We start from the raw sequence: 114809 nt of genomic DNA on the forward strand, positions 1-114809 counted from the left end.
GTATTTACTTCGTCTTAAATGACTTTAGTGCTTTTATATAAATATTGTTATGAAATCTCAGCAGTTCATTTATTGTAAAGTCTCATTTCTGTTTCATAGTTTCCATGTCCGGTGACCAAGCGACTACAAATGAATCCACAATTGTATAGCTACACTGGGAAATAAGGCCTCAGCTCTTCTTTATTAGATTTTAGTGCATGTTAGTTTTTACGTTAAGAAGAAATTAAAAGACCGCTCCACAATTTTCTTAAATCTTTATCTCTACATGTATGGCAGCCAGTCCAGTGTCTGTTGAATTTCAACACAGAGACACATTGTCAGTAGTTTATAGAATACAATATGAATAATAATAATAAAACAAGAGAAAATGACAATACTGAAGTGGTCTCTTCATTTTTTCCAGGGCTGTATGTTTTTTGATTATGATAACTCCTGAATTTCACCAAAAGCTTCCTTATCCGGTCACCTTGTGACTGCAAAGCAATGCAAAATTGTATTACAAAAGCAGACAAGTAGTAAACAACTGGTGCCTTTTTCTAATTTATATGTATGTTGTTATGAACATTCTACGGTTTCTTTATTGAAAAGGGAACAGCCGTATTTCAGGGGCTTTAGGATCTAATCGAGCCATCAAAGAATATCAAACTCTGCATTAAAGCTTAACTCAGCTGTTTGCCACATTGTTAAATGACCTGGAATTAACTGATTGATTTGTGATGTAACACAGTGCTCCCTCTGTGGTCAACTCGAACCCTCTCTGAACAGGATGTTCTTTTTAAACTGTACCATGAGTACATCTGCTCATCACCTCCTGTATGTACCTTTGATGCCATGTTGAAAATGTTTCTAAAAATGTAAAAGCAGACAAACAACACAGCACACATTTTTCAGTATATAACTATATTGTTTGTACTTTCAAAGTGTAACAGCTTACAAACTGCATTTGAAAATGAAACATGAGCATTTGGAGAGAACATCCCCCATCACTGGGATTCACCTGAAGGAGTAAATGAATCCACTGCAGGATAAGACAAAGTGTGACAGCAAAGGTAGCCCCCCCCTTTAAAGTAAACAAAACAATCACTTTTACTTTAATGCGTCGAGTTAGGGGAAATATATCCAACTGAATAATTATTATCGTTGTAGAAATTAGGCCAAAAAAGGAAACATGATTTCTCCAGTAATAATTGTGATTGAATGTGAAGATATAGAGGAAACAGTGCGGGGCTGCTCCTGTGTCTTGGCGCTAGAAGACAGCACACGGCGCGTTGCGGTCTTTCTGTCGACTGATTGGCTGAGAGTATCCACCGGGACAAAACGCACCGGCTAGCGCATCCGCATGTGCAGGCTGTGCTTGGGTCCATCAACCCGCTCCAACTTCTCAAAATGTTTCCTAGCATTACGGATATTGATGAGAGTGGCTGCAGATGCTGGGAGTGAATGGAGACATGGATTAACATCATGCTGATTTGGTGTCTTAACTGCACACTCTGTCTTTATACTTACGAATGGAGGGGTCAGACATGATGACCATGACATATGTGTTGGAGGTGAAGACGTCAATGAAGGCCGCAAAATTGGAGTTCCTCACTTCCATGCTTTGGAAAGAGGCTGCAAGTTTACTATAGGAACAAAAAGGACATTATTACCATCCCCATAGGAATGCAGCTTGTGGTGTGGCGCTGATGTTCCTGCAGAGTGAACTTACCTACAGCTGAGTTTGAACTGTTTGATAATGTTACTGATCTTCTCAAACCTGTGGGCATCGCGCTGCTCTTTGCACTGGTAGTGGGAGATCACCTGCATTTAAAACATCAAAATACAGAGTTTCATAACTATATCCAGATGTTCTCCCCGGTCGTGGCACAGGATAGCGGTTGCTCTCACCAGGAAGGTGGCTCTCTCAAACAGAAGAACTTCATCCGCCTCTATGATCTGAGCAAAGTTTCTCAGGTTTGTCTCCAGCTGCTGGACGTTCGGGATGAGCTGGTATACGATGCTAGACCAGGCCTGCAGAGACATTTAAAGATAGTTTTTTAGAGTGTCAACCTTACTACATAACATGTGAACATACAGCTGGTCAAGTGTCACAACCTTATACAGGGTTTCGTCCCAGATTGATGTCCTAAAGCACGTGCAAGCCAGAGGTCTGGACAGCCTCTTCAGGTCTTCTTCACGCTCCTTAAAGATCTGTAAACAGTGAAGATATAGTCTTTCACTAACAGCAGGGAAGCAACTCCATTTTTAGTGAATTAACTAAGAGAGAGTCTATTAGGTCTGAACTGAAATGTATTTACATTTTAATATGGATAAGTTCAACATGACAGGAGGTGCAATATTTTCTGAATGCAAAGATATGATTTAAGCTTTACAAATTGTATTTTACAAAATATTTGTTTGGTAAATATCTTTAAAAATGATCACATCAGGACCATTTAAATGATTGCTTTTTAGGCAGAGTAGGGCAATATATTTTATATTACTGATACTGACCAAAGAGATGACCCTTTGTCACGGGTCGCATGCTGTTGTTTTATCTTAAACAGTTCTGTGCATTTTAAATATAGTAATATAACAAAGGTTGAGATGTAGGCAAAATTAATAATTATATACAATTTAACAAAGTCCATCCATCCATCCATCCATCCTTCCATCCATCCATCTTCTCCCGCTTTTCCGTCAGGGTCGCGGAGGTTACAGCTCCAGCAGAGAGCCCCAAACTTCTCGTTCCCTGGCCACATCAACCAGCTCTGACTGGGGAATTCCAAGTCGCTCCCAGGCCAGCGAAGAGATATAATCCCTCCACCTGGTCCTAGGTCTACCCCTCAGTCTCTTCCCAGCTGGACGTGCCTGGAACACCTCCCTAGGGAGGCGCCCAGGTGGCATCCTCACTAGGTGCCCGAACCACCTCAATTGTCTCGGATGACTGAACTTCTCACCTTATCCCTAAGAGAGATGCCAGCCACCCTGCGGAGAAATCCCATTTCGGCCGCTTGTATCTGCGATCTCGATCTTTCAGTCATGACCCATCAATTTAACAAAGTACAAGGCTTAATTTATTTGTATTCCTTTTTTTGGAAGAGGCTGGCTTATAATGTCAAAGTATTGATTCTATTGTGTTACTGTTTGAATTGAAGGGTTGACCTAGTGATGTTTTATAAAATAGTTTATAGTCAGCCTATTTTCATGTAGAAATGACTTGAATAACATTCTTCCACTGGCCGTCATGTTTACGTGATTCTGTCTGAGATGACAACCACGTGTATACCGGCACAAATAATACATCTAAATCACTTACCAGATCCCTCTGGTCCTCCTGCACCAGATCCATTTTGTGGACGAGGCAAAACACCTTAGCGTCGGGGGAGTTTTGCAGGATGGCTTCCAGACACGACTGGTAGTAGTGCATGTCTTTCTCCAGCTCACGACTCTCGACGTCGAAAACATAAATAAGCACCTCTACATTTCTGAAGATGTTGTCCCTCTGGCTGGTGAAGTAGTTCTCCATGAATGTGTCCTGTCTGTTAGGATTCACAGACGGTTTCAGATCAGGGAAAACATTTTAAATAGATACAACTAGTGTAAAGATGGCAAATACTTCACAAGGGTGCTTTACCCTCCACAGTCCCACAGGTTCAAAACCAGATTGCCAAGAAACCGTACATGGGAGTGCTCCACGTCAACTAAATTTCACAAAGGATGAAAATATTCTTTTATAAATGAGATGAAGGAAACATTGATTTCAGGTGTTGACTTTCTTAAATGTACACTTACTTGTAGCTCCGAGTCGGCGTGTGTCTCGAGCTATGTAATTGGCAAATATGATTGATCTCATACTTGTCTTCCCGGAACCACTTTTCCCCATCAGTAACACCTGAAAGCACAAATGCAACAGACTCGATCAGATCCCTGAAGTTCAATCCTTGTCAATCCTCCCCTGTAGGCTTATGATCAGAGGTGGAATATAAAGACTTTTCACTTCAATAAATGTAGCAGTATCACAAAGTAAAAAAAATCTCTGTCAAAATTACTTCAGTATTCTGGCAACACCATGCACTTGAAGTATCAAAAGTGAAAGTACTCATTGGGGGAACTGAGTAAACCATGTCAGTGTCATTTTATATGATGTTATTAATGTTGCAATAACCTGTAAACACATATACGTCAGTGCATCATATTCTTTTAACTAATTATTTGTGCCTCACATCAGTATAAGACATATACAACATGTTTGACACCCAAATACCTGTAAATTATTTTAATTAAATGATATACTTTTACTTTGTGTTTACTATGGTAGCAAATACTATGCATATTCCATTATGTTCGCTATTGCTACACCTTTAAGGGCTATTTTATGGCAATGGAAACGTTGTACAACTGTAAACAAGTATTACTTAATTGTACTTATGTACAGCACTGAAGTACACCACTGCTTCACCTTTTTCTTCATGGCTGTGCTTGACATCCCCCTCAACAGACACGATGTAGAGTATTTCTCTGAGCTTTAAGTCGGGTGACTTTAGAGCCTGCAGCAGATCTCCTGGAGCTGCAGAGAACACAACAATGTCTCACTTAGCTGTCACCTATTGTCAGCTGTACTGAAACAGAACACCAATAAAAGTACAGAGGCCACGTTTAAAGGCTTACATAACGAACACGTGTCACCAATCATGAGTTTAATACACACACAATGGTATATAAACAGTTAGCCGACTTAAAACTATTTTCTCTGTTCCGGAAAATTTTCACTTAAGCTAATGCTAAGTGAGCTAGCACGACAAACAGTCCAGATCCATGTGACTTTGGTTACCCGAGCTGAACAGCTAGCTAGCTAAGTTGAACACAGAAGTGTAAAGTCTACTTACCACGGCAGGGTAGACTGGTTAACTAAAAACAAATCACTTTCAGATGACTACTATTTGAGATTAGGAGGACAGTTGTATACATTACTTGGTAGAGGAAGGCAGTGAAGGCAGATCAGCTGCTTCCTGTTTACGACAGAGTCACATGATGACACGCTTCATGCCCAGAGGTTTTTGGTCCATTTCCAAAACTGTTTTCTCCAAAAAAGGAGAGCACACACATATTATCTATTTACGTTTAATATCAGCACACATTTTAAATAAGGTTAGGGTTAGAACAGAAGATCATATGGTCTTTTGGAAGCAGAAAGTACATTTCTTTCTCCACATTGTTTTAGTTGCGAGAATATAAAACTCACCCAGAATGATATTATAAATGATCGGTTTATACTGTAGGCCCACTTTATTTAAATAACAATCGAAGATAACACATTTAGTTGATTTGATTGTCGACTCGAAAACTGTAACAAATAAAAAATAGAAAACAACTCATATTGGTAAAACCACACCAGCACAATTAAAACAGCGATAGTTATAAATACACCCATATTAACTGTGTAATTATACACGAGTTGTGTTGCAGTGCCTCGCAATGGCCACTAGATGGCAATATACTGGAATATCATCATAAACAGTCCATGGTTATACAGCCTTGCTGCACATGCGCAGTAGTGTTCTCGGTTCTCACAACTGACTCACGCACACAAACATACACACACTTTAACCCCTCAAGTCTGCAATTCATTTAAAAAATATTATACTATTTAAGTTCGTTGCTCCAAAACATGCGTTTATTACTGGGTGTAATCATTCATCATGAATATTTCTGTATAAGTGAAAGGTGTATAGCTTACTGCCTTTCTAGCTAGCTATGTTCATTTTGGTATGTGATGTTTTATATTGTTTATCCTCTCATTTTTTGTATTGATACCGCAGTTACAACAAAAACAGAAACAATAATTTTCTTCATCTGCATGCAGTGGAGCAGAAGGTTTTTGTTTAAATGGATTGAAGGACTTTTCCTTGAGGAGAAATTTGATTACCAAGAGGGACACAGCAGCAGACAGAGGGCAAAAACAGACAGCAGCTCATTTGGACCACTTGTCTCCGTTTTGCTGAGGGGCGATAGCCAAAAATAAACCTCATAAGTCATGAGAGCCACTCTCCTCCCACCTGAGACTTGGTGTCATCTTGTCTGTGATTATATTACCTTTTGAATGCTTAATATTGGATGTTCATTCTGAATATTCATTAGTTAGATAGCATGTATTTGTCTACAAATATTGGCACCTTCATAATGTTGAAAAACCAAACCCGTTGTTTCCATTTCTCCCCGCAACCTACATCATAAAAGCACAATGCAATTTTTGCCAATGATTTACAGTATATGGTTTAGTTTTGCAGTTCATTTTCAATATTGACCCTTCATTATAGATAGATTGGTAGGTATATATAATCAACATAAATTATACATTAATGTATTAAAAAGGCAAAAAGATAAAAGTATTATAAAACTTTATTGTTGCCTACTGTATATATTCAAACTGTAACCCCTTCCCAAATGATCAGGGAAAATACTGAAGATAACCAACATTGGTTTTTCCTCCAATATCTTCTAAATAATAATCCTCAGAAATAAATTGCAACAAATCTAAACAGGAATTCTGTTCAACAGTAAGAAGGAGACAGCAGAAAATGCTTATACGGTTTCACAATTATGCACTTATGAACAATAAGTTGAATTGTATAACCCCAAACCTTCAGCTTATGCACCAAAAGCATATGAAAATGGCCAATAAATACAGGCTAATGACTGTCACTCTCCACATTTGAAAATTGTAAGTAGTTCTTAGGTATACATGTTACAATAAAGTCACATTAGATCATTGGTAAATGGTGTATATTTAAGAAATGTATACAATTTTCAAAACTAGCATCTCTGTGAACTTACAGAGTCCAAAGGTTAACACACAGTCAATCAAGGCTATTATCCGAGAAAAGAAAAAAGAAATTATACAGTAGCTTCTCGACAGAGGCAAACGAGATGGAGGAGGACAACAAAGATTTAGATAAAAAGGCATTGGGGGAAATATTCAGGTAGTGTTCAGGAGCAGTCGTTCTTCACATTTGATCGCGTAGTTTGGCGAGTCTTTGAGAAAGTTCATCCTTTGGACAAGAGAGAGCAAAGACAGACATTAGTGAGGAAGAAAAAGCGTTGTTGTTTGGAAAATCCCCTCTGTTTAAGTCTTTGCAAATACTGCATTTTTAAAGTATTTGTGGACAAATAGAGAATCATTGGCAGAGCTTTGGGCGCTGGAGTTTGGTGGCATCGTATAGTATCCTTGAATCATGGAAATGGTTGCCTTCATCACCACTGCCATCATTGCACTCATTTTGTCCAAGGGTGTATTCCTTCATGGTTCATCGGTAAGGAGGTTTTTAAAGAGAGCACACTATTTCCGGAGGTCTCCGCCCCTCCAAATCAAGCCGACCCGATGATTAAAGTCAGTAAAACGACTGACTAAAGGAAGTTTGTGTGGCTAGGAGCAGATCTACTGGTAAAGTTCGCTATGCCTGTTTCTCTAAAAAAATGTAGAATTTAGACGTGCAATGACAAAAATCTTTTGTTTTTCAGTTGAAAATGTAGGAAAGAAATGTGTCTTAAAGCTGGTGAAAAATCCCAACAGTTTAGCTTAAGGTATGTTTAAAAAAACAACACATGTTTACCTGTTCTGCAGAGGCCACGCTGGAACCCACTGATCCTGTCTGTCCCTGAGGGAGCTCCATGTTCAGGTCCAATCTAAACATGATGCATAAACCAACATTTAAATCTTATTTTTTAACAAACAAAATGTCTTTGCTCATACAATAGAGAAAAAAGCAGACTGAAAAGAATCCTCTTTTACAATATCAACCAATATTTACACTTCCAGTATTTATGTTATTTAACATCATTTTACAAAGAATGTTGAGAAAGAATGAAAAGCTTACCCTGCTTCATCAGCCAGTTCATGCATCAACCCCTCCACTTGATTCTAAAAACAAACATCAGATTTTGCAGTGAATGGGTTTATCTTTACAGAACAAGAACAAATAATATAAGAGGAGGCAGAAAAAATTACCTGTGGGGTTGTGAGTGTTGTTGTGCTGCTCATGGCGTCTTCCATATGGGCAGTCTGAACGTCCAACGTTTCAAACTGGTGCTCAAATTTGTCCATGAGAGCTGAAATCTGAAGTAGAAATAAAGAGTTTAAGCCTACTTTTGAACCGAGAGGATTTTGTAACCAATTGTGATTATAATTTAATTGTTTTTGCTAAAGTGGATATGGAAGATAATATTAGTTAATCTGTAATATATCCTACCTTTTCCAGATTCATAGATTTCAGAGCAGAGTCCATGCTTTTCACCACTCCGGCCATAGATTTTGTGACCTGAGAAAAGAACACTTTGACTGAAACGACAACAAACAAGACGGATATTCTAAAATTCAACCGACCTTCAAGTCCTTCAGCAAGATTTATTGAACGAGTATTCAATGTACCTGGTTCATTGTAACTGCAGTTTGGACCCTCGCTGCCACCGCATCTACCCGTGCGCTCATCCTCAGGAAGTTCAAAGACTGGTTCTTCTGTCTGATGGCGTTCTCTGCGTGGATCCTCGCCACTTCCATATTTCCTTTCTGGATGGCCTTGACGACACAAGAATAGGTTGGTTAAGTAAAATGTACAGCAGCCGACCCCAGTCGGCAGGCTTTCACAATGTACTGTCTGGAAAAAGTGTAACTTACTTTCTTAACTTTGGCCTTCTCTGTTTTTTCTTCTCTGTCACATTTCTTTGAACTGCTTTGGAGTTGTTTAGCAGCAAACTTTAAATTGAAGAGCTGTTCTGTAGTTAGAGGTTAAAGAAGAACAAAACACAAACAAAACACAACAAATAACCTTCAATAACTCTAAGAACTCACAGTGGGGGTCTATACAGACAAGTCTGGCCTCTTAATCTATCGATATGTTTCTACTCTATTTCCTCAACATCAAAAAATATATATCTAGAATCTTGTCTGATATTTAACATTAACACATTTTGCAGAATTATTCTCTTGACTAAATAAGTACGGAGTGTCAAGTACAGGATATGTAACCAAGTGTACTATTTATTTTATGTATGTTTAATGCTAAATTAAAGACGGTTATAAGAATAATTTCTGATAAAGTTGGTAAAACAATGAGACAAAGGCGCGTACAGAGCTATTTGTGTTAGTATTTGGAGTATTAAAAATACCTGTCCCAGACCTAAATTGTGAACCAGCAATTGTTGGTTGGGTATTTCCAGACATTAGCAATGGAGCTTCCGAGGCCTTCAATCCAGGTATGTCCTATTTACGACGCCTGACGCTTACTAGGAAATGGTAAATTAAATCAATAAGGCAGAACTATTGTCTTTGGCGAATATCTAACACGACTAGACATGTTTCAGATGTCTGTCCCGCATACATCTCACCGTCATGTTGTTATATTCGGTCTTTATTTTGACGTCTTACGTCCCCTTCTCATCGTTGTTTTAAAAGGATACTTTCCATGGCCGACATCTTCCGTCGATTCTTAGCGAATCCAACAATAATATGTTCAAATCCTTAAACTTTCTACCCCCAAAAAGTAGCTAAATAAAGCAAAACTTGGCAGTGAAACTTCAGCCTTTCTGGTATCGGTCTTCGCCTTCTTTTGCACTTCCTGATGTCTCACCAAAATATGAATGACGTCAACGTCACGTGGTCGAGGTAATCCATACGACGTCACGGGAGAGCTGTACCCCGCCTCCTCTCAAAAGTGAAGAAAAACAGCCTACATTTTAGCATTAAAATACCAGATTATCCGTGTTTTAATTCAGGTTTTCTTGTATGTTATTTTTGCAGAGTGAATACAGTCGGATAAAAGTAGCTGTGGACTTGTACCGGCAGAGGGGTGGGCGGTGAAAGCGGTTGATTGATGATTAGATTTACGGTGTGGATCACCGAGAGAGGATGACTCATCCCCGTGTGATGTGATGTTCACCCCGCAACAGCTCGGCAGTGCGTTGGAACGCCGGTAGTTCAGCTTGACATATCGTGGTAGCTGCACCAATAAAAGTTGAGCAAACTGTTAATATGCTTTTAGACGGCCCTATGATACCTAGTTTGCCTCAAACTTAACTGGCTGTCACTTGAGACCGAGCGTCGTGCTTAACCGTACATTTCGTGACGCCTGATTGCCATGGAAACAGTGGTGCGCTGAGGGGAAACTGTCCGTGTTAACTTCAGCACCAACCTTTCAGAGGGGTCGGATAAACCTGTTGGATATCTCTGTGTTTTTGTGTTGTCCTTCTATTGCTACTCTGGCTTTACTTTCTATTTTAATTTGGCAACGAAACAGGTGAGTTTTTAAGTGTTGTGCAGCTGTTGTATTATTGTCTAATTCTGGTGAAACGCAGTCAACGTTGTTGTTATTTTGTTAAATATAATCTGTCATTTTGCTTAAACTGAATGCCACATTGTGACGTGTGTGTATCTTGCAACAAATATTAATGCATCATAAAATACCGACGAGGAGGTCATTTTGAACTAAATAGTTATTGATACATTTTTAGTTTAAACATCAAAGAACAACATATTGTTAAAATGTCCACCAATGTGAAGGCCTACAGCTCCAGATCACGACAATTTACCACAAGGTAAATAATATAGTATGTAATATGCTTTATTCCATCCTCCAGACTTATTCTAAATATTTAGTGAATTTCCTCCCTGGTGCATTTTGTGTCGCTTGTTTTTGCGCACAGGGAAAGAGCCTAACCCAGTAGAGCCAGGGAGTGATGCTTCATTCAGGGGCTGTATGACTCATATATTCTTATCTATAAAGAAGCCAAGTGGCATAGGAGCAGTGCTGCTGCAGGACCGAGCTGATGTAACCCCTGAGATTCACTAGAGGCTGCTGTGGTCCATGCTTCTCTGTGCCCCGGGTTACTGTCTGACACTGACTGCCCATACACTCATGATCGCCAGATACTGACAGAAGCTGTAGTGTCACTCACTCAGCAGATGATCCAGTGCTGTTTAAAGTATCTCACATGATATAACTAGGAGAGCTTGGAAACTGTACCAATTAAATTCAACAGCTTTTTTTCACTGAGGTAAACACACACTTTGTTAGTATTAAACTACATTAAGATAGGGCTACATTTCACTTATCTAATAGTACATGAAAAATGAAAAACTGTTATTATAATCTATCTTTATCAAAACAATATCTAAGAAGTACAAAAATTCAAATAATGCAAGAAACATACTATGTTACACTGTACTTGTAATTATAATAAAGAGTTAAGTAAATATATGACGATCATTTCTATCATATGCAATACATAACAATTGCTATACTTGGTATCAATTCAAGTAGTGATATTATATATATATATATATATATACGACGTCATATACATATATATATATATATATATATATATATATATATATATATATATTTAAATGATCTAAGACATTGTAATAGAATATAAGAGAGTGAAATAAAATCATAGGTGTTATAAGATCCATACAGATCAAATGACCTCAAAGTGCATTTCAAGTTTTCTGTGAAGCTTTCTGAATTAGCACTGAATCACCTACCTATACCCGAACATTAAATGTCATATACATTTGACCTTATTTGGATTTTCTATAGCGTAGCAATAATGCAATAACCCAATAAATGGCAAATATGTAATTGATGCAATTTCCGAAATACTAGGAAAAAATGTCAAATTTAATTCACCTTTAAATAAAACACATCTGAAAGTACATGAGTAAAAGCTTTAAATAACAAGTTCATTGGGTTTTATTGAATGCAATAGACAGGATCCGATCATTTATCTTTCAAAACACCCTGTGGATCCATAAATTATCCCTATGTTGTCATAAAAGCTTTAGAGTGTGAAAGTCGTGTCAATCCTACTAGCAACACACTTAAACATTTGCATCATCAGTGAATGAGTCAGCGTAAAATAATTAAGACAATCTTCCTTTAACAAATACAATGTTGTCACTTTAAAAACAGCAAGAATGAGCATATCACTTTATGAGGATGAATATCTAGTGTACAAGCACAGCTTTATATGGCTTGTTTGGTATTCCAAGTTTTGATTAAGCGGCACTCCTACCTCATATGAACATGTTTACACAACAATAAAAACACAAGTCCAGTCTGTCTGACAATTATAGACCCACCAACCAGATTTCCCTGCTGCTGCCAGCCAGTGAATGACACACAGGTGAGTCACACTGAATCTTAATCTAGTGTGACAAATCGCGTGGCAAACAGCTGATGACGTTCATAGTACAACTTGAATGTATTTGATCACTATCAGAAAAGAACTTTTCAACACTCTTACGGCATGGTGTCTTTATTTGTTTGTTACCAGGGTGTTGTCTGATCTAGATTGCTTAAAGCAAATATCTGTTATCATGACAACCTTATTAAAGACAATTTAGGAAGCTTTTAAAGAAATAAATGTGAGATGTTTATTTGCATTTTACTTAGAAAGCTGTTGCTTGTTACGACCTTGTGCAAAGAGAAGTACAACATGAGGAATTGAAAAAGATTCAGTGCATCACTAGAAGCGATTACTGTGCCTTTCAGATGACTCTGCCATTTGTTATAATGCTGTTGCAATCGGTTGGTAGCATCACTCACTCTTCAGAGCACATATTAAAGGCGGGGTAGGCAGTATTTATTTGTCATCATCAAGCAAAAATTCCATTATAGCCTTTCTGCGTATTGTAGTTCAAGTGGTACCCAATAGTAGACAGTTTTATGGAAAATAAAAATAGAAACATTCCTGAATTAAAAAATGCAGATCTCATCCTGCAGCCGCAGACAACATGAAATACAATACAATTAAATATTATCATAATATGATCTGAAATATAAAACTAATTTGAAATATTTAATGATGCAATAAAATACTGCTTAACCCAGCTTTAAGTATGTTGTTGCCTTTTGCTAAATGGCGAAGATCATTGGAGCATTGGCTATTTTTCATGCTCAGCTAGGTATGTCACATTGCATATCGCACAAACTGCTATCAGAGAGAAATGTTGGTAAAAACACACCAAAAGGCCTCAGTGCAATTAATTCAGTTCAATTGTGCATTTCAATTCAGGGGAAAAGAAAAGACCAAATGCCAGATTGCTGAAGTCCAGACTTTCAAGCTTACAAATGAATGAAAACATATTGTAAAGGACAAGGATGTAGACAAGCTGTTTAGATGATAAACGTGTCAAAACAAATACACTTTTATGTGCACATTGCCATTTGAAAAGGGTATTTTGTACAGAAGACAAAAGAATAAAAGTATAGTAGATTTAAAATAATGTGATGTCTACTCTGTCGTACTGCTTCAATCTTTCATTGGCAGTCATTCCTTAAACTGTGTTACGTATGTCAGACCTCTATTTCACAGGTGAAGATGATGGAGATTCAAACCGAGAAGAGGTTCCACAACTTGACCCTTGAGCAAATCCAAGCTCTGGACAAAGTTTTGACTGAGGTTATCCCCATCCACGGACGAGGAAATTTCCCCACACTGCAGGTGAGAGCGAAAGACATCATCCGTGTGGTTAAGGATCGGCTGTTGGAAAGAGACATCCAGGTGAAAGACATACGGCTCAACGGCGCGACGGCCAGCTACGTCCTGGTGAGGGATAACTGCCTCGGCTACCGAGATTTGGACATCATTTTTGGAGTGGAGCTGCCCAGGCAGGAGGACCTCCAGGTGATAAGGGAGGTGGTGCTTGGCAGCCTACGAGACCTCCTCCCCTGTGGAGTCAACAGACGGAAGATCACATGCTTGACGATGAAGGAGGCCTACGTGCAAAAGATGGTGAAAGTTTTCAACGAGCATGACAGATGGAGCCTAATCTCGCTTTCAAACAATAGATCTAAAACCGTCGGCCTCCGCTTCGTCAGCTCCCTTCGAAGACAGTTCGAGTTCAGCGTGGACTCCTTCCAGATAATATTAGACCGCATGCTGGAGTCTTACTGGGAGACTGAAAGGAAACAAGTAGGGAAGTTGGCTTTGAATGCTGGGAATTTGTCAAAAAGACACAATGAGGATGAAAAGCAAAAGCAAGAGCAATCAAGGGTTCCTCCGGATGTTGAACCTGATGTTGGAAAAGACTCCAATAGAGAAAGCCAATGTCAGGATGAAACCATTCCGGTGCTTGAGGAAGAGCTTCCAGGTGCAAAGGTTGACCATGTGGTTGAAAAGCAGCAGGAGTTGCCGGAATGCACAAGCGTTAACTTAAAGCAGGAAGAAGTGGATGGGATCGAAGACGTTCATTCGGCAGAAGAAATAGTGTTTGAGATATGTGAGGACAAAGGAGAAGAGAAAGGACAGTGTCACAGTGATTATCCTTTACTTTCAGCCCCTAAAACGTTATTAACAGATGCCAGTGATCCGCTGATGACACATGTATGTTTGAATCTGCAGAGATATGAAGAGCTGTCTGAGTCACAAGTTCCTCCATCAGCAGAAGACTCAGCTCCGCAGGAAGTCCATTGCTGGGAAACTGCTCAGTTCAAAGTCGACTCTGTGATCTGCAGGAATGAGAACTCCCCACAAGATTCACGTCTTGAATTTTCCTTTCCTCCTCCCGCTAAGAAAACTTGCAGCACATCACAGAATATTGTACCGGACTATTGCCCTTCACCAAAATTACAAAGGAAAATGTCACGGAAGTTGATCAGTAAGCCAGAGAATTGGTCTTTACTGACTGAGTTGTCAGATCTTACAACTCCGCTGTTTCCACCAATAGAGATACCCAAACCTCTTCAGCGAAAGCCTTCTTTGCTGGACAGTGCTCAAGTTCATGGTTCAAATGTTCTGATCTCCAAGTCAGAGGCTTCAGAGAACCTCACAGCTCCCACAGGCAGTCCAGCTAGTACACTTCAGAATGGGACTGGCTCCAATGAAACTGTGGAACAAACTGTCAAGCCAAAACACTCAAGGAAGCCTCCTGATTTAGAGACTCAAAGCCACACATATGCACAGCCTCAGATCAGTGATCAGACCCCAGACGCTGCGCAGAACAGGTGCGGGGCGAGTTCATGGGTCGGGGCAGCCGGGGAGCCTACTATCACTGTCGAAGCGGAGTGCATGTATGGAGACTTTGACCAGGCGATGGACCACCTCCGCCTACGCCTCATCGCCACCCACAACCCAGAGGAGATCCGAGGAGGGGGCCTGCTGAAATACAGTGATCTGCTGGTGAGGAACTTCCGTCCAGCCAGCGAGACGGAGATCAAGTCCTTGGAGCGATACATGTGCTCCCGCTTCTTCATTGACTTTCCCGACGTAGGCGAGCAGCAGCGAAAGATCGAGGCCTACCTGCAATGCCATTTCATAGGCAACGAGGAGACGAGCAAGTACGATTACCTGATGACCCTGCGGCGCGTTATAGACCAGAGCACAGTGTGTTTGATGGGACACGAGAGGAGGCAGACGCTTAATATGATCACAGTTCTGGCTCTCAGAGTGCTTGGCGAACAGAACGCCATTCCCAACACGGCCAACGTCACCTGCTTCTACCAGCCGGCACCGTACATGGCCGAGCCGATTTACAGCAGCTACTTCATCACCCAGGCTCAGCCTCCCCTCGTCTACCACCCCTACCCTCTACAAGTGCACATGCAGACCGGGCTGGTGTAGCGACAGTGACATGCCCACAGAGAGGCATTGAGGCTGCTTTCAGAATGGTGCTCCGCAAGCAGAGGCACAAATGGAAGTTTTATCAACAACAGGCAACCACGGCACAGTGTTGTTTGATGCTTTAAACACCTCCTGATTATGACATGGAAGGTCAGAACTGAAAGGGGTCTGGAGACAAAGCAAGGCACCCTTTCAAGATGAACACTTTTAAAGAGCAAAGAAGCACCAAGAGCCCCATTTTAGGGAGCTCCTGGAGAGGATCTAACTGAAGTGGAGGGACTTTGTTCTTTGCTGTGTCAGCTCAGCTTTGGCTCTTTGGTCCCCGTCCCCTGTTGAGGAGAATGTTGTAATGTGACGAATCTCAATGGTTTAAAGATACACATTTGCAACATATAAGAACATAATACTTGTTGGCTACAAAGCATTGATGAAGTTAAAGTTTGAATAATGATAAATCTTTAACATTTTTTTGAGGGTTAAAAAAACCTTTGTAGTTGGTTTTGTGAATCATCAGTATCTGTGGAGTGAATTCAGATTGTACCTGTGTATTCACTGTAGAGTAAAATAACATAATTTACCTAGGGAATACATTAGAAACAAATGCTGTGATATTTGTATGATAGTATAAGTTATATATATGTGAATGTTAACAGCTCATTTCAAAGGTGGAAACAGGAGATCGAATGCTTGGTTCCATTAGGGCTGTATGGAAATGTTTGATCTAAGAGATTTTGCTTTAAACGTTGATACATTTTGATTGGTTTAAAAAAAAACGTCAAGAATCCAAGTGGCAATGACGAAAATGAATCTTTGAAACAAGGTTCAAAATTGGCTGAAAAATGTGTTCTTGGTCTCCATCTCTCATAATGATAAGATACTAATATTGGGGGCCTTTTTTCTTTGAACATTAAAAAGCTTCTTGATGCAGAGAAAAGCTTCATTATTTTCAACAGCCACTTCAAATATTAAAACCAAACGTTATTGTGGGGTGTTGGATCGTGCTTTGCATTGCTAAATTGAATTGACCATTATCAAATCTATTCAAGTTTTCTTTCTACTTAAAATCCAGATAGCATGTCAAATTCTGCTTTTCCTCGTCAACAGGCTGAACATACGTTTTGTGTGAATTACTTGGTGACTGTTGTTTATTCTTATTGACGTTAATAAGTGTTTTGCAGGGTTTTGCCTGCTGATGTTTCCGCACATTTGAATTATTCCAGCAGTTATTGCACTCTGTCATGGTGTGTTTGTCCACTGTGTTTGCATACAGTACATATACTCAGTACTTTTTCACAAGAGGAAGGAAAGTAGGTGAAAGTACAGGTAAGGATATGTGACTGTAGCACAATGTAAATGCACCTAGCTGTTTTTGAGTAATGAATGTGTTTATGACCAGCTCGCGAACCCACGATTAATTTTTGAAAACGTCTAAAACACTGTGTGCTGTAGTGTAGCTTTGAAGTAACGTATCTATCTGGAGAATTTGGGTGTATTGTGTATCGTTACGACAGGTTCATAAGTAGAACAGTTCAAGTATTCCTGTTATGATGTGTAGTTGCGCAGATTGTTGTGTTTTTGTGGTAATAAATACCCCAAAAGATGTTTGTCTAAAGTCTCCTTTTGGTGGTCAGAGTTTCTCTGTCACAGTTTAATACTAAATATGTATTAATATTTGTATGCACATGCAATAACTAAAATGATAACAAAGCACTGTTTAAAGAATGTATTTAAATGGTTTGAAAGTTAGAATCTTAAGGATTTATGGTAAAAAGCAGTCAGAGATCATGGGTAACACCGTTGTTTCACCTAATTTGGTGAAGGATTAGGAGGCATTTATTGTAAATGGATTTCTTAAAGACCTGTCTATTTGGAGTCTTTTGAAGGTGGGTGTTTATAGTTCCATAATTTACACATTAAATGATCCCACTGCTGTAATAAATAAAAACAACTCCCTCACATCTTTATCTGCATTCATGCATACATACACCATGTAATCATAAAAAAATGTTTGCAAATTAAAAAAACATTTCTTTACCTGGCCATATTTCCTCGCATAACCAAAAATCAGCTGTTGGTATTCCCATCATTGTAAGAAAATATGCCTTTTCACTTTCACATTTTAGTGTTTTAATTGCCCCTGGTTCCTATAATACTTTTAAGCTAATCACTAAAGAGCTTAGGGTGTTCTTTGGTGGAATAGAACAGCTGATTAACTCGTCTTTTGTCCTCCATACTACAGTATGATGCGACACACTTTGAGTTGCCCCTTTAAAAGTGACCTTTACATTGATCCATTGTAATTCCCAAGATCCTCCAGTGTCTCTGCCGTTTCTAGGTGTGGCAGAGCTCGGTGCGTCACAGCTCAACCTTGTTTGTTCCTTGTCTGACTCACCCCAGCTCTCAGCATTAATGCAGCAAACGCAGAATCAAAATGGTTCAGTCGGGTTAACGACGACCTCTCGCAGTCTCTACAGAGCCAGCGTTTTGTACTTGTTGAATATTTGCCTGCAGTGCGTGTTTTTATGACCATGCGATCTTAAAGATGACTCCGTCCAAGTGCTGGGTGAACAGCTTCTGATGCCTCTGCTGGATAAACCCCATCCACAAACATCTAGAAAGCAGCAGACCAAAACCATGAAATTATTTTTAGATTTTTTTTATTAAAAAAAGAAGTTACAATCAAAACATTGTGTATAAAAGACATGTCACATAATCTCAATCCATCTTCAGTAGAATGTTTTAGTTGTATTTTATCGTCAACTAATCTGACGCTTCGAGGCGAGACTAAGAGCCAGCTACTATATGAAAATAAGATTCCCAAAAATATGAATCAGTCTTCTCACAAACGGCCAGAGTCATTCCAAGAAGGCGGGTAATGCTGCTGCCTGGAGCACCCTAGATGCTGAATTGAGTGTGTGTTTTTTTATCTGAGCACCTGACACTCAAACTCTTCAGCTCAAGGAAAAAAAAAAAAATAACCTCTCTCCTATGAGTGATGAGGGGTTTGGATTAGAGCACCCAGTGTTAAAACCACATTTTGTGAGTCAGCTTTCCTGGTTTCTACATCAGAAGATTTACCAACCCAGGGCCACAGTAAACCTTATTGGAGCATCAACAAGGTATGCGATTACATGAGAAACGCGAGCTGATTGCAAAATGAGGAATCACTCATTATAAAACTGTGCAGAAAAGCTCCACACAAGGATTCTGACACCAACATCATGCCTGATTGTAGTGGGAAAAGGTAGTATAATGTGCATATGATCTACCACCAGTCCATAGGTGGATAAAACAGGAGGGAATAAATGGCACAACATACTAACGAAGGGCTTATCCACGGTCGCTACCCTTGCTTATAGCCATAGATTAATGTTGCCACCCAGCTCTACCACACACAGGTTAAAAGAAGTTGATTTAGTTGTTCAAACTATAAAAATAATTTTAAAAAAGACTGAAGGTGTGCTGGCACAGTTTAAACATTGTCACATAATAACCCTCTCTCTCTCTCTCTCCAGTATCTCGATCACTCAGCTGCCACAAGGTGTAGATAAATGTGCAAATATTTTCCTCCTCACTGTCGACGTACGCAAAAGTATCCTTGATATAATACAATGGAAAAATAAATATTATTGTGGAAGAGAGTACGCCAGGGACCCCTTTGTTTTTTTGCACATGCTGGGTGGAGAAGTTGTATTGAAAGCAACCACGAATAAACTGCTGCGGGTCTGATCCACCAGGGAGTATGATAAATACAAAACGGGATGGAGTGGCTTATTTACCCCAGAAAGATCAATGTTTTCCCCTTAAAAAAAATAAACAAATGAAAGAAGAAAAAAAGCACCCAATTCTAACAGAATTGAAGAACCGATAAAACAGTCAACACCACCGAGAGGGAAGCAGGGAGAACAATAAACATTCACAGGCCAAGGACGTCAGACTGTCCCGAGGAGGCTGCAGGAGGTGGGATGTTACTGACTGAAGTCACTGAATCCTAAGTATTGCTAGTGTCTATAACACTCGAGCTACAGATGGAAATAAATCTGAGTGATGTCAGCTCAAACTAAGGCTAAGGTTGTGAGTAAAGTACCAAAACAGTTGATCTGTTACCTTAAATGACTGAACCACCACAAAGAGTTCTGTTAGATTACGCGCTGAGAAAAAAAAAAAAAGAAGTAAAATATGAGCACCATATTTGGCATCACCGCATCTTTCTTTGGTGAGCAGGGGGAAGAGGAGAGGGGTGGTAGTGTTTATTCCTAGACGAGAGGAAGAGGAGCAGCGGGCAGTAAGGCCGAGGTGAGTTGGAGAGCGATGATGTTAAACCGTGGCTCTGTCCACCAGGGAAGGGAACCCCTCCATGGCAACACGTCATGAGCACCAGCGATCGGTTTCAGAAGCGGTCTCGGATAGAAAGAACAAGTCATTTATATATTATATTTACACTTGTACAAAAGAAAGAAAAATCCCTGAAGTATTTCTCATGTTTTACAGTTTCTTGAGGTCAGTGAGTCCAGCCCATGAGGTGGCTGACGCGGGCTTTCTCCGTCATCTTGCGGACCCGCCCTGAGCGGGACCGGCCCAGGTTGAGGGGGTCCTCCTTCGACCCGTGGCCATCGTCCTCCGACTCGTCCTGGTACAGAACTGTCCTGCGGCCCTGGTTGCGCGTGCTCACCCGGCGGGACTTGCACTGGCTGCCTCTCGTCGCTGCCGCAACCCCTTCCTCCTCTTCCTCCCCCTCGGGTTCCTCCTCCTCCTCTGGCTCTTCCTCTTCCTCTGGCTCCTCCTCTTCATCCTCCTCCATCTCTCCCTCATTTTCTACATGTTGTGCACCCACCAGTTGCTGCTGCTCCTCTTCCTCCCCCTCTTCGTCTTCCCCCTCTCCATCCTCCTCATCTCCATTCTGCTCATCTTCACCCTCCTCCTCCTCCTCCTCCTCATGCTGCTGCTGCTGCTCCTCCTCCTCCTCCTCTTCCTCATCCTCATCCTCCTCCTCCTCCTCTCCTACTGGTGGCTGCACTCGTGCCCTTTTAGGTCTCTGTGCCGCGTCCCCTCCTCCCTTGTGTCTCCTTTTCCCTGATGCCACCACCTTTCCCTTGGCGGGGAGGCGCAGCGACAGGCAGGGCGCTTTGCTGTAGTCGTGATCTCCGCCTTCTACAAACTTCTCCATCTCGGACTCTGAGCTATTCTCGCTGTCCGACGACGAGGAGGAAGAGGAGGAGGACGATGAGCTGGAAGAAGAATCTGATGAGGAGCTGTTGGGCCCAGACGCAACAGCTATTGCTGCTGCCCCTGCCACCTCCCCCTCCTCCTCATCTTCATCATCATCATCATCATCATCATCGTCGTCGTCCGCCTGTGGCGCTTCTCGCCTGTGGCGTTTCCTGGAGCCGTTGCTGACATGAAGGTAACGCCTGTGCCCTGATGAAATAAAACACAATGCTTTAACGTCACAGGAAAATAACCGACATCAGAACATGTTTGGTTTGGCTGCAACTTTATTACCATTAATAATTTATTAACAAATATTAAAGATTGTTTAGTCTATAAAATGTCAGAACATTTTGGGAAATGTCTATCAAAGTTCCTCCAGGTCCAAGGTTTCTTTCTGGGCGTAAAACAACATTTCTGCCATTTTTGCATTAAAATTCATCAATTCCTTTCAAAGAAATAGTTTTTTTATTGCTCTGATTTGTGTGAGATGTATTGCTCGTCCTACCTGACTTCTTCACTGGAGTCGCCTGGCTGCGGGTCAGCCGAAGCGACCCCTGGCTTCTGCTCTCTCCGCTCGTCCCTGAATCTGGGGAAGCAGGCTGGATGTCGTCGTCGTCCTCCTCCTCCTCCTCCTCCTCCTCCTCCTCCTCCGCTTCTTCTTCTTCTTCCTCCTCCTTCTCCTCGTCTGCTACACTACTGCTTTGAGCTGAATCAACAAAATAATCCTTATTACTCATCCACACTCTAATCTTTTTTCACAGTACATCTGTAGTGTGAAGCATTACATGTTTAACACATAATTCCTGTAGCAATGCAACATCGATTAAAGGAAAATCAGTGGTCTTTACAGTCAAAATGCGATTAGATCAGTGAGACACCAAAATAGACTAAATGTATCATTTTGGAAGGGTAATGATTGTGTTACTTCCCCATCACTGCTACAGACAACAATTTTCAAAATGATTCTGCACAACACCGAGAGCTAAAACACATGAAGCCGCAGCACGGTCGTACCCTGCCGTGCTCTCCGAGAGCGATTCTTCGTTGAGGTCTGGGATTTTTTTGGCTTCAACACTTTTCCTGACTTGTGCTTCCCTTTAGAGCTGGACATATGGAAACAGAAAGAAGAAGAAGAACAATTTCAGAATAAAAGAAATAAATTAAAAAGCAGGATACCAATTGTTTTTGGAATTTATAAAAAATGGGGACATTAAATGAAGGTTAAAGTGAAAAGACTAAACGCCTGGGAGGAAATATTGAATATGGTTCATCTATTTGTAGAATTGTAAGCTGTACTCTGTTTGTGGATGTGCTTTTATTTATTTTTCTGATTATTTTGTAATCTGCCAAATATCTAATGTTGGGGAAAGTTCGGTTGTGTTTGTGTAATGTGATATATATATCTCAAAATGTGTGCATGTAAATGGTCTGCAAAGGATCCCAACGTTGGGAGGGTGAAAAGAGGTGCTGCAGAGCAGGCAGTATGAGAAAAATAACGACCTTTTTGATTAAAGCATGGAAACATGTCCCAGTGGAGTCACAAATATGAACCTGAACATGAGCATATTATTATTAGCTTGTAAACAGCTTTTTGGCACAGGACTAGGGATTTAAGCTGAGAGTAAAACAGGCCTCTGATACCCAGTGTACCCTGGAATCAAAAAGATCAGATGATGAGGTGTGTCAGGTTTGTGGGGCGGGTCAGCACCTGGGCGATGGACTTAAAGGGGGGGAGCTGCCTCCGTTGTGCATCCTGTCTCTGTAACTGAGTCTCTGACGGGTCCGCCGCTCGTTCTGTATGGCAGACTTGTAGTCGGAGATGATGGAGATGATGTTTCTTTCAAAGAAGGCCGACAGGCTGAGGGTCATGGTGTAGATCTAAAACAAGAAGGTCAGAGTGAATCTACCAGACTACCCCTCTGTCAGTCTTCACACAGACCGCTTAGTGACGCTGCATCACCTGGGACTTCTTGTTAGGTGTGTATGCTTTGGAGTTGCTGAAAATGAGGCGCACGTCTTTGGCAAACTCCACCGGGCTTTCATAGTTCCCTGCGGCCAGCGTCTCTGACACTGAAGCCAGATCCATGGGAGTGTCGATGATGTTCCGATAGTCCTGCATCCAACAAACAAAGAGGTTCAGTTCAATGAGGTTTCTGCTTTTACTTTTAAAGTTATTTCAAGTTCTGTGAGGCAAAAATGGTTTTACCGGATATTCGAAGAGGTCCACGGGCTGCCTGAATGGCTCGGAATCTGGTGACACCATCATTCGACGCACCAGCTCTTTGCATTGCCCTCGCCAAAATTTCACATCCAAAACCACACCGCGCTTCTGGTTGGCTCCCTGGCAGAGAGAAGAGGATATTAACTACCAGTGGAAGTACTGCAGATGATTTGTATTTGTTGTGGGATACTGGACTCTGGTTTACCCGATGTCCTGTTGATGTGCCAGGAGTGTCAGAGTCCACATCCAGCTCAGCCTGCAGAGGAGCACATATACACCTAAATGAATATTTACAGCAAAAACACTAAAAACCTGCCACCATAATCAAAATATGGTGAATGGACTTCATTTTAAGTAGCATTTCTACAGTCTTTGCTTCCCTCAATGTGCACATCCATACAGAGGCTGCCAACTGTTCAGGGAGACTAACACCATTGGCCATGGCATCCAGATCAATTTCGGATCAAGTATCTTGCCTAAGGACATTTTGACATGTTGTCTGCGGGGGAAGGGGATTGAAACACCGGCCTTCCGATTGAAGGACGACAGCTCTATCTCCAGAGCCAAAGACGGCCACAAAAAAAACCCCAATCACAAATAAATCACCAACAAGCGCTCACCTCGTCTCCTCCACTGCTGACCTCAGACCTCAGCTTGTGGTACAGATCCAAGATGTCGGTGCAGCTCTGGTCCCTGAAGCAGACGGAGGCATAAGACACAGGACTAATAACCATTGCTGCCCAAGTATATGAGGGGGGATGGGGGGGTGGTACATGGGCTGTGTAGAGCTTTACCCGATGTAGCGCAGGAGAACGTCCGTCACCACCTTGGCAGTTGCTACAATGGGGCTCTGGGGTTCGTTGAAAGTGCGGGCGTTGTGTTCGATGTAGCGCACCTCCCACATCAATGCAGAGATCCTCCTGCAGCACATCCACACACACAAGTTTCCTCATCTATGTTCTTTGTTTTTATTTCATTCATTTATTTGTTTTGATTTTTAGTTCATTGTGCTTTTGTTTACATAAAAAAAAATGATATGGATGTATGTCAATGATGATGAGAAGAATAGTATTTATAATTATAATTATGATGGCTATAATCGTCATTATCTCAATTTATATAAAAATAGAATGAGATGAACTTGTAGGTACCTCATTATTTTCCTTTCACCCTGGAAACTGGGTGTATATAGAATTTAATTATTGATTTATCTTTTCTTTTTTTTATTATCCTGCAACTGGATGACTAACAGGAGGGCTACTTTCTGTAGAAGCTATGCTTTCTGCCCTTCCGCTTCAACTCATTTTCTTTGTTTGTCAGATTCATAAATTGTCTGTATTAATATTGTAATAGTGGAATTTAAAATAATTAACATGCCACTTTATGATGAGATACAGCATCAACATCAATAAATAAAAAGTTAGTTATTATAGTAGTAGAGCAGTTTTGTTTCCTGTGTTGTGCAACACACAACGATTGACTTGAAGTTACTTAATTATAGTTCACAATCACAACAACAGGGCCTCTGATGACAGAAACAAGGTGATATTTGGACTAGATTTCACCAACTAATACTAAAATAGTTAGGGTTTCTTTAGACTAACATCTCTTTAGAAAAAGGAATGTGGTTGACTAAATCGAACCATGACTGAATAGAAGAGTAGTAACCTAAGCAAGCCTTTGACTGAAAGGTAAGGCTGTGTGAGGTGGTGTTTGTGCGCACCTGTGGAAGCGGTTCTCCAGTCGTTTGTGGATGGTGCTGAGGTCGGTGGGGTAAGCCACAGCAGTGCAGTACAGAGGGTAGTCCTGCAGATTCACAGGTGACGCGAAGGCCTTGGCGACGTCTGTGGATGAACAGGAGGGAGGTCAATCCAGAACCAGGTCACACTTCTACTGTAAACTACCATCGACCCTTCTCAGGCCTACCCAATGTGAGGAGCAGATCGATGCCAAAGATGACTCTCTCACACTCTTCGTCTCTCGTGTGAGCGCCCCACTCTCCCTCCTGGGGCGTGTAAAGCAGAGCCTTTAGCTCCTCCTCTGCCACCTCCACACCGTCACCCTCCTGCTCAGGCAACGCAGCTGATGAAGCCACAACATTTGTCAGGAAAGAAAAAGTTTAGTTACTGAGGGAGGAGATAATAAAATAAACAAATTAGAGGCATTCAACTGTATCACAGTCAAATGCAGCCTTGGGAGTAAATACCAATAAATAATGTCTTGTGCAATATTATATTGGAAATGTTTACAGTATGTATATTCATGTGCCATTTTTCTGGAGATTTTACAAAGTTTATTGATTGATTATCTTTATTAAAGATCATTTCTGGTATCTAATATACCTTCACACTCTAACCAGTTAATCCTCACATCAATAATACCACCGACCTTCTTCAGGAATCGGCTCCATGTCCCAGGGACTCATTTTTTCCCTCTCACCATTATCCCACCTGTTGAAACAAGAAAATAAAACCATAATTCCTTAATCCTTAAAAAGGGAGAGCATGGGATTAACAGAGCGCTCTGTTGGAGCAGAGGACTCGTACAGCAGCCACACACACACACACACACACTGCAGAGAGACGGACTCACTTCACTGAAAAGCACTGAAACAGGCTGTCTGGGTACTCTAGCTGCAGAGGCTCCTGGTCTTCCACTGAGCCAAACCACCAGGCGTCGTCAATGATGCTGCGGAACCTCATTCCTGAAGCAGAGAAGAGGACACTTCAACACAAGACTCACATTCAGCTAGACGGTTACAGATCTGATGTGGGTCAAGGTGTCAAACTGCGTATACCGAAATCATGTTTTCTGTGGCTGGTGATATTAAATTAAACTCCTCTCAAACTATAAATAAAGAATATCAGCTTTTGTGAAAAAAAAACCCTGATATTTAAAGCCCCATATGGCTATATTGAACAGTATGCTAAACACCGTATATACCTGGTCAGGTTTTAAGTACGCCTTGTGGAGCTGGTTTGAACACTGAATGCAAAAGGGAGTGATTTAATAGTTCCCATTTTTCTAAAAGTCTTGTGTTATACATGTTTGTTGTACGTTTGAGTTTTTTGGTTGAATGCTGTGTTTGGTACAGTCCGTCATCACTTCTAAACACTCACCTGGTTGCCAGTTGTGCTCTTTAGCTTCGTTGTAAAACTGCTGCAGTACCAGAAAATCTATAACATCCGGCATGTCATGGTACCTTTAGAATGTGGGAATGAACATTTAATTCAAAATGCAGGCATGATTTAATTTACATTTTTGTAAACATAAATAATATCATATTCCTAATGGTGCTTACTTTAAGGAGAAAGAGTCACTGGTCATCTTCCCTGAGACAGAGTCCAACAGAGCCAGCTTCAGGCAGCACAGGGTGGGAGGTCCAACTTCATATTTAATTCCAACCACCTTCACAGATTCTTGGTCCTGAGGAGGCAGAAGAGAAAACACAAGGTAAGGCTCTGCCAAATGTTCACCAGGCTATGTACATCCCATTACACAAATGACAACATTTGGCTGCTGCGTTCACACTCTTGTCTAAAGGAACTGGTAGAATAAATCAATATATTGTGCCGGAACTTTAAGAGACATAATTCACTGTAGTAGTGTTGCCCCACGGACCGGGAGTTGGGCGACACCTTGGAGTTCCGGTTTCCGGTTGTTATTTGTTTTGAGCTTCACCGTAGGATGTAGCTAATAGGATATTGTGTCTGTGAGGATAGGGAGAATGACGCGTGGAGTGTCATACTAAACACACCGCCTCCAACTCCCACTCATCGACGCTACGATATCAACTGTGTTTAAGTATGTAATATTCCCAACAAGCATCACAAGAATTATATAACAAGATATAATGAATGGAATGTTATTTGGCTACGTCACTAGAGGGCGACCGAAGATGTTGAAGCAGAATGCGCCGAGGACCCGTCCCCGTCGCCGCCAACCAATGGGAGATGACTTTATTCAATCTAGAGAGACATTAGAATGTTTTGTAACGAGAGATCGGGGCTTCATCCCTTGAATCTGTGAGACATAACTACTCGAACGAGGACTGTGGATCAGTGAAACAGGAGAGGACCTTGGCCAAGTTCCTTTGTAGACTTATCATATCATAACTTCAAATTAATGAACGCTTGACGAGACGCTTCCTGAATTCTTTTCGGCTGCTGCTCCTTCTTGAGTTGTAAAACATAACAGAACATGTTCCCAACACTGGCTTGCTGCTCCTCACCCTGAGGTCGAGTCTGTTCCACGGCTGCTTCTGAGGGTTGATGCTGTAAGCCTTAGACCTGCGGACAGCGCGGACATAAGCCTGGTGGCCCTGTTTGAAGTAGATGAGCTGGAAGAAGACATGAGAGATGTTGTCAAAAACGCACGTTATGAACCGTTCAGTTTTCTATAAGAGCCAAGAATCTTACCTCATCCCCCATCTGTGGAACAAAAGGAGAGCGATGTGGGACGGTCTCCATTATCCATGATGGGGGCAGCCACTCCTCTGCATCAAGCCCAGCCAGAGAGGATGTAGGTTTCTAGGTGTAAGCAATAGGAACCATGTTGAGGTACATAACTCCTCCTGTGCTGTGAGGTCAAGACGTTTTAAGGAGGTCATGTTAGCGTACCTGTTTGGTCTCCTTAGGCTTCTTCTTTTTCTCGTTGTCCCTCCTCCTGGGCTCCTTTGTACTGCCATCTCCTTCCTCCTCCTCCGAGCTGCTGTAAGCCTGGGGTTGTGCTTGCCTCCTGGTTGGTCGCTTCGGTGGCTGCAGGTTGATCCCAGCGTCGGCTGTCCAATCAGAATACTCACTGGAGTCACTGAGAATAAAAGAGTTATGATGTGAGATTAGTGATCATAAACACATCTCAAACACTTCTCCGTCAGAAGATCTTTACCAGGAGCTGCTTTCACTCTGCCACCGAGCTTCCCCATCAGAGGACGCTTCGCTCTGCTCCACCTGCTCTGCTGCCTGTCAATAAAAATACACACAGTTGTATTATCCTGAAAGGTGGTTAACAGACGGTATGTGATGTTTGGATATTAAGAGGGAACGTACATTCCCATCGCTGTCAGATTCCATCTGGCTGTCAGTTTCAAGTCGGTTGCTGGAATTCCGACTCCTCCGAGGACGACGGACTTGAGCTGAGCGGGTCTGATAAGCATGGCGCTGCTGCTTTTTCTTGGTCGGCCGCAGGGAGCGCAGGCGAGACGTCAGCTGATCACTCTATAAAGTGCGCAAGGAGGGTTGAAGATAAGTAATAGACAGTATTTAGTTGTTGAAATGACTGTGTGGTAAAGAGTAGTGTACCTTTGGTGTGCAGGATGCTGGCTTCTTCCGCCTCTCTGCGTTGTATAGAGAACATTCCATGTCGCCTTTGGCTTTCCTGCATTGCTCCACAGCTCTAATAAGAAATCCATCATGAAATATCCACGGTTAATAAAAAAGCTAAATTGATTTCACTGTTATAATCGTTCTGTGATATCCTCACATCCAACATTTCTATTTCCCTCACCTGGAGATCCCGTGCGGCACCTCATTGACCATCACCCTGCGGCTCCAGGCCAGCAGGTCTCTCTCGGTAGCCACTTGACTTGGCAGGGCGTTATGCTGCATCTGCCACACCCCGTCCACCTGCCCACTCCTGCGGGGGGCACCAGCCTCAGAGGAGGCCTCCCCCTCTGCTTCGTTGCCTTCTAAGAATTGAGAAGAAAATTGTTCGTTCTGGCGAGACATTACATGGGTAATATGGTATTTTTTTAAATAGAAAGTAACTATTTAAAAATCTAGTATTCACACACTGTACACTTTATACATCTCCGGAAACAATTAAGAGACCACTTTCTCTGGTTTTATTATTTAAAGGTTTGTGTTTGTCTTAAACAAAAATGTTTCATTGTATTCTCTAAAGTACTGACAACATTTCTCTGTGTTGGAATTCATTTTATAGTAGATTATAAGTGTGTTTTTCACAGTACAAAAAAACTGAAGCCCAAACTGTCACTGAAGATTGAGCACTTCTACATTTGGTGTGAACCTACCATTATACAGAATTTTAGGACAACAAAAAATGCAGAAAGGTTGCTTACATAAAGTAAAGTAAAACATACCCTCTGCTTCTTCGGCCGGCTGCTCTGGGATCTGACGCCCGTCCTGCTCGTCCTGCAACTGCCTGATCAGATTGTCCAACAGGCTTTCTCGGTTTTCTGCTGTTTGCTGACCGAGTACCTGCTCAACCAACTCACCCTCACCTAAGCAGCAACAAAAGAAAAGATTTGGTCAAACGGTTATACTTCCCAAGTGTGAAAGCATTTGGAGTACATGGTGTGAGAGAATAAGGGAGCCTGTCTTTACTGTTAGCCATGTATCCTAGTTGGGGTACGAGCTGATCCTCCTGGCAGTGCTCTCTCCCTGGCACCAGGCGCTGGTAGTGAGGAGGGTGAGGATTTCCATCAACGTCCACCAGGAAGGGTGAGGGCATGAGGTGTGGAGCTTGCTGCGTCTGCTCGTCCAGCACGTAGTTATTAGCATCCCGGATGAGAGGTCGGTAGTCCGTGTGGAAGAACATCTGATCAGGAATCTGGAGGGAATCGGGAGCACATTTGTGTTTATACCAAAAGGGGGGGGTGTACATATTCCATAATAAACTTTATTTGTATAGCACCTTTCATGCACAAAGCAGCCCAAAGTGCTTTACAGAACATGAAGAAAACATAACAACAATACCTAAATAAATAGAGAACAATCTTAAACATCAACAGTGATCCTAATGAAATTCCCTTGAAGTGAAACTTAAAAATAAAAGCAAAACAGGGAAGAAATACAGTAAAACACTGACAATAATACCAGTGAGAATACAAGTTAATCCATATTAAAAAGTTTTTTAACTGTACTTTTAAACATTTCAAGGGAGTTTGCTGTTCTAAGATCCATACAATAGATTTAAAGGGACCCTATTCTGCTCATGTTCAGGTTCATATTTGTATGTAGTGTCCAATGTTTGGTGTAACGCGTTACAAAAGTAACAGAGTTACAGTAATGTATTACTTTTTGCTGTAACGCAGTAATATAATGCATTACTTCTGAAATGTGGGTAATATAATACCCGTTACAATTCTCAGTAACGCAGTTACAACACATTTTAACCCCAAATGATGTGGTGTGTTGTTTCTAAGAACTCACAAACATCGCGAGACATTCCGACACCAGAGAAACAATTGTGCAGGTAGAATAGTAACTCAGTAAGCCTGTTTACTATTGGTTAAGAGGGCTGCAGAAACAGATTCACAATGCAGAGCTGCAGGCTCACAATGCAGAGCTGCAGGCTCGGAGAAAAGAACAGAGAAAGACAGGAGAGCGCGCAGGCCGAAGCAACAGAGGGTAACTTTCTCTGGGTCTGCCTCTTGAACCCCAAGAAGTTCAGAGACTCGTGGCAGAGTGTTGAAGATATGCAGCCTCTGTCCTCTGTGGAATCGCCGGCTTTTAGAAAGCTTGTCAGCCAAATCCCCGTTAACACACCAATGACAAGGTGAGCTAACGTTGCCATGGAGACTTGTTCATATACAGCAGGTCACAGGGCCGTGCAGAGGCTCCACTAACATGTTGTTAATAACACACAGAGACGTAATGTTACCGGTATCACATATTATTCAGCCCACTTAAATGGAGCATGAGTTTAATTTCTAGCTCTTTTCCTAATGTTCAGCATGAACTGCCAGATAGATAGATAACTTTAATTAATGAGCTGCAATAAACTACATTTTAGCATTTAGAGCCATACTTTAGAGGTTATTTTGGTGAAAGTAACTCAAAGTAACGCAAAAGTAGTGTAACACATTACAGTTCAGAGACAGTAATAATGTAATGTAACTTATTACTTTAAAAAGACAGTAATAAGTCATATGTACTGTATTACATTTTAGAAGTAACTTGCCCATCACTGGTAGTGTCTCTCCTGGGACATGTCTCTATGCTTTAACGTTCAAAAAGCTCTTTATTTTTCTCACACTGCCTGTTTTTTTACCCTGTGTCTGAAACCAGAGCCCAGTCTGCTCTCATTGGTTAGCTTGTGTTAGAAATGTCCGTTAGCCTATTGCTTGCGTCGTAATGTCACTATGTTGCAGAATTAACAAAGGACTACAATTGAAGTGTTTCAGGCAGGGGGGGCGCGTGTTGGAGAGAAACTCCCTCTGGAGGGAACTTTGTGATTTTAGCCTTTGCAGATCATTTATGTTTAACCACATATCCAACATTCCAAATGTAGTTCCTTTAAAGAAAATAGGAAAATAATAGAGTGACTTTGACCAACACTGATGTGCGGTTACCTTCTCATAACGTCTGCTGCAGCCAAATCCAAAGATGAGCAAATGGCCATGTGAGTCAGTGCAGGCAAAATGCTGTCCATCAGTGGAGAACTTGCAGTCAAAAATAGCACCGTGGCCTTGCCCTTCAATCTGGAAACAAAATATTTTAATGTTATCTCAATGACAGCAGCATAGGTAAAGACACTAATGGTGGGTCATTTTCCTCATAGAACAATTACCATGTTGAAGTAGTTACGGATCTTGGCTCCTTTGGTCAGGTCCCACATGTAAATGTTGCCATCGTGGCCAGCAGACAGCATGATGCGGGAGTCAAAGGGATGAGCCTCCAGCACAAACACCTCATCATCATGACCCTTTGAACAGGGAGAAAAACAAACATTTAAGTCGCTAGGTTGGTGAAAAACTGCTTATTTTGATGCAGTACTTGCTTCATCTACTCACTGATAGAACATGCTGCAGCTGTCCGGTGGTTGTGTTCCACACTTTAAGCAGGTAGTTTGACACCGCTGTGATGACGGTGCTGTCTGCCCGGTCCCACGCCACCATGGTAACCACTAGCTTAGTTTTATCATCCCCGTTGGTGACAGCACTCCTGGAGGAAAATATCCCATCAGAAATGAACCACAAATAGACAAGAGGCAGCAAAGGCATCATGAATATGGTTCACCCTCTTACCCGGGGAGCCTGGCAGCAATGTCTAAGGTGATGCTCTTCCACTCCTGTTGCTGGTAATGCCAGATCCTGGCTGTGCCGTCACGACTGCCGCTCACAAACCTTAGGCTGGACACATAAACACTGTCAGAGGATGGAAATCCACAGGTAAAATATGTTTGAGGACTATGTTCTCAGCACAACACACTCACCTGTCACTGTTATTGCTAAACTGGACGACTACAACTTTATCCTAAAAGAGGAAAACAGGACATTTGGTTAAGTTACAGGTAGATCTTGTATGAATGAAGTTAAACAGAGACGAACAAAAATAATGCAGCTGCTGGGTTTGGTTTATTACCGTGTGCGCATCCATCTCAGAAACCTTCACAGGAGTTTCCCCACCAAGGTAGTAAACTCTTATCAGATGATCAGTGCCACCGGTTGCCATGAACATACCACCTGTTAAGAAAACATTTAGTCTACAATAAATATCCTTACATCCATATTCTATGACCTATGTTTGTATCTATTGTGTCACTTAGAGGACATCGTCACACTGAGTCCCTGTTCATTTCTGGGAATAAGCTAATGCTGATGCAGTCATTTTTTATTAGGCCTATGCTGAGAGCTAACTGCTGCTAAAGTGTCAAAAACACAAAATAGTTGGATTAACATGCTTCTTCATTCAGTGCTTCATTGCTAGCAAGTCAAAAGCGAGGGTGTTTTTGTCAGACGTTGCTTTGCTTATCACAGAAGATAGGAAAACACATCTGGAACACTAAATGTTAGCAGGCAGTCAGGGGAACACACTTACCACTGCTGAAAGAGGAAGTGGAGACCTGTACTCCCGGACGTGAACGCTCAACAAACTTGACTGGTTGATCCCTAAGAAAAGAGGAGAATCACAAAAAGCTGTTATTCCCAGGAAAAAGAGGACCTTTCTTCCAGGACAAGAAACAGTAGTGCTAAAAACACTTACTGGAATTTCATGCTGAGCGAGTGCCACTTCCAAAAACACACCATGCCATCTGCACCGGTGGAGGCCAGGTATCGCGTCGTCCCTTTGATAGCTGGACAAAACTATGGGATAGGAAGTCAGTGTTAGTTAATCACAGGGCAAAGGAGTACAGAACAAGTGCAGAAAATCGAGCCGAAAGAATCTTTGGTTTCAACAAAAACTAAGGTAAAATGTTTCAACCCTATTTCAGCTATTGAAAGGGATCTTACCTGTATGGATGTGATGGAGGCAGCGTGGGCCTGCAGAACTGTGATGGGTGCGCAGGTACGCAGGCACCACACTCTGATGGTTTTGTCACAGCTGGCTGAGGCGATGAATGTGTTCTCATGGTTGACGGCCATGTCACAGATCTCTGCCGAGTGGCCGCGGAGCGTGGACAGGAGACGGCCGTCATCTGTGGCCCAGATTTTAACCAGGCAGTCATCTGAACCCTAAAACACATGTGACATTGGCAACATATAAAAAAGGCAGTTTTCAACAAAACAGTGTTCATTGTCATTCAAACCGGTAATGAAAGAGCTGATTGTAAGTTATTGTGAGCATTATTTGTCAGTTTGTCGACTCATGTCACCTGAATAAAATATATTGTTGTAGCAGTCAAAAGTTTATAGCCATACCATGCACACAGTATATTATAACAATTGCATTTCTTTATAGATTTCATCTAGTTTGCTACCTTTAAATCACTAGGGTGTTGCAGAACTTATATGGTGACTTCACTGTACATCAGATCCAGCTGAACCTATATTAAACAAGTTCTGGAGCACTACTCAGATGCTGAGCAACACAGAATCAACCCTCAGATTTCCTTGCTTTAATTGGTAAAATGACTTTTTTTTTTTCAAAGAAAATATTTTGCAGTTGCAATGATCCTTTTTTAGGGTAATTGTTGACACTATTTCGCTATGTGGGAAAAAAACGTTACGTTAGGAGGGACATTGTCACATTCATGTGTGTCTGATCAGAACATCCCTTATTAGTTGGAGAGTTGGCCAGACATCTAATTTATCTTCTTTTAACTTATTGCTTGAATGGTTTTCTAAAAGGTCACTAAACGGATGAAAACACAACTAGTGAGATACAATAAAACTTAATTTTGTTGCAATAATCATCCGATCCTGAAAGTAACACCCACCGTAAATATCCGACGGCCGGTGCGGTCAAAGGCTACACAGTAGACTGAAGACAGGTGGCCAAGGATACGTTTGTGTATCTTCATGTGTTGGTAGGAGGAAGACGGAACGGCCTGGCTGAAACGAGCTGTGCCTGTGGCCTGGCGAGCACCCATGATGGACACTTCATATGAACACAAACAGCAATGATTAAAAGAAGAACGACCAGTGCTAAAGATGACATATTTCACTAGGTCTCGGGGCAAAAAAAGTTAAAGTTTCACACACCAACATTGGGAGGGTTGCCATTGCTGACAGGAGGTTCTGGTGGACGTCCTCGATGGAGTGCAGCGACAGCTGAGCCGCTGCATACTTTGTGGCTGCAACCTTAATTACATGGGTAGATAAAATAAAATATATATTGTGGAAGGTGTGATAACGATTTGGAAACAGATCTTTTTGCAACAAACCACACAAACAATAAATCTATATAAATACAACATTAATGACCAAAAAGACAGATATGAGTGAAATACACACTTTTGGTGGTACGAAGCAAGGACTGTTTTCCCAGTCCAAGAAGGGTTTGGACTCCAGGAACACTAGGTGGGATTTCCTTCTCTATAAGCGGACCTATCCGCCGACAAACATGGAGCAGATAGTCTGCAGGAATGTGCTGGTTTAAAGTCACCTGTAGGAGTCAGATACAGTTATTACAAAGGCATACAACAACTACTATATCAGAAGCATTCAATAACAAACCCATAAATTATAATATACGTTACATCTCTGTGGTCGATATATGTGACAGCTCCACAATCAGTTAAACAAAACGATTTGATGTTGATACAATTCGAAAAACAGTGTTTTCTTGCTTATACCTGCTCTAATAACAATATCTATCACGTTTTTTTAATGGAATGTAGTTGATTAATAATCAGGAGCCTTAGAAAGGAGGGAGAAGGAGATAAAGGCGGGACAGAGAAGTTCACAGCCAATGAAAAGATTCTCTGACGAATCTTCTGGTTCGCCCGCACAGACAACTGTGATTTCATTGGCTACAACTGAAGACTGACAGCTCTGTGGATGTGGCTCAGCGTATCACAACCCGCCCTCGTCTCCATTCTCCTCCTACTAGCCCACACAATGGCTAAGCCTATATATAGTTATTCACCGACGGGCCTATGCTTACATAAATGTTAAAATGTGTTATCATAAACATAAACCCATTACAACCGCATTTATTCTCGGTGGTAAATTTTACTAAAATATACACATCTGCTTCGAGTCAATTGCCGATTAAATGAGAAGTTATACGCCTCATTTGATTAAAAAAGTTAATTGTGACAATTCACACTCACCCAGTCTTGAAAGGTCCGTTTGTATTTCTTCCCATTCCAACTCCATCGTTCAGGTATTAACTAAAGTTTAAAAAAAACAAGCCGTTAAATTGACACACAACGGCTAGTAGCGTCCCGGCTCGGCAACAAGCTATTTTATATGATACCAGCCAAAAAATACTGAAACGTTTCCAAAAAAGCCAACAGATAGGCATCAATACGGAAACCACGCACGAGAATAAACACAGAAAGGACCAGCTGAACTTACCTCATACTCCTCCAGCTCCTCGACCAGAACCTAACAACAAACACACTCCGTTAGCGTTAGCTGCTAGCAGCAGCTACTTATTTAGACGATTTATCACCGATTTTAGTTAATATGTTGCTTATTTTGGGTTGTTACCTTTGCTGATTTTTTACAAGGTCCAGACAGCAGAAATCTGGCAATGAGGTAATATAGTTCTGCAAAGAAAGTGAGGTGTTGTTAGCATGATGCTAACTAATGTTGCTATTGAGCCCAGCTAACGTTAGGTTGAACTCGGGTACTTAGCGCGCTAGCTGACAAACAACTGTGAACTGTATTAATGCAAAATCTTTACTCGCAGATCAAGTGGCCGCTCAGTACTCACCAGCTTCGGTTTGTGAATACTGTTCTCCTGCCATCACTTGGTAAGACAGGCGACATTAAGACAAACTGATGTTTTAGCTTGCTCGTTAGCCGCCGGCTAGCTAACAGTAGCTAGTTGTGTGTAGCTAAAACAGGCTCGTGAATGGCCTCCTCTCTCAAGTTGTTCCCTGACCACCTGGTGCTTTGTGTCAGCGCCCTCCAGTGAAACAGTGCAATATCGGTGTTTGTTTTCTTTACAGAAAAAATAATTACACGTTTAAACATTAATATTTACTATTATATGTACAGCAGATTAAAACATAAATGACTATTTTGTACTGTATTACACGGTCAGAAAAATGTGAATTACAATGCTTTTGTTTTTCAAATTAAAGACAGGTAAAAAAAAATGTAAGTGTCCAGTCCGAATAAAGAACAATTCTGTGTAGCAAAATGGTTTTCAAGGTTTACAAAATGTACTCATCATGGTGCTATCAAATAAATATGCACAACGTTGAAATTATTATCTCTGATTATCTTTTCCTTTGTCAAATCGTATTCATCCCTAGATATTTCCACTGTGCCAATTAACAAAAAAGGGGTTCTATTGACTCAGGAAATATTTAGTTAATTTAGAACTTTTCTGTATTTTTGTCCAACTGTTAACACGTTTTTCCTTTTCACTGTTTGTTTCCTGTCTAAGCACCAATATAGCAAAGTCAATACATTTATCTGCGAACCTTCATGGCAATAAACAAGATTATTGTTCTAAAATGTGCATCAACAAAACATATAAATATTTATCATTATTGTAGATTGAAATACTAAACATACTCGACCTAACATTTAGATCCACCTCGACCACTTACAGCACTTACTTTCTAAGGACAATTTGCTGTAAAAAACTTTATTCAGGAATATTTTTGAATGGAGGGCTTTCAACTTGTAATGCAGCATATTATGCAATTTGAGGATCTGAACTGCACTGATTGACATAAGGGTGGCGCTGCAGCATCTGTTGGATCATCTGAAACCAGTGGGACTAGCAGTTCGCCACTGCATTTGTCTCTAAAATGTCAGAATTCAGCCAAGGCTCTAAACAACATGTGATGATCAGCTAATAGCTTTCAAGGGCATGCTTCGGAGAGCAGAAGGTATGATTCACACCAGTCACAGCATATCAGAGTAATATATGGAATACCGGTGACATTTATTCAGTGTTTTATACAACCTGTTGTGCATGATCAGGCAATTAGAATAAATGCGTTTTAATTGGGTATTAAATCCAAACCACTAGACACAGACACATGCTCACATAACTATTTAGTATATAGTCCAGTGGGCGGGATTGAGTGTGGTCCAACTCTGGCTGCAGAGAAACTTAATTCAGCGTTCAGCTGTGTATGCGGACAGGACTCTCTCTTTCTGATGAGAGTTTAAAGAGTGAGTGGTCAGGATCTCTGCGTGCCCCCATTACCGGAGGGACTTGAACGCTGGGCAACTTTTGTGGAATAAAAGACATCGGGGTTTTTAGTCGGTTATAGACCCGTTTCCAATTATGGTTTGCACACATCCCTTCGTTTGGAGTCGCTGACTATTATTTCCCTCAGAACAAGGTAAGTTGGTGTGCAGCCTACGTGCAAACCGGTGCACAGTGTCGGTGTTGAATGTAGATTCCTGAAACTTGCCACGCTTATTATCTGATGTTCTGATATCGGATCGTTAGAAACTCCTTAACCTGTGAGAAAGAAAAACAGCGTCGTATTAGTCACTTTCTACAGGTCTTAACTTAGCTGAATTTGCTTTACAATATTTACAACTTAAATGATTTTTTCCTTTAGTAAGTGATGTTGAATGCTGTTTAACCTAAGCTAATGAATGGAGAAACTGAGGGTTTTTCATGTTTTAGTCGAAATCCAGATAAGATTTGAGGCTAAACATCTTTTGTGTTTTAATAGATTCTAAAGTTTTATATTTCTACTCCACTTTAAAAATGTGTTTTAAAAAGTGCTATATATTATTATTTATTGTTATTGTAAGTAATATTACTTCTCTGCTACTGTGTGACGCTGTGTGAAGGGATCCTGTGAATGTAATGCTGTCTAAGTAATGAACATTTGACATAGCTTTACCTGTACATCAGCTGTTGGTTTGGGGCACACCATTACATCTGAAAAAAGTATCACGCCTGTATGAGTTTTGGAGAATAAAATGTTAGCCTAAATGGCATGCTTTTGAAAGGGTAGCATCTTCTTGTATGAAGATAAATAAAGGCTATTTACATACTATAATTATTGAGGGATGCTGGAATATGAGATTGAAAGACACCAAGGAGGAGTTGGATGTCACAGGACTCCTGTGACAGGAGAGTGATAGGACAAGGCTGTCCTCAGATAAAGGCCAAGTCAATGCTAACTGGGCCACCTTGTGAGGGACCAACATAATAATGTAACAAGGGAAGCTGTGGCGCAGTGGGATAATGTGTGTTGATCTTTGGATAAGGGGAGAGTAGGTTCGAGTCCCACTGCAGTCAGCATGTCTTAGCGTCCCTGGGCAAGACACTTCCCCCCAACAAAAACAAGGCTAATGTTATAGTTGAAATGATGTCAGTGTCCACACGATTGTCCTGCGTCTTCACACACGTTTACCCACGCTCAGTGCAGAGCTTACATGAATAGTGATGAGGATGTGTGCTGACAGGATGGGCTGTTCCATGTCTGGCTGAACTGAGGTGTATGCTTCATATGCTCCCTTTTTACATCATGCTGCTTAACATTTGGGCCAGCCTCATGACTGACGCTGTCCTCCTTTGCCTTCAGCTGTTTTTTTTTTGTCATATCACCAAACCCAATTCTGTGATTTAACATTCCGAACTAGATTTAACTAGTGTATTCCATATTGGTACATGCCTGCAACTATGGAGGTCAAGAGTCAATCATGATCCTTATTTTCTTGGTACTTTGGCTTCCTTCTGCTGACAGCTGTCTCACTCACTGTATGTGTTCACTGAAAGTAATACTCTCCTCATAATATAAGATGAGAAAGAATATTGTGCCAGAGATTGCAAACAATACAACTGCATAAGAAAAATTAACAACGGAAAATAGATGTTAAGGTTTAAAGAAGTAATACTAAACTGGTGCCCAATAGAATTACAATAAAGAAAGATAAATTAAGTACAATAAGTAAACTAAAATATAAAAGTAAATTGCAATGAAATAAGAAAAGGAAACAATGGAGTTATAAAGATAACATGTAGGAGAAGTAATTCAAACATCGGCGTCTAATATAATAACAATAAAATAATATACTTTTTTACATTTTATTTTTTATTTGCATTTTTAGAAAATGATTTACAAAGCATACATAACCAGATAAATACATAACATAACTACAAAGCAATCAACAAATCAGGAAATAATAATAATAATAATAATTTATGAATGGAAAAAAAACCTAATGATGGATACATTATTAATTTTAATACTTTCATCAAAAAATGAACTCCAGAAATGGTATTTACTAGTCTCGTCAATGAGTTGATGAAGTTATTATCTTTTAGCTAATTCCTTGAAATGTTTTGAATGATTGCTCTTCTTAACACTAAAAATAGGTAAATAAGATACATTTAGTATAATAAGTATACCAAAATAGAAAATAAATGTTTCCTATTATATTAAAATGAATATGGGATTATAATTATGGGATACAAATCAGCTGGGCAACAAAGCCAATGTATTTAACTGCAAGCATTATTTATCTTTTGCTAATCCCTGTTTGTCCAATAATTGGTTTTATCCAATATGATGAAACTGAGGATGGATGCAACGACCAGTTCCGTACAAGCAGTCAACCAGCCCACAGTTTAGAATCCAAGTCGTCATATTTTGTCGCCAGTTTCGTCATCCCAGTTTCATTTCAATTAAAAAGTGTTTAATGTTTAATGTTTTTGCAACTGGCAATCATATCCATTTTTATCATATTAAGATCATGTTTCATAAACAAACTTGAGTGTATAACATTTACTGTATACGTGAAGCTTACTCATAATATGAGCTGCAAGAAATCTTGTAATCTATCAAGAGCCAGTTTTTCACAATATGATTTATCTTACCATTTTAAGAAACTTTAAAAATCAATTATGACCTATTATGTGGTAATTATGACTAATTATCCCATTGGCATTTCTCAATTACGCAAATGTTTTTCACAGTTACCCATGCCCCATATAACTGTTCATTATCTCTTTGACGATTTCTTCCCTTTTCCTTTCCTCTTTGTCCCTTTTTTCGGGTCTAATTTTCTTGAAAGCCTGTAAGTGAACAGCACTGCCTTTAGTATTTAAGATTAAATGAGCAAGAGACCTTATGGACATTTTCTTCCCTGAGAAATATGTGTGGTTAGTACTCTGTTTTTTTGTGTCAGCAGTGCTGTGACTATGTTTTAAGTGGTGTTTGCTGCATCTTTGCTGTGGTGAGAGTTAGTTAACTGATGACACAGCCTGGTCTCTGATGTTACGGAGCATGTTGTGGGGAAAGTAGGTCACTGGGCCAATGCCCTGCAAGCTTAAACTGAATGCTAGTCTGAATATTGCTCGAGCTGCTTACTGTGACTGGGCATGCACAAATGGGATAGGTCTGTGCAACAGCAAAGAGACCATTTCCACCCTCTGTCTCTTTAAGGAAACTGAGCAGCGCTCCACATAGAGTGAATGTTGAATGTTCAGCCCATGTTGATTTATCTGAAACACATGAAGTCGAGAGAAATATGTCTACAGGTTGAGTTATGTTATAGAGTACACATTACTAAGCCCTAATTCTTTTAAACATCTGTGCTCTTAAATCTTAATTCATGAGCAGCATATTTTTAGCATTTACATTGTATTAATATCTACATTTAACTTGCTCTCATTGACATCAGTGTATGTTTTTCTTTTAGAAATACAAATTAAATGCTTTATCTTAAGCTTAAGACTCAGCTTTATATTGTCTTAAGGGAAGTCTGATAAATTAATCTTGGATTGTATTTTTATGAATCTGTTTCAAATCATGGTGCCAAGGTCAATTCAGTGTTATAAGAAACTCTGATGTGATTTGTACGTGGATGTCTTTGTACTTGCTTGCTGTTTGGTACCTACATCCGCAGAAAAAATGAAGAGACCACTTCAGCATTATCATTTTCTCTTGTTTTATTATTTATAGGTATGTCTTTGTATTCTATAAACTACTGACAATGTTTCTCTTTGTTGGAAATCAACAGACACTGGAATGGCTGTCATACATGTAGAGATAAAGATTTAAGAAAAAATTGGGTTGGTCTCAAAAAAAATTCCGGAGCTGTATAGCCTATATGGGTGTGTTCTATAATCGGCTATAACTGTATGTTCCTTTTGGAATAGCAAAATTGATATTGTGGCCTATCCTATGATTTTATAGATTAATTTATATATTCAAGTGTCTTTGATATCCCTCAATGTTGAACCAATGTTCCACTTTTTTTAAACCATGTTAAAGTTATTCCATACTTGACTAACAAGAGTCATGTTTAGTTAGATGGAGCAGCAGAACAAACATTTCATGATTTAAAAAAAATAGCGCTGAGAGCGATGAAAACAGGCCCTGACTAAATAGAACAGGCATGTATTTATTTCTGGTTTACAGTACATCAGAACTACTTCCAAGCACCCAAATGATGTACAAACTAATATAGTCGTACATTATATAGTGGTTAAGACTTTTATATCACCACAAGTGAAACCTGTGCCACAAAGCCGATGTCATTTTACTTCACTCAATGTTCTTCATTCTTCCTGTAATCTGAAAGTCTAAAAGGTTTTGGATTGAAGCTTCACATCCCTTCAGAACATTTAAAAAAAAAAGTGAATGACTGATCTCTGTGAACTCTGCTGGTAAAACTATGATGCACATGACTCTCGACTATAGGCTGTATTCATGTCAACATTTCTAACCTTGTAACTATGATGGACAAAATGTTCAGCTCTAGTTATATAACTGAGGCTAAAGACGTCATCATCCTCGCTGCTGTCGCCAATATTTTGCTCCAAAGCACACAGTCATTGTCCTGCGTAGCTCCGGGCTCAGACCCACCCGGGCATGATTAAGACGTTTAGCAAAAAATAAGGTCCCTTTTTTAAGCTCTTAGATGAATCGCATTGAATCAGTTTGGTCCCTGTTTTTATTTTTGTGGCAAGAAAGATGCTGCAGTACTACACTATTATCTCTAGTAACCCATTGTAAAAGCGGACCTGAATTTCAGTGAGTGACTTTTGAGGGATGAAGATCCCTACAAGAGTGAGGTTCATTAAATGTCATGTGATTGAGTGCTACATGTTCTGCTGCACACTAATTTTTCTTTTCTTTTGTGGAGACCCTTTTCACTTTATATAACTGATTCACATGACTCAAGCTTTTACAATGAAAGCTTTCGCAATAAAAGGTCACGTTCAAGAATCAGGGTTTCATAATATATTGTTTGTGGGCCTGGCTCTTGTGTGTGACCTACATGTGATTCAGATATTTAGTTCAGGGTGTTTGCTGCACTGTGGAGCAAAATACATAACACAGCACAAATCCTGGACACACGTCAGATCTGATGCTGAAATAAAAAGCACCCTCCCACAATGGCTTCCTCATTCCTTTGATGGTCAGTAGGTCATCTACAATCTGTGATGGCATGAGGCAAAACCTGATCAAAGCTTGTGACACTGCAGTGTCCCAGCAAACACATCACTTCGTTTACGTTAAGACATACTGATATAACAACTCGAATGTTCTCATCTGATCTACTGCAGTATTTTATTTTATATATCTTCTGATATACAGTGTCCCTCAGGGCACATAAAGGGGGGAAAATTGGATGTTGAATAAAGTTTTTAATGGAAAATGGGTCACTGTGCGATATGAAAAAAATCAAACATCTCAATGTTTTGAAAAGAAAGATCAATATAGATTTTGTGATCAATATTGTAGGGTTGTATTGTAAATATCAACACAAAGAATTTGCATAAATAAGCATCAGTAATGTGAATTTAATTTCTAATGCGTAAGAGCAAACAATAAAAAAGTCAGGTGAGTTCAAAAAGATTATCTCTTTACTGTAATGCATCATTAAATCCAGCACCTACAAATCAGAATATTGAACATTTAATGCCATATCTAGTGTCATATGACAATATTGATATATTGCCCTGACCTACACTTAATTTGATGAATTTTCAAAGCGCAAATGAGACAAGAACAAGCTAGCTTTGGCGTCCGAAGCTGCTGAACGCTCTCAGCAGTCTCACAGCGGTGGATAGTGAAGGTTTCAAGGTTTCAAGGTTTCAAGGTTTTATTTGTCATATGCACAGCAGATACAGCGTATATGTTGGCAGTGAAAATCTTATGTCGCGTGCTCCTCCAACAACTCAACATACATGGTGCAAAAGATAAATAAAATAGTGAAAAAGAGAGAAGAATATTTACAATATTAACAATACAGATTTGAGGATGTGAAATATATACATATGTGGAATACATTGAGAGTATTTACACACTTTACACTGTTGAATGAGGAGGTATGGACAGATGCATATATTATGTATAACAGATATCTATGGCAGATATGTATAATATATAGATATGTTTACTATAAACAGATATGTATGGCAGATGTGTATAATATATATGTATGTGTGTACTATAAACAGATGTGAGTAGACATTCACACAGCTCAGGAGTTCAGTAGTCTTATAGCCTGTGGTATAAAACTGTCTCTGAGTCTGGTGGTCTTGGTCCGGATGCTGCGGTACCGTCTGCCAGACGGCAGCAGACAGAACAGATTGTTGCTGGGGTGATGGGGGTCCTTTAATATCCTACCGGCCTTCTTCCTACACCGCTGGGTGTAGAGGTCCTCCATGGATGGCAACTCCGTCCTGGTGATGTGCTGAGCAGTTTTCACCACCCTCTGTAGAGACTTACGGTTGAGGGCGGTGCAACTGCCATACCAGGCGGTGATGCAGCCAGTCAGGATACTCTCGATGGTGCACCTGTAGAAGTTGCAGAGTATCCTGGAGTCCATGTTGAACTTCCGCAGCCTGCGGAGGAAGAAGAGCCGCTGTCGAGCCGTCTTGGATATGACCCTGGTGTGATGTGTCCATGTCAGGTCCTCACTGATGTTAACCCCGAGGAACCTGAAGCTGCTGACTCTCTCCACAGGATTCCCGTCGATGGTGATGGGTGTGTGTGCCTCTCTCTGCCTCTTCCTGTAGTCCACAATCAGCTCCTTTGTTTTGCTGACGTTGAGATGGAGGTTGTTGTCCTGGCACCAAGATGTCAGGGCTCTGACCTCCTCTCTGTACGCCGTCTCGTCGCCGTCTGTGATCAGGCCGATGACGGTCGTGTCGTCAGCAAACTTGATGATGGTGTTGGAGCTGTGTGTGGCCACGCAGTCGTGCGTGAACAGGGAGTAGAGGAGAGGGCTGAGCACACAACCCTGAGGGGCTCCGGTGTTGAGGGTCAAGGTGGAGGATGTGATGTTCCCCATCCGCACTGCCTGGGATCTGCCCGTCAGGAAGCTCATGATCCAGTCACAGATGGCGCTGTTGAGCCCAAGGTCCCTGAGCTTAATGATGAGCTTGGAGGGCACAATGGTGTTGAATGCTGAACTGTAGTCAATGAACAGCATTCTCACATAAGTGTTCCTCTGGTCCAGGTGGGAGAGGGCAGTGTGGAGGGTGAGGGAGATGGCATCATCCGTGGACCTGTTTGCTCTGTAGGCAAACTGCAGGGGGTCCAGTGAGTCAGGGAGGGAGGATGTGATAAAAGTTTTGACTAACCGCTCAAAGCACTTCATGATGATGGAGGTGAGTGCAACTGGGCGGTAGTCATTGAGGCAGATGGGTTTTGTCTTTTTGGGGACAGGGACAATGATGGACTCTTTAAAGCATGTGGGGACTACAGACTGGAGCAGTGACCTATTGAAAATGTCTGTGAACACATCTGCCAGCTGAACTGCACACACCTTGAGAGCACGGCCAGGGATGCCATCAGGTCCTGGAGCCCTGTGTGCGTTGATCCTTTTCAGAGCTCTACACACATCTGCACTGGTTAAAACCAGTGAGCAGGGATCCTGGGCCTTTGGTGCCTCCACAGCCGGGGGCTTCTCAAAGCGTGCATAAAATGTGTTCAGTTCATCTGGGAGAGATGCAGACACTTCCTCAGCACCACTCGTTGTCCTTTTGTAGTCTGTTATTGTTTTTAGTCCAGACCACATATTTCTGGCGTTGGAGCCCTTGTAGTTCGACTCCACCTTGTCCCTGTATTGTCTTTTCGCACTGCTAATAGCTCTCCGGAGTGCATACCTGGAATTCCTGTACTCATCCAAATCACCGCCGCTGTGCGCGATGGCCCGTGCTTTAAGTTTAGCTCGGACCTCGCTGTTTATCCAGGGCTTCTCATTTGGGAATGTCCGTACAGTAATCCGCGGCACGACGTCATCGATGCATTTGCCGATGTAGCAAATGACCGCGTCAGTGTGTGTGTTTATATCGTCCTCCTCAAACACACACCACTCCGTGATGCCAAAGCAGTGGCGGAGAGCAGAGTCAGACTGCTCGGACCAACGCTGCACTGTCCTTGTCACAGGTCGGTCCCTCTTCAGTCTCTGCCGGTAAACAGGGAGCAGAAGAAGAGATATGTGGTCTGACTTGCCGAAGGGGGGGCGGGGGAGGGCTTTATATCCATGCCGGAAAGGAGTGTAAACATGGTCCAGTGTATTTCCACCGCGCGTGGGGCAGCTGACGTGCTGATAGTATTTCGGCAGGACTTTCTTCATGTTGGCTCTGTTAAAATCCCCGGCCACAATAAATGCGGCCTCTGGCCGAGAAGTCTCTGTCCTGTCGATAATCCCATACAGCTCCTCCAGCGCTGTGTTGTTGTCAGCGTGCGGCGGAACATACACTGCTGTTAGAACAACAGATGTGAACTCCCTCGGCAGATAAAAAGGCCGGCATCCGATCATGATGTGCTCTAGGCTGGGAGAACAGTCCGAAGAAATGATCTCCACATCTGAGCACCAGTTGTTGTTGATCATGAAGCAGACACCTCCTCCCTTGCTCTTCCCTGAGTTTATTGTCCGGTCCTGGCGATGAATGGAGAATCCGTGTGGAGCAATGGCGGCGTCCGGTATCGTGGGGTCGAGCCAAGTCTCCGTGAAAACCAAAACATTACAGGTCTTAATGTCCCGTTGAAATGCCACCCTGCTACGGAGTTCGTCCAGCTTATTATCCAGGGATTGGACATTTGCCAGAAGTAAACTCGGTAGAGGAGGCCTGTTTTCACGTTTCCTCAGCCTGACCAGGACCCCGGCCCGGGATCCTCGTGGTCTCTTCCTCCTGCGCTCCACAGGTAGAGCTCCAGCAGGTAAACACGGAGACTCTCCATTGTTTGCAGGTCGTCGTGGATTATTGCTGTCCACCAGCGACCTGATGTGTAAAAGTTGTTCTCTATCATATTGGATGATAGGGCTCGCTTGGGCGGTTTGCATGTTGCAAAAAAAGTTAAAAACAACCAACAAAGTAAAACAATAAAAACACTAAAATGTGGAGTTGTTGAGGAGCTCGAGACACGGCAGCCATCCTCGGCGCCATCTTGCTACTGAAGCAGTAAGAGCACAGGGTGTGCTACCTAACGATTGTCTCCTTTGTCTTGGCTTGCAAGATCTGGCAAACGTTGTGTGATTTAGTTTTTTGTTTGTTTCCAACCTTCTATTTTTCCCCTTTTTGTACCTTTTAATGGCCCCATAGTGTGATACGCTTTGGAAGTTGGAAAAAAAAGAATTTCAAGGTCAGAAGTCTGGGTCTCTGGTGGAGCTGGAAATGTTTTACGGGTTTGCTCAAGGACACTTCAGCAGGGCGAATGAATCATGAGATATAATCACAGCAACTCATGATTTTTTAATTTAAGACGCCAAACAGCTTGAGCTGTTAAAGCATCCTTGTAACGGCTGTTTTCCCATACTTTAACCAGGCATGAAGCATAAAACAAAAATGTATATGTCATTAAACCACTGTGTTATCAATCATCTACAGCTTTAACTGTTTAACTTTAGCTGTTAACAATGTCCACTGAAACACATCTATAGTCCGGTTCTTTAATGTTCTGTGGTTTTAAAATCAGGAAGCATTGATATACCTGTTTCTTCAAAGAAGCAAAAAGCAGTGTTTTCTCTCTTTCAAGAAACCTGAATTTAACAAGTTTTGTTTGCTTTCAGGAAAAAGATTTAGAAATATGGAGGGCAGCGTTTCATAACAAGGAAAATGAAATAGCAATAAATAGAAATTGAGCCACAAGGTCATTTTTTCCATGGACTGCTTGTGAAAGGCTATTTGAGTTCAATGCAGAGTCTGTGCATGAGAGAGCGGCAAGCTCCAGTTTTAAAAACACTCGCAGATGAATTCATAACAATAATATTATTCTGCTTATTGGCTTAAAGTGTTTCTTTGTTAAGAAATCAGCAGCCTTCCAAAATCTAATCCAATACCTATGAACTGAGCTTAAGCTGAAGGTACAAAGAAAGAGCTGCATTGCCCTTTCGACCTGTGCCCTGGAAATGTGACCCACATATTTGCTCACACACTGCCTTAGTTAATTGCATATTTTCCTGCAGCAGCAGCCTATAATAACAGGTTTGATATTATGTGGTTATTCAAAATAGTTGAAAGGATATTATTATGAGGAAAGTTCAGAGTAGGTGTATGAAAAGATGGCTGTTTTGAAGGCCTACGAGGGGCAACCTACAATGAGGCTGTGTGTGTTGAATGTGGAATTACAAGGCCCTTTTGGGTGAAGAATTACCAAAATCATTGAAAAATTAACATTTTAATGCGTGATCCATACACAGAATAAGTAAAACAAAGCTACGTAAGATACTAAACATGATCCCTGCACACTAACAATAACATATAGTTGAATTATATTTTTGTATATAAAATGTCTTAAATAATTTTCATTACATTTAAATCAGAGCTTGAAAAAATATGTAAAATGTAATTTTTTATAGCTAGCAAATATTGTGCTATATTGTGCTATCTATTATTTTCTTTCAAATGTTATGAACTGATTAACCCAATATTGAAAAAGCTAATCCTAATCAACACATTGACAATACGGAAATTGTATCCTTTCATTATTCTGTGTGGGAAATACACAAACACATTTATATAAGACACCATAGAGCACATGTCACCTTATTTGCGTGAAAGGTGCTGTTATGAAGCGCACGGGGAAAGAGCATGTGATTTCTTCCTGAGTGCACAGCAGGTGCTGAACTGCACTGTGACAGGATTGCCTAGCGGGTGAAGCTCAGTGGTGCGAGGGTTCAGCTGTGGCCCAGGGGACGATTAGTGTGAAGCTGCGGAGAGACAGACAGCGCTCGTGGGAAAGCGAGGAAGGGCATGATGGTTTGTTTTGTTATTGACCAGTGCCATTTTCCATTGGGTATCAATGGAAGAAAATGCTGTTTTAGTTGTGGATGTCCGACATTGTCCCTTCAGTGATTTGGTTGTCCAGTGTCACTGCTCTGCTGTTGGATAACATCTCAAGTTAAATTGCGGCTCCGTTGTATACAGAAATAAAAGTTACAAAAATGTTTGTGACCTGAAAATGTAAAGTAACAAGGAGATTTTCTTGAGTCTACTTCTGAGTTCAGAAGTTTGACGCATTTATCAGAAATATCAGTGTTTCCAGTTTAAGATTTAGTCTTTAGTTATTTTACCTCTGTATACGGTTATACATCACATTTCAGATCGGATTTTCTGGTTTGTGTTCTTTAGGTTATTTGACACATCTTTATATCAAATTAGATTTATTAAGAAAAACTGAGTATTATTTATGAGAAGCTGCAAAAGGAGATCAGCTATGAATCCCATATTTTAGCCCAATATTAAATGTTGAAATGATAAACAGAGCACACAGAGAGAAAGGTTGCTTTCCACTTAAATTAAACTCCATTTTTCATGAAAGATCTCCTTGACCTGAGGAAAATAGAAACCAGGTGCTTGATGGACGTAGCCGCCATGGTGGGGGGAAAGTATACACCACACATAGTTACCATGGGAACACAGAGCGAACAGCAGTGCCACAGTTTGATTAACGACAGTGCATGGCAGAGGGCCACAATGACATCATCATTACCAGTATCACAGATGTAGCTGGAGGCAATATGGCTCAGTGTTCCAGTGATTATCCACATAATCCCGTTTTCCTTAATGTAAAGAAACGCAGTGTGGAGAAAGGTACAGGATGAGGAACATAATGTAGCGAAGCCTGCTTATGAGCACTAAATGCCATCTCATCCTCCAGCAGCATGACCTACATAAATGAGCAGAACTAATCTCCATGTAGGCGGATGGTGAATAATGCAGTCAAATGTGGGAGATATTTATGAGTCTTAGAAGGCTCACACTTGTTGGTAGCTGGCAGAGCAGCAATTAAGTTCACTCTGGCATTCTCATCATTATCTTGATTTATAGTGTTTGTAAGCTCATTTGACTGGGTCGATGACAAAGACTTTAAATTGAATTGAAACAGCCTCCACAAGTAGCAGCTAATTTAATCAATATGCCATTACATTTTTTTTTATAGTTTTCAAAACATCTCTTTAGAGGTATGGTCTTTTTGTTTGGTGAGCCTAATGCTAGTCAGCATAACTCTCTCAGACTGTAAAAAAGTAGCGGTAGCTATTTAATTGTATTTATTTATTCAAATGTAATATGTATACATTAAATTAATAAAAATATAAAAACATTTATTTATTTTTATAGTTTTGTATCCTTTTTCTCTGGCAACCCTGTTAGTTTGGCATGTTTGTATGCTAATATTTACTAAAAAGTGCGTAAAATAAAGTACAACCGAGGCACATTTCAATGTGTATTGATAACTAACTTCTACAATTCATCCTAAAAAAAAATGTGACGTCTAAATCATGTTATGTCCAATCCAGTCAGTCCATTCATCCAGTATACATGTTAACCATTTCACTTAAGATTTGCTCTGTTGACCCAGAGAAAGTGGTTTGTCATGTGTGGACACTTCATCACGGTGTGCTTGAGGGGTCACACTAGAAAGCTTCAGAAAGCTTTCAATAGCATTTTCCTGTACGGCAGGCCGAGTTCAAAGTATGAATGCTTGCCAGAAGAGGACGCGAGAACAATTAAGAAATGTTTGAAGAGTGTTACAACTGCTAATGTTGGTACAGAGATAACTCACTTGATATTTCTTTTTCCTTTTCAGTCCCTCTGATGTACTTTGGTGTAAAGCAGTCACAGAGTAGACAGGTTGGTAAACACAAGTGTGCAGGTTATTGACATCATGTTGCATGATTATTCCGTGTTGAAGGTTATGCTTTTACAGTAACCTCTCATCAACCCATCAACTGCCTCTCTCTGTTGGCTCTCTCTTTTTCATTCATTGTGTTTTATTTCTGTGAAGATCATTGTATTGCATCTGTATCAAATGATTTCAATTAAGTTTATTGTGATTATACAGCTCTGGAAAACATTAACAATTCTATTAACATAGACAATTCAAAATTTAACATAAATCTCAGTCTTTACATGTATGGCAGCTATTCCATTCCATTGTCTGTTGAAATCCAACACAGAGAAATGTCGGCCGTCGTTTATAGAATAAAATAAAATCATTTTACTCAAACACATACCTATAAATAGTAAAACCATAGAAACTGATCATTTTGCAGTGGTCTCTGTCTGCTTTTGTTTTTTAAAAAGGACTGAAACATGAACAGAGTTACTTCTTACTTCATAATGATCCTGGTTTACTACTGACAGCATAAAAAGCCTTCTGAAATGCAAGGGGAGTCAAATCATACTCGGTGTATTCAGCAACAACATTACAGACGATTTAATTGAATGCTTTTGTTTACAGATTACATTGAGACGTGCTGACTCTATTTTGTATTGTCAGTGATTCTTCCTGTTTGGCAAGCATTTCTTCATTTTAGAAAAAATTGTCTTTCATTTCTGTCAGACATGATAGAAACTGGGACAACCAACGTGAAGACACAGTGGGAGCTCCACATAGAAATGGCCAATGTTGTGAATTGAAAAGGGCCAAGGTAGTGGGGGGGCCTCAGTGTGACCGGGGTCCTGCTGTGTTTGGTCTGGCCAAACTGTACCATGCTTGAAAGTTTCAACACATTCACAGCAGTGGAATAATACTTTTCTACCCTGTTTGATTAACTGTTTTTGCCAGCCTGCACTATGTTAACAGTTGCTGCACTTCATTGACTCAGTATGAATTCTGACGTAACAACATTTTACTCACGCGACTAATTCACTTTTTTGCTGATTGTGGTTTTCCTGATGCATTGTGATTGGTCGTGAAACAATGCAGATAGATATAATAGAACAATTACAACTTTTCCAATTCAAATACATTTCTGACACTTCATTTTCTTGATTCATTTTCGGGTTAGAAAGACTTCCAGCTTGCAACCTCTAGCCCTTAGATCAGGGGTGTCCAAACTACGGCCCGGGGCCAAATGCGGCCCGTTGTGTACTTTTAATCGGCCCTCAGCAAATTCTAAAAGTATAATGGAATATGGCCCACACCTGAAACTTGTGCTTTTTAAATATTTTACTTATTAAATATATATATATATATATAAAAAGATATTACTCAGAAGTATTCATGTGTTAATAAGCCTGCTTCAAATAAATGATGCTGTTTAAAGTAGAAAACATATTTCTAACAAATCTTACTTGAAGCCCAATAACTTAATTTCCTAACAAGCTTGAAATATACCCATCATATTTCCACTTATTATAAGCAATCTGAGGTTTTTGTTTTAAAGGATGAGCTGCTAACAAAATAAATAATACCCTACGGAGAGCTGGGATGTAGGCTGTAAGGCATATTCAAGTATCAAGAATAATTGACCTAGATTTAATTGATTTTGCTAATTTATAACTGAACTTATGAAGCAATATACCTCACCTCTAGAGAGGGGCCCTTTGTATGTTTTTCTGTATGTGGCCTTCAGTGAAAAAAGGTTTGGACACCCCTGCCTTAGATGAAACCTATATCGCCAACTAAAGATGTTTGCTGTAGCTTAATGGCTCCAAACTAGTAGATTAACATGCATCAAATTCACAACATTTTTATAAAATGATCTTGAAAATTAAATAGAAACATGACTAAAGCCTGTTTGCAAGAGAGGCATCAAACTGTATTCATTGTGGAGCCACAGTGAGGAGTGCTGAAATAATGGACATTCTTACAGTATATTAGCACTGACAGTGAGGGGCCATCATTGTGTCATGTCTAAGATGAAAGATTCCTGAGCATGAAACATGAGGCCACCTGGTTGTGCTGCTGTCTCCATATCTCACAAGCTGGTTAAAACGGCATCCTGCTGGTACCCCATCATAAGCCCGATCAGTGAAACATGGACTACTACATCTGCAGTCTGAAGCAACTGGGGGAAAGTTTGACTCATTACCTGAACATGGCCAACCACAGCAGCGGTCTGCAAATGTAGCATTGCTATAAATCTGTCTCAAGCCCATGGATGTCTAGAGACAATTTCTGAGGCAGCCTTTTGAGTTTGGACGTTGGAATCACACCTTTGGATGGTGGAATCACACATCTACAGATATGTATTGTTGTAAAAAGCTATTAAACTTTATGAGAATTGTTCTAATAAGTAACGTGCACTTGCAGGTTTCTTAAAGTCTAATTCTCATGAGCTCTATTATCTCTGCTGACATGACCATCACAAGACCAGCCATCATTAGAAAACTTTTCCATTCTAACTGAATTGAAAAGATGATGTTAGATAGTATTAAAAAGAGAGCAGGAACAGAGAGAATTACAAATTGTCAAAGACAAGAACACATTTATTATCAGAAGTCTCTGAGAAATTACCGAGCTGATACAGGCAAAGAAATCCTTTATTCAGATTATTGTGATGTACAAACAGATGAGCAGCTGCTGAAGGATCAGTACACAACAGTTATAGCATGGACAGGGATGTTCTTGCTTTGAATCAGACTCTGGACCGTTGATGCATGTCCCCCCCACCCTCAGTGCTTCTTAGTGGTGCTTCAGGCGTCGTTCCATGAATGGCAATGTCAGTCACTTGGTCAGTTAGCCCACCACTTTGTTCCCCACTATATTATTTCTAGAACACATTCATGATCCTGACCATGACCTTCTGAACATCAGTCAGGATGTTTGGCACATCTACACCTCAGGTTGAATTGTAATAATGGTCATGCTCCTCTGACTTATCTTGCACTGTTTATGACTAAAATTGTTGAAAGCAAATGAGGTACCTCTCGACCTCTGCTATACTTTGTGTGTATTGCTAATTAGTCAATGTCATCATGCTAGAAAGCTTCACTAAGCTGCTGAATGTGGATAAAGTAAACTTGCTTGACCTGTTGTCATTGTGAGCATGTTTCCAAACTACCATTAGCATTGAGCTCAAAACACTGATGCGCAGTATGTAATATACATTTTTTCTTGGGATAGTGACGGCAGGATCTGCTCCAGTCTCACTCCTCATGCCTTAACCAAACCACTCCAACCATGACTGCAATGGTATTTTGTATATGGCCAATGTTATTTAGCAAATCAGAGTCAGAGAAGAACAGGTCATGACTCTGGCATACTTTGAAAAAAATATTGGCGCACAGAAATGCCTCGCAGAGCCGCTAGCATGGCTGTGGACTCACAAGTGTGAAAATGCCCTTCTGTGTTGTTAAGAAGCACAATAAACTGTGAAAAGACTTGTGGTCACATATTTAGCAACTGTCTAAGATTGCAATTGTTTTTTTCAGATTGTGTTCTTTTAAAAGCAAAAGTACAGGATCAAAGTCAGGTCTGTCACAAAAACATCTGCCTTTTGAAAATCAGCTAAATAGCCAAATGACGGCTATAATGAGTAGTAATGAGTTGTTCCCTGGCTTCAGTCACTCGCAACAAAACTATGTTAATCCAATTCAGGACTTCTCTACAAGTGTACATACTAAGCAGACTCTGTGGAGACTGCACAACCAAATTAACGTGGAATGATTAACATACTGGTCAGAGGGGGTAGAAGTACTCAGATCTTGCACTTGAGTACAAGTAGAATCACCATTGTGTAGGAATACTCTGTCACAGTAAAAGTCCTGCATTCAAAATGTTCCTCAAGTCAAAGTAGAAGAAAATTTGCATCTCAATGTACGTAAAGTAGCGACAGTAAAAGTAGTCATTGTTTGATTGGTCCATTTCAGAATAATATCTCTGATATGTTTTATAATTATTGATCATTAAAGTGTTCTCAGAGCTGGTAAAGGTGCAGCTAGTTTGAATGGCTTTGTATACTGCAGGGTAGCTGCTGGATTTACTCCAGGTGAACTAAAGTCTGATTTAAGGGCTGATTATATTTACCATCATTAATCCAGATCTGTAAAGTAACTAAAGGGATTAAAGGAGTAGAAGTACAAAGTAGCATAAAAATAAATACTCAAGTAAAGTATCTCAAAATTGTTCTTAAGCACAGTACTTGAGTTCCCACCTCTGATACTCATTGATTATGGCAATCGAATAATGTTCTGGTTGTTTAGAGTCTAAAGTTGCATGACATTCTCAAAATAGTATTTCAAAGTGAACCGTTTGCCTTGAATGCTCACTCCCAGTTGTTTTAGAAGTGGAACATCTGCATCTGTAGCCATTTTTGTGATTGTTTAGCAGAAGGAAAGTATTTGGAGCCGGTCTGTTATGAGCCCTTGAATTTAGTCATGCAGACTACTGACCCACATTCGCGACTTCAGCTTAGGGAGAAACAATCTGCAAGTTGTAAAAAAAACAAAAACATAGGAAGTAGGGAAATACTTGAGGGGAAAAACCAAATTCCTCGTTGGCTTTTATAATGATTTTGAGTGTCATCTTCGTGTTGAAAAGAGGTTCCTTTCACCCAGATTGAGATAAATGGTTTATAGACAGAGTCAGACAGGCTAATCTGCTTGTTTTGCTGGCAGGGAGGAGAAAGTCTTTCCCCTCACCTGATCTACATGTGATTTGCCGTCATGTTTTAAACTGTGTTTTAATGTAATTCAAATCTATTACTCTAGTACGGTTCTTAATGACTATGTTGATGCACCTTTACTCTACTACTACTACTATGTTATGCTACTTACTAGTTCTACCCCACTACATCTCAGAGGGAAATATTGTACTTTCTCTGTGAATTATTTAAGTTTAAGTGATGTTCTGCAGATTTAAATTAGTGATGTAAAACATAAATCATAGACATAACAATATATTAGAAGGGTACACTGCCAGCTGTAACATCGATGTACACAATAATGCTTCAATAAGTAAAGTCCTGTAATATTTAGCCGATAAAAGATTCTGAAATTGTACTGCATATGAAGTACTTTTATTTTTGGTCTTATTTTGATGCTAATACTTACAATTTACTCGGCTTTTGAATGCAGGACTTTTACTTAACGCTGTGACAGTTTATAGTTTTCTTTTTTTTACCAAACTAAAAGATCTGAATACTTCTTCCCCCCTTTAGTGACAGTAGGCTGACGGTACCTGACAGGTAAATGGAGGTATTCAGCATTCCTCACAAGTCAGCCCCCAACTTGTACAAGTTCACCCCAGGCTGTTCCATCTGGATAATTGTGAACCTAATAGATTAAAGGCTTCTTGTCAAGCTTCCATGGTCAAGTGGTTATAGGCTCAGACCACACACACACACACACACACACACACACACACACACACACACACACACACACACACACACACACACACACACACACACACACACACACTGGAAGAAGTATTTAGATGCTTTACTTGAGTAAGTACCAATGTATTATTGTCAAAATAATCATTACAAGTTTAAGTCCTGCATTCAGAATGGCCTTTATGTGTGTATATCGTTTTATTTAAATATGTGAGATTTCAAGAATATTGTTGCATCATGTAGCATTTTACTGTTGTAGACAAACATGTTGGATTGATTTTTGTAAAATATTTAATAATTTGACTCTTGTCTGACTTAAAGAGTTAATCCACTCGTTTAGTTTTTAGAGATGTATTTTGTTAAAAGTTGCTAAAGCTGTTTAATAAATGTAGTGGAGTAAACTTACATCGCTTACCTTTGAAAATGAAGTGGAGTAGAAGCAGCATAAAATGAAAATACTCAAAATGATAGTTGAGTAAATGTATTTAGCTACTTCCCACCTCTACACACACACACACACACACACACACACACACACACACACACACACACACACACACACACACACACACACACACACACACACACACACACACACACACACACGGATCATGTTCAAAATGTCATTTAGTGGGGTGATATTATGCATGGAGCACATGCTAAAGATTACAATCAGTTGCCCCCCCCCACCTCTCCGGTCACTACAGGTTTCTGTCGGTTGTGCTGCACAGTGCTTACGCTGCTGCCGTCGTTAGCCGAGTATTGAGCTACCAGCTGACCTACTTTCTCTCAGCCACTCGGTCCTGTTTACAAGTCCCTGCCAGCGGAGGATGTGGAGTACAGTGCATGGAAAATAGACAGACACAGCCCGCAACTAGCAAACAGCACAAGAGGGACATTTAGCTGGTGTTTTTGTTGATAAACGAGGACTGCCGAAGCCGCAGACAGCTCCAGGAGATCAATAACAGCACGTTATTAACTTAGGCGTTCTTACGCAATTTAACGCTTTCGGTGCTCTGGTGGTGGTGACGCTCAGCTGCTATGCTGTAGTTGAACAAAAATGACTAGATTGGTTAAAGTTAAGTGTGGATCATTCTTTCTTCTGGACGCACGTTTTCAAGGTAGGTGAGATTTAATGTTAGCTTTCAGTGTCGCGTTTTTATAACCGCAAAGTTCACCAGTGTCCTCTTTTCTATTCTGAAGGAGAGGTGTTCGACAGCATGCTTAGCTTTTTCCCAATATGCCTGCTCCTGTCAGACTGCTTAGGCTGGAGAGATACTGTGTGGAATACGGGAGTCTTGTATGAGCAACGTTACTCTCTTGAATGCTGCTTGCATGTTTTCAGCGCACAGTCATCAAGTGCCCTGCTTACAAAGCTGGAATAACCAATATCTTCCCCCCTGTGTACCTCTGCTGATGGTTAAACACTGAAGGGATTGTAAAACGTCAGAGAGCAAAATGTTAAATGTCACAGGAAAATAAATCCTCTAATAATTTCTCAACGGGCTTAGGTCAGGCTGATGTTACCCAACCTGGCAGTAAGTCTACGAGTTCACATCTCTTTCACTAACCCACTGTTTTTCATTTTCGCCCGGTATTTTGGACTCTCATTTTGCACTTGACACCGTTTTGTTACACAGATGTCTGCATGACCCCGGGATGAAGTGTGACAGAATTACTTATTTACTACGCACATACTGGAAGTTGAAGGGTCATTGAGTGCACTCATTGGCCCACCCACTGTTTTGTATGGCTAGGTGTGTAACCTATAGCCAAGTGTTTCCTGTTTCCTTAACAGTCAACACCAGAAATCACAGCAGAACGGGTTATATTTTTAAAAGCTGATCCGTTTTTTCTTAAATGCTTTTACAACCTACACGTTTTTTTTCCCTTCTGTATTTGTTTACCCCGTTGCATGTACAGATATGCATATTGTAAACAAGGCTAATACATTGGTATAAGCAAAGGACCAGCAGATACATTCCTGATCACAAAGATGTTGGACATTGGTTATTATTTTTCAGGTATTGTAATATAATAAGCATTTTATGGGTAATTGAAAGCCAATTAAGTTGAATATGACTGTAAAAATATGATTTCCAATGATTTACGATGTAAGATCAATCAGGCATATGTGTCATGTCCAGTTAATGTTTACCTGACAGCTCAAACCCAGATGCAGGCGGGGGTGGTCCGGCAATGTAAACTTTTGCACATGCAAAGAGTAGCAGTCACTGCTCCAGACTCTGTGGATGCATGCGCCAGTTTAAAACAAGTCTACCAGCACAAGAGCAGCAACACACTGCAAGCTCTTTAGCTGGAACCCAGAGTGTTTTAGAAGAATGTTGTTGGCTTTCGTAAAGCGTGTAGGTAGCCTTTTTTCTCACCTGATCATTTAGTGTGTACGTGTGAGCAAGGGATACATAAGCTTGATAAACCCTCTCATAACTCTGCTCTGAATGGTCAGCAGCACTTAACTAGTGGATTTATCATGATATTCCAGATAGGCTGGGTAATATACCGATATAAGACTGGCTTTAATAATCAGACACTGCCTGTGGTATCTAAAATGTCTGTTTTCAAATATCAATAAGCCAATATCTGAGCTGGTGACACTGTTTGGTTTTAAATGGTAGTTTGAAGTTAGGTGAGTCTGCTTTACTGACCATTTTCTGGCTTGCTGATCTGAAAGGATGAACCAGCATGGATTCTCTATTGAAATACATTGGGAAAAGGTTTCTGGATGCCATTAACCATTTATTTTCCCGGCAAATTAATTGTGCAAGGTGTGATTCTAATTTGTGAGTCATCGAGTGAACTAAAGTGCACTCAGAGAACGCAGACCTCTACCAAAGCTATTACCATACGTACAAAACAATGCATTTATCTGCCATTGATACAGAACCACTCCAAAATGTAATGGGTTCTTACTTGGCCTATACTACATCCTTCCACCGAGTTTCATGAAAAGTAGGTCAGTAGTTTCCTGTAATCCTGCTGACAGTTTGATGTGGAGGTAATTATCTGGCATGATAATAGCAGCAAGCTTTCTCAGTATGACACAAATGAACAAAGTAGGTCTCTTTGGTATTTGAGCTTACAGTAGATTAAAGATACACTGCACTCATGTGAATGGATGAATTACCCAGGAAACTCAGCAACACTAAAACAGTTCTGGGAGTTTTGCTCTTATCTGCTTCAAGATTTTGAAACTGTGTCTGTGTGACAAAACTGTGAGTCAGGTCTGAATATAGTTCTCAATACGGACCTGCTGTGCATCTAACGGAAGTATGTGCATGCCATCCATATGGAAACATCTATAATAAATCACATGAGGCTGAAAATCGTTTTCAGCTGCAGTCCTTACATGCTGGCGACAGACCACACCTCGATCACTTATCAAACAGGTATTCTGTCTCTGATGGCTCTGAGGAAAATGTGTATTGAAAGTATTCATCATGCCACACACAGGTGTTGGTAATCTCTAATCTGACAGAAAGCCTGACCTGGTTTGATTTTCATCTGCATGAAAGTGGAAAGAATATACAAATAAAATGGGAGACAGGGTTTTTCAGAGGTTGTTTTTCTCAGTGCAACAACAAGGCTTTAAGAACACTAATGTGCTCATGCAGTTTGCCTGGTGAGTGCAGTGAAATTAAATATACAAAGGAGCAACATTATATCCAACAACAAGCTATAGGGTGAGGTGTGAGGTTGGGTTGGTGACAGCAGGGGCTTTTCCTCCATTAAACTTTAAAAGAAAGGAAACCTACACTGTCTCCAGAAAAACACACAGTTATTCACACCCCTCACTTTCTGTGAGTTCAATAATAAAGCAATTTCTTGTCAGAGCAACAGTCTCCATCCTTTTACAGCCCGTTTACTTCCTGAGTTTAGTCATGAACTTGAACTTCAGTGTACTGACTATTATGAGTTCAGGTTGCCGGTTAAAAGCGTTAAATACCCGCCTAAGGCACTACTGCAATTACACTCGGGTGTTTTTGAGTGGTTAACCTTGCAAGGTGTGGTGCTTTAACCTCATTACTTTAGAAGAATGCTGGTTGTATATGAGGTTTTGTTTTACACAGAGTCAAGACGTATAGGTTAACGCTGGATGAAGCTATTCTTGATGCACTGAAATGCCGTTTTAAAAAAAGGTTATTTTCCAATTAGAATGTTTTTGTAGTAGGCGTTGTATTTCCAGCATTGATGGATTTGTTATATGTTGCTTATATGAAAATGTGTTTCTCATTTTGTTAATAGGCAAACTACATTACAATTCTATTTGGCTGTACCTCTGTAATCAGTAGTTTGGCAGTAAGTGAGGAAAGCATTGCAGTGAATGCGAGTGTCTCTGAATAAGTGTTTTTTTTTGTTCCACAATTGCAATTTTCTTTGATGCTGACCATGAATGTCATGATCAATTTCAGAAAATCTTAGTGACCCAATTAAATAATAGCTCAGATTCTCTTTAACAATTAGGAGCTTTAGTCCCTGGCAGTTCAACCTCCTTTGGTGCAACATTTCTTCATTTCTTCCATTTTAATGGGTTTATGTGGATGGGAGGGGAAGAGGAGGTGCTGGGTTGTTAACAATAATTAAGACTCATGGAAAAGTGTCTTTCAATTATCCTCGTTTGTGCGATTGTGCAAGTCATTCCTGCCTTCTCTGAAAGAGCTCAAGTGAGCCTGTGGGAACATTTGAGCAAAACTGTGCACAGCTCAGGGACTGGCGGTTTGAGTTTATGAAGCAGCATTTAGATTTTACATGCACCTTAAGTCAGAGTGACATGATATTGTATCATTTTTCAAAATTCTGTAATAAAAGGGGGAATTGACAGTTTTCAAATCCCATACATGAGCAGGAATTTCAGTAACGATGCAAACCAAAGATGAAGCTGTAAACATGTGTCTTTAAGACAATCTAGGGACATATGTATACTTTTTAAAAAGAAATAAAATGTTTTTTTACTTTTACTTTAATTTATTTTTAATTTTATGTATTTATTTGAACAAGGACCATGCATACATTACATTCATCTCAGAAAAGAGAAGAGATGATGTATGCCAGATTTGAGCTAATAGCTAATTTCCATCTGCAGTCCTTATCAATAAACACTCAAAACATTTGCATAATCTCTATCACACAAACAATTATTAAACAAGAATTAAGTACAAGTCAATAAAATAGTATAGTACAGTTAAAATATAATTATACAGTTCAAATTGAAAAACCCATTAGAATGTAATTAATGTTGGCATGACTGGTTGCTTAATATTCATTTTTTTGCTCCATAAGAGAGCATGTAAAAGTCAGTGCAGGTTTTAAACTCAGCTGGAAGAATATTCCATTGTATGTGTATTTAAGTTGATCATGGGGGGCCCATCTGCCCATGTGATGATCTGAATCGTATCAAAGCGACGTTTCAGAAATCAGATCGCTCTCACGCTCCTTGCTTATTGGAACACCTGAGCTGCAATGCCCTGCTTTATTTGGGGCCAGATAAACATTTATTTGAGAGTGACAGTGTTGAAAGGCGAAGATGGAGAGGATGTCATGCGTAAATGGATCGCAGGGAGGATTCAGACCTGCCTCCGCCACAATAGGGCCTGGGCGCCTATATATGCTAGCTCCAACCACAATGTCCTGCATTGTTACTTGAAGTGTACCTTTTTTCCAATTAGATTGTACATCCTTTAATCCATTAGCTATACCTGCTTATCCTTTAGGTTGATTGGAGCCAATCCTTGCTTACATCAGGGAAGACTCATCCTGGACAGGTCACCAGTCGATCACAGAAGAGAGGCACGGGGTATTCAGGGTTACAACACATCACTCTAAATATTCCTCCTCTGACCATGGGTTTCAAATTAAGAGCAATAATGGAGGAATCTTCTCCTGAGTTAGGACACATTTCCCACAAACTGCAAACATCCCCTTGATATATAACGAAGAACATTTCAGAACAAAATAAACATGAGCTACTTTAATAAAAGCTAGGGGAAAGTAGTGTGTTCAGTTTTCCGACACTCCCGTTTAAAGTGGAAAGGAGTCAAAAATTGTGTTTTTCTGACTATTTCAGACGTTTGGTGTCTGAGATGATGCATGTTCCGTTCACCACATGAAGACTTCACACAGGCAATATATTAATATCTGTAGTCAAAAACAGTCTAATGTTGTTCCATTACAGTGGGCCCAGGCTCCGGGGTGTGCGTCCATAATGGATGTGGTTTAAGCTTGACTTGAGGATGTGAAGGAGGTGGCTGCTTTTTTTCTTTGCTGGGTTATCAAAAGAGGTTTATGCCTCAGACAGTTTTCTAGGTCAGGGGAGCTCCTCCTGTGCAAAAACACCTCTTTAGTAATGAAGTACTATAACCAGGTAGTTGAAGATTGCTAGTGCACTTGACATTGAATTATTAATGGTTAACAACAATAGTAAAGAAAAAGATGATTGGGCGATGTATCTTCCTCCAACACCTGTCCTGAATATTAACCTGCTTATGTTTCCTTGGGTTAATGAACACAGGTACTCTGCTAAATGACATGATGCTGTAATCCATCTGTTTTTTCACAGGGTTTGGCGTTTCTTTGATGGACTTGAGAGGGCGGTGGGCAACTGGTCCGTGATATTTTTTTCCAAAAGGGGGCTCAGACGAGGTCAGTGCGGATGGGACTAATTAGATTTGAGAGTGGGCCTGGCTGGGGAAAGGAGTGAGTATGGACAACCTTTCTGACTTCGGGGGCACCTGTCCATCCACCCACAGGGAATGGGAGTGAGTATCAAAACTAGTTCACTCTCTCTACTGTTATTCTTCTGCACACACTGTTCTTTACATGTTCACAATCTATTGTCCTGCAAATAGTTCTTCAACATTTAGATTATTCCTCTTAAAAATGTTACACTAGTAAATATAAAAAGTGACAGAAACCTGAGCGGGGATCCGTTGGGACCTGTATTCCCTTCCATGAAAGATTTATTCAAACACTTATTTTAGCTCTTGTTTTTATGAAACACATCTCTTCCCTCCTAAAGTTCATTTTCTATGATCCTTAGAAGTACCTCTCTTATTTTGCTGATCATCTAAACTAGATGTTAATTTTCACCCGGAAATATCGCCTCCGATTCCTCATCTTTCACTATTTAATATTTCAATGGTATACATATGAGATAGATGAGAATGTGAGTTTACTATTATTTAAGGCATAAATAAATTATAGTAAACAAATACATGGGTGAAAGGGATTTCTAAGAAGGATCCTGTAAAATCATCAATGTTAAATAAGTCAAATGTTAAAAGACATTGAAGAATGAATTCAGTAAATCAAGGCTCCTTACAATCAAAGAAATCTGTGTCATGCAAATTTTGTAACCCTCCAGCTTTATTTAAACTTAACTTAAAAAAAGTAAGGAAGATTATGTTTGGGAGATTATTTCTTTCATATAACAATGCTTCTTGGCAATATATCTTAAAGCGTTGGAAAGCCTGTTTTCTTACCTTTCAAATGGTGCCACATTTGTGAGGAACATGCATTTGTAGGAGGAGCAGCAGATATGGGTTGCGCCAATGAAAAATGTGACAGATCTCCTCTGCCAATGCCAAACTGCAGCCAATCTCTGGTCTCGTACAGGCCTTCCCTGACTGCCTTCACTGTCAGGCCCACTTTCACTGGAACTTTAACATGTGGAGGAACATTATGTTCAGCGATGAGTCCAGATTCTGCCTACGGCACTTGGATCGCAGGGTCACAGTGTGGAGAAGACGCAGAGAACACTTTGCTGATCGCTGCACCGATAGAGTACAAGTGGAGAGGAGGGAATGGCCTGCAGTCCTGACCTCAACCCATTTGATCATTTGTGGGATCAGCTTGGGCGTGCTGTCCGGGCCAGAGTGACCAACACAACCACGTTGGCTGACTTGGGACAAATGCTGTTTGAAAAATGGGATGCCATCCCACAGCAGTGTGTGACCAGGCTGGTTACCAGCATGAGGAGGAAGGGCTGTTATGCTGTGTTTGGTTCTTCCACACGCTACTCAGGCTGCTGGTTAAATTTATAAATTGTTAATAAATAAATGGTTGCCAATACATCTTGTTTAATCAGACTTCAATCATCCAATCCAGCAAACAACACCAAAAGAGTCACCAGCAAAACAAACTGTTTGGCATTGGCAGAGGAGATTTGTCACATTTTTCATGGGCACGACCCAAATACTCAGCTATGCTGCTCCTCCCACAAATGCATGTTCCTCACAAATGTGGCACCGTTTGAAAGGTAAGAAAACAGGCTGTCCAACGGTATAACATTTGCCAAGAAGCATTGTTACAACAAAAAAATAAGCTAACACAGATTTCCTTACTTTGTGTTAAGTTTATATATAAAGTACGTGGTGAGTTTCCATCTGTAAAGCAGGGAACATTTCTCACAGATGTGGTCAAAGTACTAACATTTGCAGCCTCTGTGATCATTTCTAAACGCCAATTGGAAATGTATTTATTTACATTGGTTATTGTGTTATTCTTATTATGTTTTTTAAAACTAATTATCTAATTCTAATGATCTTCGTGTTCCTTAAAGGCACTTCTTCATCTCAAGTTTAAAAAGTCCTCTTAAGAATAAATCCTTATTATTGTTATTGATTTTAATGTATTTGATATTATTATCTGAAAATAGCAGTGAAGCATTTAAATGAATCACTGTGTCTTTTTTTAATATTGATCCAACACATGCAGAGTTATACCCACACAGAGAAACAAGCACCGTTACATTTCTGACTTTGCCTCTGCTGGCTTTCCATGATGCGCTGTCTCTCCTCTTTGATTTACGAAAGCTTTACACCACTCATATGGAAACACCAATAGCTCACTGTGGACAAGGGAAAAAACGTGATTTACCATTTGTCATGTTTATTTTCAAATGATCGTACCTCATTACTGATGTAGAAAAATTAAATTGAAATTGAAAAGCCCCCCAAAAAAGTAAATCCTAACTTCAGGGTTTTTTTAAAATCTGTGCAACATACAACACCCTCAATCCTTAAGCCCTCAATTTGGATAACGATAAAAAATAAATAAATGAAAAAAGTGATGAAACCTGAGGAACATAGTAACTACACATATCTAGACGATTCTACCATTTAGATATTGCAATTTATAAATAAGAAACAGGCATCTTATGTGCTCTGTAAATACATATAGAGTTTGATGCAGGCCTTAAACTCAAACCTCTCGAAACTCTCTGAACTAATTAAGAGCAGAATCTGGTGGGTCTCCTTCAAGTTGTAATCTGTAATGTGCTGTAGTAACATGCACAGCAACTCGCCACTGGCTCTACTATTCAGGGTAATGTCTCATTTGTACTAGGCTGTTTGCACATACCTCAAGTCTTTATGACTTTATGATAATGTCTATTACCATTGATGAACTTGTTACAGGTTAGGAAAGTCTGCCCGTGCCGCTCCTGGCTCAGATAGTAAACATGCTCTGTGACACAGTAGGAGGGGGCATGCTTAAAATGTGATTCCACATGTTAAACTTGCTGCCATACATCCTGCTATGATCTAACTGTGGGAGCCTGAGTGTGCATAATCCACAAATAGGAAGTTTACATGCCTGACCTGGTAAATAAAACAGGAGATAAACAAGGCAGCTCATCTGGGTTACCGGGTTATTTGAACAGAATCGTGGCGCTAGATGTAGCCAGTGGGATTACAGTTTGTCTCTGTTTAATTTATCCGACTCACAGACACATATTATGACACATCACAGCTGAGAAAGCACCAAATTATTGAGGATTTCCAATGAGCTGCTTCAGGGTACTGAAACCACTATGAAGTAAAAACTTCAAAGGTCTATTGTGAAAGGGTATAAAACGCATCATGATGGAATGTAAATGGTATTATCTGTTGGCAATTTAAATCATCAAATAATTTGCCTCGTACCCGTGTGTTTTCCAGCACCAACAGCTGTGTGGACGATTTAATGGATGAAGATGAAAAAGACAAGGCAAAAAGGTATTCAGTTCTTTCATTCAGGAAGTCTGCCAGCTTTGGTTTATATCTGAGTAAACATTCAATTCATTCTCAATGTAAGAGCAGCATGTAATATTATCCGTTGTATGACTTCTTTCTTTTAAATTCATATTCATTTTCTATGATTGCTGAGCGTTATGTTGGAGAAGCTGTGTTTAATCTCTACCAATGATGTCCCACTTCCCTCAAAAGACCTTCTTTTGATTAATTTAATGAAATGTGAAATACGTTTCTTATTTATAATATATTATTAACCTGTTGTTCCAAATGTAAATCCAATATTCTCAACAAAAAAGATATCCTTTAGCTTTCAAGCATGCTGTTCGGAGTGTAACGCTTTCAATACACTTTCCTAAACCCTTTTAATGCATGCGGAAAAATTGAGTGTTGCAGTGACCATGCCATAGCTGATGGAAACACATTAGGAAGGATATAAATAAAAAAAACAAGCGGCTGTAAAGTTAAATACTGTGTTCATATCACTGCTGTCCCTGGTTGATCCGATTTGCAACCAAATGTGTCCTTGCGCTCTTGGCTAGCGTTTATTTGGAAAAGTGCTGAACAATCTGACAAAAAAAACTACGTTTACGTAAAGGCTCTTCATTGACATTTCACTGATTTGTGTTCTCTCGGGTGGACTTCCGCAGGGCGTCTCGTAACAAATCGGAGAAGAAGAGAAGAGACCAATTCAATGTGCTCATCAAAGAGCTGTGCACCATGCTGCAGGGCCAGGGCCACCCGCGCAAGATGGACAAGTCCACCATACTGCAGAGGACTATCGACTTCCTGCAGAAACAGAAAGGTATAACATGGTCTATACAGCATGTACACTTAGGAAATGTTGAAGGACTGTATTTGGATGGTTTTTACTTTTGAAAATACCTTTTATTATTACCTAATTCTGCTCATCCATTTCAGACATCACTGCACAGAACGAAACCTGCGATGTGAAGCAGGACTGGAAGCCTTCGTTCCTCAGCAATGAGGAGTTCACTCAGCTGATGCTGGAGGTAAAGCCCCCAAGGAGCAGCCTGAGTCACTTTAGCACCAACATTCATTCATATGAGTTATAAATAAAGCCGGAAATGCTCTCGCTAACTTTGAAGCTACATCGGCACACTAAATAATTACAAATGCATATAACTCTTACAGATGAAGATATGTGGAACTGTAAAAGTGCAATCTCTCATTTAATTTCTTCTTCTTACAGGCCCTCGATGGTTTCTTAATAGCGTTAACTACAGACGGCAACATCATATACGTATCTGACAGTGTGTCTTCACTCATTGGCCATTTACCGGTAAGTGAAGAAGACGAAACAACCTTCACTCTCTCGCTAACACTCCAGTGTTTTCTGCTCTAGTCCATTGAATTTGTTCCCAAAACCTTTTTACAAGAGAGTTTGAGTGCTACATAGAGATTTGAGTTCATGGCTATAACCTTTATCGTGTTAATGAAAGGAAATTCATTTAATCTATTACTGTTATTGCTGGTTTAAAGTGTATTGGAAACTACAAAATGGCGTATCCTCCAGTGTGTGTTGTGATTATGTGACCTGTTGTGCTGCATTGTTGCACAAAGGCCTTGAAGACTGACCGTCACGCACCTCTCCTTTTTCACCAGTCTGATATGGTGGACCAAAATATCTTGAATTTCCTCCCGGAGCGGGAACACGGGGAGGTGTATAAGCTACTATCATCCCACATGCTGATGACTGACCCCGTTGCTGCTGACTTTCTTGACAGTGAGTAACATTTGTCTGGCTCCTGTTTGTTTCCATCACCAGGTTCATTAGAGCAACACTACATAACGCTCAGGCGAGCTATTTTCACAGTTAAAGTCCTTATATTTAGAGCAGGCTGCTGAATTTAGGTCTGACGTTTATTGGATTGCTGATCTATGATTAGCTGTTTTTGCTAATTATAGGAGCTAGCTTAGTATCATAGTTAAGACTTTAAATCAGTTTTATGTTAGCACAGTAATCCAAAGGAATGTAGTATCTGGGGCTCAAGACACTGACCTTAATCCTGTGTTACTATTGGACTTGTCCCAGGAAAAGAACTGCCGAGAAGCCTGTGTCTCGCCCGATACTTAAAAGCCTAAATAGCGAACTGTACCAGAGCCATGTCTGGAGCCATCCTAACGTCTTTGGCACATTTCGGAAGAGACAACCATCATTTGTCTTTCTCACAAACAAAAAAAAGGTTTTTTGCCTGGTGTTACTAGTGAAATATTAAGGTTTGAGGTTTTTATGGAGGTTAAAACTCAGCTCTTATATTAAATAAAAAAACAACACTCAGACATTTAAGGGCAAAAATGTCCCATTAAATATTATCGATCCCACCACCACTAGAGTCGAAGATACAGGATCTGGTTTCAATATTTGACTTTTGACAATTTTCGCCCCGATAGATTTTCATTATTTGTCCTTCGGGTCAAATACTCTCAGTTCTGTAATTGACATACAGTATATCCCACACTGTGAGAAAATAATCAAATTCTGGAAAATGAATAAATATTTTGTAGTTTTGATCAGGACTGATGTTGGTTAACCCATTTGACTCAGGGAGAGTAATGGTATTATCTCATTGGTTTCTGTATGTTAATGCAGGCATGTTTGGCCTCTAAGGACATAAAAGCAATTTCTTTTAAAGAGAGGAACAAAGTTTAAGCAAAATAATCATTTATAAATTGAAAAAAGCTGTTTTAATATTCAATAGCATTAAGAACTTTTGTTGTACAGACGCTGTTATGAAGAGATTGTTGAAATAAAAGGTGCTGTTTTTCAGGTGAGGCACATACTGAATTTTGCTGCCATCTAGCCAGAGAAAACATTGACCCAAATGAGCCGGTTGAGTACGAGTATGTCAAGTTTGTTGGAGATTTCAAATTCCATAATAATGGTAAGGACTTTTATTTTCTTCCTTTTTAAAATCACTACAGTTCTTTAACATGAATTTTGTTTTATGTAAATACTCATAACTTAGTATATTTAACAAACTGTTAAACGGGCAAACGCATGTTTCTCGTCCTCGTCGTGTAGTGCCTACATCTTCTTGTAACGGGCTGGATTTGACGTTACCAAGGAGCCTGCAGACGTCACTGGACGAGCAGGTCTGCCTCATCGCTACTGTACGATTAGTCACTCCGCAATTTCTAAAGGTAGGACCAGATCCAAATTCCTGTGCCTTTCTCTTCCCAGCATATGTTGCCTTTTTGGCGTGATTTCTATCAGATGAATAAAACAGGTGGTGCTGGTGACGATGATAATCAAAATGATGGTCTAATGGCATGATTGGGATTTATTTTGAGGGAGAACACATGCAAAATCCAGTGTGACGAGAACTCTAGAGATTCCTCTTTGCACATTGTGTCCTTTTCAACTGATTATGTCATTAGGTTACAGATGAATCCTCCCAAATGTGCTCTCTAAGAGGACATCTGGACAGGCATTGAAGTAAATTAAAGCCTTGAACCATTTCGGAGGTCTTTAATGTTCAGATCAACTCTGATCAAACTTAAAAGAAAAGTAAGATGAAGCTAAAGACCAACACATTGAGAGTCTATCCTGTGTTTTCATCATGATTCTTTGAACCAATGCCTTTGTATCGCCCTAAAATGTATTGGACAGGCTTTAACCCTCCCTCTCTACTTACTCCAGCATGTTAAAAAAAGACACTGATTACACAGATTTGCCAGATGGAAGGACTGTTACAGTCAAGTCTGGACCATATGACACATGGAATATTTTTACCCTCAGACACATGCTCTCTTTAGATTGCAGGCTTTCACTCCAAACTTAGCATCATTTTCACAAATTCTCCCACAGACTTCTTTAAGTTGCTACAGGCGTTCACAAAGTTCTCAATGTTAAAGGTTACAGCTCTAAGGCAGTGTTGAAAATATGCAAATATGATGACATGTGAAATCATCAGGCATATGATTGAAGTTAGAGCAGCAAATCTTAAGGAGATGCATTATGCCAACCTAGCAACAGAATTTACATTTATATTGCAAAAATGTTTGGTACCAGCAAAGACGCACATCACATCTGAAAACCGGACCAAAATTGATGATTTGTTAACAAAATAAGACATGATGCTACTTACGTGAGAGTAGATGAATTTAGTAGATGAGCTTTAAATGCTTTTACTGTTTAGACAAAAATAACATATTATAGGATTGGTAATTGCTTGCTTTGCTATGAAAGCCCATAAGTAACATTCTCATTGTATTTCCTGTTTAGGATTTATGTAATGTGGAGGATCCTTCTGATGAATTCACATCCAGACACAGCCTTGAATGGAAGTTTCTGTTTTTAGATCACAGGTAAAAGATTTGAATGATTTCTTCTCCTATCAATAATCGACATATAGCTTTTTTTAGACGTTATATCTTTGCTTTTTCACACTTTTTCATTTTCTTTTTTATGTTCCAGGGCTTCACCAATCATAGGATATTTACCCTTTGAGGTTCTTGGTACTTCTGGTTATGATTACTATCATGTGGATGACTTGGAGCTTATAGCTCAGTGCCATAAGCAGCGTGAGTCACACTTCTCTCTTATTAACCACCATAAGGCGTAGGGTGAAAAATGGTTTTGGTTTACATTCTTTTTTGTTCTCCACAGTAATGCAGTTTGGAAAGGGTAAATCCTGCTATTATCGCTTCCTGACCAAAGGTCAGCAGTGGATTTGGTTGCAGACTCATTACTACATCACCTACCACCAGTGGAACTCCAAGCCTGAGTTCATCGTCTGTACGCACACTGTCGTCAGGTAAGCCCGGTGGTTTTATCCTTGGGTATAAAATGTATGCAGAAATAAAGTAACACGGTCATTTTGTCAGTGTCCTTAGATTAGGGAAATGTTTATTGCAGAGGCTGTTGGCAAAAAAGTTACATTTACAACCGTGTATTAGGGCCAATACAGGTTCAAAACAATTTGACTTGGGATAGGGTTTCATTTTCAGAGAAAAACTCTGGATTGTGAACATTTTCAAATAATAGACAACAATCTTTGAGAATTATTTGTGTCCCAAATTAACGAAAAAATGAATGGGAATAATTGTGTTTATTACAGAAAAAAAAACAACACAATTTTCTGAGTTTTTTACCAAAAATGTCACCATTTTAGTTTTGGGATATTACCCACCCCCATGCTCTATATTTGTTTCTTTTATTCCTAAAAAGCCATAATACAGCATTGTATACATTTGAAATGAGGCACACTTGTCAAACATCTCATTCGCTGTTTTATTTTCCAGTTACGCTGAAGTGCGAGCTGAAAGAAGGCGAGCGTTCCGCTTTGAAGAGCTGTCTCCACCTGGCATCGCTCCCTCTTCAGTGAAGGTAGCAGACACGGGTCCTTCTACAGACAGTCTGTGGCTTTTTCAAGGTCAGTCTGTGTATCAGCTTCAGATGTTGAGCATCCCTCTGTGTTTCAGGCGCAGGAGCTGTACCTGGACATCTGCTCCACACTGGACCCTCCGCGGGACCGAACAAGCGGCGCACGTTCGGTTTCCTCCCACAGCTCCCGGAAGTCCTCCCACACAGCGATGTCAGACTCCGCATGTGAGTCATCCTCTGCTCCCTAAAGTGCTGACTCACTCAGCAGCAGGTTAAAATGCACAGGTATCCTGCTCCTTTATGGCTTTCTTTTTTTATTTAGCTGAAAAAAAGGAATTATCTGCTGTTGCCAAACCGTTGAAATATTTTCCATCCAGAAAGAATCCTAAAGTTGATCTGAGAAGACTTTTCGAGGTAAAAAATTCTGTAATTGAGCAGAAAAAAAGTCAATAAAACACCTACCTTAATATATGTGGGTGACGATGCACCCATGATGAAATGCTTCAAAGGCTTACTTTAGCGTGGTTGAGCCTCCGGTCTCGCTGACTTTAGCTGCTCTCCCACCCACCGTCTAACGGACTAAAACAATTCACTCCCATCTGGATGTTTATGAACACTACACAGCGGCAGACTCATTACAGCCGCTGTTCATAAACTTAGCTGCTGCTGCTATCTTCCCACACATGAAATCACTCTCACTGTTTCCAAAGGCATATTTGTAGCGCTGTATCTGTCAGACAAATATCAAGCAGATGGTTTTTCTTCGCTTCTCTTTTCTGGCCGACAAGGATTAAAAAAAATTATGAATCAGCAGTATTGTTATAAAACCCAGAGGTGGGAGAAGTACTCAGATCTGGTACTTGAGTAAAGTAGAAGTACTCAGGTCTTGTACTTGAGTAAAAGTAGAAGTACTCAGGTCTTGTACTTGAGTAAAAGTAGAAGTACTCAGATCTTGTACTTGAGTAAAAGTAGAAGTACTCAGATCTTGTACTTGAGTAAAGTAGAAGTACTCAGATCTTGTACTTGAGTAAAGTAGAAGTACCAGAGTGTAGGAATACTCTGTCACAGTAAAAGTATTCAAAATGTTCCTCCAGTGAAAGTAGAAAGTACTCTCATCTAAATGTACTTAAAGTAGCGACAGTAAAAGTAGTCATTGTTTGATTGGTCCATTTCAGAATAATATCTCTGATATGTTTTATAATGATTGATCATTAAAGTGTTCTCAGAGCTGGTAAAGGTGCAGCTAGTTTGAATGGCTTTGTATACTGCAGGGTAGCTGCTGGATTTACTGCAGGTGAACTAAAGTCTGATTTAAGGGCTGATTATATTTACCATCATTAATCCAGATCTGTAAAGTAACTAAAGGGATTAAATACATGTAGTGGAGTAGAAGTACAAAGTAGCAAAACATTGAAGTACTCAAGTAATGTAAAAAGTACCTCAAAATTGTACTTGAGTAAAGGTTACTTCACACCACTGATAAAACCACAAAAGGAAAAGCATTATACAAGTTGTGCTGCCTTGACCTCAGGAAGACTATAGTTAAGGAGGAATTGAAATCCCCTTTTTAAAGAGGATACATAAGGATTATTTTAGCACCCAGCTACCATAGAGATGAGAAGGTATGAGGTCTGTCGATTTCCTTGTTCCTTCTTATCCCTTTCTCATTTAGGATAAATCAACTGAGAAATACATTCTATTGTCACAGAGAAAGGAGTATTTTATTGGAATGATGTGATGAATGATTCTCCTGAATAAATGGAGGATATACCTTGCGTCTTCTATCCTGTTTCTACGTTTTTCTTTAATGTTTGACATGGTAAAGAATGTATAAGAAACTGTATTCCACTGAAACAAGCAGAACATGAAGTCACCAGCTGTCCTTCTGCAAAGACAAACCGAACTGAACTAACCTCAGTGTTATCAAAGTGTGTTCAGAGTTGACCTGTCTCTTCTTCAGCAGCAAACTCCTACACAGAGGCGTGCACGCCGTCATGGCAGTCTGCTTCCATCGGGACAGAGAAGACCTCTTCCAGACTTCAACCTAGTAGTTCAAAGGTCAGTTTACAGCGTTCACGCGTCTCTGTCTGTCTCAGATAAAATGGTCTTTGGGGAAACAAAGGCTCGAAGATGACACAATATCACGTCACAGTTTGTGCAAAATTGTAACCCTTTGTCGTCCTCCCTGTAGAATTTGGCACAAAGACAAAACTCCTTCGACATCGCTCCCCAAATGAGCCGTCTCCGTTCCCCTACCTGCAGCAAGCATTCCGCGATGGTTAGTGCTTAGACTTCTCCTCCTGCCTGTTGCCATCCTCTCCTCTGTTTGTTCACAATATCTTATTGTTATGACTGCTGCTCCTGATAATTCCACACATTGCTTGTGCCTCCAGGCCCCATACTGTTGGGGTTATATTGTGTCATCAAACCAAGTTGGAGAGAGTTTACAAAAACAACAAATTGTCATCATTTTTTACTGGACAGTGTTTTTTGCTTTTCCGCATGTTGCTCACCTATGTCATTTTCTGATTTATAAAACAATTTCAGGGAATACATATGAAGAATACCAAGAACGAGCCATTATATGACTCATACTAAATGTTGTTCTCCACATATGCTACATTTACTGGGAAAAGAGTAACACAGATCAAGTTCAAGAGGAAAATGACAGGCTTTTCTTATTACTGCTCCAAATTCCCTTCGTGATCATTTCTGTGCAGCCGCAGCAGACGCAAACGCAGAGGCAGCAGCAGCAGACACAGCCGCAGACGCAGCAGCAGCCGTCGCCCATGTACCCGCCGCAGCAGCCTCAGGTCTGTGTGATGAACCAGCTGAAGGAGCAGTTGGAGGAGAGAACGCGCATTCTGCAAGCTGACATTAAGACGCAGCAGCAGGAGCTGCATGACATTAAAGAGAAGCTTCACCTTGCTAACATCCAGGTAACACTCCCACAAAACACCTTATTGTAAGCTCAGCACAGACCAATTCAGACACATGTACTGCAGACCTTACACAACCTCAAAAACAGGGCAGTGGGAGACGGAGTGTTGGAATGTTTCTCCTATTATTAGCTGTTATTATTCGGACAAAATATCAAATGTCCTTGCCCGCTAGGTGTGAACGCGACATTATGAAACACAAAACACATGTCCTGAGTAATTGATTACCTGAACACTTTGTTATTGCATCTAAATATGTATTACAGACATGCTGCTGTGACTCACACACACAAGTTATGCAGAATAGCGTTATTATGATTTTAAGTAAATAAAAAGTCACTTTTTTAAATTCAAACTCGAGGTTTCGTAAGTAAATGAAGGGTAGATTAATATGTTCTGTTTGTGTGTAAGATGTTGTTACAGCAGCCTTCCCACAATGACTTTGGCCAGGCCCAGCAGCAGAACCAGCAGCCGCCGCTGCAGCAGAACCAGCCGCAGCAGAACCAGTCAGGGGTGATCAGGCAGCGCTCGGGCCACCCAAAGCCATCGTCCTGCGGGGCCCACAGATCCTCCCCTCACTCACTCCGGAGAGAGAACAGCTCACCCTCAGCGCAGGTACAGAGCTGCGCGAGGGGAACAAGTCCAAACATGACTGTCTGAAAAGCTATTCTCTCATGTTGAGAGGAAAATATTGATTCAATTAACCTTCAGTCATCAGCAGCTAACGAATCATGGCTCACTTCACAGCAGAAGACAGTTTGTGGATTCAGCCGCTAATATCAGTCCATTATGAAAAGATATGCACAACAGGAGGCAGCGTTCATTGTTTTTTAAATGCTGAGCTTCCTTTGCTTACTTGTAGGTGCCGCAGAGGATTGCGTGCAGCGGGCAGACGCAGCTGGTGAGCATGCCTGTGCAGACCAACACGAGTGTGACCATGCCCTTCTACAGCAACCCCATGATGTTCTCTCAAACCAACACCCGCTCTCTGCAGGACGCAAGCCAAAGACACACAGACAGCGAGTACAACCAAGATGGACAACTTCGGTGAGAGAAATGTGAAATTCAGCCCACTCAAAACCGGAAAGGAAATTACTAATATCAAGTCAGTGTATGAATGGCCTTCAACTGTTTAGCTCCTTCTTTTATGTGTTAATAATTAAGAAGAACTGGCAACGTATTTTTGTTGCAGCAGCATAGAACAAAACAAGGCATTGCACGTAATTAGAAATTAAAAAGTATAAAAAAAACTATTCAAAAATAGAAACATCTCAGAATAGAAATAGAAATAAACCAGAGTTAGAGAGAGACAAAAAAAGCTTGAACAAAAACAGTTGACTATGAAGATAAAGAATCTATAAACGGTTTGACAAATAAACACTATTGAAGTTAACACAATATAAAGCAGGATGTTGTATACATTGAGTGCAATGAATGGAATATTAAATTAAATATAAATGTAAAATGTAGTTGAGCGTGAATGTTATAGTCCAGTTAACCAAAAAGGAGCTTTAGAGCAGAGAGTTCTCTGCCAGCCAGAGGTGGTTTGTTGTGCAGTGTTATGCAGTAGGCCGGAATGTTCTCCTGTACCTGTGCTTGTGACAGTGTGTTGTGCTACCTTGATATTTTTATTAGAGAAAATGCTCTCCGTCTGAAAGCCTTGAGAGGAAAGTAAGCTATTGTAGTGATCCATTCTATCTTAATTGACAAAAAGGAAATGTTTGTGGAAGGTTTACCTTTTTCCGTTTTGTGTTGTTGTAATGCTCCTTCCGGCCACAAGGGGCAGTGTGCACATTACCCCATGTTCTAAACAGGACTGAAAACAGAAGATTAGGAAGAATAAAAACACATTCCAGCTTAAAGAAAGACCTGGGAGTAATGTTACATTACCTGTTAACACACAATACATGTATTGTGTTTTTAAACCTTTGTATATACAGTATGTTTTAGACAAGGGGTGTCCAGGGGTGTCCCTTGGCCAATTTTGAATTGGCCCACAGCTGATTTCTAAAAGTATAGTGGAATAAGGCCCACACTTGAAACTTGTGCATGTCTTATATTGCACTTATTAAATATATATATATATATATAAATAAATTAAACAGTATTCATGTGTTAAAAAGCACAAAAGAGAAGAAACACATATTTCATAGAGGACATTAAGTTAAACCTAAATACAGGAGAACACATGATTTAGATGAGATGTGTTCTCCCTTGCCTCTCTTTTTCACAGATTTAGTTTTCTACTAACAGATTGTATTCCCCCGCAGCATGCTACTCAACCAGCCGATGCAGACGCTGGTTCCCACGAGCAGCGTCACCACGCAGCCTTCCCAGTGCAACATGGGCATCTCCCAAACCATGTGAGAAGTTTTTCATTCCCCTAGGCGTGCACACACACACACACACACACACACACATACACACACACTCAGCTGTCTGTTTCTGTGACATCATCTCGTATTGGGCCTAAGTTCTTCTTTGCCCCCCCCCCCCCTGGTACAGATACACCTTGGAGCAGCAGATCATCGCCCCTTCGTTCTCCATGCAACAGGTCAACTGCAACGCCGTCCTCGTGCCCTCCCCCTGCTTCACATCCCCCATCATGATCCCACCCAACGGTTTCATTACCAATCAGCCCCAGTCGGGTTATCAGACGCAGCCTCAGGCTTCTCCGCACCCCCTGCAGCTCCAGCAGCCCCAGCAGTTCTTTCAGGTACACATCCTCTGCTGAGGTTTCCCAGACTTTATCTCTAAGTCATTATGTGATGGATTGTTGCATAATGCTACTCAGCTTAATTACCGCTGCCTTTATATTTAGTGATTTGTGATCATTTCAGGTATTACACTGCATCTGAATCCCCAGTTACCACAGCACCAAGCTACTGTGTAATCCCCACAGGCTGTTAGAGATCTGTTTTGTTAAAGGTCCTTCATTTTTTAGGGAAGCAATAAAGGCTCTTTTGTGTCTCCACCAAGAGATTAATGTCCTCATTTCTAGAGATTTACTGACTGAGTGGTCACATAAAAGTTACAGCTGAACCAAATGTAACTTCTTCTAAAGATAAACTTTCTACTCAGGTTTCAAAAAGAGATACTTTTCACATTAGTTTACCTTTGTCTTTCTACGACTAATGGGTGAAAGGGAGTTAGTTATTGACAGAGGTAATAGCTTTTGATTTATAACTCTTCAAGAACGCATTGTTTGTGTGTTCAACGCTAATTCCTCTCCAAATGTGTACACCTATTTGTTATGCACCTTGGGTAAGGATAAGATTGCCAACATTCAACAAAGATTCATATTCTCTCTCCTGTGCCTGCAGATGGCTCAGGGTCTGGTTCACAGCGGGTCTACTCCAACGTTCTTACACACCACGAATGTCCCACAGCAAAGCACTGTGGGATACATCCAGCAGCAGCAAACACAGCAACTCCTGCAGGCACAACAGCAGCAGGTGCAACACATGCAATATCAACATTCCCAAAACCAGACTGGCAGTGTGACAGACTTCAGAAATATGCTGACTCGGTAGCGCAGTGGACCGTGTTAAGAGATCTCAGCTCTGTCGTCATTGGCGGGCAGCAGGACGTTGTGGCATTTGAAGTCAAACCCAGTTCTGTGGAAAGAAAGGCCACCAAGTGGAATGTCTGCTTCTAGTGACCTCACTGTTGATGTCCAGTACAGGCTGGTCAGTGGGAGCCAGAGGCAGAGGAGCAATGACCCAACGTCACCTGCAGGAGGGGAGGGGAGGCTGAGGGTCTGGACCTTATCTGTGGGCCACTCAGATGCATAAAAGTGGAAGTGAGGGGACTATCAAAGCTCTCGAGAAGACATGTTTCAATGTGAAAGAGTTCCCTTCTAAATGTCTCTTTGCATTGTGTACTGCCACCTGGAATATTTATTTTTTGCCCATGAATTAATATCCTTTTTTCTTCACTAATAATGAGTCCATGCCCCTCCCAAGTGACGTACAATCATCACCCATGGTCAGATATTTTAGCTTCAACTCATTGCGTATCATTTAGTTGGCAGAGAACAGAAGTCTTTGTCCACAAAATAACGCTGTACTGTTAATGTCACGCACCAGAGAGGGCTTTATTGTGACACATGCAGCAGAGAGGAATATTCTTCGATAATTTAGTCTTTACTAGATTTTTAAAGCCAACCCCTCCCTTGTCTTCATAGAAGAATAACCGTCCTATAACGAGAAACCAGAGGGGAAATATTTGTGCCTTTACCCATGGTCCGCCCGGAGCGCGGTTTGATGGTTGGGTCTGATTACGGCTTTAAAAATCCAGCTCAGGTCCATTTGGAATACAAAGTTATATTTTCATAGGTCATCAGTTATTATTTTCTGCATCAGATAAAACAAAAGACATCTAGATTTTTAACATGCGTATATAAAACAATAAATATATATTGGATGCTTTTTGCAACCTTTAAATCTAAACTCTATAAGATTCATTTAACTACTTACTTAAACCCTTAATGTTTATTTATTTGATATGTATTTGAAAAATATGATATTAAGAAACTAGTTTTATATAAAAAGGTTTAATTTTATGTGTTTATTGAGGCATTGAAGGGTCAACGCGGGTCCTAATGTCCCACAGCATCTGGTTGATTATGAACCGTCTACTGAAGGGTAAGGGGATCTTAATATATGAGAAACACTTTGGTAGCCGTCTTGCCTGCTCTGTGGATAATTGTGAACAGTTTATCACCTGGTTTATTCTGCATTCCTGTTGTTTTGACAATCTGTCACTAATTACAAACTGTAATCATGACCAAATCAACTTTTTAAAATCACGTCCTATCCTGAAAGTGATCTGATCAAAAACAGAAAATACTGCGAGCAGATTTATTTCCTCATAAAAGTAGAAACCTCCAATGCATTATAATTGTGTCATACAGATGCAGCAGTAACAAAAACATGACATTGAACTGGCACATGGTCATTTTGAATAGAAAGAGAAAGATAACGGTCATTTCAGAGCGCTGCAATAATGGCGAGATGTCAAGGGAGAAACCGGACTAAAGAACCTGATTCATCGCAGATTTCGTCGTTTACATTTAAAAATCTATCTTTAAATCAGGAAAAACTGTTTCTAATGACTCAGTGATTCCTGTGGAACTTGTGCTACACATTATAAAAAGTGTTTAATACAGCAGTTTGCCCTCGCCACACGTTTAAGCTGGCTGCGTCATCAGATCCCTTGCAGGCCCGGCGCTGCTGGACTCAACAGAACCCCTGTGCCCATTTACACTACACTATGTGCAATGTCAATTTGAAAAAGAAGAATGTTAATTTATACAGGAGTGTGTATATATACAGGTGTTTAATAAGCCATTGTACCATGATAATTATATGGAAGTATTTTTTTTATTTTCTAACATTCCGTCACAGCTCTTGAAGCTATCAGATATGTGCAGTGGGAAACATATGTTCAGCGTGACCATGAAATAAGATTAGATAAAGCGTCTTTCTGTCCTCGGCAAACAGAATATCAGACACTGTGGGATCAGGGTGCAGCCTTGTGGTCTTTAGAGGGTAGTTCAGCCAAAATAACCGAGTTTAAACCTGCACATTTATTGAGCGTGCTTTCAGTTTCAGTGACAGATTTCTATCTAATGGCTTTTAAGAAAAAGTGCAATTGTACATCATCAAACTCCTTCTTTTGTACAGCTGAGGGAAGTCTCTTGAGGAATTTACACCCACATTTGGTATGGCAGAAGTTATGAGAGTATTTGATTTAAACTCAGCCAGCAACTTCTATGGATGACTAAAACATGTTTTTCATTCTCTGGAAGAAGACACTCCTTTCCCTTTATCAGTAACCTTTAACCTTTCAGTTATTGCAGTAACACTTCTCCTTGAGGTTGTTTTCCATCAGCATTCAGAGAAGATCTCAGATAATGTTTGTCTCAAAATCGTCTGACAGTTATCTGCTTTGAGACGGTTGATGGAAGCGCCGCCCAGTAATCTCCACTTTGATCCAATCAGAAGACAGTTCATGCATTGGGCTTCAGATGTGGGTTCAGTTACTTCTGCTTTGGACAATTCACCCAGTCTCCATCCCGTTTGGAGGTTTTTTTGAGAGTGTTTTGCTTCACAGGTGTTATTGTAATAATGCTCTGCTGTTGGTACTGTTCCTCTCCCTGACAGCACCTTTTCTGCTGTTCAACTCGAGTGCTTTCTTTTTCATGGGGTTTGTCATCGAGTGTGATTGTTTTTGAAGGAATGTGATTTGAATCACTCACTAATAGTGACTGACACTTCTAAGTGTGGGCGATTATTGCTTTCTGTGTAAGATTTGCCCGAACATGAACAAACCGACACAGTGCACAGCCCTTTCTGCAGTTTCAATGCAGAAACAAACATCTAATGTTGTATAGTAGAATGTAAAAAAGAAAGAACGTTTAAATTATATATATATATATATATATATAAATAATTGTATATTTTATATGCCTCATAGATTAAATACGTATGTTCCATGATTTAAAATGAGTCATTTTGTAACAGATAATGAAGTGTCTTATTAGAGGAGGTGTTGCACAGTTGTACGGCTTGTTTTCTTTCTGTATTAACCATCAAAATAAGCTTTAAAAATATCTAACATTGTTTTAAAAGAAATTAATGAATTGAGTTTACATTCTAAGATATCTCGATATTAATGATGTTATATTGAATTATTTATAAATCAACCTGGATATTGTGAAATATTTGAAAATAAATATTTTTAAACATATGTATTGTTGTTCTATTAAACTGTTTGCATAGAAGAGGAATCATGTACACTACTGTTCCTTCACTTTGTGTTCTCGATGCAGAAAGGTCTATTTTACAATCAGTAAATCAAGCTAGTATTCATCTATGCAAAACACTCGGATAGAATATTGTGCAACACGTTTTTAACACCCCTCTCACGCAGCAGAGGGCCGTCCATATGAGCCACTGTCACACCTCCCGGAGATTTTCACAGTGATTCATTTAATGTCAGCCATCCAAAAATACCACTCGCTTCTCAAATCTCTACAGTGACGATGCGCTAGTGTTAAAATTTGCAGTGTGTCGTAAGCCGACACCTTATTATCGCCTGAGCAATCTGTCAAATACAAAGATGAATGTTGATGGTAGGAAAAATGCAACTTATGCATGTCAACTTTTTAATTGATTGCATAAACATGTTTTGCTGTTTAAAAAGCAAGAGTATTTACAATATCAAATTAAGGTTTGGTATACAACATTGTATCTTTCTATCAAAAATAACTTTTTAATGACGCGATTTCTGTAAGCTGAATATAATTACTAGATCAGAGCCGTACGCTTAGTCCAGGGAAACATCCGTCCCTCTGTACACCTTGCTGATCAGGACCTCCACTTTGTCTTCACCCAGATGGCAAAGGTCCAGGATGCAAACGAGGTGCATGTCCTCCAGCTCACCAGCAGTCCCCAACACCTCCCCTGCAAGACAAACGCTGATTAGAAATGTAATGCTACGTATCGCTGATAAAATTCTTCCCACGCCTGCATGTGTTTTGATCCTTTACCCTTTTGTATTTACGGTGAATACCTGGCTTAGGAAGCTTTGATTGGCCAGGGCTGGCGGTGTCGCTGAGCGGACAGAGGAAGCCTGACGAGAGGCAGGACAGCATCGTGTTGCCATGGGGATCCTGAGGGAGAGCGATAGCCCTGGGCTCATCTGAGCTCACAATAGGAAGAAATGCAGCATCAACGGCCATCTGTTTGTTTATGCCTGTCAAAATGACAACACAAAAGAAGATTGGCAAACTGAGTCCAACCACGATATCAAAATGTCATTTTTGAAGACTTTCTGTTTTTGTTGTCATTTAAAAGGTAAACCTGTCCATCAGAGTGTTGGCCCCCGTATACCCCAATTCAACAAGAATGTTCTACATCTATGGATCCTTTCTTTTTTCTATAAAAAAGGGGAAAAACACCTATATGTTTTCTTCAAGGATACCATTTAATATAATAATAATAATAATAATAATGCTTTATTAATATAGCACTTTTCATACAGCACGTGCATCTCAAAAGGCTTTACAAAATGGCACACATCACAAGTTAAAAACCAACTAAGACTTTTCAGACTCATTCAGCATAGCAACAAAATATAACATTTCAACAGGAAAGATAAGACACAAGCCTAAGTAAATCTATGCAAGGATATAAAACCCTATAAAATAAAACGTGTACAATAAAATGTAAAAGGATGATAGTAATAAAACCTTCATAATGATTATAAAGGGTAAATTAACTTAAAACAAAATGGTGTTTTAAAACTGTTACATAACTAATACAAGTTAAACCCTTTAAGACCAATAAAATAAATAAAACAATATAAAAGTAGGTAAATAATAAAGACTATTAGACCATTTAAAGGAGGGTGTCACTAATAAAAAGCTAATCTAAAAAGACGTGTCTTTAGCTGAAGTTTAAAAATGTGCCGCTCTGATATTTCCTGGTGTTCCACAGTTTAGGAGCATAGTGGATAAAAGCGGCCTCACCCATTTTATTTTGGGGGACTTCAGGTATATTTAAGAAGCCAGCTGAGGAGAACATCATAGCTCGTCTAGGGACATAAAATGATAGTGACTCAGTAAGGTACGTGGATGCCAAACCATTAAGAGCTTTGAAAACCAGTAACATAATTTTTAAATCTATTCTAAAAGATACTGCAGCCAATGTAGTGCATGGGGTGAGTAATTCAAATTGTCATTCTGAGGTACGCATTACAAAACACAGAGCTATATGAATTTGTGTTTTCTTAATGTGACTTAGACCTCTGGCTGGTTTCCTCTGAAAGCAGATCTACCTCACTTCAAGTGACTCACTGAAAACGTAAACAAATACAACTCAAAGAATTCCAGTCAGTTTGGAGCGCAGCACAGAGTCAGGACTAACATAATGACAGAATATACTGTCAGGTGCAAAAGGATGTCCAGGTTCAGAGACGTGAATGCTCAAATGAACTCCTTGTTGGTACAGATAAGTCATTCTTACCCTAAAACTTTACCTAATATTGTAACTTGATAGTACCCAGGACAGACCACAGGAGCGGGGGTGTCGGCAGTCTGCTCTGGTGTCCAGTGCGTTGGCTGAAGGTTGCTCCGCTGCAGGAGGACGTGCTTTTCGTCAAACGTGAACCTCTGAGACAGGCTGTCCTGGTGCAGACCTCCTTCACACAGGTGTTCAGACACTTCCTGTTTCTGCTTCAGCCAACTGCTGCTTTCCCAAGATATCACATCAGAGTCTGTTGAAAACACAAACACGTGAGTATCAGAGTATCAGAACACCGCAGCAGAACCAGCTCCAGTCACACACCTTGATTCTGCTGGCTATCTGTGACAATCGGAGCATCTTCAGATACAGAGTCGCTCTCTTCCTCTTCCTGCTCTTTTCCTTCCTCTGTGTCTGCATGTCTCCTGTTAGAGCAGAAACAGAAGGAGCTCAGAGGGATGGAAGTTGATCACTGATCAATACTACCGGCTGGATCAAGATTACCTTTTTGCTGTCATGCTACGAAGATTCAAGTAGGACCGCATGACTTTCCTGGAAAACATGTTGGTATTCACATTTTATTATCAAATCAGAACATGTCCTCCTAGCAGCCACTGAAGATTAGTTATTGATTCGCTATTAATCTTACAAATATTTAAGTCAGGACGGAAATTGCACCTTGTTTGAATTCTTCTTTTGATCTCTTTGACTGAGTTTTTCTCAGCCGTCGAACTGGTAGCCGTAGTCTGCTGAGCTGCTGAGGGATGGTCCAGTGTGTTTGGTTCACACACATCAGGAGCAACATCTGGCCCCTGCTGAAATCAGTAGGCGTATTTTACAGTGGTAATGGTCACTACTCTGGGAAAGCTGCTTTAAAGAGAATGTTCTTTACTTCTCTCTCGTCTGTTCTTTTAGACTCGGTGGACTTTGGGTTCTTCATGTATCGGACTGCCGCGATCTGTCCTTGAATTGCAACTTTCTTACGCTCCCTATATTGGAGGGTCTCCATCTCCTCCTTCAAGTCGGCCACAGCAACCAGAGGAACTTGAGCTGAGGATGGAGCAAAAGATTCAAATAAAAAAATCAGTCTCTTTAGAGATCAAACAGACGACTGTACATTGTCTTTTTAAGGGGAACTTGGAAGAAAAGCTTTAGAAAATCCCCTTTAAATAGGCAAATTCCTTTATCTTGTAGCAAAACTGGAGGAACTGAGTGATTGTTATTATGGTTCAGTACTGAAGAGAAGTCCATCGTGTCAAGCCTTGGTCTGAAATTATTCAAATTAAGCTTGACTTATTTTGTGGGGCTTATCCGTGCATAATTAGATAAAATATAATTCACTGAGAGTCCAAAAAACAAAGAGCAAGACCTTAAAATATTAACTTTTTTTCAATGATAACATTCCTCCTGACCTGAGGCATCTGCCATGGACTGGGTAAATTTCTGCGGGGGACGAGGGTAGCAGTAATGTCCTCCGACAGCAGTCTTCTGGAGGACAACGTTGTCCTTCAGAGTTTTGGTCCACTGGATGAAGCTCTTCACCCTGGGGTCACTCACATATGGCTGACCTTTGTGGTAGCCTGTTGAGGAGTCAGAACATACATACATGACCTTTACCCTGTTATTATACATGAACCTTATCAGATCCACTCTGTTCAAGCTGAGCTGACCTGTGATGAACGTCTCGGTCTCAAAGCTGCTTGTGAGGTAGGGCAACGAGCCTTCCACTCGGCAAACTCTCATCTGAGTGCACACCAGGTAGGTCACTGAGGAAGAGAGGATGATGAGCAGATTAATGCTAACAAGTGTGGCAGCAAAGCAGTCAGATAGGAGCCATTTGACTTACTTGGACTTATACTACTGAAGACTTCCGGTTGGGAAGAGGAAAAAACCTCCAGGATAAAAGGACGGTCAGATGATCCGTCCACCGCATGGATCCAGCGATATGTCCAGTATTTTTCTGGCCCTATAGGTTAAAAAAATATAAATTATCAATGATTAACTTCAGAATTCCAGTTCATAGATACAATATTTCTTACCCTTGTTCCCTTTGCTCTTGACTCTTTCAACACGACCAACAAATGTCACCAAACCGATGACATCACATGCAGAATTGTTGGATAATTCATCCAACTCTGATCTGTAGGATACAAACCACCAGGTTTAAGAGCTATAGTTTGCAACAAAAGTCCTCATTTATGAGAGAAAAAGCAATGTAGTTCCTTGAGAAAAACCCAATCTTTCAGAGCTTTTTCTCATCAATTTATGATTATTATTTTTTGGGTGGGTTTAAATGTGTGGGACTTTTCTCATTAATGTGCAACTTTAAACTCAGAGAATATCAGAATTAATATTTATTTAATTCAATAAATGACAAAGCTTAAGTAGTTAGTATATTTCTTATTTTGTATCAGCAGTAAATATAGGTAGTTATTAACCTGGTGATGAACTGGTAGGAAACCTCCGGTAATCCCCACTGAGGCAGCACGCTCTTTGGTGAGACCACAGTGATGACTGAAGTTGGGTTACGAGCGTTCAGACAGATTTCTTGAAAAAATACAAATAATGATATTACATTTAAGCTTCTGCTGTACTCTGGAGTAGCAGCTCTATCAGAATAATGTGTACATACCTACAGAGTGAAAGGTCTTAATTCGGTGATGGTCCATTTGCGGGTGAGAGCGGTTTGAATAACTCTGCTTTAAGGAGTAGTTTTGGATGTACAACACAGTGCCTACGCTCAGTCTCTGGTAAAACTCTGGACAAAGCTCATTCCAAAGCACGAGGGACATCGTGCCACTCTGGTCAGCAACTTCAAAGTATGCCTGAAAAATGACAAAGAACACACTCTGTCACAGCATGATTGGGAGATCCTGTTCATTCTTGGTAACTGAAGCTCAGATAGGTCAAACTCACCTGGAAGGGGAAATCAATCTTGAGCCCAAACTTGCCATAGTACCTTACTCTGGATTTGTGTATGATCTTCACTAGGAGAGGCAGAGGTTTCCATGTGTTTCTAAAGCATGACTCCAGACTACTGAGAAGACTAATCTTGGAAACTGTTGAAAAGATAAAATTGAAACAACACACCTTCAGGATTTATTACTGTAATGCCAAGCCATCCCAAATACATTCTGTCAGGAGAAGCATTAGAGTGACTAATGTGACCGCTCATTGAATATATTCTAGTCAACAAATATTGCATTGGTTTCAATACATAAAACTACATATTGTCTAGGCTGAGTGTTTTAATACCTTAATAGAACAGTATTAAGGTAGTAGCTCAGTCTGTAGGGACTTGGCTCTGGAACCGAATAGTTTAAGAATGGACCTTTTCCATCTCTCCACTAATGCATGCCCTGTTTGGCCACGTGTGTTCATGTGTATATCAAAACTATGTGTCATGTAAATAATAGTAAAAGTCAAAGTGAAACCCTGTATTTTCCCTAGGGGATTAATACAAATTCGGTTTTTCTTTGTCTTTCTTTAAGTTGTAAACACATTTGATTGTCGAAGCAGAGTGAAGGAAACATTATTCACTTGTCAAGTAACATCATTATCTCCACATTATCTGTGATTTACATTATAATATATAAGCGTATCCTGTTTTTCTAATTGTTGGTCAGATAAAACATGAATGCACTGAATTTCCCTGTGTGTTAACATTCTGAATGCTCAAATTTTTTTAAGTGTCACAATTTCACAGGTATTTGGGAGTGACATCAGTTTCGTCCAGCCCTGCTGCAGCAAAGTGCACCTCAGTGGTGTAAACAGATGTAAGCCATGCTGTAAATAGAGCAGTGTATGAAAGAGGGATCATCAGAGAGTCTCACCATCCAGCACTGTGTCCGATGAGAGAGACCCGGAGGTCCAGATGTCTCCCTCGGGGTCCTCGTTGTTCCACAGAGACAGGTAATGTTTGCGGTTCACCTGGAGGGGAACATCACTTTGCAGCACCACACTCCTCTCCATGCCATGTTTAACCATCATCGGCAGTGAAGCGACGTCCTGTATGCGGGGAAGGAGTGCAGACCTCTCACCTCCACATCGGAGCTTTTCAATACAAATGTAACCGTGTCCCAGTCTCCTCTCGTTGTAAACAAACGAGCACTGCGTGATGCTTACGTCAGTCCCAGTCCTCAGGGTGTTGGTGTGCACCAGGTGATTTAAACCAGGGTGGACAAAGCATTTGGCTCGCCACAGTCCGTCAGTGACCGTCACGTCGTAGCTGTAGCTGTTGGACTGCCCCTCTGGTTGCTCGGATAAGTACCGCTGCAGCGCGATGACAGCGACCGGAGCCTCGGTGCTCACTTTCAGACACTGTGTGGAGGACAGCCGCTCAAACGTCCTCTGGAGGATAGACGCCTGAGAAAGTGCAGTACCAGCCGAGGAACAAGACGAGTTATCTTCCATTGTAGACATGTATGCCAACTAGTTACCGAAGTATGTCATGTTAGCTTGTTGGCTAACTTAGTTCTTCTTCCCCTTATTAGCATCAATGTCTAATATTTGACCTGACGCAGATAAATAAGTAATGTCTGATACATGGAAGGGTATATTTACCACAAATACTTAACCATACAATATCAAACATGAATTGGTGTCGTACACAATCGTCAAAGTTACCGTTGGCTAAATGTTATTTACAGAGCGTACTTTGTTACAAACAACGCGGGTGTTTCTTCTTCTTCGTTGGTTTTACTGGCAGACTACAAATAAAGTTTTAAGTGCTGCCTCCATCTACTGCACCGGAGGGTTTAACACACTTTTTGTTTTTGCCTTCACGAGTAAATTCTCTTTTGTCTGTGTCTATATCACAGGTCTGTATATTTGACACTGTATTGAAGGATCAAGTTATCCTTTATACGTTTAGTAAATGCTCCAACTTTTTCAAGATAAACAAACTAAGTAAAAAACAGACAGAGACCATTTGTCTTCACAATAAGTAATCTTTTTGGTGTTACTGTTACACGTTTGCTTCAGTAAGGTGTTGATTACAGAACTTCCCTTGTAATGGGGAGATCCTGCTTTAACTTGAGTCTCAATAATGTTTTCACTGCTGACTTAATTTTATGATCTGCCAAACAGTGAGAAGACCTAAGCCTCATTTCTAAACAATGCTGAGGCTTTTTAAAGACTGACCTTAAAGAAATAATCATGTCCTGTTGTTAACATTTCAGCAAATAAATAACAAGACAGCTCTTTTGCTTGATATATATATATATATATATATCCTACACAGAGGTCACCAACAGAACATATCATTGTATTCAGTAGAAATACTTTTAAAACACAGCAACCAAACTAATTTAGCTTTTTCTAGACATGTATCCTATTCATAGCTTCTTTTTCTTACAGTGCGGGTGTGAACAACAGCTGCCAGGTAGAGCTTAACAAGCGCGGTCATTTCTGGTTTACTGTCAAGACACTAAGCTGTGAGCAGAAGCTTGAAGCGGCCATGATGGCAGAAAATACAGAGCTTCGCAAATAGGGCTCTTATTTAGTTGTTTTAAACCAAGACTTAATGATTAAACTTTTTCTGGAGATATTAAATACTGTTTTTTTTTTAATTATCTGGTCTTAAATGAATAATCCAACACATATTATCAGTCAACTTGAGTTCCTAAAATAAATGGAAGCAGCAAAGTTAGAATTAGACAGCTGTCTGCCACCTTGTTCTTCTCTATATGACAACAAGATGGTAGCAAAGTAAAGATGTTTTTAAACTTGCAGTGACATAAAAGATATCTCTGGTTATACAAAAAATCCTGTGAAAAAGATTAAAATATATGTATTGTATGTGTAACAAAGCCCAATTAAAACAATGAGCCACAGTGTTGCACATCATGAGAGACGGTTCAACTTCACTGGACTTTTTGACCATTTCAAAATTATAAAAGTATACCTTTCAATACATTTCCTCCCACATCATTTTACATAATTTATTTTAAGTTAACTTGACTTATTCTCCTCTCAATTCATTAACCTTTACCCATGACCGCCTGCCTATCTCCCTCAAGCCTTTACGCTTGCATTTGAATTGTCTGCCACAGACTTAGGCAACAAACAAAAGAGATTTCATTGTAAGTTTCACAACTTCTAGTGAATTCCGGTGCTAGCTGGAGGAGCCAGAGTTCGACCTGTGGATGCTGACTCTCTTGCAGGTGTTGTCGCTGCAGCGCTCCAGGATGAGCTCCGGACTGGGCCGGGGCGGGATAACCGGAGCATCCTTCTTCAGCTCGCTCTCCGAACTGGACTGCCCCTTGTAATGGGGAGATCCTGCTTTAACTTGAGTCTCAATAATGTTTTCACTGCTGACTTAATTTTATGATCTGCCAAACAGTGAGAAGACCTAAGCCTCATTTCTAAACAATGCTGAGGCTTTTTAAAGACTGACCTTAAAGAAATAATCATGTCCTGTTTGTTATAAACATTTATTCAGCAAATAAATAACAAGACAGCTCTTTTGCTTGGATATATATATATATATATATATATATATATATATATATATATATATATATATCCTACACAGAGGTCACCAACAGAACATATCATTGTATTCAGTAGAAATACTTTTAAAACACAGCAACCAAACTAATTTAGCTTTTTCTAGACATGTATCCTATTCATAGCTTCTTTTTCTTACAGTGCGGGTGTGAACAACAGCTGCCAGGTAGAGCTTAACAAGCGCGGTCATTTCTGGTTTACTGTCAAGACACTAAGCTGTGAGCAGAAGCTTGAAGCGGCCATGATGGCAGAAAATACAGAGCTTCGCAAATAGGGCTCTTATTTAGTTGTTTTAAACCAAGACTTAATGATTAAACTTTTTCTGGAGATATTAAATACTGTTTTTTTTTAATTATCTGGTCTTAAATGAATAATCCAACACATATTATCAGTCAACTTGAGTTCCTAAAATAAATGGAAGCAGCAAAGTTAGAATTAGACAGCTGTCTGCCACCTTGTTCTTCTCTATATGACAACAAGATGGTAGCAAAGTAAAGATGTTTTTAAACTTGCAGTGACATAAAAGATATCTCTGGTTATACAAAAAATCCTGTGAAAAAGATTAAAATATATGTATTGTATGTGTAACAAAGCCCAATTAAAACAATGAGCCACAGTGTTGCACATCATGAGAGACGGTTCAACTTCACTGGACTTTTTGACCATTTCAAAATTATAAAAGTATACCTTTCAATACATTTCCTCCCACATCATTTTACATAATTTATTTTAAGTTAACTTGACTTATTCTCCTCTCAATTCATTAACCTTTACCCATGACCGCCTGCCTATCTCCCTCAAGCCTTTACGCTTGCATTTGAATTGTCTGCCACAGACTTAGGCAACAAACAAAAGAGATTTCATTGTAAGTTTCACAACTTCTAGTGAATTCCGGTGCTAGCTGGAGGAGCCAGAGTTCGACCTGTGGATGCTGACTCTCTTGCAGGTGTTGTCGCTGCAGCGCTCCAGGATGAGCTCCGGACTGGGCCGGGGCGGGATAACCGGAGCATCCTTCTTCAGCTCGCTCTCCGAACTGGACTGCTCGTGAGTAATGTCTGTTGGTTGCAAATAACAAAGTTATTAGAAGTGTTTAGAGGTTTTGTTGGTTGATTGTTGTGTCAGTCAGTGGTGGAATTTAACCAAGTACACACTATTTCAGGGATAAATATTGTCCTAAAATGCACATTAATGAAGCAGTATTACTATCCAAAAATACAACATATTAGCTAAATACTAAAAGAGAACATTTTATTGCAGAATGACTACCTTTGCTTTTCATGCTTAATGTTAACTTTGCTGAAGATCATTAATTTTACTTGAATGTCCATGTTTGCACTAGTGTTTTTTAAATGTTTTGAGATTTGACAGAGCAGGGTGTACTTTTATTAGAGACGTGTGTGTTGTCTGTGTTGTTTTAGAGTGTGTGTCTGGATGGATCCCTTGTCTTTTTATCTGCAAACTAAATCTTCCTACGGATACAAATGAAATAACCTGAACCGGAACTTGAGTATTATGACAGCATGGTACTAATACTTTTATCCCAGTTAATGAGCCCAACATCTGCAATCACTGGTGCCGGTGAAAGTATTTCTTGTCCACATCAGGCTTGATGATGTATCAGGTTTGATTGATCTAAACACAACATCAACGTTACCCTGGTTCTTCCTCTCCCTCAGTGGGGACTTGGCAGCGGTCTTGGAATTCTTGCGGCCACCTTTCTGCTGGAGGTAGCGGCGGCTGTTCCTGCGGTAAGTGTCCTGGCTGAGCCGCTGACGGGACTTGTCGTGGATGCTCTTGGCATTTCTGATTGTGGATCTGAGACGGAAAATGACACACAGATTTGAAAAGGTAAGTAAAGGTGGTGAGTGTTGATGAGCGCAGAACTCTTGGGGGGGAGAAAAACAATTGCATTTATTTTGACTGATATTGCATTTTCAATACAATTCATATTATCAAGGGAATTGATGATTTTGCTTTGTTATTCTCATTAACATTGAATAATATAATAATAAAATACTTTGAGGCTTTTCAAAAACTGACCTACAGTCCTTGCTATTTGTCCAAAGGATTTTTTTGCACCTAAAACATATTCATATGTAAAATAACAGCTGAAAAAGTGATTTCTAAGATGGAAAACAAACAATCTTTAGAATAGTGGAGATAAAAAGGACATTCTATATTGTGTGTTCTCTGACGTACCTGCGGGGGGGGCGGTTTCTTTCCCTGCAGGTTTGTTTGCGCTGCTTCATATATCTCTCTCTTTCCGGCTTTGTGCAGGAAAATGGAAGGGAAATGACCAGTCTCCTCTCCTTTCCTGTAAAAATATCCAGATTTATTTATCAGCTACACAGGATTTGATTTGGAAGATATTAATATACAAATAATTAAATGAAAGATAAACTCCTTCTGTTTCTCCTTGGGGAGATTTGATTTTGTAATTATAAAGATGTTATGAATGTATCCACATAAATGTCTGTTTGTGTAGGTCATACCTGACGACCCACCAGCCATCCAGCAGTTTGTGAATGACGGCTACGGTTTCCCCGCTCTCCAGAGAGATCTCGTCCTCCGCCTCGGCCTTGTAGGATCTGATGGTGACGTGCAGCTCTCCTGCAGGGACACACAGCACTGTTGAAAAGACACTGAAAATACATATTTAAAAAAGAACACAAGGAACACAACTTGCCTTCGTAGTCTGGATCAGCCTCCTCGGCTTCATCCGGTCCATCCAGTGGCTCCAGGTAGGACGCAGGGATCCAGCCTCGACTAGACTCACACTGGCAGAACCACCACCCTGAACACAAGAGCAGCTTAAGATCTGGCCTTATTTATTACAGAGTGTTTCAATTGACCATAACCTGTCAAATCATCTTTCTAAAAGAGAATAATTATATAAGAAATCACTGTTTTCCAGCTCTTCCTTAAACAATTGATTTAATCAGGTTAACAGTGATTTAAAAAATCTTACCCAACTATCAGTATTGTCATAAACGATAGGATCTTTGGTCTGTTTTGTTCAGGGAAGTTATGTTGCAGATGTTTTAGCGTTCTCACCGTTTGGATTTTTCTCCACAATTTCCACCAGGTCTCCAGTGTGCAGATTAATCTCGTGTTTAGACGTCTTCTCAAAGTCAGCGATCACTCTGTAGGTCTCCAATATGATGGGGCCAGAAATCTCTGAGAGGTGAAATGCATAATTATTGGTTTGAATCTTTTTTTAAATCACTATTTAAACATCCCTGATGCTTATAGGACACTCATTTGGACAATGTCTAAATGAATCTAGTAGCTGCAGCTGTGTAGCGTACAAATGAATTCAACAGCTTGCAGTAGAAATGTCATTGATTTACAAAAAATATACTACAATTATACACCAATGTGTGTGTTTGAATTATCCAGCAAACAAATGAATAAAATGCCAAGTAAATACCTACAGAATTAATTCAGCCATTATTCTTTTATTCTCATCTCCAAAATGCTACTTATAGTTAAAGCTATTATTTTAATGCAAGCAAGTTCATTATTTTTGCACATTTTATACACAAGGCAGTTCAAAGTGCTAATGTATTAATGGCTGTAAGTATAGTAAATATCACTACATCTTTCATTAACGTTGGGAAAGACAAGGACAAACAGAGATTATTTTAACATGTTACATTTGGTAAAGCAGTTTAAAATGACTCTTACCAGAAACGTTGTCTCTGGCCGACTCCCTGGACACCACAACGGTTTCGTTTCTTTTCACTCTGAAGAGGACATTTACATTTCATTTAGTACTTATTACTGTTTGTTTGACTTTTAAATGTTTAAGTGACCCATCGGCATGTATAACAGATCCTCTGTAATGTGTGTGTGTTATACTGACGTGTTCAGGGCAGGCGGGTTCTCATCCTCGGGTCGGACCTTGAAGAAGTCGGTGAGCTGTTTGCAGCGGGAAATGTGGGGCGGCAGGTTGATGAGCGAGTGGCAGTACTCCGACAGCGTGCTCTGCCTGGTCTCCGGTGACTTCTCACTGATCAGCCAGCGTGGAGCTGTGGACACACACATAAAACATCCGTCACAGGTCAAATTAAAATATATATTATGTTATCAGCAGAAACTCATGAATGCAGTATCCGTTTTAGACTTTATGAAATAGTGTCATTGAGCAACAGTATACATTTGATAGAAATTGCAAAAGAGTGGTGCAGGACTAAGTCTTAAAACCTGAACATTAATTATCATTTCACCACTTTAGGTTACCTCGTGTGGAGGTCAGCAGTTTAAAGAACCGTTAGAAACCTGAAATAAACACAAGCTCAAGATATTTTCCCGTTTTGTACTACAACATCAAATAAGTTAATAACCCATTCGTGAATGGGTTAAATTGGTGGGGGCTAAAAAGTTGCTAAAATGAGACTCAAACATCATCACGCCAAACTGAGTCAACCTTTAGCTTAGCGACGGGGACATGTTAAAAGCCAAACATTAGCTATTTACTTATGTGATTGAATTTACGCTTAAAACAATCATAAAATGGAGTTAATACTGTATGTGGGGATACTCCTGCTTATCATTTTAAATATATCTTTAAATAATAATGAGAATAGTGGTGGAAAATTATAATTTCTTTAGAGCATGAATCATATTGCAATTGAAATATCACTCAAAAATAATCGTGATTGGCCATTTCTCTCATTATACATAGTATATATATTTCAAATACCAAAGAAAGTAAAAGTACCTCAAACTTGTAATGGACTAAATGTACTTTCCACCACTGCTTTCACACGGGGAACATTTCCAGACATGTTTGTTGCATCAGGTTTGAGGTCCGGTCTCTGCGTCTCTTCTCTAAACTGCAACAGGCTTTGTTTTGAAACCAAGCTTTCACAACGGGGAATGTGTGCAATTTGAGTTCTGTTTTTATTTTAACCAACGCTGAACGGGAACAGAAAACAGATATGCAAAATGTCCAGGTTTCCTTTTTGGACACCTGTCTCATTTAAAAGTGAAAGCAAAAAAGCAAATATGATAAAGTTTCATGCATCAGGCTGTTGGATTTTAACCTGGGAGTAGTTAGCATGACCTTCTACTTGTCACTGATAACATGCAGTGGTTGTAATCATGCAGACATATGTGATCAGGCAGTAAGATGGGGTACATTTTATAATTGTTGTTTAATTTGTTTTGTTGGTTTGTTTCATTCTCATTTAATTGTATGGATTTCAAAGCATGTCAAGTATACCCATAAAGTTACTTGACAAAATATTTATAATTTAAAAAGGCGAGTATTTACTTCTTCCCCATCCTTTTCATATACTTATTTATGGGGTTTATTAAATGTTTTAATGTTTAAATGTCTTATTTATATTTTTCACTTTAAATTTGTATGTTAAAGGTAGAGGAAAAATAAATGAACACATCTGGGTTGAATCCGACATGCTGCCTCACCATCAGGACAACATTTTCTAGCTCTAAGCTTGTGAGAATAGATCAATGATCAGTGTTTTTATTCTGTCCAACATACATTTTTTTTGACACTGCCAAAAAATACCACATTTTGACATCAGTGATTTCAGCCTCTATTGTAGTTTTTTATGTTGCTTCAACAGTTCGAAAAAAGGAGAAGTGTATTAGCCCACATGTATTTCTGTGTTTCCTGAAAGAAGATTACAGCATGCAGAGCGGTTGTTCCTACTACGACTGTTAAAATACCTAATGAAGCTACTTCACAACTAGAATTGTTTGTCTTTTAATAATAGTCTGTGATTATATATGTTATTGATAGTGTCATATTTAGTCCAACCTCTGCAGCTTCCCATAACATCAAATCTAACCTGAATGAAATCCTACAAAAGCAAAATGTAAAAAGGAGAGTTGAAAAGCCAAAAGGAAAGAGCAGAATCTGCACTCTTTGACATCAAATAAAGGGAACATTTGAATTATTTTACCTGGTAATGACGGAATGATTCTGTCCTTCTTTTCTATTTCACCAGACTCGATGGGGAACATCTCTTTCAGGGACTTCTGCAGCCAAAACATAAGCATTTTCCGATTTTCATTTATGTTTTGTTATTAATTGAAATATAAAAGTTTATATTTTTAAGTGAAAAAAGAGCTCACGTGGAAGGTGTATATCTCAGGATAGGTTCTGTAGATCAGCTTCTCAGAGAGGTCGCTCCATTTCACCATCAGCATGTACACCTGCACACATAATATCACATGTAAGGGCTAAACCAAAAACAAAGAAATCAAAAAACAACTCAAAAATAAAACTGCTGATATATTCTTTTTTACTATCAAAAACGAAAAAGCCTGGCCTTTCCTTTGCCCCACATCCACCTGTCTTCCAATATATCCCTATTCACCAGTTGCCCAAAGTTGTCTTCAATATAAAAGCATTACCTCTCAAATTAATTTAAATAATGACACTAAATAATGATGAAATGAACATACACTAAAAACAGTAAGAAAATGAATGTTTAGCTATTAAATAATACAAATCAATGGATAGCTCCAACATCTGACATCAGCTATTATTTCAAAAACTATCTTGAATTTGTTTAGAATCTGAGCTTTGCTAAAATGTTTGAAACCACTGTAACAAAGTAAAGGTTTTGATCCTTACGTAGTACTGACTCGGGAATGAACGTTTCTCAAAGCCAAACAGCTCCACATGCCTGACGTAGGTCGCCTCCATGATGAGAATTGCTGCACTGACAGCTGCAACGAAAAAAATAACAGAAGAGACTTATATACTGTGTGTGTGTGTGTGTGTGTGTGTGTGTGTGTGTGTGTGTGTGTGTGTGTGTGTGTGTGTGTGTGTGTGTGTGTGTGTGTGTGTTCATGCAAAATGTCATAAATCACAAGAGTCAGTTCCCCTTTACACGTCTACGAAAGTCATCTAACTTCACAAAGAAAAAGGAAACACTTTCAGCTTTCACTCATCAAATGTTGAATTACTATTGATATTAAAAGTGAATAATAATAGCAAGAGCACTACATTGATTTGCTCTCATGCAGGACTCCTTTTGATTTTCTTACACTAGGGTGTGCTGACTGCCATCTACTGTAAGTGAAACACTTACTATAAATAGGTGTCTCATAAGAAATATCCATATATAATTTTAAATGAAGCAATAAATGGTCAACTTTGAAGAACTTGTACAAATGAGAAATTCCCCTCAAATTGTTTCTCAGTAGGAGGGGGATACCCGAGTTGATTACACACTGACATCATGTTAACAGGCAACAAAATGCATGTTTCAATATCAGTAGCAACTGTTGTCATGTGGGCTTTCAGTTAACTTTCCAAACGGTTTTTGGGAACAGGCAAAGAATGAGGAACAAAAACATTGTTAAAAGAAACACAAACAAATCCACAGGACTAAACTTCCTCCATTGTAGCCACTGAGGAAAACACCAAATGTGGTTACTTTATTATTATTTTTTATTTGAATAACATATTGAGTGGGCGTTGATCTTGGTTTAAAATAAATCTGACGGCTGAGTGATCAATCCTCTGCTTATTCATATTTTCCAGTGAAGTTTATATTTATAGAAATCAGATGACTTCCTTCCAATAAGTCACCTTACCACATTACTGAATGTGACTGATGAATCATCTTATATCGAACACAACCCACAAAACAAAAACACAGAGAAATATAAGGCCTGTATTTTCATAAATATTGTAATGATCCAAGACATTTTTAGGCAGGAATAAACAAAACAGCGAACAGTCGATGTTTTAAGGGCGGGGCTTTTATAAAATTCACCACTTGTATAACTTCCTGTAGTATCTGATGTAGTTCATCATCCATCCGTTTAGCAACAAGTGCCTCGCGATGGAGCATGGTATCGGCAGGGGATATAATATCGGCCGATATGGTCCTGGGTTTTCTTTTTTTTTTGACACATCGGTATCGTTCCGATGTCAAAATAGGGCTGATGTGAACAAGCCGATAACCATTCCTGTGTATTTCACGTATGTGATGTGTAGGCTTAGATGTGAGTGTGGGGGCGGGGATTTTCGTTTTTGCACGAGGCACGAGACATCTACATGTCACATAATGTGCCGAAGTGTGTGCTGGAGGCGGAAAAAAAAGTCAGTTTGACTTTGCCTTTGGTGAGGGAGCAGCGATGACGTCTGTTTGGTCGTTCTTCAAAGTGTATGAAGAGGATCCTCGCTATGCTGTATGCAATGATTGTGAGGGCCGGGTGATGCGAGGGGGAGTTTGTGTCAAATCGTTCAATACAACCAATTTGATCACCCACTTAAAAACAAGCATCCCGAAGCCTACAAAGAATATGAGAAACTAACTAATGCTATCAAGCAGCGGAAGAATGCTACGGCAGCTGCACCAGTCGGTAGCCCCATAGAACAAGCGCTGGAAAAGACCAAGAAATTCCACAAGAACCATCCGAAGCAAAAGGCATTGCGCATGGCAATAACAAAGATGATCGCTGTTGATGACCAACCGTTTTCTGTAGTGGAAGACAAAGGATTCAGCAAGGTGCTTGAGGTCGCTGAGCCCCACTATGACAAGCCAAGTCGTCGTTACTTTGCGGATGTCTCCCTTCCTGCCTTACATGATATCGTAGCCACCGACGTCCACAAGTTACGCGACAGCAATGTCAGTGACATCAGTTTTACAACGGATATCTGGAGTTCAGACCTCAACCAAACAAGCATGTTGAGCCTCATGGCTCAGTGGATCGATGAAAACTTTGAGATGAAGAGAGCCGTGTTACATGCCCAAGAATTCCCTGGCTCGCATACAGGTAGGCCGGGCTATTTTTTTTAGCCATTTAGCCTATGTCTATACATGGGTTTCTTGTTTACAATGTTTGGTGCGTATGCAAAACCGGGGCAGAAAGACCGTTCGGTCTTAATGCATTCTGTGCTGAGTGAGTGGGTCTCCACTCTCGTTATAATATTTATTTTACACTTACATTGAGAAAAATGTAAAAAAAGACTATCCAGCGGCATTGTACCTGCAAATTAAAGAATCAGTATCAGGTGTTTTATAAGCTGTCAAGCCAGAATAACGATGATACACATAGATTTAGAGCTGGCTATCTCTAAAGCTAACAGACTGCAATTGGTAGCCTAATAGCCCTGCTAACGTACATTTTGACAGTCTACCTGTTTTGTTGATGGTGGATAACTTGTGGATAATTTGCTTTTACCACCACAACCACAAAAGTCGAGTATGATTACCAACAATCTCGGTGTGGTGATTATACAGTTTAGGTGTGCAGTGCCGCTGCTAGCCATTTTGGTGCCCTAAGCATAATTCCTTCATGATGCCCTCCCCCCCCCCCCCCCCCCCCCCCCCAATAAAAAAACATTCGCGGAAAAGTTTAACTTTTTTATTACCAAACATATAAAACAATAGCAGCAGCAAACACACAGCAAAACAACAAACTTTTGACATTTGAAAGTGCAAACTTTCCTTCAGTAACTTTGAATAAATTACACTAAATAACATCAATAAGTACAATCAATAAAATCTTAAATAAAACAAAGATTTAGAGGACGAAAAGTCACAACTTTACTTACTTTGTAAACAGTAAGGCTTTGTAGAACAGCTAAAACACATTCAAGTAAAGTGCAAAAAAAGTGTTATCAAAATAAATCAAGGACATCCTTTTTGAGAGAGCATAATGCTATTCTTTAACAATCAAGCATTTCTCTATAAAGACTCTATAGAGGAACACGTCTGCATTTCCTCGCTGCAAAGTCATTAATTAGGTCATCATAGGACAGCCTCTGAGCCACTTCACCATTAATGCTGATGACAGCAAGACCACTTAGACGTTCCTGCCCCATTGTTGAACGTAAGTAAGTTTTGATGAGCTTCAGTTTCGAAAAACTTCGCTCAGCAGAGGCAACTGTAACAGGGAGAGTCAATGCGATTCGAAGAGCAACCCAGAGATTTGGATACACCTCTTGAAGGCGATTCTCATGGAGAAATGAGAGCAACTCCAAGGCAGTTGTTTGTGGTGGCAGTTGAGGAAGGTTGATGATTTCCTGAACCATCTCAAGTCCATCAATATCCGAATTTCCTTTCTCAGTCAGTGTCTTCTGCACTTCGATGCAGTTTTTTTGCAGGTTCTCCTTGGACATTCCGTGCACTCTGCTGAAATCAAGCAGCACTCCAAATTTGTCTCTGACCTGGGTCATGGTCTCAAAACGCTCCTGCAGTGACATCAAAGCGGAGTCCACAACACTGTTGAAAAAGGATACCTCAAGCCTTTTGAGGGCATCACTGAAGGGCTCGTCTGCAGCCTCATATGCAAACTGCTTTCTTGTGTTCCTGAGCCTTTTCTCCTTGAGCTCTGGCTCTATGTTCATCGCCTCGCAAAGGTCCTTGGCAGTTGACACTGCCTGAGCAAACCCAGAGTGCCTGTATCTGGAGAGGGAGGTTTTGGCATTGTCAATGAGCCCGACGGCAATGTCAAGCTGCATTGAACTTGTCTGCAGGAGCTTGTTTACCTGGTTAGTGGTTGTAAGAATTTCACACCAGACAACAGAACAGATCAGAAATCTGAAAGAGGCCACTTCTTCTGCCAGGGCTTGAGCCTCTATTTTTGCAACAGAGTCATTGACAGTTTCCCTAGCCTTGATGAGCGCATTTTGGATTTCTTTGATTTGACTTCTGACAGCTGTGACACTCCTAAGCCTGCTCTCCCACCTCACATCACTCCATGATTTCACAGTTAGGTTGATGTGTTTTGTCAAGATGCTCCACCGCTTTGTAGCTCCTGAGAAGAAACAAAATAGCTTCTGCAAATAGCCAAAAAAGCCAGTGGCATCCCTGGATGACTTCGCAGCATCAGCTATGACAAGGTTCATAGAATGAGCTGCGCAAGGAACAAACAACGCCCTCGAATTCAACTGTAGCAGTCGGGCCTGAACTCCTTGCTTTTTCCCCTTCATGTTCGCACCATTGTCGTAGGCCTGTCCGCGGCAATCATCAAATGGAATGTCGAGTTCCTTTAATTTGTCTAAAAGGACAGTAGACAGGTTCAGGCCAGTTGTTTCAACCACCTCCATATACCCAAGGAAATACTCCTTGATATTTGGCTTTGGCTCCAATTCAACAATGCGCACGATGAGGGACATTTGCTCCTTGTGGCTTATATCAGGTGTACAGTCAAGAATTATGGAGAAATATTTCGCTTCCTGAATCTGTGTGTGGATTGTTTGCAATGTTTTGTTGGAGACGATCTGGATCAGCTCATTTTGTGTCTGCTGACCAAGATAATGTGTTCGGGAGCTTTCATCGGTTATCTTGGTCAGGTGGTTCTCCATCACAGGATCAAAACTGCCTAAAAGTTCCACTTCTTTTAAGAAGTTGCCATTGTCTGGTTCATACAGACACTGTGAAGAGCCTCTAAATGACAAATTCCTTGAGGCAAGAGATAGGGTTATTTTCAGTAAGCGTTTGAGAACATCTCGCCACCTTCTTTTTTCTGCCTCCAGCAATGTCTGTTCCTGGTAGTCTATTGTCGTATTTGTCTGTAAACGTGTGTCCAGTTCTCTCCATTTAAACATGCACTGGGCATGGTCTGAGCTACATTCATGACTTATCAAATTATTGTTAATGTTGGACCAGTCACCGTTGCCCTCTGCAGTGAGCTTTATAGCTTTCAAACTGAAAAGCTTACACGCAAAACAGAATGCAGCATTGTTCTGTTTCGAGTAAACAAGCCAACTTCTCTTGACTTTCTCTCCATTTGAGAGCGTTTTGAAATGCAGGCTACTATGAAACGCCCTGCCATCTAGTCCCTTTGGAAAATTAAAATCTGATGGGACTCTAAATGGACCTCTTCGTACGATCTCAACACGATCCGCATCTAAAATCCGTAATGGCCAGAGAGCAGGATCAGTTGGAGAGGGCAAACCCGTTTCTACCTTGTCACCTTCTGACGGACTCTCAGTGACAGGACTTTCAGAGGTGGTGGTTATCTGCTGTGTATCTGTGGTGGTTGAGGGTGGTTGATCAGGGCTTAGTACTGTTGCGGGGTGTACAGACCTGCTTGCTGGCTGGGGTTGATTGGGTGAACTTGTCGATGGTTCTTCCTCATCTGTGTCCTCTTCTTGGCCTCGTGCTCCCGCTTGAACGTATTTCAGCATTGACCCTGCATTAATTTAGAAATACGAAGAAAAAAGATTATATACTTATACCAAAAAAGAAAATAAAGATTTAAAACTGAAAGCATGCAACCAAGGAGCTCTCCCCCTTTATTACTTATATATCAACTATTTGATCAATCTTATCTAATCTAATATAAAAACATTATAGAATGAGTTGCAATATTGTACACAATTTAATAATAATGTTTGCTTTATATCATTCATAATGGATATTTTATATTTATATCTTAACAACAGGAATAAAAGGAATAAAAGCAAAATGATACACCTTACACAAGACTATTAAACTCTACATTTAATTGAATACAATATGGTTAGGAGGGCATTTTGTTTACTACAAAACGTTTTTCTATTTCACCGACAGATGTCGTCCATGCCTTTGCATGATATAAATGCAATCAAAACGCCAGTTAATTTAGTCATGTATCTTCTGTCACTCTCAGATATACAGTGGTATGCAAAAGTTTGGGCACCCCTCTGAGATTTCATGACAATTTGCTTTTCCTTTATAATAGAAGATCACAGCAACAACATTTGTTTTCCTACAAAGATGTAGACGTTTTAGTGTTTTCCAGACCAAAATTCTTAGGGTAGCATTACATAGTTTTATTATAATAAAATAAAATGCAAAAAATGGGATGTGCAAAAGTTTGGGCACCCTTATAAATAGCATTCATTTCAACACCTGTACGGATTTATAGCTGACAGGTTGCTGCACAAAATTGCTTTGATTAGCTCATTAGACCTTCAATTACAAAGACAGGTGGAACCAATCATGAAAAAGGCTATTTAACATAGGTAATAGCTGGCTGTGCCTGGCCTAGGTTCTTTCTTAGGGAGTGGCAAGATGGGGACCTCAAAACAACTCTCCACTGACCTGAAAGCTAAGATAATCCAACATTATAAATTAGGAGAAGGGTACAAAAAATTATCTGACAGGTTTAAACTGTCTGTCTCCACAGTCAGAAACGTAGTTGTGAAATGGAAGGCCACAGGAACAGTCCGTGTGAAGGAAAGATGTGGTAGGCCGACAAAAATAGGGGAAAGGCACAGGCGAAGGATGGTGAAAATGGTCACAGAGAAGCCACAGACCACCTCCAGAGAACTACAACAACATCTGGCTGCTGATGGTGTAGTTGTTCACCGTTCCACAATCCAGCGTACTTTGCACCAGGAAGAGCTCATTGGAAGGGTGATGTGCAAAAAGCCTTTCCTGAGTGTTAATCACAAGAAGAGTCGCATGAGGTATGCAAAAGCACATCTGGACAAGCCAGAAGCATTTTGGAACAAAATACTGTGGTCAGATGAGACCAAGATTGAGTTATTTGGTCATAACATGAACAGGTATGCATGGCGAAAAAAACACACTGCATTCAATGAAAAGAACTTGTTGCCCACTGTAAAATTTGGTGGAGGATCTATCATGTTATGGGGCTGTGTGGCTAGCACAGGTACTGGAAAACTTGTTAAAGTTGAGGGCCACATGAATTCCTTACAGTACCAGGAGATTCTTGACAAGAATGTTCTAGAGTCAGTCACAAAGTTGAAGCTACGCCGGGGTTGGATTTTTCAGCAGGACAATGATCCTAAGCACCGATCAAAATCCACCAAGGAATTCATGCAGAAGCACAGGTACAATGTTCTGGAATGGCCATCCCAGTCCCCAGACCTTAACATCATTGAAAATGTATGGATTTATTTGAAGAAGGCTGTCCATGCACGGAGGCCAAGAAACCTGACTGAACTGGAGACGTTTTGTGTGGAAGAATGGGCCAAAATACCACCTGCCAGGCTTAAGGGACTTGTCTGTGGCTACAGGAGGCGTCTACAGGCCGTTATTGCAGCAAAAGGAGGCAATACTAAATATTAATGGAATTATTTCTTAGGGGTGCCCAAATTTATGCACATGCCTATTTTTGTTTGAATGCACATAAACATGTTTCTGTTTGACCAATAAAAGTTATTTCACTACTGAGATGTTTCTGTTACCATAAGGTATAACATATGTTAAAATGAAGTTGCTGCTTCAAAAGCTCAGCAAGTGACAAACTGATGCAGTGGTTTTCCTAAGGGGTGCCCAAACTTTTGCATACCACTGTAGCTAAGCTAGCTGTAGCAGTAGCTACAGGCTTCACATTATCACGAACCCTTTTCTGTCCCATTGCACATAGAACACCTAACCTTATTTATGTGAGACTGTAGCCTATTTTGCTGAATTCTACCGAATGACAATCCTAAAGATGGCCGTGGGTTTATTATGCATTGGCATTGCAAACTCCAAAATAAAATATACTTTCTCAAATGCTATGTAAACTTTTCTAAATGCCTGGCTAAACACTATTAATTTCACGCCACACAGTGATAAATGGTCTGAAGCCAGAATTGTTAGCCTACCTAGTGCAATGACTGCTAACTGTTACTGAGAAAGTATTGGCCACCGTCACGTCAAAATAAACCATAAACTGTCTACTATTCAATATCTAAAGTAAAGTAACGGCTAACTGGCATCAGTTACTTGCAAAATGCAGTTATAATTTTTAACAGCAAAATCTCAATTTAGCTTGCGCCTAAGTTATAACACATATTTGAGTTTGCTAACATTAGCAATAACGTCAGCTAGTTCAAGGTGTATGCATAGGCTAAGCTTTACACTAGCTGCACATATTTCCCGTATTTAAGAAAGATTAAACGTGGACACTTACCTGCAAGTGATGCACGGGCATCATCTCGCTGTTTCCTCTTTTTTCTTTTTTCTGCTCCTGACTCCTGTTGCCTTTTCATTTCCAAAAATGTCGAGTAATCCAAAAGACCACTGACAGCAAGGGCACCCACAGGGCGCTTGGGACGCAGATTGTGCAGATTGTGTTTTCGTTTGTGTTTGTGTGAGTGGGGAGGGGAGGGGGGGAGGGGAGAGGGGAGAGGGGGGCACCATCGGTACCTTTGAGTAGTATGCCTAAAAAGTGCCTCATATTTCTATAGTCTACTGAAATAATTTCGGCCTTATAATTATTATGACGATTTTTCATTAGGCTAATTTTGGTGGTGCCCCCTCGACACTTGGTGCCCTACGCACAGCGCGTAATGCGCGTTATGGGAGCGGCGGCACTGTAGGTGTGTTATTACCTTGTTTGAACGAGAGAGAGATTAGCTCGCTTACAGCTGCAGCTGCTGACGTGATCCCGTCTGTTGTGGCACTCAAGCGCTTTCTGAACAAGACAGCCGAAACCAACAGTGGGGTGAAAACAACCAAGTCTGCACTGCTTGAACCCGTGAACAAGAAATTTGAAACCACTTTCTCCAAGCAACTCTACTACTTGGCAACAATCCTGGACCCCAGATACAAAGATCGCTAATTTGACGCAGACATCAAGCAAGTGGCCAAAAACAAGCTGGAGAAAGAAGTGGACAAGATGACAGCGTCAGCGACGACCAGCTCCAGTGCCACAGATGGGCCTACACCAGACGCAGAAGACAGTGAGCCAGAAGAAAAGAGAATGTGTATGCCAAGTGAAGGGCATTCGTTCCTGGACATGTTCGATGAAATTCTGGAGGAAAAGGAGCAGGATGAACTGACAGGTCTAACGCTTGTGCAGATAGGCTAGGTTACTATACTATTTGAATCAGATAATCTTTTAATGGTCTTTTATTCAAATTAAGTTTTTCACATTTCTTTGTGTCATCAGATCATTTATTGACAGTAAAATCTGATGAAAAACTGCGGTCCATAGCTATTATTGAACTTGTGGGATTGCTGGTGCACACCACGGCTAACATGGGTGCATCTCAATAGTCTGTCTTTTCAGCTTCATGCGATTCTGTAATAGGTGCATCTCAAGTCTGTCTTGTCTAAAATTCAGTGATAGGCCTGTAATGGGTCTACTGGGCTGACCATTGATGGGGTAGGTGCTCTCTCCAGTGGATAGATGGTGAAACAATCTTATCAATTGGCTACTACATTGAAATGACTAGGCCTACATATACTGGGACTTATACAGCTTTCTTAATACAGAGTTTTGGCCTCCCAAGAAAAATACATAATTGAATGAACAGTTCGAAACCGGGCGGAAACATCATTTTCAGTTTAGGGATCATTGTTTTTAGTGCGGTTTGAACTGAATGAAGAGTTTCCTTTAGTTTCTGGAAAGTATCCCAGTTACGGACTATATTTACCAGGAGGTCAGGAATTGCAAGAGGTCACAGTGATGCAGTACAACAGACGATGTCTACAGCTTCTCTGAAGGATGAAAGACATATCTGGATTTGAACTTTAAAGGCTGGTAGTCGCATCCAAAAGTGCACCTCACCCAGCTCAGGTAGCTTCTCCGGCCACTGGGGCTTTTTAGCTTGCCATTACTTTTGACAAGCCTTGCAAGTGAGTCGTGAAGCTGAAATATAGTACTGGGCGCTGTACCTCATTCATCATACTGTTTTGCCATTTCTAAGATACAATTAATAGCGTGGACTGTTACGTTTCAGATTGTACCTGAATGCAACATTGCACACAGTTTCCGTAGTGTAGTGGTTATCACGTTCGCCTCACACGCGAAAGGTCCCCGGTTCGAAACCGGGCGGAAACATCATTTTCAGTTTAGGGATCATTGATTTTAGTGCGGTTTGAACTGAATGAAGAGTTTCCTTTAGTTTCTGGAAAGTATCCCAGTTACGGACTATACTTACCATGTGTGAGTCGAATTTTGTTGATGTACTTGAATGCACCTCATGTAGTTTCCGTAGTGTAGTGGTTATCACGTTCGCCTAACACGCGAAAGGTCCCCGGTTCGAGACCGGGCGGAAACAGTGTTTGCTTTTCACTACGATGATATCTACACCTAGCCTAGAAATCTAGACGCCCCTAGCGACCGCAAATTGAATTTGCTGCTGGGGCGGTCTAGTCAACCCTGGTCAGTTAGCAAGGCTGCTCGGGCCACGGTGGTTCGGACCAATCAAATCGTGAGGAGCGAGATCGGGGGTCGGGCTACCTAGTGACGACAGAGGTGCGACGTTTCAGTGTGTAGTTTTAGAGCAGTCTTTCTCAAAGAGTGGTCCGCGGACCACTGGTGGTCCGTGAGCGACCCCTAGTGGTCCGTGAGTATTTTGGTAAAATGTCACATTTGAAATTAATATATTATAAGTTTAAAGTGTTTCTCAAACTGTCTTAAAATGACTAGTATAGAGTGTAGCATAGATGTAGCTACGTAGGTTCGTAGGTTACGATCTTACGTCATAAATGATTTGCGCGGTCAATTTGAGCTGTCAACTGACAAGATGGATCGATGGCTAAAGACAGGGTCAGTTATAAGAAAATTAAATGACAAATCTGACGTGACAGTCAAGGTGCATCGTCCTGATGCAGGAGATCCAGCAACTACAAGTGGTTCAGCCGCAGCGACAAGTGATTTTGTGTGCGTTACTGAGTCCCAGGAGGGCGGTTCGCCGTCTAACCCCCACCCGGCTGAAAGCTGTGAAACTCTGCTTGATCGCGGAAAGTCCAGCGCTAAAGTGAAGAGAAAACATCACAGCGACTACATAAAATTCTGATTTTTCTGGACTGGAGATGAAGAGGATCCCAATCCACACTGTGTTTTGTGCTACGAGTCGTTGGCTAACGAGGCTATGAAACCCGCCAAGCTCAAGCGTCATTTTGAGAGCAAACACAAGGATTACATCGGGAAACCTTTAGCATTGTTTGAGAGAAAACGTGATGAACTTAGAAAACACATGACGAAGGCGCCCTCACATTTTTTTGCGACGGGGGAAAATGCGAAGGCTACAGAGGCATCATACAGGGTATCCCTTCTCATCGCAAAAACAGGGAAACCTCATTCGATAGGTGAGAATTTAGTCAAACCAGCTGCCAAGGTTATGGCTAATGTATTGTTTGGGGAGAAAGCAAGCGACGAAATTAACAGGGTCCCCCTCTCCAATGATACTGTCCAGCGGCGAATAACAGCCATGGCCGAAAATGTGAAAGATATGCTGATCACACATTAACGCCAAAGCCAGTTTTTCACACTGCAACTGGACGAGTCAACTGATATCGTGAATGAGGCAAATCTGCTGTGTTTTGTAAGGTACATTTATGATGGCGGTGTGCAGGATGAATTTCTGTTTTGTCGTTCCCTGCCGACCAACACCACAGGGGAAGCCATTTTTGACTCAGTCAACGATTTCATCCTGCAGAATAATATCGACTGGACACGATGTGTTGGTATTTACACAGATGGTGCAACTGCAATGACTGGGAAACACAAGGGACTGGCAGCGCGCATACGCGCAGTTGCACCTTGCGCCACAGCAACACACTGTTGCATTCACAGAGAACAGCTGGCTGTGAAAAAAATGCCACCATGCCTCAAATCAGTACTGGACGAGTCTGTGAAAATTGTTAATACAATAAAAACCAAAGCACTGAACACACGTCTTTTTAAAGCTCTGTGTGATGAAATGGGAAGTGAACACACAAAACTGCTTTTCCATACTGAAGTTCGCTGGCTGTCGCGTGGGAAAGTTCTCACCCGTCTATTTGAACTGCGCGATGAGGTGATGTTGTTCTTGCATCATACTGATGAACTGTATGACAGACTGCATGATTTCCAGTGGCTCTCAAAATTGGCATACCTGGCCGATGTCTTTAGCGCAGGGGTTTTCAACTGGTTTTGTCCCAGGGACCACCATTCGGACTAGAAAGCAATCCGCGGCCCACTGATGTGCCTGCGCGTGCGCGTGTGTATTTGGTGTTACATGCATAGCTCAATGCATGAAACATGAAAGAGAGGCCACGCAGATTTTATAATAATAAAAGTAGATTTATTAAATTAAATTAAATTAAAGATTATTTTAAAGAAAGAATAAAGAATAATAAAGTGTTGTGCAATTCAGTATTGGGAAAAGTAACTAAAAATGTCATGCAAAGTCAGTCTAGGTGTGTGACAAAACAACAACGGAGAACAAAAATCCAACAACACCGGAGAACCAAAATCCAACAAATGAAGACCAAGGCAGCCTCAACTGCTGGCTGGTCAGGGCTTTTATAACCCAGCCAGGACAGACCTGTCACCAATCACCTGCTGTAGAGACAGAGAGATTGAGAAAAGCAGAGAGAGATTGAGAAAAGCAGGGAGAGAGAACAGGCTTACCATTAACACAGGGCGGGGCCTAAACCCGCCAGGGTCGTAACAGTGAAAACATGGGAGAATTAGGCCTACCTGTCAGTGTGATATCTGGGCGTGGTGAAGTCCACACAGCCTGTCTATTCGTGGCGAAATGGTAGACAGAGACAGTCTCATGTCATTCTCTGGATCAAGCCTAGCCCTGTACTTATTCTTTAAGTACGCCAGTGTAGAAAAACCACTCTCACACAGGTATGTGGTTGGAAAGGGCAAAAGACACCTCATTGCTTTTGCAGCAAGCTGTGGAAATTCTGTCTGGCAACTTATCCAGAATTTAACAAGGGGCTGTGTGTCGTACATATGCCTCCTGACAGAGTCTGTGGACATCTCAATCAGCTTATCCTCTTCCACAGCCGTCAGACTTGACCCTACTGATGCATCGTCACTGAATGGGAGCAGGATCCACTTGCTGTCACGGCGCCACTCTTCCGAATCAGTGAAGTACTTTGCGAATTGACGCACAAGCTTCCTCAAATGCTCACATATAGTGTCGTTGATGTCAGTGCTGTCAGGGTATTCCTCAACTGAAGGAAACATCGCCAAGTTATTGCTCTCCACTCGTTCGATCCACTTTGACATTTTTTTCACAAATGCGTCGAGCTTCTCGTAGAGCTGCATGACGTTTGCATCTCTCCCTTGCATGGAGCTGTTCAACTTGTTCAGCTCTGCAAAAACATCTGTGAGGTACGCCAGCTTAGTTAACCAGTAACTATCGTTGAAATTGGAAGCCAGATCAGAATGCTTCTCGCACAAGAACTCGTAGATAGCTCCGCGTAGTTCAAACACACGGGCGAGCACAGCGCCGCGAGACAGCCAACGCACCTCTGAATGATAAAGGAGAGAGCTGTGTTCACTTCCCAAGTCATGGCATAGGGATGAAAACAGGCGTGTATTCAATGCGTTTCGTTTTATGAAGTTGACCGTCTTGACAACGACATCAAACACACCACTGAGCTCAACACTGAGATCTTTGGAGGCGAGAGCCTCTCTATGAATCAGGCAGTGTGTCCAAATTACCCCCGGAGCCACCCTCCTTACATGCGCAAACAGTCCAGTCTTGCTGCCACTCATGGCTCGGGCCCCATCGCTGCATAATGCAACGCACCTCTGCCACGAGATATTGTGCTCCGTGAAAAAATCGTCCAGTGCTTTAAATATTTCTACACCGGTAGTTCGCCCGGGCAGTGGTTTGCAAAAAAGAAATTCCTCGCACATAGTGCCACTGTCCTCGTATCGCACAAATGTTAACAGTTGCGCATCATTAGTAACATCTGTCGTCTCGTCGATTTGAAGGGAAAACAGAACTGTCTGAAGTTTTGCCATCAGCTGGTCTTTGACATCATTTGCCATTTCCCCAATTCGTCTTCCGATTGTGTTGTCTGACAACGGAATAGTTTTTAATTTGTTGGCACATTCTTCGCTTACCATAGCTCTGCACATATCTATGGCTGCTGGCAATATAAGCTGCTCTGCAATGGTATGGGGCTTCTTACTTTTTGCAACCCTGAGAGCGACCAGATACGATGCTTTCAGTGCGTTTTCATTTATTTTTGCACTCTTCCTCATGGTAGCCTGCTGTCCTTTGAAATCACGCAACATCTGTTGCATGTACTCAACGGGTTTGGCCTTCAAGTGGACGTGATGCGTCTCCATATGCCGCGTAAGTTTCGACGGCTTCATAGCTTCATTACAGAGAATTGTTGAACATACGAAACACAGTGGTACCTCCTCTCCTGCTCTGTCTGTCGTCACTGTGAATCCATATTTAACATATTCCTCATTGTATTTTCTTTTTCGTCTTTTTTGCGAAGTTGACGCTTCGGAAGCCTGTCCTTGCCCTATCGTGGCGGCCTGTCCCTCTGTCGTGGCAGCCTGACCCTCTGTCATGGCAGCCTGTCCCTCTGGCACTTTCCTCACTACAAAACGATCCATTGGTGCTAGATATATAGCTAGACTAGTACATATGTAACAAATGTTTGCTGTACTACAACCTATCTTAAAATACTCTCGTCGGCTATGCTTATAAATGTGTGTCAACTTTGCTCGCAAGACTGTACGTAATGAATAATAAGTGAGGTTAGCGACGCAACTCATTACCATTAGCGAATCACAGGCTACCATAGACTGGATAGGCGCAAGGCTACATTCTGTCAGCTTGAATTTCCTTTATATTATTTTAAACATATTTTTCACGATATGTAACGGTATTCTGGAAATGTGTTGAAATATCAAAGCGAATTTATATTAAAAAAAAACAATGGTGAACTGATCAACATAGGCTCTTGTCACGGACCACATGCAATGCCGCCGCGGACCACCAGGGGTCCGCGGACCACCGGTTGAAAACCCCTGCTTTAGCGCACTCAATGCTTTGAACTTAGCGCTGCAGGGAAAAGCCGTCACCGCCTTCAATGTGCAGGACAAAATTAAAGCCGCATGCCTCAAGATGGAATTGTGGTGTGTCCGTCTGGATCGCCAGGAGTTTGACTGGTTTCCGACGCTTGTGGATTTTCTCCTCGCTGCAGATGAAGAGCTGGACGGCGGCACAGTTGCAGCCTTCAAGGAACATCTGCAAGGCCTTCACTTTCAGCTGGGAAGATATTTCCCAGAACTAGATGCAGGCTATGAGTGGATCAGGAATCCATTTGGGGACAAAACGCACATCGAACACGTCAGTTCCAAGCTCCCATCAAGACAGGTTGACAGCCTTGTGGACATCGCATCTGATGGGACACTGAGGACGACTTTCAGAGAGAAAAGCTTGACGGACTTTTGGGTCCACGTCCAGCCTGAGCACCCAGAGCTGGCTGACGCTTCTCTGAAACTGTTGATGCCGTTTCCAACCACCTACAACTGTGAAGTTGGTTTTTCTACACTTGTTGGTCTGAAAACAAAGCAGCGTAACAGGATCAATGTGGACTGTGATATGAGACTAAAACTCTCCAGTTTGGATCCAGACATTGTTTCACTGATGTCTCAGCACAAGCAGCACCATTCCTCCCATTAGGTAGCAACAGAGACACGCAGTGTATGAGTGAGTAAACAATGCTATTTGTAAATGTAACAGTGTAAATAATGACCTTGTGTTTATTGTTAAAGTCTTGTTAAACTTGGGCCTGCAACCATAGTTTTACTGTATTTTATTTTTGAAAATACACAGCAGAAGTGTGTGTCGTACTAAATGCGGTGCATTTTGCGTATCTCTCTGTTTGCTCGGACATAAACTCAGTAATAAATGTAGTCTATGTTTCATATGATGTGTAAAATCTATCAGCATTTACCGTTTAAATTGCATGTGAACGAAATGCTTGTAGAATCCGTAGTTGTATTTGTATTGTTGATTTAATGTGTGAACGAGCGATATAGAGAAGGTCACATAAAGCTGTCATTATTAGGCTGTAATTTGTAATATACTGTTGGAGTAGTAAGCAGGCCTATTGTATTTATTCTAGTTTATTTTTAGTTATATTTGGTGTATATTTCTCCTTCCTTCTTTGTATTGAACTGTTGCACCTCAATTTCCCTCGGCATTAATAAAGCTTCTTGAATCTTGAATCTTGTTTTGGGATATTGGGGGAGTTAGGTGGTCCGTGAGTATTTTTTTATTGGTTAAGTGGTCCTTGGTCTGAAAAAGTTTGAGAAACACTGTTTTAGAGAGAGGTAAACTGGCTGATCCCAATGGCTAATCCTAGCGAATTCCTAGCGTCTTTCGATTTGGCTTTGGCAGCGACTCTTGAACATTTGAATATTCAATTTACTTTGCGAGACGAGCAGATAACGGCACTGAAGTGTTTTCTGGAGAAAAGGGACGTTTTCGGAGTTTTGCCCACTGGATACGGTAAAAGTTTGATTTACCAGCTTGCTCCGTTGGTGGGGCGACGCATGGACCTCGACAACCCGCTGGTGGTAAGTACCGAATTTGAAAGCACGCCAGATATTCTCAAGTTTTTTTTGCAAAAACGGCAACAATCACTCAGTTCCATGTTTCACAAAATTCGGTTACTAGTGACTACACTCCACCATGTACTTCCCGTCGCGCGGACTACGTAATCCTTCTTCATAGCTCTGATTGGTTGTTCGCCATCCTATTGCGTGGCGTTGAGTGCAGAGGCAACTTGACAGACAACCGTTGATCCCGCCCACACTGCCTTCGAGCTAGACTAGACCCCGGTACAGCTTTTTGCTGTAGGGGTTTAGCTTGCTAGGCTAATCTACACCTTAAATCAGCTCACGTGTCATATACCCTCTACAAAAAGGTCATCGCTCAATGATGTGGATATTGACGATAAACACTTACTTTCATAAGCTACGCACACCAACCGGCACATACGCATTTAACACTGATGTTACAGGCGCTTAACTTGTATAGTAACAAACTACGTTTATTACTATTTGGCCGCGAACTTAAACGTGCTACTCTCCAACTGCACATGCGCAGCGTTGCTAGGCAACGTCACGTAAATAAAGGGAGTCTTTTCGTACACATATTCCGATTGGATGGAATGTTGATTGACATTGGCTTTGCCGAGTCAGAAACCCAACTTCCCGCCCGGTTTCGAAAAATGAACGTAAGTGAATGGGTGACGTCTCTAGGTCAGTTATCCCACTTCACGTTAACCCGTGTGATGCCATCGTTCATTAAATTGGAAACTAAGCTGGAGGAAAATGAAGAGGAGCTATCCATCTGGTTGTGAGAAGAAGAAGAAAAAAAAAGATGATGAAGAAAAAAGAAAGACAGACAGTGGTAAGTGGAGCAGATAATGATCTAAGCAGAACATCAACAGTAAATGACTACTGTTATTGAACTACTGACTAGTGTTAGTTATTGTTGAACTAACAGGGAGACAGACTAACAGCCAGTGTTAAGCTAGCTACTATGAATGCTATGATAGAGATGAATAATGAAAGCTATGCCCAAGGAGAACAATTACAAATCTCTTTCATATCTCTCCTCAGGATCTTTACTTAAATTTATGACCACAAAAAAAACAGATAAAGTGCCCCTACCAAATGCTGACGATGAAAACCGTAAGTCCAGTGTTCCACTTTAATTGTTAACTGTTGACCGTAACTGTTTAATTGTTAATTGTAAAGATTATTTATGACAATATAGAACTACACAATTTAGTTTTTTGTCACATCAGTTCCAGCAACATCTACCTCCAGTGGGATAGTGGACACTCCACCTGGTGGTTGTCATGAGCAGGAAGAGACACCAGAGGCACATCGAGTGCCCATCCCAGGTTATGATACAGATGACTGTGAGTTTAATAAATCAATACATTTTACTTTAGTTGATAACATATACCATGCCCTGTAAACATTCTTTAAGACAATGTATACCTTGTTTTTTTTTGTCATTCAGTTCCGGCAACGGCATTAGCCACACCGAGCAGCTTTCTGTTGTCTTGAGAGTGGTGAACTGCGAGCCTTCAGTTGGCGCATCTATCTCTGAACATTTCGTAGGATTTGTTGATGTTCAAGACACCACTGGCAAAGGTCTGTGCGACACATTCCTGGAGAAGCTGGACCAGTTCAGCTTGAGCATTGCAGATTGCCATGGACAATCCTACGATAATGGGAGCAACATGATGGTACATGAAATGAGAATAAACTTTGTAAATAATAAATGAGGGGGGAAAAAAAGAGAAAGAGGACTCTGAACGAACGAAAAAGAAAAGACAATGATGTACTGTGGGGAATGACATGCCTGTGTGCGGTGGGTCTTATGCATGATCATGTTTTGTTTTGTTTTGTTTTGTTTTGTTTTTGTTTTGTTTTGTTTTGTTTTATTC

At 40.6% G+C, this 114809-nt stretch overlaps 8 protein-coding genes and 2 non-coding genes across 20 annotated transcripts; 4 read left to right on the plus strand and 6 right to left on the minus strand.

The window, feature by feature from the left end:
- Window positions 1–881: 881 nt before the first annotated feature.
- Window positions 882–5037, minus strand: rraga (Ras-related GTP binding A). 2 transcript variants are annotated; one of them, XM_063894316.1, is made up of 10 exons: window positions 4954–5037; window positions 4442–4549; window positions 3775–3874; window positions 3617–3683; window positions 3299–3521; window positions 2095–2190; window positions 1888–2010; window positions 1709–1800; window positions 1507–1622; window positions 882–1430 (listed from the first exon to the last, which is right to left on the minus strand). In XM_063894316.1, the coding sequence occupies exons 2-10, from the start codon at window positions 4466–4468 to the stop codon at window positions 1327–1329; spliced, it is 948 nt and encodes a 315-aa protein (XP_063750386.1). In that variant the 5' UTR covers window positions 4469–4549; window positions 4954–5037; the 3' UTR covers window positions 882–1326. The 2 variants fall into 2 exon arrangements, with proteins under 2 accessions (XP_063750386.1, XP_063750385.1); XM_063894315.1 differs by having other exon boundaries at window positions 4869–5015.
- Window positions 5038–6363: 1326 nt separating this feature from the next.
- On the minus strand, window positions 6364–9661 carry LOC134871572 (charged multivesicular body protein 1b). The gene is made up of 8 exons (XM_063894317.1): window positions 9436–9661; window positions 8654–8751; window positions 8408–8554; window positions 8229–8297; window positions 7988–8095; window positions 7857–7900; window positions 7593–7665; window positions 6364–7031 (listed from the first exon to the last, which is right to left on the minus strand). Exons 1-8 carry the CDS (start codon window positions 9449–9451, stop codon window positions 6987–6989), a joined length of 600 nt encoding a protein of 199 aa, XP_063750387.1. The 5' UTR covers window positions 9452–9661; the 3' UTR covers window positions 6364–6986.
- Window positions 9662–9699: 38 nt separating this feature from the next.
- Window positions 9700–17201, plus strand: LOC134871570 (uncharacterized). Of its 2 annotated transcripts, none has more exons than XM_063894313.1 (2): window positions 9700–10271; window positions 13339–17201. In XM_063894313.1, exon 2 carries the CDS (start codon window positions 13360–13362, stop codon window positions 15598–15600), a length of 2241 nt encoding a protein of 746 aa, XP_063750383.1. In that variant the 5' UTR covers window positions 9700–10271; window positions 13339–13359; the 3' UTR covers window positions 15601–17201. The 2 variants fall into 2 exon arrangements, with proteins under 2 accessions (XP_063750383.1, XP_063750384.1); XM_063894314.1 differs by having other exon boundaries at window positions 13354–17201.
- A 1039-nt stretch (window positions 17202–18240) lies between these two features.
- Window positions 18241–36265, minus strand: brwd3 (bromodomain and WD repeat domain containing 3). Its single transcript, XM_063895846.1, has 40 exons — window positions 36100–36265; window positions 35874–35932; window positions 35739–35768; window positions 35492–35551; window positions 34671–34821; window positions 34419–34517; window positions 34154–34314; window positions 33228–33449; window positions 32980–33080; window positions 32815–32885; window positions 32359–32459; window positions 32210–32250; window positions 32022–32126; window positions 31788–31938; window positions 31565–31699; window positions 31347–31475; window positions 29377–29602; window positions 29133–29273; window positions 28538–28718; window positions 28333–28426; window positions 28081–28248; window positions 27920–27993; window positions 27652–27841; window positions 27451–27561; window positions 27264–27371; window positions 26334–26458; window positions 26152–26234; window positions 25625–25736; window positions 25421–25482; window positions 24959–25114; window positions 24756–24876; window positions 23827–23952; window positions 23653–23725; window positions 23238–23288; window positions 23018–23152; window positions 22772–22924; window positions 22520–22689; window positions 21826–21914; window positions 21317–21517; window positions 18241–21018 (listed from the first exon to the last, which is right to left on the minus strand). The coding sequence occupies exons 1-40, from the start codon at window positions 36131–36133 to the stop codon at window positions 20102–20104; spliced, it is 5517 nt and encodes a 1838-aa protein (XP_063751916.1). The 5' UTR covers window positions 36134–36265; the 3' UTR covers window positions 18241–20101.
- An 832-nt stretch (window positions 36266–37097) lies between these two features.
- npas2 (neuronal PAS domain protein 2) lies at window positions 37098–80902 on the plus strand. 5 transcript variants are annotated; one of them, XM_063895234.1, is made up of 23 exons: window positions 37098–37231; window positions 50369–50412; window positions 62419–62617; window positions 65798–65854; window positions 66520–66674; window positions 66791–66882; window positions 67083–67172; window positions 67496–67616; window positions 68662–68775; window positions 68916–69034; window positions 70119–70201; window positions 70311–70417; window positions 70503–70650; window positions 71138–71222; window positions 71318–71444; window positions 73180–73277; window positions 73411–73497; window positions 73940–74158; window positions 74570–74773; window positions 75021–75205; window positions 76429–76521; window positions 76664–76874; window positions 77482–80902. In XM_063895234.1, the coding sequence occupies exons 3-23, from the start codon at window positions 62562–62564 to the stop codon at window positions 77689–77691; spliced, it is 2661 nt and encodes an 886-aa protein (XP_063751304.1). In that variant the 5' UTR covers window positions 37098–37231; window positions 50369–50412; window positions 62419–62561; the 3' UTR covers window positions 77692–80902. The 5 variants fall into 5 exon arrangements, with proteins under 5 accessions (XP_063751304.1, XP_063751303.1, XP_063751302.1 ...); XM_063895233.1 differs by lacking the exon at window positions 50369–50412 and having other exon boundaries at window positions 37105–37231; XM_063895232.1 differs by lacking the exons at window positions 37098–37231; window positions 50369–50412 and adding an exon at window positions 37480–37693.
- Window positions 79007–88152, minus strand: radx (RPA1 related single stranded DNA binding protein). 5 transcript variants are annotated; one of them, XM_063895241.1, is made up of 16 exons: window positions 87313–88148; window positions 87021–87195; window positions 86104–86246; window positions 85820–86012; window positions 85626–85734; window positions 85227–85327; window positions 85034–85153; window positions 84858–84953; window positions 84600–84767; window positions 84080–84237; window positions 83866–84002; window positions 83692–83739; window positions 83512–83612; window positions 83204–83440; window positions 81737–81919; window positions 79007–81627 (listed from the first exon to the last, which is right to left on the minus strand). In XM_063895241.1, exons 1-16 carry the CDS (start codon window positions 87607–87609, stop codon window positions 81491–81493), a joined length of 2403 nt encoding a protein of 800 aa, XP_063751311.1. In that variant the 5' UTR covers window positions 87610–88148; the 3' UTR covers window positions 79007–81490. The 5 variants fall into 5 exon arrangements, with proteins under 5 accessions (XP_063751311.1, XP_063751310.1, XP_063751309.1 ...); XM_063895240.1 differs by having other exon boundaries at window positions 81714–81919; window positions 87021–88152; XM_063895239.1 differs by having other exon boundaries at window positions 85034–85147; window positions 87021–88150.
- Window positions 88153–89605: 1453 nt separating this feature from the next.
- Window positions 89606–96393, minus strand: ncf1 (neutrophil cytosolic factor 1). Its single transcript, XM_063895212.1, has 11 exons — window positions 96308–96393; window positions 95803–95883; window positions 95631–95706; window positions 93563–93728; window positions 93385–93443; window positions 92752–92874; window positions 92384–92491; window positions 92190–92307; window positions 91904–92011; window positions 91352–91518; window positions 89606–90752 (listed from the first exon to the last, which is right to left on the minus strand). The coding sequence occupies exons 1-11, from the start codon at window positions 96377–96379 to the stop codon at window positions 90595–90597; spliced, it is 1236 nt and encodes a 411-aa protein (XP_063751282.1). The 5' UTR covers window positions 96380–96393; the 3' UTR covers window positions 89606–90594.
- Window positions 96394–106349: 9956 nt separating this feature from the next.
- On the plus strand, window positions 106350–106422 carry trnav-cac (transfer RNA valine (anticodon CAC)). Its single transcript has one exon. It is a non-coding gene; the product is annotated as a tRNA-Val (tRNA).
- Window positions 106423–106569: 147 nt separating this feature from the next.
- Window positions 106570–106642, plus strand: trnav-aac (transfer RNA valine (anticodon AAC)). Its single transcript has one exon. It is a non-coding gene; the product is annotated as a tRNA-Val (tRNA).
- A 1844-nt stretch (window positions 106643–108486) lies between these two features.
- LOC134871669 (protein FAM200A-like) lies at window positions 108487–111360 on the minus strand. The gene is made up of 2 exons (XM_063894479.1): window positions 109051–111360; window positions 108487–108912 (listed from the first exon to the last, which is right to left on the minus strand). The coding sequence occupies exon 1, from the start codon at window positions 111133–111135 to the stop codon at window positions 109054–109056; it is 2082 nt and encodes a 693-aa protein (XP_063750549.1). The 5' UTR covers window positions 111136–111360; the 3' UTR covers window positions 108487–108912; window positions 109051–109053.
- Window positions 111361–114809: the final 3449 nt, after the last annotated feature.

This window comes from Eleginops maclovinus, chromosome 11 (genome assembly GCF_036324505.1).
Source record: "Eleginops maclovinus isolate JMC-PN-2008 ecotype Puerto Natales chromosome 11, JC_Emac_rtc_rv5, whole genome shotgun sequence".
In the NCBI taxonomy this organism is placed as follows: domain Eukaryota; kingdom Metazoa; phylum Chordata; class Actinopteri; order Perciformes; family Eleginopidae; genus Eleginops; species Eleginops maclovinus.

Coding starts and splice junctions, on each gene's coding strand:
- rraga (XM_063894316.1), bottom strand. CDS start 4,468: ATGTCAAGCACAGCCATGAAGAAAAAG. Junction 2,011..2,094: donor GGGACGAAACCCTGTATAAG/GTTGTGACACTT, acceptor ATGTCTCTGCAG/GCCTGGTCTAGCATCGTATA. Junction 1,801..1,887: donor TTGAGAGAGCCACCTTCCTG/GTGAGAGCAACC, acceptor TTTTAAATGCAG/GTGATCTCCCACTACCAGTG.
- LOC134871572 (XM_063894317.1), bottom strand. Junction 7,901..7,987: donor CAACACTCACAACCCCACAG/GTAATTTTTTCT, acceptor GTTTGTTTTTAG/AATCAAGTGGAGGGGTTGAT. Junction 7,032..7,592: donor GCGTGGCCTCTGCAGAACAG/GTAAACATGTGT, acceptor TCTTGTCCAAAG/GATGAACTTTCTCAAAGACT.
- npas2 (XM_063895234.1), top strand. CDS start 62,562: ATGGACAACCTTTCTGACTTCGGGGGCACCTGTCCATCCACCCACAGG. Junction 68,776..68,915: donor TTTCAAATTCCATAATAATG/GTAAGGACTTTT, acceptor CTCGTCGTGTAG/TGCCTACATCTTCTTGTAAC. Junction 76,875..77,481: donor AGCCCCAGCAGTTCTTTCAG/GTACACATCCTC, acceptor CTGTGCCTGCAG/ATGGCTCAGGGTCTGGTTCA.
- LOC134871669 (XM_063894479.1), bottom strand. CDS start 111,135: ATGGTAGCCTGTGATTCGCTAATGGTAATGAGTTGCGTCGCTAACCTC.
- LOC134871570 (XM_063894313.1), top strand. CDS start 13,360: ATGATGGAGATTCAAACCGAGAAGAGGTTCCACAACTTGACCCTTGAG.
- ncf1 (XM_063895212.1), bottom strand. CDS start 96,379: ATGGAGGCGACCTACGTCAGGCATGTGGAGCTGTTTGGCTTTGAGAAA. Junction 93,729..95,630: donor AATCATTCCGTCATTACCAG/GTAAAATAATTC, acceptor GTGTGTCCACAG/CTCCACGCTGGCTGATCAGT. Junction 92,492..92,751: donor TGTGGAGAAAAATCCAAACG/GTGAGAACGCTA, acceptor TCTTGTGTTCAG/GGTGGTGGTTCTGCCAGTGT.
- radx (XM_063895236.1), bottom strand. CDS start 87,609: ATGTCTACAATGGAAGATAACTCGTCTTGTTCCTCGGCTGGTACTGCA. Junction 85,328..85,625: donor TCCTACCAGTTCATCACCAG/GTTAATAACTAC, acceptor TGTATCCTACAG/ATCAGAGTTGGATGAATTAT. Junction 84,768..84,857: donor GACCGAGACGTTCATCACAG/GTCAGCTCAGCT, acceptor ACTCCTCAACAG/GCTACCACAAAGGTCAGCCA.
- brwd3 (XM_063895846.1), bottom strand. CDS start 36,133: ATGGCAGGAGAACAGTATTCACAAACCGAAGCTG. Junction 27,994..28,080: donor AATCTGACAGCGATGGGAAT/GTACGTTCCCTC, acceptor TTTTATTGACAG/GCAGCAGAGCAGGTGGAGCA. Junction 26,459..27,263: donor GGAACAGACTCGACCTCAGG/GTGAGGAGCAGC, acceptor CTGCCTCCTCAG/GACCAAGAATCTGTGAAGGT.